At 43.5% G+C, this 144,179-nt stretch overlaps 1 protein-coding gene across 2 annotated transcripts; it reads right to left on the reverse strand.

Moving 5' to 3' along the window:
* Positions 1–5,859: 5,859 nt before the first annotated feature.
* Positions 5,860–119,822, reverse strand: KIZ (kizuna centrosomal protein). 2 transcript variants are annotated; one of them, XM_068524597.1, is made up of 14 exons: positions 119,639–119,822; positions 114,455–114,517; positions 110,866–111,028; positions 102,268–102,360; positions 75,786–76,431; positions 75,090–75,405; positions 49,500–49,613; positions 41,853–42,003; positions 33,730–33,895; positions 32,798–32,863; positions 21,602–21,706; positions 18,235–18,331; positions 7,697–7,740; positions 5,860–6,008 (listed from the first exon to the last, which is right to left on the reverse strand). In XM_068524597.1, exons 1-14 carry the CDS (start codon positions 119,803–119,805, stop codon positions 5,902–5,904), a joined length of 2,298 nt encoding a protein of 765 aa, XP_068380698.1. In that variant the 5' UTR covers positions 119,806–119,822; the 3' UTR covers positions 5,860–5,901. The 2 variants fall into 2 exon arrangements, with proteins under 2 accessions (XP_068380698.1, XP_068380699.1); XM_068524598.1 differs by lacking the exon at positions 49,500–49,613.
* Positions 119,823–144,179: the final 24,357 nt, after the last annotated feature.

Here is a 144,179-nt window from a genome sequence, read left to right on the forward strand (position 1 = left end):
TTACAAACGTCACTTTCTAGCGCATGATTTGTCTTTGCATTTTGTCAGCATCTTTGTCATACAGAAAACTGTCATTTCAATGTAATATTTATCAATATTTTCCTTTATGGGTTTGTGCACTTTCCGTGTCGGTTAAGCAATTCTTCCTTGCTTGGAAGTCATAAAGACACTTGCCTATTATTTTTTTCTTTGAGAATTTTAAAGTTTTCCTTTTCACATTTAGTTCTTTATTCTAGGTGGAATTTTCTTTGTGTTAAGCTTGATGTCGAAGTTTTACCACCTTACACCCAGTAGGATGGCTGCTATCAAAAAACACCAGAAAATAACAAGTGTTGATGAGGGTGTGGAGAAATTCGAACACTTGTACACAGTTGGTGGGAATGTAAAATGGTGCAGCCACTGTGGAAAACAGTGTGGCAGTTCCTCAAAAATTTTAAAATAGAATTACCGTATGATCTAGCAATTCCACTTCTGGGTACATACCCGAAAGAATGGAAAGCAGGGTCTCCAAGAGATATTTTTTATGCTCACGTTCACAGCAGCCTTACTCACAATAAGTAAAACATGGATGCAACCCAGGTGTCCATTGATAGATGAATGGAGAAACAAAGTATGGCACATATATACAATGGAATATTATTCAGCCTTAAAAAAGAGTAAGTTCTGGCACACACTACAACGTGAATGAACCCCAAGGACATTATACTGAATGAACTAAGCCAGTCACAAAAAGGCATACTGCATGATCCCACTTATATGAGGTACTTAGACTAGTCAAAATCACAGAGACAGAAAGTAGAACGGTGGGTGCCAGGGCTGGGGGGAGGGGAGGATAGGGGGTTATTGTGTCATGGGAACGGAGTTTCAGTTTTACAAGATGAAATGAGTTATGGAGATAAATGGTGGTGACGGTTGCACACCATTATGAATGTATTTAATGCCAATGAACTGTACATTTAAAAAATGGTTAAGATGGTAAATCTTATGTATATTTCACCACAATAAAAAAATAGAAAAGGGAATTCCCTCGTGGTCCAGTGGTTAGGACTCTGCGCTCTCACTGCCGAGGGCCCGGATTCGATCCCTGGTTGGGGCACTAAAATCCCACAAGCCGCACAGTGTGGCCAGAAAAAAGAAAAAGAAAGGAAAAGAAAAATGTACTGGGGAAAGTGGGAGGGCTTCAAATGTCCCGTGAATGAATGAATGAATCAATGGTGGGAGAGAATAAGGCAGCGAGGGAAGAAGGGACTTTAATCTAGAGAGAAGATGCCAGATATTAAGAGATGACAATGGAAGGAGGACTGGGAGCTTCGACCTCAGTCTCAGCAGAACAGGGGCAAGGCCACCTCCTGACCAGGGGAGGGCAAGGCCATCTCCTGACCAGGGGAGGGCAAGGCCATCTCCTGACCAGGGGAGGGCAAGGCTCGAGGTGCGGGTGTGGGGCGTGCTCCCGTCGGGAACTGACAAAGAGTCACTACAGATGCCACTATCCACTGAGAGATAAATCGAAGCAAAATAAATACTTTATGATTGCCATATAACATTTAATTTTGTGTTTTGCCATGTGGATTGCCAACTGGTCCAGCATCATTCACTGAAAAGTCTGTTATCGCCTCATTGATTTCTCAAACATCTGTCTGGACCCAGCTCTCACGCCTGGGATTTTTTTCTGCGGCCTCTCTCCTGCTCCAAGCTTCTAGCTTTGAGCCGGGACCACAGGCCTAAGTACTATTTTTATAATAAATCTTGACATATGCTATGGGAAGACCTTCTCTTCTTTATTCTTCAGAACTGTCTTGGCCATTTTGGACCTTTAAATTCCTTCCGAGTTTAATGAGCAGCTTGTCAACTTCCGGAAATGACCTGTCGGGATTTTGATTGAAATAGCATTGACTTTTTGGATGAATCTGGACAGAACTCGTGCTTTTAAGATAGAATCTTCCCATCCATGAACATGTAGTTCTCTGTTGTCAGTGGATGTTTAAAATTTTGTCTTTCACTAATTTCTTAAAATTTTAAAAGATTTTTGACATGTAATTTTTATTACTGTAAATGGCATCTTTAAAAAAATTATTTTCAGGACTTCCTTGGCAGTTCAGTAGTTAGGACTCCGCGCTTCCATTGCAGGGGGCATGGATTCGATCCCTGGTCGGGGAGCTAAGATCCCACATGCCGCGCGACATACCCAAAAAAAAAAATTATTTTCAAACTGGCTTTCCTGGTGTGTCACCATACTGCTGATTTTTGAAGTTGCTCATAAGTTGCTCTTATATCAAAACTCTCACTGGTTTGAACGCTCTGCTCCAGCGTCTGGATCTTCTTTGGGGACAACCGTATAGCCCGTCAACCACACACACCTTGTAGCTTCCCCCTCACCCCCAATCTGCAGCCCCACTTTGTCTTGGGCGCCCCTCCAGCCCTCATCCTTGCTGCACGTGTGTCTTGCACTAGCCTCCCGTGAGGACTGTTTCATTTGCACAAGTTCTGTTGTGCCTCTGGGCCTTGTGGGGGTCATTTCTCTGCCTGGAGTCTCCTTGTTCCCCCAGCTCCACCAGGTCTCGTGCAGATGTCACCACCCACGTGAAAGGTCCCTAACTCAGCCGCAGGAGGAATAGTTTCTTCATTCCTCAGAACTTCGGGGACAAAGGCATCTCCCGTAAGGGACCATGCACGACATGCTGTGCTTCAGGCTTTGTCGCCCTTGTTGGAGTGAGGGCCCCCGAGCTCAGTGACTGTGTCAGATCCAGCTCTGTACTCCCAATGACTGGCCCCCCCAGAGCCTGGCACACAGGAAGCGTCAGGAAAGGCTTGATCAAGCTGTATCCGAACTTCAGTTGGTAAAGCTGGGATGGTGGTTACCCCAGATCTAGAGTTGAATCCTTAACACTGTGGGTTCCAGGGATTGATTTCATCACATTAACCAACCTCGCAAAGTTTGATTTATAAGTTGGAAGACTAGTGTGAGAAAAATGGATTGTGAAATATATATTGATCTCTGTCCCCGGTTCCTGACACAGAGCTCCTAAAGCCCTTGGAATTTCATGGGTAAAGGAGTATCTTTTTTTTAATGAGATGACTCGGGTGGCGGGGAGGGGGCGGTCCTGAAGAGCTTCAGGAGTGGGGCTGGTCACTCGAAAAACCAAGCCATGATTAGAAGCTTGGGACTTTCAGCCCCCTGCTCCCCTTCTCTGGAGAGCAGAGAGGGGCTGGAGGTGGAGTTAATAATCCATCATGCCTACCTGATGAAGCCACCATAAAAGCACCAAGGATTCGCAGAGCTTCCAGGTTGCTCAACACATGGCGGTGCCAGGAGCGGGGTGCACCAGCGGGGACATGGGAGCTCTGTGCCCTTTCCCCAGACCCCACTCTATGCATCTTTCCATCTGGTTGTGCCCTAGCCTTCATCATGTTCTTTCATCATAAACCAGTAAATGTAAGTAAGGGTTTCAGTAGGTCCTATGAGCCATTCTAGCAAATTATCAAACCCAAGGAGGGGCTGTGAGGAACCCACCTTACAGACTAGTCAGATGAAGGTTTTGGGAATCTGGGACCTACTACCTGTGATTGGCGTCTGAAGTGGGAGTTAGCCTTGTGGGGTTGAGCTGTGAACCTGTGGGGACCGCACTAACTCCAGTTACCGTCAGAACGGAACTGAATCACAGGACAAGCAGCTGGTGTCAAGAGAATGGGTTGAGATGGGGAAAAACCCCGCATCTGGTGTCAGAGGTCTTGTGAGTGTGGTAGTCGTCTTGAGAGTAAAGGAAAACACAGTTTATTAACCTAGGCTGTGACTTTGCTCTTACCTGGGAAACAAGACCAGCCATGGGCCCAGCGCACAGCCTCCCCAAGAGCTCAACCCCACCGGAGACCCCGAAATAGATGAGGGAGTTGTTGGTGAGCAGAGCTCCCAGCTCCAGCCAGCCAGCCTTGCCCTCCTATCACTTGTACTATTTTCTTTGTATATACATATTTTTTTAATATAAATTTATTTTATTTATTTTTGGCCATGTTGGGTCTTCGTTGCTGCGCGTGGGCTTTCTCTAGTTGCGGTGCACGGGCTTCTCATTGCAGTGGCTTCTCTCGTTGTGGAGCACGGGCTGTAGGTGTGTGGGCTTCAGTTGTTGTGGCGTGCAGGCTCAGCAGTTGTGGCTCGCGGGCTCTAGAGCGCAGGCTCAGTAGTTGTGGTGCACGGGGTTAGTTGCTCCGCAGCATGTGGGATCTTCCCGGACCAGGGCTCAAACCCATGTCCCCTGCATTGGCAGGCGGATTCTTAACCACTGCGCCACCAGGGAAGCCCCTCTTTGTATATTTTTTAAAAGTCAATTATCTTCTTTCCCCTAAAATGTATTTGAAAAGGAAAATTTATATCACTTCTTTACATTTTAAACCAGGGTCACCGGAGATAAATAGAAAGTAACTGAAAAGAAAAAAAAAAATGCATTGAAGTTTAGCTGGAAAGTTCTGCCTGCTAATGGCGCTGGGCCCCAGGCCTGCCCTACCTACCACGATTCAGTGTAAGACACGTTAGTGCTGAAGGCCAGCACCAACTGAGGCTTCCTCCTGGACCACCATCAGTGGTCACAGCCTGTGGTCTCTAGAAGAAGCTGATCAGAGGCAGGACTCTGTATACTCCATCAGCATCACTGGCAATATCTAGTTAGCGTCCTGACTGAAGGGCTTCTTTTGTTTTCTTAGTGGGTATAAATCATCTAAACCTGGTAAGATTTAGAATTAAAATTAGAAATGTTTACAAGAATTTTTACAAGGTTTATATACATACAAAAAGCTTGGAAGAGTATCGCCCAAATGTCAGTCATGTTGACTGCTGGACTTGTGTGTGTGTGTGGAATAATTTTAGATTTACAGAGAAGTTGCAAAGATAATGCAGAGTTCTTATGTACCTTTCACCCAGTTTGTTTCCCCTAATGGTACATTCCTCTTATCTGACATTTCTGTGGTGCATTTGTCAGAACTAAGAAACCAACACTGGACCTGACTATCAACTAAACTCTAGACTTTATTTGGATTTCACCAAATTTTCCATTAATGTCCTTTTTTTTGGTTCAAGGATCCAACACAGGGTCCCACCATTTCACTGAGTTGTCACGTCCCCTTTGTCTCCTCTGGTCTGTGACTGTTCTGTCTTTATTTTTATGACCTTGATGAGTGTTTTTCTCTGTTGTTAGTGCTTTGGGTGTCTTTTCTAAGAAACCACTGCCTAATTCGACGTCACAAGGGTTTTTACCCCTGTGTTTCCTTCGCAGAGTTTGTTCAGCTCTTACATCGAGGTCCTTTGACCCATTTGGGGTTACTGTTTGTACACAGTGTGAGGCAGGGATCCAACTGCATTCTTTTGCATGAGGCTGTCCAGTCGTCCCAGCATCATCTGTTGAAAATACCATTCTTTCCCCACTGAATGGTCTTGGCACCATTACTGAAAATTAACTGACCATAAATGTGAGAGTTTATTTCTGGATCATCAATTCTAGATTACATATAAATCAATATTTCATGCAGTACCACACTGTCTTAATTACTGCAGCATTTTAGTAAGTTTCAAAACTGCGAAGTGCGAGTCCTCCAACTTTTTCAAGACTGTTTTGGCTATTCTGGGTCCCCTGAATTTCCATATGAATTTTAAAGTTAGCTTGTCAATTTCTACAAAGAAACCAACTGGATTTTGATGGGCATTGTATTCATCACTGTGCTTTTTGATAACACGTAAAAGCAAATATGCCAGTTCATAGTTATGTCATGAAATTTCACTGGAATAACAATATGGTCCCAACTTTTCATATTAAACAATTAGAAAACTTAAAGGGACATGTTTATTTTGAACATCACATCTGAACACAGGGGTTTAGTTTGTTTGAAGACTTTATTTCTAACAGATGTTACAGCTTATAAGTCATAAAAATCATCAAAATCATCGGTGGACGTGTTATGGTTTCTAGGACGTAAGGCAGCTTCGATCTCTGAGTTACTGTCGTCAGACTCGTCCCAGAAGGCTGGAAGAGAAAACCAGACAGCTGCTCAGCATCTCTGCAGTCTGATGAGCTCGGCTTAATCAGCTGTGGCCCGCAAAGGGCCTCCTGGGGGCCCTGGGTGGTGCACCTGAGCGGACGCGCCCGGGGCGCAGGCCAGTGCTGCACCCACGACTCGCTTCTGTGTGCTCCCCGTGCTGCGATGGGAACTCATGGCGGAACACTTGCTCCTCCCTTCTGCCCAGCTCTGCACTGTAGGATGGGAATCTGTAACCTGGGCGAACATGGGGGCAGGGTGGCTGGGTGCTCTATCGGGCCCGGGAACAGCTTGCCTGACTGCTCCTCGCCGCGAGCTCCCTCTGTTCCTCAGCACAGGGACGCGGTGGAGGAACAGCAGTGAGGTCTGCGCTGAGACGAGGGCGTGGGTACACACAGTTCATTTGGGAGGTGACCCTGGGCAGGACGGGGGGTGGAGAGGGTGTTAACCAGGAGCAGGGCTGGCAGTGGACGGCTGGGGTCTGTCCTGCCGGGGCCTCGGAGAGACCTCAGAACGCTCCTCAGATGGTCCCAAAAGCCAGCAAGGAAGTGGGGTAATTTATCCACCAACTCCCACCCTTCAGTGGCTGGGGGTTGTTCTCAACCAGGCGTCGACTCCCTGGAGCTCCTGGCTCCTGTGGCCAGAGAAAACCCCCGAGTGGAGCCGCAAGCTGCCCGACGGGGAGGCTGCAGGCTCGGCCTGGAGTGCCAGGGTGTGGTGGGCCCACCGCCTGCGACACTGACCACCCCTCTGACCCCCGTATCTACAAGGCATGGCCTGCCAGCGCCCCGATGACTCCTGAGATGTGACCCCATCTAATCCTCGCACCAACCTGGCGAGGTGAGTACAAACACCTCTGTTTTCCCAAGGCTGAGAGGGTAAGTACGTGGCCCGATCACGGCGGCAGAGGGTGCTCAAGCCCCAAGTCCCACCGGACCGGCTGGGAACAGGGTTTCAGAGGCAAGAGTAGAGGCGGCCCAAGCTCGGCAGGGGATACGCCACTGCCAGTGTAGAAGGAGGGTGTTGAGGGATACATAGGAGCTCCCTGGGCAGAGGAAATGGGACAGGAATGTCACAGAGAAGGAAGGGCGTGAGCGAAGGCACAGAGGTACGAGGGTGGAGCACAGGGAAGGCTGGCTGCGGCTGGACCCACCGAGGAGAGGACGAGACCTCGGAGGAACAGGGCTGGGAGCAGGGGCCGGGCCAGACCACAAGGGGACGTTCCAGACTCTACCCTGCAGGTGGCGGGGGCGCTGGCCCTGCTTCCCCAGCAGGCAGACGTCTGGATGGGGATTCAGAAGCCAGGGCTGGGGGAGGGGTGGGGGAGGGCTACCACAGGAGCCCTCAGGTCAGAGCAGTGGGTACCTGCGGGCAGTGGCAGCGAGGACGGGGACAGAGGTGAGGACGTTTCATGTGGAAGCCGTGGCGGGGGGGCGCGGGGGGGAGGCCAGGATCCCCCGCAAAGTCATACTTGCAGATTAAAGCACCAGGCACCGTGGACCCCGGCACCCGTGTTCTCAGGAGAAGCCCCCAGTCCTCCCCCAGGAGAGCCGCAGGGCCCGTGAGCACAGGCGGGCGCCTCCGCCGCCCCCAAGGGTGCCTGACACCACGCGTCACAACCACCCTTTTAGCTAAAACACAAAATGAGAGTCTGGTCTCTGGTTATTTCTCTTACCTTTAGACTTTAAATTGGTAGTTAGTTTCTTTTTGTTTTCATGCCTGGAAAATAAAGAAAGAACCTAAGTCCTGAAAAAATAAAGACAACCAGACGAATAGTTTTACAAGGAGTGCGCTAGGGAAGAAGCACACATTACTCACCGGGGGGCCAGAAGGTTTACATTTATTCCCCGAGTTTTAAAAGCAAAAAGCCCTGCGGATGCTCTGGTGGGAGGGTCCCGGGCGCGTTGGGCCACACGCTGGGCGCTCACTGGGGAGGCCGCCAGGGCAGGAGGCAGGCCCTGGGACGTACCGAGTGGGCAAAGCTCAGGGCTGCCAGCTAAGCTGAAAGCAGAGGGTCTGAGGAACAGGGAGAAGTCGGCCAGGAGGTTAAAACACTTACCTTTGTCAAGCCAGCAATACGATACTCAACTGCTTAACAAGGAGTTCAAAATAAACTGTTTGCTTAATTAAGGGTATTAACTCCTGGTAGAGAAAAACGCAAGACTCCTGTCACCCGTGTTTAGGTTTCTCAAATTCTTTAAAGTTTGTCCTAAATGGTCAACGAGATATTAAAAAAGAAACAGTCACTTGTGTATGGCTTGACATTTTGATGTTTTTCTCATGCTCCTGTTGAAGTTTTCCCTCGCGTTTACATTTGCAGATTACTCCGTGAAGGCCGATTCCAGCCTTTAGGTGGGAAGAGTGCTGAGAAAAGCCGAGGACACATCGTGCAGCAGCACTGCTGCTCTCTCGGCGGGACCCTGGCCCTCCTGATGCGAGAAACCCTGGCAACACACCTCTGTCACTTTGGGTCAAGTCTGGCTAACCTATGGTTTGAAAATCTGCCTTTTGCCATAGCTGCCATAATTCTGTGCTCTGTCAGTGCTCCCTTTAAACTTGGTGCCTGTTTCTTTGTTCTGATTGAAATATAGTTGATGTACAATATTATATGAGTTACAGGTATACAACATGGTGATTCACAATTTTTAAAGGCTATACTCCATTTATAGTTACTGTAAAATACTGGCTGTATTCCCTGTGTTGCACAATGTATCCGTACCTCTTAATCCCTTCCCCCTGTCTTGCCCACCCCCCAGCCCCCTGCACTGGTAACCACTAGTTTGTTCCCTGTATCTAGTTTTTTTTTTAAATTTTTATTGGAGTATAGTTGATTTATAATGTTGTGTTAGTTTCTGCTGTACAGCAAGGTGAATCACTTATACATACACATATATCCATTCTTTTTTAGATTCTTTTCCCATATAGTCATTACATTACAGAGTATTGAGTAGAGTTCCCTGCGCCATACAGTAGGTCCTTATTAGTGTTCTCTATATCTGTGAGTCTGTTTCTTTTTCTATTACATTCACTAGTTTGTTGTATTTTTTAGGTTCCACATATAAGTGATATACAGCATTTGTCTTTCTCCGACTTATTTCACTTAGTGTAATACCCTCTAGGCCCACCCATGTTGTTGCAAATGACAAAATTTCATTCTTTTTTATGGCTGAGGAGTATTCTATTGTGTATATATGTACCACATCTTCTTTATCCATTGTCTGTTAATGGGCACTTAGGTTGCTCCCATTACCTTAGCTGTTGTAAATAGTGCTGCTACGAACATTGGGGTGCACGTGTCTTTTCAAATAGTGTTTTCATTTCTTTCAGATACATACCCAGGAGTGGAATTGCTGGGTCATATGGTAGTTCTATTTTTAGTTTTTTGAGAGACCTCCATACTGTTTTCTACAGTGGCTGCGCCAATTTACATTCCCACGAATAGTGTACGGAGGGTTCCCTTTTCTCCTTGCCAATATTTGTTATTTATGGTCTTTTTAATGATGGCCATTCTAACCGGTGTGAGGTGATACCTCATTGTGGTTTTGATTTGCATTTCTCTAATAATTAGCGATGTGGAGCATCTTTCCATGAGCTTGTTGGCCATCTCTATGTCTTCTTCAATAAATTTGAAAAATGTCTATTCAGGTCTTCTGCCCATTTTTTAATCAGGTTGTTTTATTGATATTGAGTTGTATGAGCTGTTTATATATTTTGGATATTAACCGCTTATCAGTCATATCATTAGCAAATATTTTCTCCCAGTCTGTAGGCTGTCTTTTCATGTTGTCAATGGTTTCCTTTGCTGTACAAAAGCTTTAAGTTTAATTAGGTCCCATTTTTTTATTTTTGCTTTTATTTCCTTTGCTTTAGGAGACAGATCCAAAAAAACATTGCTACGATTTATGTCAAAGCATGTTCTGCCTGTTTTCCGCTAGGAGTTTTATAGTATCCGGCCTTAACATTGAGGTCTTTAATCCATTTTGAGTTTATTTTTGTATATGTTAGAGAATGTTCTAATTTCATTGTTTTACATGTGGTTGTCCAGCTTTTCCAGCACCACTTGTTGAAAAGACTGGTCTTATCTCCATTGTATATTCTTGCCTCCTTTGTTATAGATTAACTGACCATAAATGTGTGGGTTTATTTCTGGGCTCTCTATTCGGTTCCACTGATCTATGTGTCTGTTTTTATGCCAGTAATGTACTGTTTGATGACTGTAGCTTTGTAGTTAGGGAGTGTGATTCCTCCAGCTCTGTTCTTCTTTCTCAAGATTGTTTTGGTTATTCGGGATCTTCTGTGTTCCCATATGAATTTCAAAATTATTTGTTCTATTTCTGTGAAAAATGCCCTTGGTATTTTGATAGGGATTGCACTGAACCTGTAGATTGCCTTGGGTAGTATGGTCATTTTAACAATATTAATTCTTCCAATTCATGAACACAGTGTATCTTTCCATATGCTTGTACTGTCTTCAATTTCTTTCATCAGTATCTTACAGTTTTCCGAGTACAGGTCTTTTATCTCCTTAGGTAGGTTTATTCCTAGGCGTTTTATAATTTTTGATGCAACGGTAAATGGGATTGTTTTCTTCATTTCTTTGTGATAGTTCATTGTTATTGTATAGAAATGCAACAGATTTCAGTATATTAATTTTATATCCTTCAACTTTACTGAATTCATTGATGCGTTCTAGTAGTTTTCTGGTGGCATCTTTAGAATTTTCTATGTATAGTACTGTGTCGTCTGCAAAGAGTGACAGTTTTACTTCTTCCTTTCCAATTTGGATTCCTTTTATTTCTTTTTCTTGCCTGATTGCTGTGGCTGGGATTTCCAATACTATGTTAAATAAAAGTGGCAAGAGTGGGCATCCTTGTCTTGTTCCTGATCTTAGAGGAAACGCTTTCAGCTTTCCTTGGTGAGTGCCTGTTTATCTGATGTGACCAACTAGTGGCCTATGCCATTTCTCCATGAAGAGTGGACGGCCCCACAGCCAGTGCTGACTGTCATGGAGGCTGCCAGTCAGGTGGCTGCTGACAGTATAAACCAGAGTCCACCTTCTGTAAGTGTGCATGCACACCCACACACACACACACAAAACACCACTGTGGGTTGTGTCTACTCTCTATCCAGCTCCCACTTCATGAGGACACCAGGCTCAGTGCGGGGTGGGTAGGCAGACATAACAATGCTGTAAAGATGGAGAGAGACTAGTTTGCCAGCTGATGTTCAAATAGTAAGAGCCACGTAGGGTTGTGGGGAGACGGCAGGAGCACCACAGGCAGGAGGCAGGCAGGAGGACTGAGAGAACAGGTGGATGATGGGGCGGGTGGTGGTGTGGCTGCAGGATTCCAGGGGAAGCAATGCACTCCCTGGACTCTACTATGAGAGCTGGAAAGGATTTCCAGGCCAGGACCAAGGCAAGGGCATAGAGGCAGGCGAGCACATGCCAGGTCCTTACAGCCTGGCCCCTGCTCTGAGCTCCACATGCATGTCCAGGGCTCACCTGCTGGCTCCACTTGGCTGCCTCCAAAGAGTCTCACGGCCAACACGCCCATCCACAACCAAACTCAAGCTCCTCCACCAAACCTGGGCCCTTCTCCTGTCTCAGCTAACGGCACCCCAAGCCTCAAGTCCCTCCCACCCCCTCACCACTCCTCTGCCCTCCCACACCCAATCAGCCCCTAGGTCCTGCCAAGTTTACCTCCCGGCGCTTCCAAGGGTCCTCACCCGTCCCCTACGCACTGCCACCGCCTGGTCGACCAAACCAGCATCTCTTGCCTGGACCTTCTAACAGCCCCCTAACTGGTGACACCACATCCACCTTGTCCCCTCCGACCCACTTTCCACTCGGCAGCAAGGGTGAGCTTTCGAAACACAAATCTGATCCCTCTGCCTCCTTGCTGAAAACTCTTCAATGCCTTCCCACTGCTTTTGGCAAAAGAACTAAATCCTAAACAGCGCCTCCAAGGTTGACGCCCAGACTTTGTTGGGCCTCCTGCTGTAGCCTCCCCATCCCCCACACCCCACCCTCGACCCCCGAGTCCTCACTGAATTTGCTACTTCACAGCCATTTCTGTCACTAACTGACATGTGACTGCCCTTAGGCTGTCAGCTCCACGAGAGCTGCCACCGTACCAGTTTCAGTCCCCGGGGTACCCAGTGCTCTGCACTTAGTAGGTGCTCAGTGATATGTGTAGAAGGAATAGATGAGCCTCACTAAGCATAGGGCCGTGCCTAAAGGCACGTGATCAACATTTGATGTTAGATTATTTAATTTGCATGTTTCTACTTCTATCTGAGTTCAGATCAGGTTGTTCAAGTGTCTTCCCAGAAACATGTTTCAGAACTAAACGCATGTGTTCACCCCTGAGGAAGCTGGAAAATGCTTCCAGGTGTTTCCGACGCCATCCTCACCCCTTAGGGGAAGTATTTTTCCCTTTGGGAAATCATCTCTGCTAGTCGATGTGACATTGCAGTGCAAGGTTGATTTTTCTTACACGTGACTCGTAGGGTCAATATTTCTTTCTCCAGGTCACACCTAACGTCTAAAGCTAAGTCAAGGCCAAAGGGGATGGTGTGAGATCTCGGAGTAGACAGAGCCAACCTGTTTAGCTATTATCGCAAATGAGAGAGAACCCAAACCAAATGCACTTCTGAAAGCGCAAGAATGCGAGAGTTCACGTTATAAGCCACAGGCCATGGTCCCTGTGCTCCATCAGATGTGCCTGACCTTCCCTGACAGTGTGGACGTCACACCTCCATTGTGTAAGGCAGAGGCAGCGAAGGTGAGCTGTAGAGAGCCAGTGAGTAAGTGGTTCAGGTGTTGTGGTCTCTGTCATAACTACTCTACTCCGGCTGCTGCACGGAAACAGCCACGGACAATGTGTGAACTAGCGGACGTGGCTTTGTTACAAGCAAACTTCACTCAGAGACACTGCAACTTGAATTTCATATAACTTTCAGGTATCGTGCAGCATTATTCTTCTTTGGATTTTTCCCAACCATTAAAAACCATAAAACCTCTCTCAGCCTGCAGGCTGCACAGAACCAGAAGAGGCCCAGGGCCAGGGCTGCCGAGGCCTTCATGAAGCGCTGCCACCACCTGATGCCCGGCAGCAAGCCAGGGAGCCCGCCCTCCCCAGCCTGCTCGTGGGCGACTCCTGGAATCCAAGAGAGCAGAGTTTTAATTTTTTCCCTAGAAGTTTACAATTAGTCTGGAGGTCCTACTTCCAAACAAACCACTTTCAGGTAAGACACCACAGATAACTGATTAGATTAAGGCGTGAGCATGCTCTGCTGGTCTCATTCACGGGACACCGTCTCTGCGCAGTGTCCCGGGAGGTGTGGCACCTCCCCCTCTGCACAGTGACCACCATGTGCCCCCCAGTGAGACGCTCCCTGTCAACATTTTGCCACACTGGCTCTGTCACATGTCTTCTCTCTCTGTCCATCAAGCCATCTCAGTTTTCGATGCTGTTTATAAATTCCCTTGCTATTGATAAGGGATTAGGACAGACAGGTAAGGACAACTCTCATCAAAATCACTTTTGCTCTCATCCTTGCTACACATAAGAAGTTATGGTCAGCTGGGGTCTTAACAGCAGGTTTTATTCTAAGCACAGCACCTAGTGAACGCCTAGGATGTGATCCTGCTGACACGGGTACTAGAGAAAGAGTCAGAAGTGTCGACTATTCATTTAATTTTTAAAATTTTAAAATTTTTATTTTGTTTTTAGTTTTGGCTGTGTCAGGTCTTAGTTGCAACATGCGGGATTTTCCGTTGCAGTGCGTGAGCTCAGTAGTCGTGGTGCATGGGCTTAGCTGCCCCGTGGCATGTGGGATCTTCGTTCCCCGACCAGGGATCGAACCCGCGTCCCCCTGCATTGGAAGGCAGATTCTTTACCACTGGACCACCAGGGAACTCCCTCGACTATTCATTTTATATGAACAAAAGGCTAATAATATCACTAGAAATAGGCTACACGGGCAACATAAGTACAAAATTAGGTGGCAAGGATGTCTGCCAGGATTCAGGTTTGCTTTGTGGGGCCAGCAAGTAGAGACAAAAATGAGGCATGGAAAACCTATGATTCCTAGGAGACTCATCATTAAGTCATACCAGGGCTCAGGAGGCAGCGCGCTATGTGAGGGGTGACGGAGGCTGTCGGGTGAGCACAGGGTCCCAGGGAGGTGCGCCACAGGAGCTCCTCAGAGCGGCGGGATGTTCTAATGTCAGTGACACAGACTCTCAACCTCATGGTCAGCAACATATTTTTGAAAGAAAAAAATATCTACAGCCCATTAACAAACATACCCAACTTATTGTGGCTTTGAGGCCACGTCCGTCAAGTTTGGCAATGAGCTTCTGAGGGTCCTGCCAAGAACGTGGCCTATGCTGTCGGGGGTGATGAGGAAGGGCCCCAGCGGGAAGAGCCCTTGCAGTTCTAGAGTCTTATCATAAGCCTGAAAACAGTAACTAACTTATGAGAAGATGTGGTCTCTACACTCTGAATTCTGTAAGTTTAATGATTTTGACTAAGCTAAAATCAGTATTAAAATGTCTCACACAGCATCTTCAGCTAGAATTTTCCTCAAAACAGACATGTTTCTGAAAAGCACAAGGCAAAAAAAAAAATTCGGAAAGAAAATAAAAAATCCCAATCAGTGTTCCAACAAATCCCTGTAAATCCTCAATTTTCAGTGTTAGAGGCAGACCGGTCTGAGACAGCTTTAATTTGACAAAGTCTGAGTGCCCCCTGATGGTCAACCAGGGGCCCTGCAGCAGATGCCATTTTTTAGGGGTCAACTTCTTTACTCCTTCCCTTCAGCCAATCAAGCAAAGACTGTTCTTTCGTGCTGTGTCGAAAAAATAAAGTAGGCAGGCTTATGACAAGAAACGTGGAATATTTAGGAAGCTGCTACTTTGGTAGAATTTAAGGAGAATGTAGGTTTGCTAAACCAGAGACAGAGACTGGGGCTTTTATACCAGAACATAAAGGACTTCCAGGAAAACCTCACTTTTATTTCTCTGGACTACTGGTTCCTTGTGATTCACCTTATCATCCCAGGGGAAGCGGCCCAGGATCAGGCAAGAAGAGACAGGACGGCCCCACCAGAGCAGCAGCTGCCACCTGGTGCCCTCCGCTGGCCACTCCCATGGCTGCAGGGCTGGCACCAAATGCCACCAGCGGCCCTGCCAGGGTGCGGTGGCTGGGTGACTTCTGCTACCTTTTCCCCAGGCAATTATGTTGCAAGCACACATCTTTTTCTTTCGGTAAAACGTTATCTCAATCCAAGCAGTAAACCGCAGTTACATGGCAGGTGGTTAAAATACGCTTAAAATACGCTCTCTGTTGAATAAATGGATCCGGGAGAGTGAAAACGGCTTCCTGGGGAAGGTGGGGCGAGACAGTGTTTGCGGAGGAGAGGAAGCTCTGGCATGCACCTCTCAACAAAAGGGAACAAGTGGTCTTTACTCAGAGAACAGCTTCCTATTAGGACTCACTCCTTCGTACATTATGCCTTTCATCCCCACTCAACCACAAAATGATTTTGCTGAGGCAAATACAATGGTAGAAAAAGATTTACACTGAAAGAATCTTTAATAATAAACTGTTGCCGATCTGCCTACTTGCCCGTGATTTATAATACAATAAACATCGGATTCTATTACGGCTCATGCACTGAAGCCGCTGCTCTGGAAAACGGAATATGAAAGCACGGGGACCCCACCACCACCACAATGAAATGAGCATGGATAAATGTGCTAAGAGTATCTCTTTGCATCTTTTATAGCTTGTGTGTATTAATCTGTAACGCTTATTAAGAAAGTCATTGCTATGCAAAGCAGCACCCAATCCCTTTCTCTGGCTTTTCAACAGAGTGCACTGTTTAGCCAATAGGACGGACCCTCTGGTCCTCATTCTGCATTCATCACAGGCAACATTTGCACAATGTATCTCTCAAAGGCGGCTGAAAGGAAGGCCTTAATACTCATGTAAACAACTGCAAACCAATTACTTAATGAATCAGGCCCACACATAATGAGGTGCAGACAAAGAGCTATAAATGCATTTTTGCGCCCAAGCCGCTGCTTTAAAGTAAAATCCCTCAGCTGTAGTTTGGGCTTAACTAGCACATCATAATTATTGTCTCTAGGACATCAGAGGAAGCCATTTTTTTTTTTTTTTTTTTGAGGTCCAGCAGGGTCTTTTTTTTTTTTTTTTTTGAGGTTGCTCATCAGCTCACTGACAAAATAGAGCAAAGAAGAATTTTTAAAAGTGCTACAGCAGTACTGCACTGTTAACGTTTATTCTCAAGTACTGGGTTTCGAGACCACTTGTAAAAGCAATAAAGCACGAGGAGTGACTGCAGTAAGTGGGATCCTTAAATGTAAGCCTCTAAGAAATTTCAGTGAATCCAGGCACAAACAGCAAGCCCCGGGCTCTCAAAAGCCTAAGGCGGCGTATGAACACCAAACCCAGCACAAGAACCAGCCGTGGCAAACAGCGCACCAAACCCACACACTCCATGCCCAGAACTTTCATCTCTGGATTATTATCAACTGTCGAGAACCAAGGGTTCCTTGAAGGCCTCTTTTTTTTTTTTTTCTGTAAAGGGGATGATGTGATTACTTATAATTTAGGAAATTAATTTCATGCAGAAACGACAGTAATCACAAAAGGCTCCTGCCTAAAATTGAAAGGGAAAGGAGTTTGATTTTATAATGAAATATAGATGCAAGATGTGAAATGTCAAATGATCAGACTGAGAAAATGTTCTACAGAATCCGACTGCTTTCTAAATGTGTTTAAACATTACCCCAAGAATATATATATATACACACACACATATATATATATAACTAACAGTTTAAGAAGAATTGGTTTTTTTAGTGCCTCTAAAATATAAAGAAAATAAACACTTCTAACAATCTTGAAAACCTAAAGGGATGTATTATTAAGCCAAATGGTGACATTAAACCCTAAAAACTACCTGTAGAATTTGTTATTTTAAAACTTCTTTCAGGAGACCTAGAACTTGAATTTATAATATAATCATAAAAATATAATACTTTTAACACTCTTCCTGTCCCATAATTCATTATCTCTCACTTCCTTCAAAAACAGTGATGAAAGATATTAAAGATATGAAAGATATTAAAATAATAATTTCTAAAAATTAAATGAGTGATTCCCTAAAATTGAACACACCAGGTTTCTAAAAGTAAGAACTTAATAATATCAGAAAACCAATCTCATTTAAATATATCCCAGGTCCTAAAAATACTGTAGTGTTTTTCAAAATAGAAATGAAAATGAGATTTTTTTTTTACTGTAAAAATACCACAATTCTGAACAAATAATTTTATCTTACGGGACATTACAAACGTAAAGTTCCTGTTTTAAAATTTCATCAGGGCGAGCAGTTAATTCGAATGTAACGCAATCATCTACAGGACATCTTTTGAGGGGAAATGTTATTACAAAAGGCGAACTTGTGTTGTTTTAAATGCTATTTAGCCCAAAGCGGAAAGGTAGGTATGTCATCAGACAACTGCTTCTACTCCCATCCACAAATTCTTCCTAAGTGACTCAATGCCATTGCACGATTAGTATTTTATGTTGATGACAAATCTAGCACACGACTCACTTATCACTGCTCCAAAAACTTACAAGGAGTGCTACAGTTTAACAAATGTGAAAAGATAAATTTTCACATTTGAAAATAAGCAAGAAAGTATCAGAAAGGGAAAGAATAGTCCAGCCCAAATACTAGGTAAAAAAGAGGAATACAAAAACAAATATCCAGCAATTGCTTGTATATATCTCCACGGTCTCAGAAAGAAGAAACAGGCCACTTTATTTCTTTTAAGGCCTGGCTCTTTCTCTCTGCCCTCTCCGACACCCTCCATTGTGTGGTTTCTAAGCAGCCCTACTGCGAGCAGCTGTAGGCGCTAATTTGTGGTTCACTGAGGTGTCAATTGAGTCTTAAAACCAAGGAAACAACAGCTGCAAAACAATACTTGGCTCTGGTGCAAATATTTTCAAAGGTAGACTAAAGTTTCCACTGTCATTTCAGATAAACAAAAACCCAAACCATAACCTTCCATCAAGTCACAGAGCAAAATCATCTGCAGCCAGAGTTTAATTCCCTGAGGAGTGACATTTCTCGTCTTGCTGCCGCTATTCAGAAAGGCTTGCACGACTTTACCTTGACAAAGGACTGCCTTCGCTAGACGAAAAACTCGCTTCTGAAGAGATCTTGTGAGTTGTCTTTGTCTTGAATGTACCGCTGCCAATATTCAAACCTGTGACAAGCACAAGCGTGGAGAGTGAGCGTGGCCATCGCAGTGAAACCAACATCAACAGAGGAAGAGCTGTCCCCAGAAAGCGAGGGGCTTCTGAGGCAGGGAATGACACGGAAAGGAAGGGGGCGGCTTCCCGTGACAGTTACACAGAGTGCGTAAAAAGTAAAGTCATTCAAAGAGCGCCATTTTAAATGGCCATGATGCGTGTGTGAGCACATGGGTCTCCACTGTGGCACTATGCTCTGGATAATTCAAGTTGCCATAACACGTGGGCAGCGCTGGCTCACCGAGCTAAATAACGGGAACTGGGAACCAGTCTCAGAAGCAACTGACAGCTCTGGATGACATTACTGCCCAACCGCCTTTAAGCCCCTCTGCCAAATCCTCTCTTTTTCCCTCTCGTGGAGGAGAATGAACGTCCATTGAAAACCATCGAGGCTACTCCTTAACTAGCCTGCAAAGGCTGATGGGGAAGATGCACAGTCCACCCCCTTTCCCTGGAGCCTGGGGAACCAGACCACTCCACAGTGCTCCCAGCTTGCAGGGCGATCCCTGACCTCTGCCTCCTGGGCGTCCTCACCTTGGACGTTTCTGCTACAAGTCTGATTCTTAACTGGCAGTCAAACAAGATCGCGGATAGAGGGTGCATAAGCATCGCCTTGAAAGGCACTTGCTGCATTCCCAACCTGTAACCTGCGTGCCTGCTTGTAACCTCTGAGGCAAAGTGGTTCTCTTAACAATGTGTCTATGTTCGGCCCCTAGAGGGTCTGCACCCGCTTAACGGGACCAGGTCTTTTCAGACATGAGAACAAAGTGGCTTCCTTGGAGACAGGTGTGGAGACAGAGACCTGGCGCCTGACACAGGAGATGAGCCACTTGCCTCCTCATCCATGGTTACATCTGGGGTGGCTCTGCGTTCAGTGTGTGACGTTCCACACCGGGCACGTGGCCCTCCCACCCACCGCCTGCTTCTCTTGGGAGCTCAGAGAAGTCCCTAGGGTCAGGGCGAGGGCGAGAATGAAAACGTGATGCGTGACCGAATGCACAGTAAACTCCAGAGCCAGCAACTAACTCCAACGCCATCCAATACTACCAGGAGCACTTCGAGGATCCCAATGTCTTACAAAGCACACGGTATGATTTTGACTGTGGAGGAAGGGAACCGAATCGAGGGGTGCTTGGCTGTACAACCCGTGTTGTGTGGATCACGTCATATGAACAAATTCGTATGTTAATCATTAGCATATTAATAGTACTATAATTTTTGATACACATCCAAGGGACTACAACTTATGTCAAATTTACTCATTGTTTGAGCCTGTCCTATTAGCCATCCAAAATATACTTACCAAAATCACATCTGTAGAGTCACCTTCCAAACCATGTATGCCTGCTAATGGGTTGCAATGCTCCAAAAGAGGCATTACTCTCCTGGGTAATTTGTAAAATGAGGGGGTTGGATAAATACTTTCTGAGATCCCTCTGGATTCTGGTTCTGTGATTCAAATGTGAAGAAAGTGATGAAAAGCAAACAGTGACTAGGGCTTCCCTGGTGGTGCAGTGGTTAAGAATCCGCCTGCCAACGCAGGGTACACGGGTTCAAGCCCTGGTCCGGGAAGATCCCACATGCCGCGGAGCAACTAAGCCCGTGCACCACAACTACTGAGCCTGTGCTCTAGAGCCCGCGAGCCACAACTACTGAGCCCACATGCCACAACTACTGAAGCCCACACTCCTAGAGCCCATGCTCTGCAACAAGAGAAGCCACCTTGATGAGAAGCCCACGCACTGCAACGAAGAGTGGCCCCCACTCGCTGCAACTAGAGAAAGCCCGCGTGCAGCAACAAAGACCCAATGCAGCCAAAAATAAATAAAAAATAAATAAATTAAAAACAAAAAAACAGTGAAGGGCTCACAAGAGCTGTATCTTTCTAGAGTGATGCAGACCTCCATTGGGGCAGAGGCCTGTTTATACCTCAACAAACTACAATGTCTCATGTTTGCGGAGTTCAAATCACCACCACCACCACCATGGCCAGCCCTCCCCGGGGGCTTTTCTCTACCAGGCACTGTGCTGGCATTTAACCTGCACTGGCTCACTGAATCCTCACCAACAACCAAAATAACTGAATTTTGCAGCAACTCTAACATTAATATTATCTAGGAAATAGCTCTCCAAAGACAGACAGCTAAGTCTGATGTACCATAAATATCTCCCTCAAAAAAATGTCTGTCTGATGGAGATATCTTTGAGACAATTGAGAAATCTGAATATGGACTGGGAATTATGTGATATTAAGAAATCATTCTGATAGGTGAAATCATTCTGATAGGTGAAATTCATTCTGATAGGAGAAATTCATTCTGATAGGTGAAATCCCAGCGTGGTGGTTTATATAAAAATTAGAGTGGGGACTTCCCTGGTTCTATCCCAGGCCACTGGGATAAAATAAGAAAAAGCCAAAAATAAATAAATTAATCAATAATAATAATAAAAAAAAAAAATTAGAGGGAGTTCCCTGACAGTCCAGTGGTTAGGACTTGGTGCTTTCAAATGCCGTGGGCCTGGGTTTGATCCCTGTTCGGGGAACTAAGATCCCGCAAGCTACGCAGCACAGCCAAAAAAAAAAAAATAATAAGTCGTTAAAGTATACTTCCTGCTATTATTAATCCGTTTACTTTCACAAAGGGAGTTGAGGTGACTTATACCAAAAAAAAAAAGAAAGAAGTGTGATAAAGCAAAAACCACTGAAAAATAATAAAAATACAATAATAACGTATAAGAAAACTAAGAAGATTTCAATTAAAACAAAAATCCTAAATTGAAGGAACTACATTTAAGCTTAAAATTGAGCTCTTACTGGGATTTACAGTCTTTTCATTTGAAGAACCCCAAATCCCCCATCATTCAGGCAAGGGGGGTAGCCCAGATGACACTCCCCACTGCTGATTAACAAACTGGGAAGAGGTGGGAAGGGAAGGAATTTGGGGTGTCTCCTGTGGTGCTTAGCGACAAGGTACCATTGCGACACGTCAGGCAGAATCCAAGGGCCTGTAAGGCCATCGCCAGCACACATCCTGGAGGGAAGCTTCTTCCAAACTCCTGTTCATTAAGGACTAGAAAAGTACTGGCTCATTCTGAGATGGTGACAACTTGTTACAAAGCAAACTCCAGAAACCTCCGACAGGAGCGCATCATAACACTTCCCTGAACACAGCCCTGGCCGTAGCCCTGGGTCTCCCAGATGCTGGCTTGTCCGCCCTGCTTACCTAACAGCTGTGATGCAGAGGCCTCAGCCTTCTGGAATCTGTCTTCAGCTTGGTGTGCACTGTCCTGAAGGGTAGACTGTTTCAGCATCTGGTAGGCTTTCGTTTCTATAGATGAGAAAAAGTCCCAGGTAACAGGATACCCACAGGCAAAACAATGAAGTTCTTACCTTACATCATACACAAAAATCAACTCAGAAAGGATTAAAGACTTAAATATAAGACCTAAAACTATTAATTTCCTAGCAGAATACGCAGGAGAAAAGCTTTAGGATATCGGATTTGGCAGTGATTTCTTGGGCACAACACCAAAAGCACAGTCAACAAAATAAAGACAAACAGGACTACAGCAAACTTAAAAACTTTTACGTGTCAAAGGAAACAATCGACAGAGCCCTTAGCCCTACTCTAAGTTAAAGTGGGGAAGACTGTTGGGAAGAATACTAAAGAAGGGTCCCGTGAAGGACCTGAGTGACACAAGCTTCCCCATTGCCTCAGGTCTCAAGGACTCCTGGGTGAAGCGGAGGATGCAGAGATAGAGTTTTAGCAGAGACACAGCAAAACAGCACCCATGGCCACACTCTCAACATGGCCACTAACTAAAGGATTCCCGTGTCAGCTCCAGGTGCTGGCCATCGGCTGCATTCCTGTGCTTGCTGGTTCAGTTTAAGAACTGAACCACAAGGCCCGTTATTACTGGTTAAAACTACCATCATGCTGAAGGAGAAAAATATAACTTACCTTGCCCTACTGAGAATCAGTCAAGATAAAAAATAAGTATTTAAAATGAGCATCATATTTTTGAGTAGTAAATGCTATGGAATTAAAATATGCACAGATCAGGGACTCTTAACTCTGAAAATAATAAATCCTAAGGCAACATCTTTTAACATTGCTGGATTGTGAAATCAGTGTCCATTGGAACTAGCATTGATAGTTTGAAAACTTTAATAAAGAAAACACCAGATGCAGTACATGCACGAGGGGAATATACTGTTTTGTGTAACATCTGTGTGTGTGTGGGGAAGTGGGCTGGGATAGAAAGTGTTTCTTGCTGTAGGTTAGTCCCACTGTCCCAGGGCGGCTCCGACAGGAGTGCATCATAACACTCTCCGATTAATCCTAACATCCTTATCACCTCAGATTCAATGTCAGGTAATCTGTTGAGGGGGTAAGGTAGTAATAAAATCAAAGGTGGAGTGTCTGAATTCTAAAAAGGTAAAGAATCACTGTAAAACAGATGAAAATGCTGTTTTGTTTTTATTTTAGAGAGATCAGCCAAGAAGATTTTCAGCTTTTAGGATACAAATCCAGATTTTAATGACCATGTGCTATTTCTGCATTCAATGAAACTTATTTGGTCAAGGAAAAGATAGCAAAAGACAGAAAGAAATTTTTTTAAAGAGAAATGAAGGAAGGAAGCGGGGAAAGAGGGGAGAGAAAGAGAGAAAGGAGAGCAGCTTCTTGATGAACAAAGGCTCCTGGCGGCTGGAAGCTGGAGCTGGGCTCTGCTGTCTACCGTCTGAAGGGAAATCATTTGACTCCAGTAAGCCAGCTCTCAGGCTTCTCAGAAACCAGGAAAACATGTGCTATTTATTTTCAGGAGAGGATTTTTGTGCAAAATATCAGGTTAGTAGTTGTGAGGTGATTTCAGATTGGGGGTGGGGGATTAAGTATTCTGTCCAAATACAAGATGGAATGGATCTCATCACTGGTCTGAGCCTGGGAGGGAGGACTGGGCAGCCAGTCACCCCAGCCCAGGGGCCATCCTAGTGCTCGGAAATCACCTCCACATGCCTCCCACACTGGCGGCCTGCCCATCCTTCTCGAAGGACTCAGACTCTCTCACTGGGCTGCCCGTCCAGGCTGCCTCAGTCTGCTTTCAACGGTACAACAGTTTGGAGGGAGAAAGCTCATCTCCCCCACCCACGCAGCCAGAGCCCACCCCCTTCCCACCCCCGGCTCCTCACGGGCATTTGATCCTTAAACCTCCTGTGGTCCTTCTCCAAGCAGAGTCACTGGCGGCCGTCTGGACAGTTTTTATGTGGGATGTGGCGGCCCTGACCCGAGTAATCAAGGGTTGGCACGATCCAGCTGAGGACCGCCAGGCACATCGCCTGCCCTCACCTCCAATGCATGCTTCTTAATGGTTTCAGCGCAGAGTGAGGTTTAAAAGGTGAAAGGATTACGTGCACTCCCTTGGAGGAATAAACACTAACTGAGGCAGGACCAGCGACCCCAAAGCAGCCGGAGGGGTTGGAGCAGACGCTCAGGACTAGAGTCGTTCTCCCACGGCACCTGATACCCTTATTCACTCTTACTTCAGTCAGAAGAGCTGCACAAAACAGCAGACGAAGAACTGAGAGATGACCCAGAAAGGAAAAACAAAATCAAGGTTTGGTTAAAAAAATGATCAGGAGAGGTTACAGGCTACACAGCCTGTGTAGAAACAAGGGAAGGGGGGTTCAAGTACACAGATTCTGCAGCAGAGAGGACAGGGCAGGACTGTCAGTGCAGAGACTCTCTGGGGCCCAGCAGGACCACACATGTGACTCTGGCCAGACGGGAGCGGTGGGAGGGGTGGGCCCCATGGCTGGAGGGAGAGCTCACACCCTGTCCAGAGGGGACAGCTGTTCTGTGGCCACGGCCGACTGCTGCCAGCCGGGAAAGCGGGCCTAGTCTTGCCAGACTTCTGGCTTAAGAAAAAATTAAAACACTGCACAGGCCACACAGAACATACTTGCAACCTTGAAACTAGACGGCGGTGAGCAACTTCTTCTGTGTTCACTGAATGTGGCACAAGAACACTAAAGAGCAAAACTTCAGCCAAGGGATACAAGCTAGATGTTAGGGATAGCTTTCTCCGCTAAAAGGGCTGACGTAGCCTGGGACATAGGATCAAGGAGGCTGCAACAGCTGTCTGGAAATTGCTAGGGTGCTGTCTGTATCAAATGGACCAGATTCCAGAATTTTTGGAAGCAAGAGTATACTTTTTGCTCAAACAATTCAGACATTCTCCTGGAACAGCCTAGAAGACTTGGCCAGGACGCCAACGGCATAAAGCAAAGCCACAGAGTTGAAGTCTGTGGCACTTCAGGCCCAGGCTTTTCTGGAGGGAAGAAGGACAGTGAGGAATCAAGTGGCTGAAAGCCGCACGGCGTAGCCCTGCAAATTCAGCTGTTAAATGAATGAGTGAACAGACAGAGGAGCGAAAGCAACAAAGCTGGAGGTTCCAGTTGGCCTGCTGTAAACAAGGTCGGGACGAGGGTCATATATCAATATTTCCAAGGTGAAAAGACCTGAGTCTTAACTGCATGGACACCGTAAGTCTGCAAATTCGAGGACTGGGTGGACCCTGAAGGCTTCACTTTGTAGCCTGTGACTCAGAACTCCAGAGAAATACTTCCTCCCGTCAGTAATGTCAAACCCTCAGAAAAATACTGAGTAGTGCAAACAATTAGATAAAACAAGCACTTCTAAGAATACAATGATTTTCAACTAGATGCTCTGGCGCACACAGAAGTAGTGTACATGCAGGCGCAAGCTTCCAGCTCTGGGCTGCTCAGTCAGGCTTCCATCACACACTCAAAGCTGCGTCGAGACTGAGTTTCAAAAGTAGAAACTTTTGCGGCTGAAAATACAAAATAAGGCAAGGGGTCCAGGGGTGAAAATCTACCCTTAGCTATCAACCCCAGACTGATGACACAACGAGAGAAACGTATTTTTCCTTACTCTGTTACATAAGCTGGCTGAACCCCATCACCTATCTTCCTGCCAAGCGGTGACGGATCACCGAGATTGTTTTTTTCTTTTTGATACGCATTTTGTCTAGAAAATGGGAACAGAGAAAGAAAATGAAAATGTGCTGAATAAAGGGAGGCAGGAGAGGGATGATGCTGAGGAAAGAAAGAAAAAGCCTCAACTTCTTATCTTTCATTCTCTTTTATATGCAAATGTACACCTGCTAAAATACTTCTAAATCTACAAAGAAAAAGAAAAAGAAAATATCTGGTGAACAAGTGCTTTTAACAACCCATTACAAGAGCCAGATAAACACGTGGTTCCCCAGCCTCTGAGGGGTGTCTCCGTCTCCAAGGCAGAGGCTCGGCCTGGCTTTCGCAGAAATCCCTGGTGAAGAAAAGAAGAGAGGGAATAAAAAAAGGAGATGCAAACAATGCCATACTACAGCTAGAAAAGCAACTCTGAACCGACAAAGAACTGGGCATCTCTGAGTCAGGAAGGATAACTGATTCCTGTAGGAAGCGTGTAGAAATTCTAAACTTAAATTCGAAAAATAGTTTCTGCCCAGGAGTTTCCCAGGGCTATCGCTTTTCATGTATTTCTGCACCCATGCCAATTTTTCATTCACACTGCACTAGATGTGTTGCTGATGGAGCAAACCCAGTTGTCTCTGCAAAATAAAACAAAAATTGTGGGATGTAACTCTAAAATTAATTCTAAAGGTAAATACTATTACTTAAAACCCAGAAATCACTTGTCTAGCAAACTACTCAAATTAAAACAAGAAACTATTAGGCTAAGGGTGCTTTCACAACCCTGAAAATACAAAAAACTCATCTATGTTTAGGAATTAAAAAAAAAAAAAATGCCACACGGGACTTCTTGGTGGCACAGTGATTAAGAATCCACCTGCCAATGCAGGGGACACGGGTTCGATCCCTGGTCTGGGAAGATCCCACATGCTGCGGAGCAACTAAGCCCGTGCGCCACAGCTACTGAGCCCGCAAGCCACAACTACTGAGTCCGCATTCCACAACTACTGAAGCCCACCTGCCTAGAGCCTGTGCTCCACAACAAGAGAAGCCACCACAATGAGAAGCCTGCGCACCGCAACTAGAGAAAGCCTGCGTGCAGCAACAAAGACCCGGTGCAGCCAAAAATAAATAAATTTAAAAAAAAAAGAGCCACACGTCTAGGTGAACGTGGGGCACACAGGCTGGCTCCATAACTGGAATTACTTTTCATATCTAGACTTTCCATGGTAACCACCACTCTACCAGCTATCCTGGGCCTGGGAGCCTCTTGTCCAGGTTTCCTCTGTCCTCGCACAGGGAGGGCAGATGCACGGAGAAGGGAAAAGCTCCCCGTTCAGATGAGCTGCCTGGAGATGCTTCAGGAAATAGGTGTTTCCATCACATTCTGAATTTCTATGGGGCAGTTCAACAATTACACCTGAAAATAAGTGCCAGGCTTGTAACTGACCTTTAATGAACGTTTAAAAACTGAACTGAAACAGTTTTGCTGATACTACTTCACATGAAAATTCCTAACCATGTAACACTGCTCAGCCATGGGAGGTGAATTTTCAACTCTCAAGGTCATGGAATCTTTAACTTTTGAGTAATTTTGATCAGGAAGCTGTATCTTAATGGCATAATTAAATAGTCTTTAAAAGCAACTTTCTAGCAATTTGTACTCAATGATTTATAAAATGAGAAGATTCAGAAATAAAGACAATAATATTCTCATCATCATCATCATCATCTATAGTAGGGCCAGGAACAATCACTGTACACGATGAACCAGAAGCCGGCAGTGTGAAATATGAAGAAATCCCTCCCCACCCCCTGTACCGGGTTGACTAGTGTTTCCCCCAAATTCACGACCACCCAGAACCTCATCATGTGACATTATCTGTAAACAGGATCTTTGCAGATGTAATTAGCTAAGGATCTCAAGATGAACTCATCCTGGATTTACACTGGGCCCTAAATCCAGTGACTGCTGTCCTGCTGGGAAGAGGACACGGAGACACAGGCGGTGGCGACGTGAGGACGGAGGCAGAGACTGGAGTCACGCTGCCACAAACCAGGAGCCACCAGAGGCTGCCACAGGCCAGGAAGGATGCTCCCGGAAGCCTTCAGAGGGCCCTGCTGCCACTTTGATTTTGGACTTCTAGCACCCACAACTGTGAGAGAAATCATTTCTGTGGTTCTAAGCTCGTGGCACTTTGCCACAGCAGCCCTAGGGAAATCACACCCTCTCTGACCCCTGACTGTACTGAAATATCTAAAGCCCAACCTCTCCCCTCTCTCCACTCAAGTCTCTTGCATAAAATAAGGGTGTTTCACACCATGACCTACAAGGGCTCTTTCGGCTTTGAGATCCCCTGCTCCACGGTTCTCAAACCCGGGGAGTCACCTGGTGTGTTACACAAGACTGATGCCTGGGGCTCAGGCCTGGAGGTTCTGGGGCACCCGGTCCAGGGTGTGGCTGGGGTGTGGGTCTGTTTTAAAGCTCTACACGGGATTCTGCTGTGCAACCACTGAGGAGAATTTCTCAGGCACTTCTGAGTTCATTTCCTTGAAAGCACCCAATCAAGAGCTCTTCAGAAAGGTGCCTTCCATTCTTCCACGACCACGTTAAACAGGCACCACCAGCCTGCAACGTCCTGAGTGAGGAGTTCTCTGCTGTCATGAGCAGCCGGACCCCTGCCACAGAGACGGGGCCAGGGCCAACCCAGCAGCACACGGTGCTTCCCTGGGCTGCCTTCCCCAGGCACAGCAAGTAAGGCATCCTGACCTGACGGCATTTCCGGGACAGAACTGGTGAGGCGCAGTCTCAGGAAAGCCTCAGGAGTAGAAGTGCTTTGCCACTGGACTCCGCAGTCCTCAGTTGTCACTGCAGTTTTCTCTCCCAGGATAAATCTAGTCACCGGTGACAACGCGGCCATCGTGTATTTCCAGCCTTTTCCCAATCTGATGGAAAACTCAAGCCATGATGTTTGGGGAAGCCCTGCCCACAGCCCCAAAAGCATCCTGCAAATCTAGGCTGACCTCCCACAGAGCTTCTAAATGGACGTACCTCAGTCTGACCTGGAATATTTCAGCTTGCCAAAGAATATCAGTGAGAAATGGCACCGTCAGGCAACCACTTTCAACACAGCTTGACCAAGAGAATTGGTGTCAAAAGAATCAGAGGCTGAATGGACATTCTTAGAGGCTTAATCCTCTTGAGATAAAAGCTGAGAGCCCTTTTCACATGGAGCTTAAGGAGATGAGTTTTGCCAGGATGGGCACGTGGGTGGGAAAGTACCGGTGGAGTGACTGATGGAAAGAGACGGTGTTCTGGCCTAAATCAACAAGCGCTTAAGGAAACTCCTTAGTACTTTCATTTTTATTCATTCGTTTGATGAAATGAGTGCCCATGTGTGCCAGATACTGTGTCGGGGCTGGGTTTTTATGACATTTAGCATAAGCTGCATCATTTACTAAAATTAAAACTCACCAAATCCTCAAAGGTAAATTTAGTATAAATACCAGTAAAATTACCAATGTGGGAAATTTTACTTTGGGGGTATGAGTAGTTCAGAAGGAGACTTTCTCTCATAATCTAGACAAGCATGGCTTCAATCCTGGCCTAAGTGCTCCAGGGAAACACTGACCTGACTGTCCTGTACCCGCTCGTGGTCTCAGGCTCGCCTAGGGGTACAGGCTCACTCCCCTTTACAAGGGCCACCCCAGGACAGTCCACACTCAGAAATCCTCAAGAGCTGCCCACCTCTCCAGGCTTTGCTCATCATCACTCTCAAAATCGTCCTTGCAGGGCTCATCTTTTGTTAAGATACAAACCGATGTTTAACTGGTTCAGACGCCCTCATGCAGGCACCTCTCTTATAAAACAAAAGAGGCTGCGTGGTGGGATGGAAGGACTTCAGGGCTTAATTCCTGAAATTTGAGTGTGATTCAAGATCTGACACACTGGCTATATGGCCCTGAACAGGGCTCTCAATCTTTCCAAGTATGTTGGACCATCTGTAGGATGATTTGCTTACCTGCAGGGCTCCTGCGAAGGTTAGAGACGATGGAGGCTTAGGAGGGCAGGGACCTGGCCTTTGGCTGTCCCTGGTATTCCCTGGACTCAGCCCAAGTAAAGGTGTAACATATATGCAAATTATATATTATTCTTAAATAAAGAAAACCACACACTCATAGATAATCACATTAATCTTTGATTTTGACCTGGATTCTTTAGTGTGAACAACCAGACTAAAGGAAGGGGTAGCCTGTGTTAACAAGCAGATCACAGGCTGTGGTTGTGTGCGTGGGTGTGTGTGCAGGAGGGTGTGTACGTAAGTCTCCGCACAGATGACAGGAACTAGTGTGAAACTCACATTCCCCATGATAGCGACTAACAAGGCCAATGCCTTCAGAGCAACAGCAAACTCTTTAAGTTGTGGGGATATGCAATAAGAAGGGAAATGAATGAGAACGTCGGCTCATTTGATCCCTTCACTACAGAATGAGAATCACAGGCTTAGCATTAGAAGCAATGTCAGTGCTCCCAGAAGCAAGAACCCTTCCACGGAGCCCCTCTAGAGAGCAGGTTCCTGCCACGGTTCAAGCCCTGGCACAGAACCTCAAGCCTGGAAGACACCCGACTAAAAAAGCTAGAGAGTTCTGCCATTACTGGGTGTGGATTCCTTCGCTGCAACACTCACTAATAGGGCCCCCGAGCTACACTCTATGACTATACTCGGTAAATCTGGCAGCCCTGCAAATATTTAAGGATAGCTTTTGTGCCCTTCTCAGGTTAAACTTTCCCAGGACCCTCATCATTCTGAAAACGGTGTAACTTCAGAGCTTCTGCCCAGTCTCCTGTGCCGGACCCTGATTTCCCCGTGGCCTCTCTCTACCATACCCCTTGGGAGATGGCTATAAAGCAGAATCACACAGAAGCACCCTGAGGATGAACACTTCTGAACCGTCCAAAGTTACTACTGTAACCTGCTGGTTGTCGATGCAGGAAGCAGCTTTAACAAGTCACTTTCAATTCTGACATCACCTGGGTTTAGTTACACTAAAGTAGCCCAGGTCAGGGGCTCAGACGGGTGAAGAAACAGAGCAGGAAGTAAAGCGCTGACAACAACGGCTGATGCCAAAGCCCAGGATCCACCACCACATCTCCTCAACTCCCAGAGGGCAGCCTCACAAATGTTCCTTCTCTTTGGAATATTCCAGAAGGACTGCGGCCCATACAGACAGGAGAGCCTCAACAGAACTATTACAAAGGAGGAGGTGGCCTCCTAACATTATCTTAAATCAAACGATACACCTGCCTTACTTCACCAAAGGCCAAATCTCCAAATAATCATGGCAAAAGACACAAACATTTAGTAAAGAGATGAAGGTCAAGAACTTGGAGATCAAAGCAGCTGCAACGACAGACGCAACCAAGGAATACGCAGAGACCATGGAATATGCAAAGCAGAGGTGCACAAGGCCTCTGGCAGGAACTTGCCAGGATGTGCCGAGGAGGAGGGGTGTGGTGGCAGGGCGCAGAACGGCAAGGCTCTCACTAAGAAAATGCTTTGGAAAGCTTTTTTCACATCCCCCAGGTTATTTTACATGCCTACTTCTTTGGCCTATAACAGGCACAAAGCATTTTTTTAACTGCGAACTACTGATGGATCAATGACAATTTCTTAAAAAAAACCTTCATGGCAAATAGTCTGTATTACTTCTAGGTACATCACACCTCGTCCCACGTGAAGAGAAGATTTGAAACCCTGGTACTTGACTATCTCCTCCCTTATGAAGAAATTCTGAGATATACAGAGAACAGACTGGAGATTACTGGTGGGGGGGTAGGGGGTGAGTGATACAGGTGACGGGGGTCAAAGGGCACAAACTTCCGGTTATAAAGTCAGTAAGTCCTGGGGATGGAACGTACAGCACTGTGACTACAGTTAACACCGTGGTACCGCATATCTGAATGTTGCTGGGAGCGTAAACCTTAAAAGTTCTCATTACAAGAAAAACAACTGTAACTACATGTGGTGACGGAGATTAACGAGGCTGACTGTGCTGATCATCCTGCAACGTCTACAAACAGTGAACCATTACCTCGTGCACCTGACACGGATGTAATGCTACATGTCAATAGTACCTCAGTTAAAAAGTCCCACGGGAAAACTACATCTGTATTAATTTGGGGACAGTCACTGACTCATACTGAACAGATGAGGAAGAATAGGCAACGAGGTCACTTCCTGGTTCCTCCCCAACAAGCCCTTAGGATTCTCTAACTGAAACAAATTCAGAGGTCATTAGAGATCCTGCACTCAAAGGTAGATGCAAAAGGAAAGCATTCAAATGACTTCCTGGATATCTGCAGTTTGGGATCATGTACACTTCTATTAACTCTACTAACAAAAAAATAAACAGGGAATTCTATCAGAGTTTTCTCAAAATGAAGAGTAAAAATGCAATAAACGTATCACCAGGGAAAATGTTTAAAAGAAAAGAAAACCTCTGTATTTTAGAGTGAAATATTATCTGATGCAGAATATATACAATAATTGCTCTACTATAAACTCCTTTTTCAAAATCAGAGTTCATTCTAAATACATGGGTTTAAAATTAATCATCAGGCCATGAATCATATTGCCATAAAATAAACCATTCTCTTCTGCTTATAAACAACAAAACTAACACATATGCAGATGCATGCCTCAGTACCTCGGTGCAATGGTGTATTTACTTGTATAAATATTTAAAGTCAGACCTTTGAATTTATAATGAAGTAGCACACCACTTTACAAAATAAGGTACTAGTAAATTTAGATGTACGACAAATAAGAACTCTGTTCAGAATACTAATTGCTGCTGTTGATATTCTAAAACTAAAATAAGTAATGACATTTAGATTTCACCTAAACAAACCTAACACACGTGCAGAAATCTTAACAGATCTTAATGAAACTTTACTGCTAAAATTTTTTAATGATCGGATGGGCTTTGTAACTGAGGCACAAGCAAGCTTCTTGTCCAGCACTGTTTTTTTTCCTGCTCTTACTACAGTATAATGACACATTCAATTATTACAGGAAAGAAAAGAGGGAAATCAGAAACATCTGTAGTTGGCCATATAATGACTGGTGTTCCCCATGGGGACTGACCTTTTCACACAGACGCAGGTGCTGAAAGGCTCATGGGGGGTGGGACACTCACACGTGTAAACATGTAACAATTTTGAAGGACTCAGCAGACAGGGTTATTTTCTACCTTCCTTTATGTTAACCTAAGCTCACACCTCATGCCCTCAGGATTGATCCCTTGCTACAGCACGTGGGAGTGGAATGCACCTGCTCTTCGCGGAGTCCACAACCACTAACCTGAAATGTTCTGGTTACGTAAGAAAGTTGAATCTGAGGCCCTCAGGCAGCCACGACCTTACCTGTGACTGGCATCCTCGCTGCCACACTTTCTTCTGCGCTCTCGTCTCCGCAGCCACTGGAAACTTCTAAAAATCGAATATATGATAATAAAAATGTATTTCAAGGCTATATGGATGGAATAGGCCTTTGTCTGTTTGGTTTTTTAACTGCCATTCCTTTTATTTGCATTGCCTCCCCATCTTCTTTTTTTGGTTAGTTTATCTCTTGTCTGAAATACACTGTTACTAAAAGAAAACCTATTTGAAAGCTAAGGTATCTCTATGCTGCTTTCATGCAAAATAATTTAGCCTTACATCTATCAGACTTGCGTGGGGCTTAACACAAGTGGGCCTGAGGTCCTGTGCACATTATCAACTTCTGACCATATCCTGAGCAACTCACAGCTGTCTTGGAAATGCCATTATAGCGGTTTACTGGCACGTCTTAACAGTAACTCTAAAATAATCACAATTTCTAGATACTAAAAATTGCTTATTAAATTTTGGGGTCATAAATTCATTGATTCTTAATCATCTGTTTAGACTTTTATAAGGTTCAATTATAATTAAAAAGAATGTTTAATCATCTTGAGTAAATTCTATTAGGTGATATCAAAAACTTCAGTTCTTTATGGTATCATTTTAATGGAATCATCTTCATCCTTGTGGGATGATCAAAAAGTATATACTGTCAATTGTTAATTCTGTTAAGATTTCATAACTTACAAAAACATATTTTATTGGAAATTCAGCAGAACTGCAGACCTACAATTAGGTTTCCCAGTCTTGAAACACCTATTTCTGGAAGGTGGTATAAAACAAGTAACATGTCATGCATATTGAATCACAGGTATTCCTTAGAAGCTTTATTTTACGGGCACACCTTGAGAAAGAGGATGTCACATTGATTCTGAACGCAGTTTCGCTGCGGACAGACCATTAACAATAGCTACCTTGTTCCCTTGTAGGAACACTGCTGAGCCACAGAGCAGGCTTTCCGTTCTTCATTCCACTGTTGTCATTCAGAGGGGATGGCAAGCTGCAAGATGATTCGCTGCTGTGAACAGCCGACCTATCCTTATGCTCTCCTGTGAGGCCTTTTTTCAATAATGCTGTTGCCTACGGTGTATAAAAGAAAGCACAAAGAAATGAAAACAAGCCGTGGTCACATTCCCCTTGGTCTCAAAGACCCAGCCTTCAAATATTATTTTAGGTTAAGCTTTACTTAGGATTTAATTTGTCTCCTGACATTTAACTGAAATTAAAATGTCTTCAAGATAAAATAACACCTGATTATTTTCCAGCATAATTTAATTCTTTACAACAACTTACACTCACAAGAAGACATTTTTTGAGGACTGAATCTTATGTAATGCAATGTTTTTCTACTTGGGAAGTATGTATATGAGACGTGACCACCTCTGTTAACCTGGGTGGTTTATCCAAGATCTACTCTTTCACTGCACGAATCCTGTTTTTCAGGCACGTGAGGACAGAGTTGGTTTGGACTGAGAAGGAGATCTGGAAAAATGTGACCTTATGGTATCCCCATTCTTCAAGAAATGACCCCTGAACTTCCCCTCAATGGGAAGATTGTGGAAAAACTTGGGGGCGGAGGAGGATACACTAAAGCAAAAAGAGAGCCGACCTTATTGGAAATCATAACTTTCATTGAAGGATAAAGACACTCTGTACTTTGCCAGTAAGCCTGCCGGGGAGCTTGGGGAAACTCAGCTGCCACACGGCCTATCTGCTTTCACAGGGCACTGAACTGTCGACATCGCCAGAAGTGTCCTGGGCAGGGAGGTGGGCAGGGATTTTACCACAGCCAATGTGAGAGGTAGAGAAAAAGTGGCACTTAATAGGATAGGTTAATACTCATGCCGGTGCATTTCCAGGTCAGCACTCCTCCCCCAAGAAATAAAACTATACCGGTGACCAGAGAGCTGAACAACCATCGGTGCCGCTGTCCCGCTGCCAGAGCACAAACCTCTCTCTCCCCCTACTCGGAAGTGGAAGCCTGCCCCGGCGGTGGGAGAGGAACGCTAGGTGGTGGCACCGACCTCTCCCTGGTACCTGATGACAGCAGTAAACATGGGGCAGGGTCCGACCCACTGTGTGGGGAATGGACCTGAGACCCTCAAGTGAAAGGGAAGGGGGAGCCGGGCAGAGGCTCCCTGGTCATCTTCTGTGCAAGAGTGAAACGGTAACAGTGCAAACATCTAGTGAACAAAGGGGAAGATCATACTCCTTCCTTGTCATCAACATGAAAGGACGTGAAGAATCGCCGAGGCCAAACCTTGAAGATTGAGCCTTGTGAGTTTGGCTGAGGCCACTGTCATCAGCCTTGACATCCCTGCAAGGCTCTTGCCTTCAGCCTGCCTTAGGACCAGGGACCTCCAGGACCCATAGCTTATCCTAGGGGCCGGAGGTGGACTGAAGGGGACTTAAGGAGTTCTAGTCTCCTTGGCCAAAAGACCTGGTGTCAAGTTAGCCTTGCAGCCGAGACCTGTCTGTCCAGTTCTTGTAACCAGGAGCTTTTCCTACATTTGTATAAAGTGGGCCTTGGATTTTACTCCAATTGGGATAACTCTGTGGAATGAACTGAACAGGATCCCTCTTTCTGCCGACTGGGGTTCAGGTGTACCATCCTCCCTTGAAGCTCGGGCCAGGGCTGGTTCCCATCACTGGCTGCCATAGTGCCCAGTCCCAGCTGCCCACGTAAACCACGGCACTGCACTTGCTTCCGGAATCTGTCCAGGAGGACAGGAGCTGCCATCTCGCAACCATCAGGATGCTCTCTGGACCATCCTAGCATGTCTCATTTCGAGATCTCTGCCCATCCTGATCTAGTCTGTCTGTTCCCACAGAGAGTAAGCTCCTATTCTGTACACCCAATAATTGTAGATATATGGAAAGCATTTTAGAAGATGAACAAAAAGAATTGGCTTAATCTCTGTAGTTAAAACTATAATTTTCTTTTTCTGATATTTAAAATAATCCAAACATTCTGAGAGTGCCTCAAGTATGTATTTCTTCCTCATATTATCTTATGCAATAGCTGTAACTAATAATTTCTTGGCGTGACTTCACAATAGCCACTGTCTTAACCCACAGTTTAAGAATAAAGTTGTTAAAGGACTGTTGAGGCTTCCTACACTTTCTACTGTAGAATTTGCAGACAATGGAGATTGTCCTAGATTGTCAATAACTCGGATTACTTCTCACTAGTCCCTCCGTGATGACACACAATCAACATCACTGTTTTGCACACCCCTTTCATGTAAGAACTTCTTTTGCTTTAGCTGGGTTCCACGTGGGCTTCAAAAGAACACAGACTAAAGTGCTGTAATGATACTGCAAACATCCTTCTAACAAGCCCTTGTAAGCTTGGTAAGAATACCACCAGTGCCACCAGCTCTATACTGAGCCCTCTTTTTTCACCATGGTGAGTAAGTGTGGGGCACGCTGCAGGCTTTCATTTATTTCGTATATTTTATCCCATTTATCTTCACTACTTAATACTCATATCTCTAGGATTTCTCTTACTAATTCTAGAGGTAACTTCTCAGAGATGAGTATTTTATATCTCTAAGGGTTTTTGATGGATGGTCAAATAACAGCATGAGAATGGTTGGTTTGACTCTGCTGGACCATGAAGCCAACAGAGATGGCAGTAGATCTGCCCAGCGGGTCATCCACAGAGGAATTCACAAGTTAAGTCCCTAACAAGCAGGAAATAATGACAATATGGGACAGAAACAAAAGTCAGCCTGAGACAAGGAACGGTAGGAAGGTCCATTCAAAGGACCCATCAAAAACAACTTATGCAGAGTCAGGAAAAACATCTGTGATACATTCTCAAGATGTACTGTTTGCAGATCATTGAAAAGGCGCATTTCTAAGGAAGGCCCCAAACGGAAGGAGTTTGCAGTGTGACCCGTGAAAGAACCAAAGCGCAAAGAGTGAGCAAGCTGCCCTGTACGTCCCACCTGTGACTGAGGGGCTCTGCAAAGTGGGGCTCTCTATCTGAAAAATGCCATGAAAGATGGACCTTCTGATGGTGCTTATGAATGGCCCGTGCTTGGGTTCCAACTTATTTGTTAGGTAGTAAAGGCTCTCTCTCATCTCATACATTTGGAGCCCAGTGGTGGTGGTAGCGGTGGTGGTGGTGGTAGTGGTGGTGGTGCTGGAGACTGTCTCATCGTTCTCAGCAGTCCGCAGCCTAAGTCAACACCAACGAACTAGTCCCTCACTTTCCTAACCTTCCTAGGAGCCAGGAGAAAGCGCTTAGAAATTCAATGCCAAGGCACACACTATTTACAGGATGACCAAGGGTGATACCTCCATATTTCAGATCTTATGAAAGAAAAACTGTCCTATGAGTTATGCTCAGCAGGACACCTAGGATTAATTGGCTCATTTTCTCAAAGTTCAGTCTAAATATGGATCTTGTTAGGTCTAGAACCCTAAGAGTCATCTAGGCTGACTCGATTTACATCCAGAAACTTATCAATTGTGAAATTCACATGCATAAATGCATAAATGAAGATATTAATGGAAAAGGCTTTGTATCCAAACACCATTAAGAAAAATGAAAGGTGAAAATCAAACTGCTCAAAATATTATAGCAAATAATACAAACTCATATAAAAAGAGTTCTTAAAAGTCAGTAAGGAAAAATATTACTAACCTAACAGAAAAATGAGCAAAGAATGTGAACTGGCAAATTACCAATATAAAAGAAGAAATACAGATGGCTAACAAATAGGTGGGGGAAAAGTTTGACCGCAATTTGACCTCCTTTGCACTTCTCAATTTGGTGCTCAAAAAAAAAAGTTGATAGTATCCAGTTTCATAAAGAGCTCAGAGAAATGATATTTTCATCCATTCCTGGTAAGTGATGACCCTTCCAGGGTGAGATCTGACGGTGCAGAGCAGAAGCCTGAGAGACGCACGTACCCTTTGACCTAACAGATCTACATTTAGGAAATCATTCTCAGGAAACAGCATGGGAATCTGTAAAAACTGAACTGCTCAGATATTCTTTGAAACTTTTTTACTAGAGGAAAAATTAAAAACAACTTAAAATGTTTAACACCAGGAGCCTGGTTAAAGAGACAGTGGAAGAGCCACACAGGGGTCTCTGTGCAGCCGTTAGAAAGGATGTAGAACACGTGACGGCACGAAAGGAAGTTCACCTGTGACAAGTGGGGAACACGGAGGCTGTGCACACAAACAGTATAACCCACGTTTGTCAATACATTAAATATTAAAGACCATACACCGCAGTGTCAACAGGGTTCTATGTGGACAGTCGGATAACAGGCCATTTTCTTCTTTTTGTTTACCTTAATATTCCAAGTTTGGTTTTTTCCCTGTTACTTTTTTAAGGAAAACATATGCTAGCTCTAGAAGAATACGGTTTCTGCAATGGGTGGTACAAAGAGAAAATGAACGTGAAAGCACTTAATAAAATAAAATTACCTTCCATATGTAAACCAGTGCTGTTAATGCAGACACAGAAGAACAAGAGAATGAAACACCACGGATGTTGACAGCACGGATGTTTCCCCTCATACACAGATTAACTGACCCTTCCTCAAGAACCTTCCTCCTGCACACCGGAAGTAATTTTTCAGTGTTTAAAGAGAAACGCAAGTATCATCACTTCAGTTTTATCTGAGTTATAGGAGAGGAAGGGGATTTCATCGATGTAGCAATGAAAAGAAAGGGGAAGTATTCATATGAGCCAGTGAACGAGTATTCAAGAGAGAAGAACAGAACACCAGTCCCTCATTTCAGGAGAGGGGCAGGGTTTTCTGTGGCCGTTCCCACCTGCTCTGCAAGTGACGCCGGCAGGCTGGGCTGCTTTGCCTGCAGAGGTCCCCGTGGGTGGAAGCAGGCTTCACTTGGGAGAAAAGCTGTATTAAGGTACTTTGTATTTTAATGAAGCACCCAACTCATTTTTTTTTTTCACATAGAGTAATTACAAATTTTTCTGATTTAAAAGCATGCAGCTCAATTATGTAATTGCCTAATAGGTTATGCGGGTGCTGTGGATCTTATCTGGTCTCAGGGGGACATAATCCAAATTTCAGCAGCTTTAATGATGTATTTACTCAGGAGACGGGTTGACTCCAGCTGACAGCAAGGGACCCACAGGTAAACATCATTTACATGTGGCTGTTTAACTGGCCATTTACCCAAGAGATCAAAGTAAGTATTTGAGCTTCATTAGACTCTTAACCAAGTGATTTCTAGTAATGCTTTCTTAAATTTTGAAAATCTCCTACTTTTAAGATTTTATCTACAGAGAAACACTGAACCCATACTATTTACTAAATGTATATATTGTTCGAATATAGGAAAACAACTCAAAGACACCTGACTATGCTAATCATAAAACGATGATTTGTGAATCTAACAGTCCTAGAGCCCAGAAAAGCATTTTGTTCTCACAAGTCTGTAAGGCTTGCCCCTGCCCACATCATTCTGGTAACTGTACATTTAGGGCTGTGCATTTTTTCAGTCGCAACCTATTTGAGAAGCTAACTGCTTGCTTCTATTTTTAAGGAAGGATTTTTTTTTTGGCCGTGCCACAGCATGCGGGATCTTAGTTCCCCAACCAGGGATTGAACCCGTGCCCCCTGCAGTTGGAAGCATGGAGTCTTAACCACTGGACTGCCAGGGAAGTCCCTTAAGGATGGATTTTGTCATTCATTTATTAGTAATTTTTATGGTTGTCACTAAGATGATTTAAAAAGGAACAAGAAACCTACTAGGGGAGGAAGAATATCATTTGACTCATAAACTATTAATTGGGCAGCCCCCTTCCCATTAATGATGGAGCTATTATTTGAAAAATTATGAGTGAACTGGTCGTCTGGAACTTGGAATATGTTTTTCTGATATAAACAACACCTTTAGAAAAAAAAAAAGACGATGAGATGGCAAATGGCAGGAGACCAATACTTATTTCACCCTTGACATGGCTGAGATGTGGGGTAGCTGCAGTGAACAAGAATGGAAAATGATGTCGTTACAAAATAGAACTAAATACAATGGATAATAAAACCTGAAAACAAAATCCTTTTTAGGATCTACATTTATCAATAGATATGGAATGGATCTAAAAAGCACAGGTTCTGTTCCTCCTAAAGAATACTGTTCTTTCTTTAAGAACATTCACACAAGTGGTACCACACCTCAAACAAAACAAAACAAAACTAAGGGTTAATTACTGAGTCACGCGCAACGCAGTAAAATGAAAATGTGTGCAGGAAGGATGCACACAAGGTTACCTTTGAAAAGGGCAGGAACTGTGAGGGGCGCCCAGGGGCTGTATCTATACCTGCAATAATTTACTCCAGAAGGAGGGAAGTGGGGAGGAAGGAGGCGAGGAGGGAGAGCAGAGAAAGGGCAGGGGGAGGGAAGGAGGAGGAGGGCGAGGGAGTCTGAAACAACACGGTGCAGGGGGTAACACATGTGCAAATGTGGGTCAATGGCGTCACTGTATCACTCCATGTACGTATGCTTGAAATGCTTAAAAAAAAAAGTCCTTTTACTCTCTTTTAATTAAGGGGGCAGGGAAGGGGGGGCTTGGGAAGGCTGGAGGGTGATGCAGAGGCTCTGGACTGCATGGCAGCACAGGCTGTGGCTTTGGGACAGAGGGGCAAGGTTTGCCTCCAGAGGGGGCACATGAGGAATCCTGAACATTGTGCATAATAAAAATAAAAACTTTAAAAGGATCAAAAAGCCTGAGAACCCTATATTATGTATAAGGATGAAAAAACATACTTAGAGGGAATTCCCTGGCAGTCCAGTGGTTGGGAATCTGCACTCTCACTGCCGAGCGCCTGCGTTCAATCCCTGGTTGGGGAATAAAATCCCACAAGCCGCGCAGCACGGCCAAAAAAAAAAAAAAAAAAAAAAAAAGAAAAAAGAAAAAACATACTTGGAAACAAAACAAACTCACAAGACATTAAGCTCAGGAGAAGAAAGGCCGTGTCTCTGAGACGGCCGCTCTGGACCTGGTCTTCCACCACCACCCCCCAACCCCCCGAGTTTCCCCAGGAACGGGCTCCATCAGCTCGTGTCCAGCATCTCACGCTCTCCCTGGTGCCAGGTCGTCAGTCAGCCCCCAACTGTCCTGGCTGAGCCACGGCAGGGTTCGTCCTTGGCCGTCCCCCTCCCATCCACGCAGGCTAAATTCCCTGAGGCCCTGCAGACCCTCCTGCAGCCTGGCTCAAGGGGCTCCGCAGCTTTCCAAACTCTGCTGAACCCGTGAACACCGGCTCCCGAGCTGGGCCTGACCCTGCACGGTGGGCGGTGACCCCTGGAGCTTCTCATCCCCGTCCCCAGATGCAGTCCACTCCCCAGCCACAGAGAACAGCTCCGTTTCCTGGAAAAGTGTGGGCTTCCTTGGTCTGTTCTTGGGCTCCTAACAGCCCTTGCCCATCACCCCGCCCTCTGAGCCTGTCAAAATCCTGCCTGTCTTTTAAGGGTCATCTCGCACACCCCTCGGCTCCCTCCCTGTTTCTCCAGATGGCCTGGCTCCCTTTCCTGAGGGTCCATACCCTCTGCCGTGTTCTTACTGCAGGCATCCCATTATGCCATTCCCCTGAAGGAGGGACCAAGTGGGATTTCTCTCTTTCCCTCCAGTGGATCTGGGCTGCTGCCTAATCCATAGAAGTGGATTAATACATATTTGTGGAGTTGACACAAATGACCATACAGTATTTTTAAAGGATGGAGTGGAGAAAGAAAACCAGAATTCTACAAGATGCTCCTAAATTCCCTGGGCAAATGTTGTGGTAGATATGTTTAATTAGGTTACCTCCAGGACCTGGGTTAACTTTATGTAAGGACTTGAGATGCCCACATAAAACACTATGCAAAAGGCCTGAGATCAGACAGTTCAATCAACCAAACAACCAACCAACCAACCACAAAACCTCACTTACAACTTATCACTTTTTTCAAATATGTTAATCATTGTTAAGAACGTAACTATTTCCTCAAATGACTAACTTGTACATGTTGAAACTTATTTAAAAAAATAAAAATTACTAACCCTTGTCCTCTGGTCCACGTTTTTGACTGGGAAAACTTCAGACAGCTTCGCGACTACCTCTTCTTGGATAGAATTATCATGTCTTTTCAAGGTGGCAACACACTGACCCGATGGTGTCCTCCATAAACCTGAGGCCGGTGCTTGTTCAAACCTGTGAAACAGAAACAGGAGACCCATTAGACGTGTGTCGCGCTGGGTGACTTACGAACCTCCCACATTGTTAAAGGCCCCCACAATCAAGCTAGTAGAAGACAGTTTATCCAGAAAAGTCTGGAACCTAATATATTCTGGGCTAAGGGAATTTCCAGAGTCCAGTACTTAGATGCAGTACTAAAAGGAACCAGGCCCACTTAGAAAAATGCGTTATATTCCAGGTCTGGGGCAGGAAATGCACCAGATGAGCCCGGAGCACCTTGTCGTTCCAGGAAGCAAGGAAGTTCTCAGACTTCTGAGTTGTGCGCAAAGGCCTTGCGGGTTCTCTTGAAGGGGCTCCCACTGGCCAAGGACAGGACAGTTTGAGAACCAAAAGGATAACGACTACCACAGACGGATACACAGCAAATATATAAAAATATAAGAGTTCGTTTGAAAAGTAAATTAAATAAGTAAATAAAAATTTAAAAATAATAAAAACCTTTGGATTCACAGGCCACAACACAGATGAATCTACAGACATTCTGCTAAGTGATATAAGCCCGTCACAGAAAGGCAAATACGGTACAATTCCACTTACATAAGATGCTTAGGGTAGTCAAATTCAGAGACAGAGAGTAGTGTGGTGACTGCCAAGGGCTGGGGGAGGGAGGAATGGGGACTAGTTTAGTGGGCACAGAGCTCCAGTTTTGTGAGATGACAAAGTTCTAGAGATCTGCTGCACACCAATGTGAATGTACTTAACACTACTGAACTGTACACTTAAAATGGATAAGATGGTAAATTTTATGTTTATGTGTGTTTTTACCACAAAAATATAAACAAACCAACCTTTGGATGCTGCTAGGGCAACAACTCGTTATTCTGGAAACTGGTTAAGTAAAGGGATAGAATCAAGCATTTATCCTGCCTCTGTGGCTGAAAAAAAAATTTCAGAGTTACCAAGTAGTTGATGGGAAAAGTTTTTCCAAATAATAAATGCAGAAGAAAGAACTGAGTTAGAAAAGTCACCATTTTCTAAGTCCAAGTGAATGAAATGCATCTAGGAAAGGATCCTAATTTTGAGAAAACTGCATAATGGAAGCTTTATATCAGAGGCATCCATCTGCCAACGCTCGAGCCCACAGCCCAGCCTTGGCAGCACGAACGGTGGGACGAGCAGACACCTGCCGCCTTAGGAGGTGGAGTAAGAAGGACCAGCACTGCCTCAGATGTCATTCTGCCAGAATAACCCACCTGGAATGTAATCCTGGATCCGGGTCCAACCACCAGTTTACAGGGAAATCATTTGGATCCTGACTCAAATACAGACAGACTTTTTTTGAGAAAGCCAAAGCAAACTGACAAGGACTAGGTAATAAAGAATTTTCTTAAATGGTAAGGTATTTAATCCTTGTATGTTAGAGGTATAAGTATTTGTGAGAGAAAAATGTTGTCTGTTTTAAACTACTCAAGAAAAAAGTGTGGGTGAGGGAAGGAGATAAAATAAGACTGGCAAAATGTTGACAACTGTGGATCTGGGTGAGGGTACATGGGATTTCATTATACTCATATCTGCTTTTGTGGATGTTTAAAAATTTCAAAGTACAAGCTAAAAAACAGTGTACTAATATCTGCAACTTACTTGGAAATGCATACAAATAACAGATTGGAACCGATGGGTGGATGGATGGGAAATGGAGAGAGACAGATTTGGGGGTGTAATAAAATGTCAATGGTAGAATCTGGGCGGTGGGTATGTGGGTGTACAGTTCTTTTTACTTTTCTGTATGTTTGGACATTTTCATAATAAAATGTGAAAAAAGTTAGTCTAGGTACAATCCAGAAGCTTTTAAAATAAATCTTAATTGTTATAACCTTTGCCTGACCTAACCCTAATTTTTCCCAAGACTTGAATAAAGTGGGATGCATCATTGGAATCCTGGAACTTATTTAAACACTTCCCCAAATGATTCCAAGGTTCCAGGCTGGTTTGGTAGAAAGCCCCTTCAGCAACTTGTCTCTCCTGGTGATGTCGAGATCCCACCGACGTCATAAAGCCCCCAGTTCCTCTGTTCTGTTCTATGTGAATGAAGCAACCTCTGCATCTGTACTTGGGTTTGCAATAGATTTATTTCCCTCCTAGGAAAACGCACTCACAGGCCATCGGCAAATCCTAGTCCAGTCAGCAGGTATATTTCTCATAATGAGTAAATCAATTGTGTTTTTAGCCTGAAAGAATGTTTAGTTAGGTTGAATTAAATTTGAGAACAAGTTTAATGAGGATGAGTTAAACTAGTTAAGTTAGTTGGGATGGATTGAATTATCAGAGACCAGTCTCTCTGGTGACTGATACACATGATTTCTGCAGAAGCAAAGCCAAGGCAAGACTCGGGTTACTAACACCTCTGCCAACTGTAACCATCCTTCGGGTCCTGGAGTGAAAGAAGTAGCTAAGGTTTCCTATAACTGTTATACCTGCTTCACAAAAGGAGGAAACCTATGGGGTCAAAAAGCAAATAAGCTTCTGGAGGAGGCTGAGCACTAGAACCTGTGACTTCTGAACAGCTAAACCAACACTTGGCAACAAGGAAGGCTTGGGCCATGGCTGGCCTTGTGTGGAGTCCCGCCCCTGGTTCTACACAAACATACAGAATCAGAACATCTACACAGTGGTACAAAGGACTTAAAGGAGTTTTTTCCTCTTTTGTCCACTTCACTTCGGAAACTTTACAGTATCAATGTCACACAGAAAAAACAAAGTGTGATGTCAGCTAAATTATATACTCCTCTAATTAAAGATATGTAAAGCAATAGACTCTAAATAGTCTATAATTAATTTCATATACTTGGAATGGTTTCCAATGAGAAAACTGCAATTTAAGCAAATGTACCAGTATTTCCTAACTACAAATGATTTACAACAGACTGGTAATTTGACAAAAGTTTTAAATGCAGACAAAGTAATAAGTACCTTGAATTTTATTCTGAACATAAGCAGAATAAAATAAAGAGATTTCTACATACTATACTCCAAACACTATAAAGCTGACAATTGTTCAGCATTAGCTTGAGAGTACAATTGGGTGACTCCTAAGCTCATGGGTGGTCTCATTACGGTTTTCATATAAGATAAAGTGATTAAGTAATCACTTTTGTGTTAAAATATATTCTCCAGGAGGCAATAATGAACAAATTTTTAAAATCAACTGCCCCAAGTGACATGAATCATATTTTAAAAACTCATAATTGTCTAAAATAATGACTTGGTCCTCCACCTAATAATAGTAAACCTTTCATATGAAGGACTTTCAACATTTAATCCTTGATATAACAAAAATTAAAATTAATAATAACAATGACAGGAATGGTTTTGTTCTCTTTTAAGATGCTTCATTTTGTGATACAGAATTCAGAAATCTTCACACTATCTTTCAGAGTATGCTATGGGGCAGGTGTCCCATTTTCCAGATGGGATTAAAGCAGAGACAGATGTCGCCTGCCGAGGTTTGGTCAGGGGCTCAAGCAGGGCCACGACCACACCAAACGTGGCTCTATTCACAGGCCTGCAGGAGTCCATGAGCTGTTAGAGCCTTCCCATTCCGCCCGGCTTAGAATTCTGTGACATCAATGTCATTAACAATTAAGGAACAAAAGTATCATTCTCTCCAAGTCTGTGTTTCTGGAATGACCAGCTGACTGCTTCAGTCCAAGGGATACCACAAGGCAGAAGGGAATACCTCACTTAGGGGAATACCTAGCAACAGCTCCTGGGTGCTAAGGGGCACAGGAGGTGGGAGCGCACAGAGGGCAGGGGGAGCGTGACGCCGGGATTAAAGGCTGTGAGACTACTGTAAATAGTGCCGCAATGAACACTGGGGTGCATGCGTCTTTTTGAATTATGGTTTTCTCTGGGAATATGCCCAGGAGTGGGATTGCTGGGGCATACGGTAGTTCTATTTTTAGTTTTTTAAGGAACCTCCATACTGTTCTCCACAGTGGCTGTATCAATTTACATTCCCACCAACAGTACAAGAGGGTTCCCTTTTCGCCATACCCTCTCCAGCATTTATTATTTGTAGATTTTTTGATGATGGCTATTCTGACCAGTGTGAGGTGATACCTCATTGTAGTTTTTTGTTTTTTTTTTTTTTTTTTTACTTATTTATTTATTTATGGCTGTGTTGGGTCTTCGTTTCTGTGCGAGGGCTTTCTCTAGTTGCGGCAAGTGGGGGCCGCTCTTCATCGCGGTGCGCGGGCCTCTATCGCGGTCTCTCTTGTTGTGGAGCACAGGCTCCAGACGCGCAGGCTCAGTAATTGTGGCACACGGGCCTAGTCGCTCCGCGGCATGTGGGATCTTCCCAGACCTGGGCTCGAACCCGTGTCCCCTGCATTGGCAGGCAGATTCTCAACCACTGTGCCACCAGGGAAGCCCCCTCATTGTAGTTTTGATTTGCATTTCTCTAATAATTAATAAAGATGTTGAGCGTCTTTTCATATGCCTCTTGGCCATCTGTATGTCTTCTTTGGAGAAATGTCTGTTTAGGTCTTCTGCCCATTTTCTGACTGGGCTGTTTGTTTTTTTGATATTGAGCTGCATGAGCTGTTTGTATGTTTTGGAGATTAATCCTTTGTCCGTTGATTCATTTGCAAATATCTCCTCCCACCATTCTGAGGGTTGTCTTTCATCTTGTTTACGGTATCCTTTGCTGTGCAAAAGGTTTGAAGTTTCATTAGGTCCCATTTGTTTATTTTTGTTTTTATTTCCATTAATCTAGAAGGTGGGTCAAAAAAGATCTTGCTGTGATTTATGTCAAAGAGTGTTCTCCCTATGTTTTCCTCTAAGAGTTTTATAGTGTCCCATCTTACACTTAGGTCTTCAATACATTTTGATGGATAAAGAAGATGTGGTACATATATACAATGGAATATTACTCAGTCATAAAAAGGAATGAAATGAGGTCATTTGTAGAGATGTGGATGGACCCAGAGACTGTCATACAGAGTACAGTAAGTCAGAAGGAGAAAAACAAATATCGCATATTAACGCATGTATGTGGAATCTAGAAAAATGGTATAGATGAACCAGTGTGCAAGGCAGAAACAGAAACACAGACGCAGAGAACAAACGTATGGACACCCAGGGGGGAAGGGGAGGTGGGATGAATTGGGAGGTTGGGATTAACATATATACACTAATGTGTATGGAATGCATAGCTAATGAGGGCCTGCTGTATGGCACAGGGAATGCTACTTCACTTTGCTGTGCAGTAGAAACTAATACAACATTGTAAAACAACTATACGCCAATTAAAAAAATAATAAAATAAAATATGAGGAGCATAAAAAAAAATAAAGAAATAAAGCCTGTGAGAAAGGACTGGCAGCTAAGACCTGACTGCTTGTCTCTCAAAGGTCAGGTAGACACCTGGGCCTTTTTCCGAGGCTAGAGAGGGAACCAGTGACAATCAGTGTGCACTGAACAGCATCCTCAGTCACGACACGGGGTAATTCTAATTGTAACAGAACACAACAGTGACATTATAATGGAACCATTCCTGACTTCTTTATCTGGCTTTAAAAAATGATTGTGGCAAAGAAACAGTTCCAAAGTCTCCAGATATTAATTTTAAAATTTGTGTTGGTCATAAAGAAGGATCATTTCTTCTGGAAGGCTGATTTATACATAACTGTAGATCATGTAAAAACAGTCATGTAAAAATGCAGCTTCTCATAATGGAAACCAATGCTCTATTTATGCATGTTGAGAAACTATAACAAACATTGGTGTAGTTGATGGAGATATCATATCTTATCACCCACAGTCACAGTTTGGCAGCCCAGGTTAAGAGAGTCACACGATGAATCATTTAGTCTAACAACTCAGTCTGCAAAGAGAATTATAAATGCGTATACGCTTTTTATGCGACATACCACAACGGTGGTTTATGCCAAATAGTATATCAACAGACACACAAGGCAGTGAGAAAGAAGCCGGGGTCCAGCTGAAGAGCCTTACAGCACACAATCACCAAATGACCACAGACTCTCCCCAGCCAGCTTCTTCCACGCCCCTGTAAAGGGTATTTTAAGACTGCCTTTTCTCACATCACATGATAAAAAACATGGAAGAGGATTTTCGTGCACTGCCCTTTACTGCTGTTAAGTTGAAAAGCTACTGACCCAGGAAGGTCATGGCTAGCATTCTCTGTAGTCTGGAGATCACAGCATGATGCAGAAGGGAATGTAAACACACTCAGGACTTGTGAACCTCACCTTGTGGTCTGTGGAATGGAGCCCTGAGATTAGCCAAGTTTTCTTGTGACAAGGTCCTTTCAGAGGCCATTACCCTGACTTCTCCTCATGCCCTGATGGGACCCAATACACACTGGATTTATGCTGAATTCTACTCCGAAAATCCCGTTACCCTTCCTGTTTATATCGTTACATAAAAGTGCCTGTGTGGCATGTGGAAGGGAGAGAAGACGAGGCCGGATGTTAGACAACCAGACCCGAAGCCCCTCTGGCTCTCCTGGCCAGTCAAGGCCCTTTCAGATGGCTGACCACACCTGAGCTGTCATTTGTTCTCTGCTGCAAAACGGTGGGGACCTACTTCATAAAGAGGAAACGTAGTCAGTCCCCAGAATAAAAATCGGGGTTAGGACACTGGTAACATTCACGTACCATGAATCAAGCACCTACCAGGGGCCAGCACTGGACAAACAATTACACACACTACACATCTGTAATTCTGCGAATTCAATTAAGAAGCCCAGATGCCACGAAGCTTCTGAGGCCATGCATGAGAAGACACCTAGAGTGCCGAGAAGGTGGGTGGAAGGATCGGTTTCTATCTGATTTAGGAAGGACGTACAAGAATCATGGTTCGTATGCGCCAACCACCCTGCAAATGATTAACCCCCACTCGCTCACCCCAGCTTTCTAGCCATTTAAGGCACGTCCTCCGAGCGCTGCTCTAGAACTTGAGGAAGCAGAGTTAAACACTCATTCAAGCCTGCATGGCTGGGCCCCACCTCCAGACTCCTGATTCAGTGGATCTGGGGTGGAACCCGAGAACCTGCATTTCTAACAAGCTCCCAGGGCTTGTCGATGCTGTTGGTGCAGGAACATACTTAGGGGTCTGTACCACTAGCATGACCTTGGAAATTTAGGAACCTATCTGGGGTTTGGACCTGCTAAGGACATCCCTCTAGATGGCGGCTTTGCTGGATAACCTGGGCGTTCACCAAGGTATGCTAACATGCCAGACAAAGCCTACCCATCTTCCCTCCCCCCACGTAAGCCTAAAAATGTTGCTATGGGCAGGGGTTGAGTAGATATATCCAATTAACAATGAAAAACAGATACATTCACAAAGAAGTAGATGGTGAAGCCACAGTTAAATTGATGCTACAAGTGCCCGGCACAGTGCTGATCATGTGGACCAGCGTTTCGAGACCCTTATCTGGGAACAAGGGCCGACCCACCACAGCAGCAACTTGACGACAGTCATACCTGACTTGCTTTTCGTCGCTGCCACCCCCAGGGGAGAGTCTGGGGATCTGGTGAAGGACAGCTGCTTCACAGGCGTCAAGGTCTTTTCTCAGAATGTCACTGTGATTACAGAGCCTATAAAATAAAACAGGTGCTGCAGGAGATGTTTATTTAAGCACAGACGGCCAGCTTCTAGAATCTATGGTGGTTCCTCATGGTTTATTGAAATACATCTGTAATATAATCTAGACATAAAAACGCAGCAACTAGACTGACTCTCGACAAAGATGTAAAACGGGGTGGTTTGAAAAACTTGTTTGTGTGTATGTGGCAGTATTAAATCCATCAGAGGAAGTAGCTTTTAACCCTTTGAAGACTTTAATGATGTTCAAATCCACAGCTGTGCAATCTCATTCCACATGCCACCTGACTGATAGGAATGCCAGATAATCTTAACAGCAGAAAAGGCTGATTTTACATTGTCAATCATAACAAAGTTAGAGCTCCTCAACTCACATGAAATTTACTTAAATTGTCACTGCTAAGAAATTGAAAACTGCTGACTGAAGTACAGGTTACGTCCTCTATTTCTGAACGTAGAAAAATGACTATTATTTCTCCATTCAGATCCCACTGCAACAGTTTCTTTATTCTTAGTAAGAACAGGAAGGAGTGGAAAGAGGGATTTAGCCCTCATCATCTATTTGCAGTCTACGGGGGGACTGGTGGAGTGTTAACAATCTGGCCACTGTTTTAGGTTAGGTCTGTCATAGGGTCACAACAGCCTCCAAAGAGATTGGCTAGTAACTTCCTTTAAAAAAAAAATGTTTGCATGATTCTAAAAAGCTATGGGAGAAGATATCAAAGACAAAACAGTATTTCTCCTTTAAAGGAACTGATCGCGCGTGTAGTTGGGAAGATTCAATACATACCCCAAAAGGAAAATGAAGCAACTTATAAACCAATGTTCATTAGCAAAGTACTACTAATTTGTAATTAGTGCAAAGGTTGGTTAAGTTACTAGATCTATTCAATGGCCATGTGCCCGATGATGCAAGGATGAAAAAGACCTGCTCCGCCTGTACACTGGAGGTACGGGCCCACCCCCACTCTGGAGCAGGTTTCTACCCTGGGCAGGAGATAGAAATGGGCCCCCAGATTCAAGCCCTGTTCTCGACTCCGGACCACCCTGTCAGCACTCCAGCTCCTTGCCAAGTCCCGAGCTCCTGTCTAAATGCTAAGCCTGGAGTCTTCGTCCCTATGGGCCAGACCCTGTTGGGTCCTTCACTCCTGAGCTCTGCTGCCCCACACCTCCTGGACTCCTGGCCAGTGGGACTTACAGCACCTATGGATACCTGCTTTTCCTAAGGCAAAATCTGGGTCCTGATTCTCCCTGGAAGGCTTTATCTTGTCGCCAACCAATTCACAGAATGAGACTGAGGCAGGAGACAGATGGGCCCCCACCCCCGCAGGGTAAACAGCTGGAGTTCGTTCCCTGTGGACCAATACTCCAAGATGAAAATAGCAGGATAATCGAGAGAAGAGGCTGGGCCCTGCCCAGATAAAAGACCACATATTTCTCATTCTCGAAGTCAAAGAGACCTGCCCGACTAGAAAGCTCCTTGGAGGTCAAGAGGAGAGTGATGCCAACCTACCCATAGGCCTCTTCGCTGGCATCCATCTTGGCTGAGAGATGCACGTCCACATGGCAGGACCCTGAGATATACCAAATATGGACTCAGAATCAGGCAAATCAAAACGACTGGCCAAAAGAAACCCGGAAGAAATGCCCCATATAAGTGATTCAAACTACCACAAGGGCACGACTCTCTCTGAGAGTCCACACGTACTGTACCCTTTTTCTCCTAATAAACACTTTACTTGCTTCACTACCTTCTGTCTTTGTGGGAATTCTTTTCTGCAAAGCTGAAGGGCCAGGGCCTTGTCAATGACCACTGGTCTAGTGGCTAGGATTCAGCACTCTCACTGCTGTGACCCGACCTCAATCTCTGGCTGGGAACCAAAACCCTGTTCAAGCCGCTGCAGGCTGAGGCCACCGGAGATCAAGACCTGCCCTCAAGAAGAGGAAGATAAGCCAATTTCAGAACAGTAAAGGAGCGCACAAGGGGAAGACAATCAGGAAGTGGGAGGAGGACCTTCTGCCGGGCAGGATGCAGATGGAGGTGAGATGATAGCTGAAGCCAAGGAGCCACAAGGCAAAGGCGACGGGAAATGCCAGGGTGAGAGGGGTGTGGGGACCAGCAAGGAGATGAGCCTGGCCAGGTGGGGACTACAGTTGGTGGTGATGGGATAGTAAAGGGAAATAAAATGTGGTATAAAACTCTGGCGAGGCAACAGAGATAAACCTTGTGGATTTTGGACCCATGGCTGGTTTCCTGGCAGCTGTGCCTGGATGGGGTTGGTGAGGGACAGACTGGCCAGGGGACTGACCCTGTGCTCTGGGTGGCCAGGGAGGAGCGCGCAGGTGTAAGCGCAGTGGGGGAGGAGCCAAGCACCCATGGCTGGTGGGCTGAGGATGCTAAAAGCTGGGGCACATGCCAACCTCAAAGGGCCAGTCACCCTAGACTCCCACTGAGGAATGTGTGTCTCAGTGAGGCTACATCTTTCCAGTTTTTGAGAAGCTGGAAATTCACAATTACTAGTTTTATTTTTATATGCCATCTCCCAAATTTTAAAATGGGGCAACTATTCAAAAGAAAGTTAAATACTGTGCTTGACAAACAGGGGCTCTCTGCGGGCTTGGGGTCTCCAGCTTACAATGCCTCTAGACACACTTCCCGACCAGGTGGTAAACCCCGAGCAAGGGCTGTGGCTTCCGCACCTCCTCCCAAACCCAAGTACAGCAGGGAACTCGGCAGACACTGGTTAATGCTGCTGTGCTAAGGAGGGGTGGGGGCAGCCTCCAGGGATGAGCATTTTATCTCTGCCATTCTCAGGAAAGACGAGAAGAGAAAGCCGATCAGCGGTTTGATTACTGTTATAAACCCCCTACAGACAATGCTCCCTGATGCCAGCATACGCGCCCACCCCCCCAACCCCTGATACCACCACGGTGGGGCCAGTGCTCCAACACACGCCAAACGCCTTTGTTCTTTCCTAGTCTGATTGGTCCAAACATCAGGCCTGCTTAGACCAGCTCCCCCCACGTTTGTCTGGGAGCTTCTCCGACTGCCTCCTTCGCAGGGATCTTTCTCATCCCTGAATTCCTCTAGCACCACGCAGACCGCATCCTACTTTGTACTACTCTCCAGTTATGCCCTGTCTGCCGAGTCTTCTCAACATGATCAGAAGCCTGTTGAGAACAGCAATTGGACTTGTGATTTCACAGGATGCTGAAGACACACTTAAAGACACTGTGTGTTGAATGACAGGCCAAGACTTAAACCCAGATTAGGGAATTCATGACACGCCTGTTGTCACAGCCTGTTTTTACACGTTGGTGTCACACCAGTCTGGGGCTTCCAGGGCTTGGCAACGAGTGATCAACAAGACAGTGATCAATTAGACGGCCGCAAGCACTATCCCCATGGAGCTACGGCCAATGCCAGATTAACTCCGAACCTTGATGAGTTGGTCTGTGTTGAGATTTCTAACAGTTATCTCCCCATGGGATAGACTTTAGTTTGCAAAATATCCATCAATCCTTTGCTTAAAATAACTCTTAAATAATTCACAGTGTACTGAGCTAAAGATTAAAGACTATGTGTTATGAAAATACTATTCTAGAATTCAAGACCCCAATTTGTTTCATGTCTTCTATTTGCATTCCTACCAAAATACTTCAGCTGGAAGGGCAATGGCCTGACAGCCCATGTCCAGTCTCCCCCGGAGAATATGTGGCCTGGCACCAAGGCACTGGGCCCTACCATCCGGTTGTTTTCTGTGAAGTCCGGCAAGTGGACAAACCTGCTGGACGACAAGCAATCGCTAGAAACACAAACGGCACTTTAAAATATTTTATTTTATCCAATAATAGTTAAGCATACAATAAATAAAATTAGTTTGTGGCTAAATTTAAAGTAATTACTTTTTAAAAATAATTAATTAATTAATTAATTTTTGGCTGCGTTGGGTCTTTGTTGCTGCACGCGGGCTTTCTCCAGTTGCGGGGAGCGGGGGCTACTCTTCGTTGCGGTGCGCGAGCTTCTCATTGCGGTGGCTTCTCTTGTTGTGGAGCACGGGCTCTAGGGCACACAGGCTTCAGTAGTTGTGGCATTCGGGCTCAGTAGTTGTGGCTCGCGGGCTCGAGTGCAGGCTCAGTAGTTGTGGCGCATGGGCTTAGTTGCTCCGCGGCATGTGGGATCTTCCCGGACCAGGGCTCGAACCCGTGTCCCCTCGCGTTGGCAGGCAGATTCTTAACCACTGCGCCACGAGGGAAGCCCATAAAGTAATTACTTTCTAAGAAAGCTTCATTTTTCAGTCACACAGAATTTAGGACATAATTTACAAGAAAGCAATTCCATGTCAGGCTAATGTGAGCCCTCAAATTAAGGTAGAATTTTTTGTTTAAAGTAAGGGAGAAAAGGTGTTATGCTTTTTCTTTCAGTATCACAAGCTGAGAATGACTTCTTAGCAAACAGAAAATAAACTTTTCCTTAACTATAGCAGATGACTTTCACACATGCCCGTGGGTGTTATCTTTGGGGGACTCGGCACAGATGCGCTTCAGCTGCAGTGATGCGAGCTTGACTTTTGGGCTTCCTTTCTCCAGGAGACAGCAGTCAGCATGGTGTGGTCCCCGACTCCAGGTAGGGACGAGTTTGCTTACCTAATTTACGTATTATAGTGTTACTTGTTAAAAGTCTTATGAATTACGTTTACTGTCTTTTTAACGAAATTGAAGAATCAGAAAGGAGTTGTTTACATCCAGAACGAAGTTTTAGGGAGGAAACTGTATTTCAGAACAAGCAACAACAAACAGGCATCACTCGCAGAGGTGGCCGTGGATGGTGAGCCTGTCACCGAGGAATAACCCACACGTGAGGGTGGGAAGGGGACAACCCGGACGGACTGTCTGCATCTGATTCCGGAGCTCGCCGAAACCCCGCCTGGAAACTCACGGCTTCAGTCCTACCTTCCTTTTGAAACATAAGTGGCTTTGATCTTTTCACTAAGAACACATGGTCTGGATAGAAAAGATGATTTTAAAACTATCATTTTATCAGATCCCAGGCCTGGTTTTCTGCATTTAATTCCCACGGAAATTTGTTGATTACAATGAACATTTAAAAATCCTCCAAAGATCCATGAGGTTCTTAAACAGAAGTAACAGAATGCATTCACGTACCTAATGCTCAAAGCCCACAACTGCTGCAAAATATAACTAATGAACCAAAGCCGACTGTCAGTCAAAACCCGAGCCGCTAATTCAATTTGTGTAGCTTACTGGTCCTCCTGAAGCAATTTAGCACCTTTGCCAATAAGAGAAAACCTCCAGTGACACCCCACCCACAGGTACACAAACACAACCGAGAAGCAGAGAGGCCCGTAGAAGCCCTACCTCCATAAAGATGCAAATTAAGATTTAAACAGGGTAACAATCGGCCGGCGCTAATCCTTTTACCGAGGTGTAAATGGCTATTGAGAACTGAATTCTGGGCTGCCAGCTTTTGTTGGGTAGTCTTACAGACACATTTCACCCAGGAGCCACGCCAAGCCACCAACTCTGAGGACGACTGATAAACAGTTTCATCAGGCCAGCGTAATTTGTTTGCTTTGATATCAAATTTCCTGACCATCAATCCAAACGCGTCAACGTAACCGGCATGAAGAATTAGCACCCTGGGAACAGGAACTGTGAGCAAGGATCCCAAGCCTGACGCCCGGCGGCCGGAACAGCTGTAGGTGCGGCCGAGGCAGGGTCTGGACGTGGGGTTTTGTTGGCCACACAAAACGGTTGTAGAAAGGACAAACATGTACATAGTTAAACAGTATTTTTCTTTTCATGGGCTGTCTTAGGAAACCTATGTTTTGGTGGCTACCTCGGCCCCCATTGTGCAACCCCCTGGGTGGTCCCTTCCGGGGGGCCACTTGAAGGGAGCACAAAGCCAGGAGGGAGGGGAGGAGGGGGCGGCAGCACAAAGGCCAGCGGCGGGGGCGGGGGTCTGCGGTGGCCGCGGGCCAGGGGTCACGAACAAGACTCCTCTCTTCACCCGGGAAACAAGGGCTCCTTCTCTTCACCTGGAGGCCGTGTGAGGGCGCTGACAGCTGGGATCGCGGGCCTGCCGTGCAGGGCACCCGGGCCTGCGAGTGTGCTCTTTATTTAAAGCAGCAGAGGCTGCACAAGCAAAACCCCTGCCTTTTCCCCCTCGCTGGCCTCCAAACAGATCTCCTTATTCTGCCCCATTTCAATTCTCAGAACTACTCCCTCTCCCTGACCACCTGATTTTAAGTTCCTTAATGAGGCGCTGGAAGGCCCCATTTCTAACAGATGCTCCCCTCCAGCCTTCAAAAGAGAGAACCCGCCTGAACCCAGAACAAGTTCTTAGTAGCCAAGAATCTCTGTGGGTCCCAAACGTTAACACCCAGGTTGATAAAAATCCACCCTGCTGGGAGGATGAAGGCCAGAAACATTTGCTCCTTGGGTTTCTGTTAAATCCCTGACATGTCACCAGAGGGGTGTCGTCATTAGGGTGCGTGCGGGCTGTGCTCTCCAATCTGAGGTGCATACAACAGATTTATGGAGCCGATTACCTAAAGTGACCTAGCTTTAAATCTCTGCTGCCAAAGTGAACATGCAGGGTAAATGACTTATCAGACAACCTGATGCCTTTCAAAAATTTAATACAATCAGGCCGTGTATTTTGGAAAAGTTTAAAAAATACTATGAACATAACATAGTAAAAACAATTTTTTTTGTTAGACATCATCATTGGTTCTATAATTAAACGCGAGAGGGTGCTTTTGGTAAAGGGGTGTCTTTTACTGTCAGGGTAGAACCATCTTTGCTGGGGCTTAATGACTGATGGAGGACCCTAAAAGCAAACATCAGACTTTCGCTGTGCTAGTACACGTCTGTCTCCACACGTGTACGTGCGCCTGTGTGTGTGTGTGTGTGTGTGTGTGTGTGTGCGTGTGCAGGGGTGCGTCTGTGCAGGGGTGCGTCTGTAGGAGAAGAGACCAGGAGGCTCAGGCTGGGCCAGCGTGGCTTCACCACCGGAGGGAGACCAGAAGGCATGATGGGTGGTGGATGGGTCGCTGGGGCTCAGGCAACATTCAGACCCTGAAATAAGTTAGTGTTTACGTCGCTTCTCACCTAGAAGGGACATATGAGGCTCCTTCAAGGCCAATTAAGTCTGATGAATGGGAGTGGGGTCCAGAGCAGTCACTGACTCAGTGTTCTGGGTCCACCTCAATGATCCCACTGAAATGGCAGTAGCAGCACCCAGGGAGGGACCTGCAGGAAAGAGACTGAACACTTGGCTATTAATGCTTGCCCTCTGCTGTAGGAGTCAGTAGAAATCAAACACAGGACTGAAGGAAAAGACTGTGCCCACTTGCTGCCAGGCCCTTCAGAGAGGCAATACTGTATTACCATGAGGAAGCTGAATCACTTTATTATTCAAATGCTCACTCACCCAAGAAGCTGCTAAAACGATGCCAAAGACAAAAAGAAGAAACAAGAAAGTGGACGATACCAAATCGTCATTGTGAATGAACAAATGGATTAACTGTGGAGGAGAGGCAGGCAGGATGCAAGCAGGGAAACAATCCAAGTTAACTGGCCCTCCTGGGTAGACGCTGGGAACCAGGTGAAAAGGCTTCTCTAGTCAGTGCTGGGGTTCAGGGGATGTCAGACAAGCACATCCCTAATTTCAGGTAAGTGCACTTTTCAAAACGGTAGAAACCAATTCCAAGTGTGCTCATGATTACAGATGTAATAATGTTCCAAACAACCATGGACAGCATATGTCCTTGTAATCTGTATTTCAGCTGATCAGTAAGGACCATCAGTGCCATGATTCAATACCACAAAAAGTTTGTTTAGGGATTCGATGGCCCTGGAAAGTAGTGCTTTTCAGTGCTTAAGGTGGCAGAACACCTGGAGTTCACAGAACTTTCTGCAAAACACCAGAGTGTACTAATGTACTTCGTTTCATCACACAAATCTGAAAAACTTTTACAAGCGGACGATGCATATATATATACAATATAAAAATCAAACATATATACATGATAAAAAGCCAATCTGTCAAAGCTAACAAAATCAGCTGCTTCCATATTTTTCGTCCTTATTCATTGGGCACTCTCACTCATTTTGTTATCTCCTAGTAGGCAAGCTATAGCAGGTACCAAAGTTTTAGGAAAGTGATTTTGAGAAAGTTCTCAAAATTACAAAGATTCATTTTCTACAAACTTGGGAAAGACCACTTTACTCACTGCAGAGTAACGCCAGTGGAATATGTCTGAGCATCACTACCACGGAGAAAAGCAGTCTAGCATTGCTTTAAGCAGCAGATTTAGACACACATTCAGTCCATCAAAATGACAAGCAAATTAAAACAAACTACCCTGACGAGGGAGAGCAGTGAGAAAAAAATGAGAATTAGTTGGAAGCTGTAGAAGACAGGGGCTCAGGACTCCTCACGGCTCTCCTGGAGGTTAAGGTAAGTCGGCCAGCAGGGACTGAAAATGGTGAGATCAACTGTAAAAGTACAAGAAAACATATCAAGGGCTCACTTTTTGCTTCCCTTTGGGTTTTCAGTTGTCTTATCTGCTTGGCCTACCTGCACACCCTCTCCGCAAAGCTCCCCTGAAGGGAAGCCTCCCACTCAGGTCTCAAGCTCCAATGTGCCTTCTCAAATCCCACCTTAAAATGAATTTGGTTTTTCCAGAAGCCTATCATCAATGGCTCAAAGACTGTTCTTCAAAGGTGGGAAATATCAGTTAAGGTGATTACGAACAGGGAAGCTGAGCCATGAGGAACCGAAGAGGAGGAATAAATCGGCAACAAAACAGAGAGGAGGGAAGTGTTGACGTTTGCCACCCAACAACCGGAAACAGATCCCAGTTTTGCTCTGGGGACCCCTCCCCATCGTCATCCACCCACCTTGGGCGGGGCTCACAGTGAAGTGCGGGCCTGGGTAGAGCCAGTGGGTGCTGCCCTGGCCCCAGGGACTGTGCAGGGTGTGGGCACACTGTGAAGTCAGAGCCGTGGAGGCAGAGGCCCCGCTGCTGGGCCCAAGCACGCGAACCTCCAAGTTGGGCAGCCCACCTGGAAGACCCGGGGTCCCCAGGTCCACTTCAGGGTGAGGAGAGGGGACGGCAGGGGTTGCGGAGCCGTCTGCCCCGAGGACAAACTCTGGAAGTGAGCTCTGAATGGAGCTGAACGGGGACTAGCAGGGCAGCAAAAAGCATCTTTCCACTTGGAGTGAGGAGGGGAAAGAGCCAAGCGATGGAAGACAGTAAGAGGCCACCTTGTCGACATGCTGGGAGAGCAACAGGAGAGGGAGCTCTGGGGCCATGAAACAGGCAGCTGCCCCCCTCCCCACGCCAAGATGACAGAGATTCTTAGCACTGTTACAAATATTAGCATATTAAGTTTACAGAACAACCCAAGCCTATCCCTAAAGAGATATTAAAGATTTCAGGTGGGTCAAGGTGGAGTGTGGAAAACACCACTGTCCCACCCCAGACATCTTCAGAGCTGTCCAGCCCTGGACTCAGCGCTTCTCTCCCCAGAGCGGCGCTCAACACACAACTACCCAGTTCTGCCTCTGGCCTTCCCTTCCCGCTGCAGGCAGACCTCGTCCCCGCTGCTCACACATCCTGGCTTCAGAGAGACCCCCACAGCTGCTCAGACTAGGGTTTTCCTTTATGATACATTTTCAGCTCTGATAACCTCATTCTGGAAGGTAGCCCATTTTTTAGGAAAACTTACCACACCCATTTGGATGATTATTTCCTGGGTGAACTCTGAGTTCTGGGACCTCACTGGGGACCTCACGTGCTGATGCGAAGCACAAGCTATGCTTACATGGCACGATACCCACCATTTCTCAGTGAAAAGGGCCAACTAAAACAAAATGCCCATTTTGTCAGGATTCTGGTTCTTTGATGCTAGAAATTAAATCTACCAAACTGCCAAGAGTCAAAAGTGGGAGGGACAGAAGCCAAGTTCATTTCTAACTTAAAAAAAAGGTTGGCCATTCCTATCTCACCTCATGGACATCCCTGAGTCCTGACTTCTGGAACCATCACATCAGATCACCACGAACTAATTAATTATCAGATGCCAACATATGCCAGCCACTGTACCCGGTGCTTGTGCCGAAAAAGTGAATCTGATGAAGGTGATAAATGAGAACTGAGAAGTCAAGTTCGATTAGTCAATGGTGATACCGGCCAAAAGGAGATCCAAGATCACAGTCACAATAGGTCATGGCTCTGTCATTGTTCCTGCAATTTCACAATATGTCTAGAGCAAGGAGAGATCAAGAGAGCATTCCAAACCAAACAATTCCTGATTTGTTTCTTGTGATCGTTTCTAGTTAAAGAAAGGAAATCAGGGGCAGGGCTAGCCTGATATGAGAAATAAAATAAGGCAACAGGTTCATATTCCGGGTAATTGTTCATAAATGTGTATAAAACGCAACCACATCCTGAAATAGCATATTCTACGTGTCAGCACACGGTCATCAGTTTGGAAGGCTTTCTAGAAATCACACACAGGAAAACAAGAAAGTATTGTGTACAATCTAAAGGGACAAATTGTTAACAGACTCGAGAGGGCTCGTCACAAGGGAAGAAAGATGACATGCAAGAGGAGAAAGCCGTCCCAGGAACAGATTTAAAAGGTAAAGCGCAAACCAAATTAGAAATGACGTGGCCAAAACTATGCATTTCATAATTAAAAGTGAAAGCGGCCAAATGAGATATGGTTTCCTAGGTCTTCAGAAAGGAAGCAGCGGCCAAGCAGAAGTAACCGTGAGGGAGACGGGAGCAGGGGACACGGTGGGGAAGGGAGGGGGAGGCTTGGGTGCTGATGCTGTTTCTTGCCTGGGTGGGGTGACCGCGTATTCACCTGTCATAATTAGTCGAGCAGCATATTCAAGATTTGTTCAGTTTTCTGCATGCATGCTATCCTTCAATAATAACACTTATCTTAAAAAGTACCTAAGATAAGGACTTCAGTTTCTTGTTGGTAATGCAGGCTAATCCTTGCACTAAGACCAAACATATATATAAAAATATGTCTTTGATACCATTAGAGAGATAAAGTAGGAAAGAACTACAGTATCAAAATCTAGAGAAAAAGGAAATTCAGAGAGATGAGCCTAACATTTGGGGCACCTTTTCTTTGAAGGGCATGTGCCAATTTCTGAAAAGGTAGCTAATAGTGTGAGAAGCTGAGTGGAGCTTTGGATGACCTCAGAGAGCAAGAGAATAAAAACTCAAGTCCAGGTCCACCAAGGAAGGGGAACCCTAATAAATCATCCACACTTGGAATTGGAAACTCATAGGGCTACTTCCTACAGATAAGGGTGAAACAGATAAAGTCTAGCCCTCAGAGGGACCAAAGCCTGGTTTCAACCCATCTCAATCCTCAGACCTGGATGAAAGTGACCCAGGACTGCTTCTGCCCGAGACGCTGCCAGGAGCAAATATAAATCCTCTTTAGGTTTCTTCCTGAAACTCATATATTTTATATATATAAAAGTCATTCCAAAAAAGAGCAAAGAAAAAAGGGGACATAATTATTGACACAGACACAGTAGAAATTCTAAAGTATAAAATATGCCCACAAATTTGAAAACTTAGAAAATGGATCTCTTTCTAGTACACTATAGATTTTCAAAGCTGACTCAAAATACATGAAAACCTGAATATACATATAAGCATTTAAGAACTGGAATAAGTAATCAAACAAAAAATGAGGAAATTTTCATCAGCAGACCTGTCTTGCTGGTGAAAGCAGCTCTTTTGTAACCTTTGCAAGTGCTTCTCAGCATTCCCCACACTGCCTTCGCTCCAGGTCACCTCTTCTGACTGAGGCCAGCAGCCTGTGATGAGACGGCTGGCAAAGGTGGGACACCAGGCTGAGGCTGGCCAATGGAGAGTTCTTTTAACATCTGTATACACACCGGGTGATAATGGCTGTAATTACTGCCTACTCTGCTGACAATCAGGTCTCAGGATTACTGCCCTCTTGAAAACCTGGTTATGGACTTTAAAAATTTAAACCAAAACAAAGATAAGAAAAGTCTCAGATTTTTCAGATCAAAACAGCTGAGCTAACAGGAGAGGCACACGCAAGACTGGAGAATGAAGTGCCAGGTAGAATGTGAAGGGGATGCACTGCCCACCCCACCCCCACCCCGGCACCGGGTTATTTTTTCCAGAAGTGTAATGCACAGCCTTACTTTGAGAACAAAAGCCAGAATATGTGGGGTGGCAAGAAAAAGCACAGGGAAGAACCTGTATTGAGGGGCAGAGGTCATGTCCAGGAAAAACAAGCGACAGTGAAGAAAAAAAACAACTGCAAACAGATATCTGAAGGTGCCATCACATCAGAAGGAACGCTGCATTTATCAATGTGCTTCCAGCTCCTCTAAAAGTGAACTCTGGGTAAATTCTAAAGAATTTGGTTGTAACCTATTACTCCAGGCAACATGATTTCCAGCAGCAAGTCTTTCTCAGATGCAAGAATTTCCTTCCTATATTTAACTTCTGAGGGGTTAAATTAAAATCACTGGATGAGATTCAATCTATGTGATAGCATTTTTAAGACCTTGAGAAACCAAGGCTTTCATCTGACTTAGCTTAAAAGGCAGTATTACATTTAGCTTTCAGGCACGCTCCAGGGGGAGAAAGAACAAAGCAACTCTGCAAGTACTTTGTTCAAGCTGGAAGAAAGGTACATAGCACTTCATCAGCTTATTTGAGGCTGGAAGGCACAAAAATCAATACGCAAAGAGCCAAAGGTCAAACTGCCCCTGCTTGGTTTTCTTTTCTTTTTCTAATTAAAGAATCTATTTGTTTCTTGAGCTTCCTTATTCAACCTTATGAAATATTATCCTTGATGACACTCCAGTTACGTAGGCAGTGGAGAGAATAACTGACAGACAGTTAAGAATGCAGACTCTGGACCCAGACGGCTGAGTTCAAAGCACACTGAGCCACTTTGTGACTCTGAACAACCTCTCTGTTTCTGAGTTTCCGCCTCTATAAGATGACGATGACAATAGGAATAAATGGGTTATTATAAATAAAGCTCTCACAACAGTGTCTGGCACAGAGTTGGTGCTACTGAAGGGAACACCACCACCGTCATGGTTGTGATTTGCATGGCAGAGCACAGAAATTAGGAGCATGAATTCTGGCATCTGCCTGCCAGGCTGGACGCCACCTGCACCTCCAGCCAGCTGTGTGCCCTAGGAAGGTTATTTAATATCTCTAAACCCCACTTAAAACACTCTACTTGGCATCTATAGCACAAGCCTGGCCCTCAGTTCTCCTCACTCTTCACTGCAGACTCCTCCCAGACTCCTTTTCTGGTTCCTTCTGATCTTCCTGACCTTGAATGTGGAGTCAGGCCTTGGGCTGCTTTCCTATGTATGCCTACTTCCTAATGGTCCTCTCAGGGCCCATGGCTTTAAAACGCATTTATACTATGATGATTCAGTAGAGTTGCAGGATACAAAGTCAACACACAAAAGATTAGTTGCATTTCTATACAATGAACAATCTAAAGGGGAAATTAAGAAAATAATCCCATTTACAATAGCATAAAAGAACAAAATAGGGACTTCCCTGGTGGTCCAGCAGTTAAGACTCCGTGCTCCCAATGCAGGGGGCCCGGGTTCGATCCCTGGTCAGGGAACTAGATCCCACATGCCGCAACTAAAGATCCCGCGTGTCACAACTAAGACCCGACGCAGCCAAATAAATAAATATTTTTAAAAAATTGTTACTCCTGTTACATTGTTTAAAAAAAAAACAAAAAGAACAAAATACTTAAAAATAAACTTAACCAAGGAGGCAAGTTGTACATTGAAAACTACAAAACACTGTTGAAAGAAATTGAAGAAAGCACAAATAAATGGAAAGACAACTTGTGTTCTGGGTTTGAAGACTTAATACTGTTAAAATGTATATACTACCCAACATGATCTACAGATTCAATGCAATCCCTCAACCTCCCAGTGGCATTTTTTACAGAAAAATAGCAAACAATCCTAAAATTCATTTGGAACCACAAAGGACTCTGAATAGCCAAAATAATATTGAGAAAAAAGAAAACAGGAGGGCTCACTTTGTTTTAAAACATATTACAAAGCTACAGTAATCAAAACAGCATGGTACTGGCATAAATACAGACATAGACAAATGGAACAGAATAAAGCCATGCACATACAGCCAACTGATCTTCGACAAGAGTGTCACGATGGGGAACATACACTATGGGGAAAAGACAATCTCTTCCACAAATGGTGTTGGAAAACTGGATAGCTACATGCAAAAGAACAAAGCTGGACCCTTATATTACACCATACAAAAATCAACTCAAAATGGATTAAAGACTTAAATGTAAGACCTGAAGCTATAGAACTCCTAGAAGAAAACACAGGGGAAAAGCTACCTGACACTGGTCTTAGCAAAGATATCTTGGATATGACACCAAAAGCACAGGCAACAAAAGCAAAAATAGACAAGTGGGATGATATCAAACTGAACAAATTCTACACAGCAAAGGAAGCCAGCAACAAAATACAAAGGCAACCTACTGAATGGGAGAAAATATTTGCATATCATTTGTCTGATAAGGGGTCAATATCCAAAATATATAAAGAACTCATACAACTTAACAGCAAAAAACCCAAACAATCTGATTAAAAATGGGCAGAGGATCTGAATAGACATCTTTCCAAAGAAGATATACAGATAGCCAACAAGTACATGAAAAGGTTCTCAACATCACTGATCATCAGGGAAATGCAATCAAAACCACAATGAGATATCATCTTACACATGTTAGAATTGCTATCATCAAAAAGAAAAGAAATAACAAGTGTTGGCAAGGATGTAGAGAGAAGGGAACCCTTGTGCACTGTTGGTGGGAAGGTAAATTGCTGCAGCCACTATGGAAAACAGTATGGAGGTTCCTCAAAAAATTAAAAATAGAACTACCATATGATCCAGCAATTCCAGTTCTGGGTATTTATCTGAAAGAAATGAAAACACTAACTTGAAGAGATATACACACCCCCAGGTTCACTGAAGCATCATTTACAATAGTCAAGATACGGAAGCAACCTAAGTGTCCAGTGACGGATGAGTGGATAAAGAAATTGTTCTACATATTTACAATGGAATATTATTCAACCATAAAAAAGAAGGAAATCCTGCAATTTGTGACAACATGGATGGACTTTGAGGGCATTATGCTAAGTGAAATAAATCAGGGAAAGACAAATGCTGTATGACCTCACTTATATGTAGAATCTAAAAAAAACTCAATTAATAGATACAGAAAACAGATTGGTGGTTTGGTGGTTGCCAGAGGTGGGCAAAGGGTGGGAGGAGGCCAAATGGGTGAAGGCAGTAAAGTGTACAAACTTCCAGTTATAAAATAAGTTCTGGGGATGTAACATAGAGCATGGTGACTATAGTTAATAATACTGTAGTATATATTTGAAGGTTGTTAAGAGAGTAAATCCTTAAAATTTTCACAATAAGAAAAAAGTTTTAACTATGTGTGGTGTTGGATGTTACTAGCCTTACTGTGATGATCATTTTGCAGTGCATACAAATATCAGATCATTATGTTGTACACCTGAGACTAATATAAAGTTATATGTCAATTATATCTCAATAAAAAAAAAATAGTATCTTCAAATGAAAGATAACCAGCCCCCCAAAAGTTAACTTTTCATCAACATGCTGGAACAAGTGGACATGCACATGCCAAAAAAAAAAAAGAATCCAAACACAGACATTATACCCTTCACAAAAATTTACTCAAAATGGTTCACAGTTCTAAACGTAAAACACAAAACTATAAAACTCCTAAAAGATAACATAAGAGAAAACCTAAATGACTCTGGATATAGCGATGACTTTTTAGATACAACACCAAAGGCATGGATCCATGAAAGAATTAATTGATAAGCTGGACTTGATTAAAAGGAAAAACTCATACTCTACAAAAGATAACGCCAAGAGAATGAGAAGACAACCCACATACTGGGAGAAAATATTTGCAAAAGACACGTTTGATAAAGGACTGTTATCCAAAATATATAAAGAACACTTAAAATTCAACAGTAAGAAAAATAACAGCTCAATTAAAACTGGGCCAAAGACCTTAAGAGAGATCTCACCAAAGAAGATGTACTTACAGCAAATAAGCATATGTAATGATGTTCCACACCCTATGTCATCAGGGAAATGCAAATTAAAACAACAATGAGGGGAAATCCCTGGCGGTCCGGTGGTTAAGACTCCATGCTTCCACTGCAGGAGGCATGGGTTCGATCCCTGGTCGGGGAACTCAGATCCCACAAGCCACATAGCACAGCCATACATACATACATACATACATACATACATACATACATACGTACATAAAACAATGAAATACCACTGCACAACGATAAGAATGGCCCAAATCCAGAACACTGATAACACCAAATGATGGTGAGGATGTGGAGCGACAAGAACTCCCATTCATTGCTGGTAAGAATGCAAAATGCTACAGCCACTTTGGTAGACAGTTTGGAAATCTCTTACAAAACTTACAGAAGTAATGGGAATACTAGAAGAAAAAAGAGAGAAAGGAGCAGAAGGAAAATCTGAAGAAATAATGGCTGAGAATTTTCCAAACCACAGATCCAGGAAGTTCAGAGAACACCAAACAGGATACACACCCAAAACAGCACACCTAGGAATATCATAAAAATCCTTAATGTGTATGTATGCAACAACAGAGCATCAAAATACATAAGCAAAAACTGGTAGAACTGCAAGAAGAAATAGATAAATCCACTCTTACAGTTGAATACTTCAACTCACCTATACCAGTAACTGATATATCTAGCAGGTAAACAGTCAGCAAGGATACAGCTGAACTGGAGAGCACCATTAATCAACTTGATCTAACTGACATATATAGGATACTTCATCCAACAACAGCAAAATACACATTATTCTCAAGCTCACATGGAACATTTGCCAAGATAAACCACATTCTGGGCCATAAAACACACCTCAACAAAGTTAAAAGAACAAAAGTCATAGAAAGTATGCTCTCAGATCACAATAAGATCTATAACAGAAAGATAACAGGAAATCTAAAAATGTTTGGAGATTAAACAACACACTTCTAGATAACACACTGGTCAAAGAAGAAGTCTTAAGAGAAATTTTAAAATATTTTGAATTGAATGAAAATGAAAATACAACTTATCAAAATTTATGAGATGCAGTGAAAACAGTACTTACAGGGAAATTTATAACATTAAATGCATGTTTTAGAAAAGAAGAAAGATCTAAAATAAATAATCAAAGCTTCTACCCTAGGAAACGAGAAAAAAGAGCAGGTTAAGTCCAAAGTAAGCAGGAGAAATAATAAAATTTAGAGCAGAAACCAATGAAATTGAAAACAAGAGAACAAAAAAGAAAATCAACAAAGCAAAAAGCTGGTTATTTAAAAAAGAAACAAAACAACAAACCAAAATGGATAAACCTCTAGTCAGGTGTATTTGTCCGCTCAGGCTGCCATAACAAAATACCACAAACTGTGTTAAACAACAGGAATTTATTTTTCATAATTCTGGAGGCAGGGAGGTCCAAGGTCAAGGTGCTGACTGATTTGGTCCCTGGTGAGACTTGCAGATTGGCCCCCTTCTGTGTCCTCACATAGCACAGAAGGAAGAGCTCTGGTGTCTCTTCCTCTTCTTACAAGGGCACCACCTCTATAGGATTAGGGCCTCACCCTTATGACTTCATTTAACTTTTTATCGCCTCTTCACAGATCTTATCTATAATATATAGTCACTTGGGCACTGGGGCTTCAACATATAAATTTTGGGGACACAAACAAATTCAGTCTACAACACCAGGCTAACCAAGAAAAAAAGAAGACACAGGTATTAGAAATAAGAGACTATCATTATTGATCCCATGGACATTAAAAGGATAATAAAGGAGTAATAAGAACTCTATGCTCACAAATTTCTTAATTTAGATGAAATGGACCAATTTCTTGAAGGATACAATCTACCAAATCTCACACAAACAGATGTAGGTAATAAGAGTAGAACCATGTATGTTAAGGAAACTGAATCAATAATAATCTTCCAAAACAAAACACCAGGTCCAGTTGGGTTCACTGGTGAATTCTACTGAATATTTAAAGAAGAAATTATACCAATTCTCTATAATCTTTTTCAGAGGATAGAAGCAGAGGGAATACTTCCTAACTCATTTTGTAAAGCTAGCATTACCTTTATACCCAAAACAAAGACATCAGAAGAAAGGAAAACTACAGATCAGTATCTCTCATGAACACAGATGCAAAGATCCTTAACAAAATATTAGCAAGCTGACTCCATCAATGTATAAAAAAATTATACACCATGACCAAATGAATTCTATCCCAGGCATGGAAGGCTGATTCAACATTTGAAAATGAATGAATGAAATCCATCACAACAGGCTAAAGAAGAAAAATCAGATGATCATATCATTAGGTATAGAAAAAGCATAAGAAAAAGTCAACATTCATTCATGATAAAAACTCTCAGACCTGGAATAGAGGGCAACTTCCTCAACTTGATAAAGAACATCTACAAAAAAACCTACAGCTAACATTATGCTTAATGGGGAAGAACAAGATTCTTTCCCTATAAGATCAAGAACAAGGGAAGACTGTCCCTTCTCACCACTACTACTCAACACTGTACTAGAAGTCCTAACTAATATAATAAGACAGAAAAAGGAAATACAAGACATAGATTAAAAGAGAAATAAAACTGTCTTTAATCAAAGATGACATGCTTGTCTATGTGGAAAATGCCAAAGAATCAACCAAAAAACTCCAAAACCCTGGAACTAATCAATGATTATAGCAATGTTGCAGGATATAAGGTTAATATGCAAAAGTCAGTTCCTTTCCTATACAGCAGCAATGAATAATTGGGATTTAAAATTAAAAACACAATACCATTTACATTAGCACCAAAAAAAGAAGTACTTAAGAATAAGTCTAACAATATATGTACAAGAACTGCAAGAAGAAAACTGCAGAACTGATGAAAGAAATCAACATCTAAATAAATGGAGAGATAGATAGTCCAATTTCATGCATAGGAATACTCAACACTGTTAAGATGTCAGTGCTTCCCAACTTGATCTATGGATTCAATACAATTTCAGTCAAAGTTCCAGCACGTTATTTTTTTGGGGGCAACACTGACAAATAGATTCTAACATTTATAGGGAAGGGCAAAAGACTCAGAGTAGCCAATGCAGCACTGAAGAAAAATGAAGTCAGAGGCCCGACACTTCACGACTTCAAGATTTACTATAAAGCAGCCATAATCAAGACAGTATGGTATTGGTGAAGAAACAGATAGATAATGGAACAGAATACAGAGCCCAGAAATAGACCCACACAAATGTAGTCAACTGTTCTTTTATGAAGGAGCAAAGACAATTCAGTGGAGAAAGGATAGTCTTTTCAACAGATGGTAGTGGAACAAACAGATATCCATATATCCACATGAAAAAAAATAAATCTAGACACTGACCTTATATCTTTCACAAAAATTAACTCAAAATGATCATAGATCTAAATGTAAAATGCAAAACTATAATATTTCTAGAAGATAACATAAGAGGAAATCTAGGTGACCTTGGATTTGGTGATGATTTTTAGATACAATACCAAACACACAATGAAAGGACAAAATTGATAAGCTGGACTTTATGAAAATGAAAAACTTCTGGGGCTCTCAAGATGGCTGGTTGGTGCCTTGAGTAGCTCATACCAGCAGCAGTGGTGGAACTTGCTGCTGGTGCCGGCCACCCCTAGAGTGGCTTAAAAAAAGAAATAAAAGAAAACAAAAACAAAATCTTCTGTTCTGAAAAAGACACTGTCAAGAAAATGGAAAGACAAGCTGCAGACTGGGAGAAAATATTTGAAAATCACATTATCTCTCTGATAAAGGACCTATATCTGAAATATACAAAGAGCTCTTAACTCAACAATAAGGGCCTCCCTGGTGGCACAGTGGTTAAGAATCCACCTGTCAATGCAGGGGACACGGGTTCGAGCCCTGGTCTGGGAAGATCCCACATGCCACGGAGCAACTAAGCCCGTGCACAACTACTGAGCTTGCATTCTAGAGCCCGCAAGCCACAACTACCGAGCCCGAGTGCCACAACTACTGAAGCCCACGTGTCTGGAGCCCATGCTCTGCAACAAGGGAAGCCACCCAACGAGAAGTCCGCACACCTCAACAAAGAGTAGCCCCTGCTCGCTGCAACTAGAGAGAAGCCCGTGTGCAGCAACAAAGACCCAACACAGCCAAAAATAAAAATAAATAAATAAATTTATTTTTTAAAAAAACCCTCAACAATAAAAAAATGAACCCAATTAAAAAATAGGCAAAAGATCTGAACAGACATCTCACCAAAGAAGATATATGAATGGTAAATAAGTACATGAAAAGATGCTCAACATCATATGTCATCAGGGAATTGCAAATGAAAACAATGAGATATCATAACATACCTATTAGGATGGCTAAAATCGAGAAAACCAACAACACCAAATGCTGACAAGGATGTACAGCAACAAGAACTCTCATTCATTGTTCATGAGAATAAAAATGGTACAGCCTCTGTGGAAGACAATTTGGGGGTTTCTTACAAAGCTAAACATAGTCTTACCATACACTCCGGCAATTGCGCTCCTCGGTATATTTACCTAAATGAGGTGAAACCCTATGTCCACACAAAAACCTCCAGACAGATGTCTACAGCAGCTTTATTCATAGTTGCCAAAACGTGGCAGCCACAGAGATGTTCTTCAATAGGTGAATGGATAAACTGTGGTATATCCAGATAATGGAATATTATTCAGCACTGAAAAGAAATGAGCTATCAGGCCATGAAAAGACAGGACGGAATCTAAAATGCATACTGCTTAGTGAAAGAAGTCGATCTGAAAAGGCCACATACTGTCTAACTCCAAGTACATGACATTTGGAAAAGGTAAAACTACAGAGACAATAAAAAAATCAGTGGTTACCAGAGGTTTGGGTGATGGGGAGGAAAGAGAGATGAGCAGATGGAGCAAAGGGAATTTTTAGACAGTAAAACTACTTTGGATGACATTGCAAAGGTGGATCTATGACATTACACATTTGTAAACAAACAGAGCAAAACAAAAAACTCTCAATACATTGCTTCATTCACTAGAGAAAGAACCAGAGAAATAATGTTTGCATGAGAAACAGCTTGTTGGTTAATACAGGTGTGCACACCCACTTTTCTAGGTCCCTACCTGTCTACCCCCTTCCATCCCTGCTCACCTGCATGTAGCCCTGTGTGAAAAGGCACCTGCTCAGACGGTGAGGGTACAGGGAAGGGAAAGCACAGGTTATTCTGGCTGCTGGGCTGCTCACTCCACCCCCCTGTCATCATGTGCTCCCACACTGGACCCTGAACACATCTGATTCAGCCTGTTATGTGTAGCAACTTCTACCGATACAATCCTTGCAAAGTTATAATCCTCGATTCCAGTTCTTCAATTGTATTAATCTTCTATTGCTACATAACAAATTACCACAAATTTAGCGTGTAACACAAATTTATCTCACAGTTCCCAGGGGTCTGGGGTATGGGTATGGGTTAGTGGGGTCTCCACTCAGTGTCACGAGGCTGAAATCAAGGTGTCAGCTGGGATGCAATCTCATCTAAGACTCAGGGTCCTCTTCCGGGTTCACTGGTATCTGGCTGAGTTCAGTTCCTTATGGCGGAAGGACTGAGGCCCTCAGCTCCCAGATGCTGCACACCACTTCCTGCCACGTGGCCTCCACAAGATGGCAGGTAAACAGGAGAATATCTCAGCTGCTTTGAATCTCTGAGCCCAGTCCTTTTTAAAGCCTGATCCATTTACATCAGGTCCAATCTGGATAAGTCCTTTTGATTATCTGCAAAATTCTTCATCTCTGTCATATGACATCCTAATCACGGCAGCCAGCTCCATCACCCTCACTGTCCTGCCCACACTCAAGGTGAGGGGATCATACAGGTGTACACCAGGGGCGGGAATTTCGAGGGCCATCTCAGAATTCTGGCTACCTCATGGGTAAGTCATCCTGATGAAACTAACATCAGATTAATTCTCCTAAATCAAGTGATTCACCATACTACCCTTCTCTCAAAATAGCCTTCAACAGTTCTGCAAAACATAGAGATGAACTCTAAATACATTAACTGGATACTCAAGGCCTTTCTCAACCATGTCCCAGGAGACATTTCAAACCTCCACTCTGACAACCCCTCATGGATAAGCCTTCAGCCACACCCTCTGCCTGCCCCCTGCCCCCTTGTGTTCTCTGTACCTGCGTTCCTAGTTGCACTCTTCCTTCAGACCTAATCCACCCCTTTTCCTCCTCCTCCTTATTCAAACCTGTACATCCTTTAAGATGCTGCGTCAACACCTGTATAAAACCTTTCCTGACCCTTTGGACTCACATCAAGCTTATCTTTATTTGAATTTGTCCTAAAGTACTGTGGTGGGTTACAAAAAATGACGATAAACTTCTCATCCCTGGATACACACCCTTTGCAACGCAACTCTGCCACTCACCTCATCAAGAGATGGGCTGTCTTTATCTACCTTTTGACACTGTGCTGGGCCCTGTGAATGTTTTTAGCCAATGGGACATTAGCAAACATGATGCAAGCAGACACTTAAGAAGCATCTGTGCACTGGCCTTGCCCTCTTGCTGTCTTGGGAACCCTGCTACCTCTACCAGGTGACTGAGGCTGGACTAATCTCCCAGATGAGGGACAAGTGGCCAAGTTATCCCTGTGGCCCCAACTGACACTGGGCCAACCACCTGTCACATGACAAATAATAAATGTCTGGTGTTTTAAGTCATGGGGCTTTGTACCGACATTTGTAGCAAACTACTCACTCCTTAAGAAAATAAAAGATTCAAGGGCCTCCTTTTCAACATTTCTTTTGTGCAGCTTCATTGTAGTAAGCGTTCTTCTGAGAAGAGGTAATTGCAGCTTGCAATGGAGGGTCAGCTCATGTGCATGAATCACATGCTCAACATCTGGAGGTAGCCATGGGAGCAGGCCATGAAGCTTCTCAAAGTCACTTGGCTTTTAAAGGTGGAAGCAACCCCAGTGTCCATCAACAGATGAGTGGATAAACAAAATGTGGTTTATCCATACATTGGACTGTGATTCAGCCATAAAAATAAATGAAGTTCTGAAACATGCTACAACATGGATGCACTGGGGAACCAAAATATTCATGTGACTTGCCTTCTCATGAGACTCGTTTTATTGTGTCCTGGAACCAGACTGCAGTACCTCCCAGGTGTGTCTGAAGTCATCATCATTACTCTCATCAAATCAGAGGTTCCAGTTTCCTGTTCAAATCCTTCTGTGTGTCTTCCTTTGTCCCACCTCTTCACCTTTGTTAACTAAAATCCCTTCTAGTAATTTCTCTCCAGGCCCTCAACAGATCCTAAAGTAAACTGAGAACCTCTGAGGTCAGAGCAGTACTGTGTAAGTATGAAGTCACAGGCTCAGGTTAATAATCAACCCTCTGAGCAAAGAAGAAGAGCAAATGCTAGAGAGGAAAGAAGAGAATGCAGGCCCTCAAGAGCAGTGGGGAGTCGGCAAGTTAGCCAGCACCATTTAAAACCACCATCAATCTATGCCTGGGGAGGACTTTCACCACAGACAATCAACAGACTCAAATTTGGTAACATGCACACAGAAAACCACCACTGCTGACTGACCTTTCATTCTGGGGGCATTCTATTAAAAGAAACTTTCAAAAATTCCCCAGATGCCCCTATTTTCCAACAACTTTTGGAAAACTATATACCAACATTTCAAGGAGCTTGGTTTTAGGGTTACAGGAAACAGTCATTCACATAGGAGAATAGGAGATAGAAGGTTCTTAATTCTATACACACTCAACTTTTTTCATCTCAGAAAAGGACTGAGTCCTGGGTAAGGACACTAGTCCTCCAGTTAGTTAGCCTACCAAAATACTAACTTGTCCAATGAACTTGTCCAATGAACTATAAAAAGAAGCCTGCAAATACAAACCTAAAACAAAAACGTTCTCTTTTTAGTAATAAAGTTTCTAATGATGTATTAATAGTATGTAATACCCGTACTTCCTCGATGAGAGAGAAGTATTATTACTAGAAAAACCCATCTGGCTTGCCTCTGCAATAAAGCCAGTCTCCCAAGGACAAGACCATGTTGGTTCTTCCATCCACAGTGCAAATACTTTGCACTTGGATGTTCTTAATAAGTATGTCTTGAACATCAGTTTGGAGGCAATCAGACTATAAATTAAACTTTTCACCATAAGTAGGTAATGAGTGGTAAGAGGCAATATATTAAAAGGTTCAATGGTGCTTTAAAGAGAACATGCACCATGCATACAAGAACACTGCCTGGTTTTTCACTGTTGCTGGGACTGTTGGAAAGAGAGAGACAGATGGTATCATAGTGTAACAACATTCTGTGGGGGAGGGGTCGGCGAGGCTGTGTGGAGGGTCTGCCCCCATGGCCTATGTGTCACTCCTATGCCCCTGGCCTTGGTATCCTCATTTTAAAAGGCGAGCTCTACCTCGGGTTGTGTACTTAAGTTCCTTGTATCCCTAAGAGATTTGATGCTATTTGTGCTACTTTTATTGCAGAATTGGTTCTCAACAGTTTCCATGTTTTCTACAATTCCACTATCTCCAATCAACAGTAAAAAATCATATATGAGCTTTTATGACTTGGATATTGTAAGTGTTCAAAATATATAACACCGATGTTCCTATTTACCCTTAAAGACTCCAATGTCTTCACTTTTACATTCAGAAAATGAAAGCTGCCTTAGATATACAATTACAAAAATTTATTAATGCATATTTAATTGTATGACAAAAATGACACTCTGGCAAGGGACAGAAGGATTTAGCAAATTAATTAGATACAAAGATCTTAGTCTCAAAAGCTGAATTCCTAGGAAGTTTAAGTGTTTGTCACCTGTGTTACTACAACTCCAAAATGACTGATTTTCTAAAAGGATGGCGGGTAGGGGGTGGGGGGAATGACTTATGAATTAACCAGGGATTCTTTAGATATAATTATAAACTGCCAATCACCATGATTTCAATGATATTCAGGCTTTTAAAGCTATTTCATAAAAAAAAAAAAAAAAAAAAAGAAAAGAAGAAAAGAAATTAGTCCTTATCTAAAAGACTATTTATGAGACTTAACGAACTTATGCATTCATGGCTGAGTGTTCAATAATATACTCCCAGTGGAATGGTCTCTAAAAATGTCTATAACTAGAAACAGAACAGTGAAAAAAACTGAATGGCTTACTCTCTTGTTGGCGAGTTAGTGGAGGATTCCTTTTTTGAATCTGGAGAGCTTAGGGTTTGCAAAATACAATTATGTTTTTCAGTGGACGGGACATCTCTTTCTTGCTTGGAGTGAATTAAATTTAAGGCCTCTATTCCATCTTCTTCCTCCACCGTGTCACCTGGATTTGTCTGTGGTTCTGGACTCCTTAAAATCAGATCCTCTTCACTTACAGAAACTGTGAGGTCACTGCTGCTGCTCTCACTCTCCACCTCCTGCTCTTCCCACATTTTTCTGCAGGGCTCCCGTGTCTCTGGGTCCCGGCGAGGAGGATGATCTGTAACGGGGACATGAACAGATTACTGATCACTGACTTCAGGCAGCAGCAAGGGGTAAGACGTCCTACCTCCCAGAGCAGAGCTGCTCATCCGTTAGAGACGTGTAGAAACAGTCCACAGCGAACTACAGTATTTTAAGACCCATGAAAAATATTTAAAAAATATCACAGTGGGTTTAAAAATCAGAGAATTTGCTTGCAAAAATATTTCCATGTACATAGCTAAGAACTCATTAGAATGGAATTTGTTGGCAAAGTCACTACTTTGTTTTTTGACAGATACAATTAGACAGTATTTTGTATTCTTACATAAGACCATCACCACCCAAAAAACTAAATACCAACAAAAATCAGCAAACCATTTCAGCCTCTCACCCCACCTGAGGAAGCTTCCCAGGCAGGATGCTTCTCTTGAGAACGCTCGTTTTCACATGCACTGTATTTTGAGCCTGACGGCGGAGAGACTGGAGGTCTGGCTCTTTCTTCCTCGACTTCAATATGCTCCTGTGTCAATATTTCTCCCTCTGATCCCTCTGATCTGCTGGAACTGTCACACTTTAAATCAGTGGTTCTGTTCTCTGGACTTAATCTCTCCTGTAATGGGGAATGGAGTTCGGCAGACTTTCTGCCTTCAGATAAATTACTCTTGCCCTGACGTGCGTTGCTTCCTATCTCCAAGCAATGAGTTTGTTCCTCCTCAGACAATGCGCTGGCTGTGACTGGCGTTTTCTCACCCATCTGAAGAGATGTCTTTCCATCTACTCTGTCAGACTTATTTAAGCACTGTGTGTCACTATGAGTTTGTACTACATAGCTGTCTGTCACATTACTGCTCCGGGCTGTCTGTTGGTGTGAATGTGGGTCGGGAATTGAAAAGTTCTTTGTGGGTTGGGGAGATTTCTGCTCTGTACTGAAATCTCCAACGCCTGAGACGGCTGACATTTGGCGGCCCATAAAGATTGTTGCTGGTTGATACAATCCTCTTGACGCGGCGGTCCCTGAGTTAATTTCTGTTGGCATTACAACCTGCAGCACCAAAAGACATGAAAATTAAACAGGCTGTATATGAACAATGATTATTTAGGTTGTTTTCAGAAATGAAATTAGGTCAGGAAGCAGGACCAATGAAAGCAACACCTACCATGTTCTATAAAACTCATGGCTTCCTACAAAATGAATGACCAAAAAACAGTACAGTCCACACTATTTAATTGTAATAACAATACTGGTTCACAAAGCAAATATTGTCAGGGAACTATGGAATCCGTATTTTTCAAAAAGAGATACATACATTGCATTGTACAGCTATGTGAATGTATTTAATGCCACTGAACTGTACACTCAAACATGGTTAAAATGGTAAATTTTCTGTTATGTATATTTTACCACAATTAAAAAAATAAACTTTGAGTTCCAACCACTTGCCACAGAGAAGTGGATTTGATGAAGCTAAAGAGGTACTTGAACAAAAAAAAAAACGGGGGCATATAAAGGACTATTGGGGGTTTCAAAACTCTATTTCTAGTAGTGTGTGTAATATTAAAAAACTTGCAATAATCACATATTCAAGACTGCATTAAAACATACTGCATATGTGCAAAATAATCTAATTTCCTGTCAAACTGAAAATAATAGCAGTTTTTTTCTGAACAACTTCAAGTAATTTTAAAGACATTTAAAGCAATTTAAATTCATTGGCATGTCTATGGGGAGAATGAGCATTGTCTCTTCCTTAAAAAGAGAGAGAGGAGGGGACGAGGGGGTGGGATGGGAAAGAGAAACAGAAGCAACTGGTTCAGCGGCTTGATCAAGGACACACAATGGGAAGCAGAACTGGAAGTAACAATCATAAAGCCTTGAAGAAGTTAAGTGTTTTTCTCCCAAAGGGACCAAAGCATCTCCACATACATAATAGCATTTAGTCCACAGAGCACTATAGGTTGATGGGGAGATGAATCTGCACCCCTCCTCTGCAGATGGAAAAACTGAGGCCAAAATTTTCAGAGAAAATGTCATTCACATAGCTGAAACAGAATCTAGGTCTTACTTCTCTTCAAACATACTGTCTCTTCTATTTCTAAAGATAAAACAAACAACTTTGAAGCAAAAACAAATGAAAAGGGATGTCAGAGAAATGGCGGAATAAGGACCTCTCAAAATTCTCTGCTCTGTTAAAGAAACAATAACAGTGGAAAACATCTTCAGAATAACTTCTCAGAACTCTGGAAATTAACTAAAGGCTTGCAGCAATCTGAGGAACATTTATTCAAGAAAAGTAACTGAATCTTGATAAGAACAGCAGCACTTCACGGTGTTTTAACTTGCCCTATTCCCATTTCCCCCTCCTCCAGTCTGCAGTAACCTTGAAAATCAGCAGCCTGTAATCACAGCCTGTAAACCAGCACCCTTATAGACACTGAAAGGAGTGGAAAAGGATTGGAACTCTTTCAAAGCTCCATTCCCAGAGAACTGACATTATTTGACCTGTCTAGTAGCTCCCTGGAAGACCACCCTCACAAGACTGTCTTTATTTGACCTGACTTGGAGCTCACACAGCGCGAACAGCCTTTCACCGGGGGTTATTTATCAAAAATAAGCAGAGGCAAAATGTTTAACATCAAGGCTGCCTAAGGCAGTGGATAACAGCTGGGCAAACAATAGGCTAACTAAAATAACTTTAAAGGAAAAGCTGGTGAATGAGCTGTCCACAGGAGGCTTTGAAAAGCTCCAGCATATTCCTGGAAACCTAGACTGTGGGCATGCTCAATAAAAGTCCTGAGGGGGCGTTGGTTCTGGAAGGAGAGAGATTTGCGGCCTGTGCATGCGCAGTTCGCTGCCCGGGCTGTCCGGCTCCGGCCGTGGCAGTTCCGCACCAGCACGACTTCGGCGCCGGACCCAGTTTCCCGCCACCTGACCATGCTCCTGCGAGACGCCCCACCTCACTGTCACTTGGAGTTTTGTGGGGGTCAGGCGTCCAAGAAGATTGAGGTTTGCTTGATACGTGGCGTGTGCGAGACTCCTGAGGACGACTCCAGAACCATGGGCCTCCGGCATCCAGGTCATTGAGATTCCACATATAAGTGACATCATACGATATTTGTCTTTGTCTGACTTACTTAATGAACTTTTTATGAACAGCATCCATGTGGCTGACAGGGTCTTGGTGCTCCGGCCGGGTGTCAGGCCTGAGCCTCTGAGGTGGGAGAGCCAAGTTTAGGACACTGGACCACCAGAGACTTCCCAGCCCCACGGAGTATCAATCAGTGAGAGCTCTCCCAGAGATCTCTGTCTCAACGCTAAGACCCAGCTCCACTTAACGACCAGCAAGCTCCAGTGCTGGACACCCCATGCCAAACAACTAGCAAGACAGGAACACAACCCCACCCATTAGCAGAGAGGCTGCCTAAAATCATAAAAAGTTCACAGATACCCCAAAACACACCATCAGATGCGGTCCTGCCCACCAAAAATATAAGAATCAGCCTCATCCACCAGAACACAGGCACAAGTCTCCTCCACCAGGAAGCCTACACAACCTACTGAGCCAACCTTAGCCACTGGGGACAGACACCAAAAACAACAGGAACTATGAACCCGCAGCCTGAGAAAAGGAGACCCCAAACACAGTAAGTTAAGCAAAATGAGAAGACAGAGAAGTATACAGCAGATGAAGGAGCAAGGTAAAAACTCCACCAGACCAAACAAATGAAGAGGAAATAGACAGTCTACCTGAAAAACGATTCAGAGTAATGATAGTAAAGATGATCCAAAATCTTGGAAATACAATGGAGAAAATACAAGAAACGTTTAACAAGGACACAGAAGAACGAAAGAGAAAACAAACAATGATGAACAACACAATAAATGAAATTAAAAATTCTCTATAAGAAATCAACAACAGAACAACTGAGGCACAAGAACGGATAAGTGACCTGGAAGATAAAATAGTGGAAATAACTACCACAGAGCAGAATAAAGAAAAAAGAATGAAAAGAATTGAGGACAGTCTCAGAGACCTCTGGGACATTACACGCACCAACATTCAAATTATAGGGGTCCCAGAAGAAGAAGAGAAAAAGAAAGGGAATGAGAAAATATTTGAAGAGATTATTGTTGAAAACTTCCCTAATATGGGAAAGGAAATAGTCAATCAATTACAAGAAGCACAGAGAGTCCCATACAGGATAAATCCAAGGAGAAACACACCAAGACACATATTAATCAAACTATCAAAAATTAAATACAAAGAAAAAATATTAAAAGCAGCAAGGGAAAAGCAACAAATAACACACAAGGGAATCCCCATAAGGTTAACAGCTGATCTTTCAGCAGAAACTTTGCAAGCCAGAAGGGAGTGGCAGGACATATATAAAGCGATGAAAGGGAAAAACCTACAACCAAGATTACTCTACACAGCAAGGATCTCATTCAGATTTGATGGAAAAATTAAAAGCTTTACAGACAAGCAATAGTTAAGAGAATTCAGCACCACCAAACCAGCTTTACAACAAATGCTAAAGGAACTACTCTAGGCAGGAAACACAAGAGAAGGAAAAGACCTACAATAACAAACCCCAAACAATTAAGAAAATGGTAATAGGAACATACATATCGATAATTACCTTAAATGTAAATGGATTAAATGCTTCAACCAAAAGACATAGACTGGCTGAATGGATACAGAAACAAGACCCATATATATGCTGTCTGCAAGAGACCCACTTCAGACCTAGGGCACATACAGACTGAAAGTGAGGGGATGGAGAAAGATATTTCATGCAAATGGAAATCAAAAGAAAGCTGCAGTAGCAATTCTCTTATCAGACAAAACAGACTTTTAAATAAAGACTATTACAAGAGACAAAGAAAGACACTACATAATGATCAAGGGATCAATCCAAGAAGAAGATATAACAATTGTAAATATTTATGCACCCAACATAGGAGCACCTCAATACATAAGGTAAATGTTAACAGCCATAAAAGGGGAAATCGACAGTAACACAATAATAGTAGGGGACTTTAACACCCCACTTTCACCAATGGACAGATCATCCAAAATGAAAATAAATAAGGAAACACAAGCTTTAAACGATACATTAAACAAGATGGACTTAATTGATGTTTATAGGACATTCCATCCCAAAACAACAGAATACACTTTCTTCTCAAATGCTCATGGAACATTCTCCAGGATAGATCATATCTTGGGTCACAAATCAAGCCTTGGTAAATTTAAGAATATTGAAATTGTGTCAAGTATCTTTTCCGACCACAATGCTATGACTAGATATCAATTACAGGAAAAAAACTGTAAAAAAACCCACAAACACATGGAGGCTAAACAATACACGACTAAATAACCAAGAGCTCACTGAAGAAATCAAAGAGGAAATCAAAAAATACCTAGAAACAAATGACAATGAAAACACGACGACCCAAAACCTATGGGATGCAGCAAAAGCAGTTCTAAGAGGGAAGTTTATAGCAATACAATCCTACCTCAAGAAACAAGAAACATCTCAAACAAACAACCTAACCTTACACCTAAAGCAGTTAGAGAGAGAAGAACAAAAAAACCCCCCGAAGTTAGCAGAAGGAAAGAAATCATAAAGATCAGATCAGAAATAAATGAAAAGGAAATGAAGGAAACAAGAGCAAAGATCAACAAAACTAAAAGCTGGTTCTCTGAGAAGATGAACAAAATTGATAAACCATAGGCCAGACTCATCAAGAAAAAAAGGGAGAAGACTCAAATCAACAGTTAGAAATGAAAAAGGAGACGTGACAACTGACACTGAAGAAATACAAAAGATCATTAGAGATTACTACAAGCAACTATACGCCAAAAAAATGGACAACCTGGAAGAAATGGACAAACTCTTAGAAAAGCACAACCTTCCGAGACTGAACCGGGAAGAAATAGAAAATATAAACAGACCAATCACAAACACTGAAATTGAAACTGTGATTAAAAATCTTCCAACAAACAAAAGCCCAGGACCAGATGGCTTCACAGGCGAATTCTATCAAACAGTTAGAGAAGAGTTAACACCTATCCTTCTCAAACTCTTCCAAAATATAGAAGAGGGAGGAACACTCCCAAACTCATTCTATGAGGCCACCATCTCCCTGATACCAAAACCAAACGAATATGTCACAAAAAAAGAAAACTACAGGCCAATATCACTGATGAACACAGACGCAAAAATCCTCAACAAAACACTAGCAAACAGAATCCAACAGCACATTAAAAAGATCATACACCATGATCAAGTGGGGTTTATCCCAGGAACGGCAAGGATTCTTCAATATATGCAAATCAATCAATGTATATACACCATATTAACAAATTGAAGGATAAAAACCATATGATAATCTCAATAGATGCAGAAAAAGCTTTCAACAAAATTCAACACCCATTTATGATAAAAGCTCTTCAGAAAGTAGGCATAGAGGGAACATACCTCAACATAATAAAGGCCATATATGACAAACCCACAGCCAACATCGTTCTCAATGGTGAAAGACTGAAACCATTTTCACTAAGATCAGAAACAAGACAAGGTTGCCCACATTCACCACTATTATTCAACATAATTTTGGAAGTTTTAGCCACAGCAATCAAAGAAAAAGAAATAAAAGGAATCCAAATTGGAAAAGAAAAAGTAAAACTGTCACTGTTTGCAGATGATATGATACTATACATAGAGAATCCTAAAGATGCTAAGATGCTACCAGAAAACTACTAGAGCTAATCGATGAATTTGGTAAAGTAGCAGGATACAAAATTAATGCACAGAAATCTCTTGCATTCCTATACACTAATGATATCTGACAGAAATGATATCTGAAATATCTGAAAGAGAAATTAAGGAAACACTCTCATTTACCACTGCAACAAAAAGAATAAAATACCTAGGAATAAACCTACCTAAGGAGACAAAAGACCTGTATACACAAAACTATAAGACAGTGATGAAAGAAATTAAAGATGATACAAACAGATAGACAGATATACCATGTTCATGGATTGGAAGAATCAACACTGTGAAAATGACTATACTACACAAAGCAATCTACAGATTCAAGGCAATCCCTATCAAACTACCATTTTTCACAGAACTAGAACAAAAACTTTCACAATTTGTATGGAAACACAAAAGACCACAAATAGCCAAAGCGATCCTGAGAAAGAAAAACAGAGCAGGAGCACTCAGGTTCCCTGACTTCAGACTATACTACAAAGCTACAGTAATCAAGGCCGTATGGTACTGGCACAAAAACAGAAATATAGATCAACGGAACAGGATAGAAAGCCCAGAGATAAACCCATGCACATATGGTCACCTTATCTTTGATAAAGGAGGCCAGAATATACAATGGAGAAAAGACAGCCTCTTCAATAAGTGGTGCTGGGAAAACAGGGCAGCTACATGTAAAAGAATGAAGGTACAACACCCCCTAATACCATACACAAAAATAAACTCAAAATGGATTAAAGCCCTAAATGCAAGGCTAGACATTATAAAACTCTTAGAGGAAAACATAGGCAGAACACTCTATGACATAAATCACAGCAAGATCCTTTCTGAGCCACCTCTTAGAGAAATGGAAATAAAAACAAAAATAAACAAATGGGACCTAATGAAACTTAAAAGCTTTTGCACAGCAAAGGAAACCATAAACAAGACAAAAAGACAACCCTCAGAATGGGAGAAAATATTTGCAAATGAAGCAACTGACAAAGGATTAATCTCCAAAATTTACAAGCAGCTCATGCAGCTCAATATCAAAAAAACAAACAACGCAATCCAAAAATGGGCAGAAGACCTAAATAGACATTTCTCCAAAGAAGATATACAGATTGCCAACAAACACATGAAAGAATGCTCAACATCATTAATCATTAGAGAAATGCAAATCAAAACTACAATGAGATATCATCTCACACCGGTCAGAATGGCCATCATCAAAACATCTAGAAACAATAAATGCTGCAGAGGGTGTGGAGAAAAGGGAACCCTCTTGCACTGTTGGTGGGAATGTAAATTGATACAGCCACTATGGAGAACAGTATGGAGGTTCCTTAAAAAACTAAAAATAGAACTACCATATGACCCAGCAATCCCACTACTGGGCATATACCCTGAGAAAACCATAATTCAAAAAGAGTCATGTACCACAATGTTCACTGCAGTACTATATACAATAGCCAGGACATGGAAGCAACCTAAATGTCCATTGACAGATGAATGGATAAAGAAGATGTGGCACATATACACAATGGAATATTACTCAGCCATAAAAAGAAACAAAATTGAGTTATTTGTAGTGAGGTGGATGGACCTAGAGTCTGTCATACAGAGTGAAGTAAGTCAGAAAGAGAAAAACAAATACCGTATGCTAACACATATATATGGAATCTAAAAAAAAAAAAAATGGTTCTGATGAACCTAGGGGCAGGAGAGGAATAAAGATGCAGATGTAGAGAATGGACTTGAGGACACGGGGAGGGGGAAGGGTAAGCTGGGACGAAGTGAGAGAGTGGCATGGACATATATACACTACCAAATGTAAAATAGATAGCTAGTGGGAAGCAGCTGCATAGCACAGGGAGATCAGCTCGGTGCTTTGTGACCACCCAGAGGGGTGGGATAGGGAGGTTGGGAGGGAGACACAAGAGGGAGGAGATATGGGGATATATGTGTACATATAGCTGATTCACTTTGTTATACAGCAGAAACTAACACAACATGGTAAAGCAATTATACTCCAATAAAGATGTTAAAAAAAAAAAAAAAAAGAAAAGTCCTGAGAAGGGCCTAAGCTGTCACCTCAGGCTTACCTTGCAAGGTAAGCTCTGGGCGAGCACTGACATGAAGGCTAAGGTGGAGCTGTAAACTGCCTGGATGACTGCCAAAGCCCCTTGGCAAAGACTGTGAGAATTACAGGTTTCAGGCATTTGAAGAAAGCTCTGTCTAATCATTAGCTGGTTACTAAGCTAACTGAACAGAAACTTCAGTGACCACGCATGACGCAAAATACAGACTTTACACAATTCAGAAAATCACTAAGCAAGCAAACAAAAACAATAAACTCTAGGAAGGGGTAAATCTGACGTTCATTTTATTATTTAAAATGTCCAAAAGTTAACAAAAAATTATGAGATGTTAAGAGAAACAAGAAGGTATGATCCATACACAGGAGGAAAAAAAGCAGTCAATAGAAACTATCCCTGAAATCCTGAGGAAAAAGAACAAAGCAGGAGACATAACCCTCCCAGACTTCAGACAATGCTACAAAGCTACGGTAATCAAAATGGCCTGGTATTGGCACAAAAACAGACACATGGATCAATCTAACAGAATAGAGAGCCTAGAAATAAACCCACACACCTACAGTCAATTAATCTTCAACACAGGAGGCAAGAATACACAATGGGAAAAAGCAAGTGGTGTTGGAAAAGTTGGACAGCCACATGTAAATCAATGAAGTTAGAACACACTCTCACACCATACAGAAAAATAAACTCAACATGGCTTAAAGACTTAAACATAAGACATGACACCATAAAACTCCTAGAAGAGAACACAGGCAAAACATTCTCTGACATAAATCCTACAAATGTCTTCTTAGGTCACTCTCCTCAGGCAATAGAAATAAAAACAAAAATAAACAAATGGGACCTAATCAAACTAACAAGCTTTTGCACAGCAAAGGAAACCATAAACAAAATGAAAAGACAACCTATGGAATGGGAGAAAATATTTGCAAATGATGCGACTGACAAGGACTTAATTTCCAAAATATATAAACAGCTCATACAACTTAACAACAAAAAACCAAACAACCCTATTGAAAAATGGGCAGAAGACCTAAATAGACTTTTTTCTAAAGAAGAAATACCAATGGCCAATAGGCATATGAAAAGATGCTCAATATCGCTAATTATTAGAGAAATGCAAATCAAAACTACAGTGAGGTACCACCTCACACCAGTCAGAATGGCCATCATTAAAAAGTCTACAAATAACAAATGCTGGAGAGGGTGTGGAGAAAAGGGAACCCTCCTACACTGTTGGTGGGAAGGTAAGTTGGTGTAGCCACTATGGAAAACAGTATGGAGGTTCCTCAGAAAATTAAAAATAGAATTACCGTATGATCCAGCAATCCCACTCCTGGGCATATATCTAGATAAAACTATAATTCAAAACGACACATGCACCCCTGTGTTCACAGCAGCACTGTTCACAATAGCCAAACCATCTAAATGTCCACTGACAGATGAATGGGTAAAGAATATGTGGTACATATATACAATGGAATACTACTCAGCCGTAAAAAACAACAAAATAATGCCATTTGTAGCAACATGGATGAACCTAGAAATTATCATACTAAGTGAAGTAAATCAGACAAAGACAAATACCACAGTCTCACTTATATGTGAAATCTAAAATATGACACAAATGAAACTACCTATGAAACAGGAACAGACTCACAGATATAGAGAATAGACTTGTGGTTGCAAAGGCGGAGGGAAGGTGGGTTTGGGATGGAGTGGGAGTTTGGGATTAGCAGATGCAAACTAGTATATATAGAATGGATAAACAACAAGGACCTACTTATAGCAGCACAGGGAACTATATTCAATATCCTGTGATAAACCATAATGGAAAAGAATATAAAAAAGAATGTATATATGTAGAACTGAATCACTTTGCTGTACAGTAGAAATTAACACAATACTGTAAATCAACTATACTTCAATTCTAAAAAAATTCTTTTAAATAAAAATTAAAGAAATTATCCCTGAGGAAGCCCAAATGTTGGACTTACTAGACAAAGGCTTTAAATTAGCTATTTTAAACATGCTCAAAGAACTAAAGGAAATCATGTCTAAAAGAACTAAGGGAAAGTATGAGAAAAATGTCCAAATAGAGATGATTAATAAAGAGATAGAAATTATTTAAAAGACAGAACCAAACAGAAATTCTGCAGTTGAAAAGTATAGTCACCAGAATGAAAAATTCACTAGAGGGGCTCAGCAGCAGATATGAACAGGCAGAAGAAAGAATCAACATACTTAAATACAGGTCAATTATGATTATCTAGACTGAGGAAAGGAAAGAAAAAATAATGAAGAGCAATGAACAGAACCTCAGAGACCACTAAGCATACCAACATATGCATAATGAAAGTCTCAGAAGAAGAAAAAGAAAGACACTATAATTTTGAAGAAATAATAGTGAAATCTCCCCAAATGTAATGAAAAACATTAATTTACACATCCAAGAAGCTCAACAAAGTCCAAGTGTAATAAATTCAAAGAGATCCTCACCTAGACATATCATAATCCAACTACTGAAAGCCAAAAAAAGAGAATCTTGAAAGCAAAAACAGAGAAGTGACTCCTCACATAAAAGGGATCCTCAATAAGAGTAACAGATGACTTATCATCAGAAACTGTGGAGGCCAGTAGGCAGTAAGATAACACAATCAAAGCACTGAAAGAAAAAGACTATCAGTCAAGAATTCTTTTTTTTTTCTTTAATTTTTATTTACTTATTTATTTATTTATGGCTGTGTTGGGTCTTCGTTTCTGTGCGAGGGCTTTCTCCAGTTGCGGCAAGCGGGGGCCACTCTTCATCGCGGTGCGCGGGCCTCTCACTATCGCGGCCTCTCTTGTTGGCGAGCACAGGCTCCAGACGCGCAGGCTCAGTAATTGTGGCTCACGGGCCCAGTTGCTCCGTGGCATGTGGGATCTTCCCAGACCAGGGCTCGAACCCGTGTCCCCTGCATTGGCAGGCAGATTCTCAACCACTGCGCCACCAGGGAAGCCCCAGTCAAGAATTCTATAGCCACCAAAATGTTCCTTCAAAAATGAACGAAAGGGGGCTTCCCTGGTGGGGCAGTGGTTGAGAATCTGCCTGCCAATGCAGGGGACACGGGTTCGAGCCCTGGTCTGGGAAGATCCCACATGCCGCGGAGCAACTGGGCCCGTGAGCCGTAATTACTGAGCCTGCGTGTCTGGAGCCTGTGCTCCGCAACAAGAGAGGCCGCGATAATGAGAGGCCCGCGCACCGCGATGAAGAGTGGCCCCCACTTGCCGCAACTAGAGAAAGCCCTCGCACAGAAACGAAGACCCAACACAGCCATAAAAATAAATAAATAAATAAGTAAAAATTGAAAAAAAAACCCAAAAAAAAGTTAAAAAAAAAAAAATGAACGAGAGGAACTCCCCTGGTGGTCCAGTGGTTAAGACTCTGCACTTCCACTGCAGGGGGCACTGGTCGGGGAACTAAGATCCCACATGCCGTGCAGCACTGCCAAAAAAAAGGTGAAATTAAGGCGCTCCTCACTAAACTGAAATGGAATTTGTCAAAACCATACCTTCCCTATATGGAATACTACAAGGAGTCCTTCAGGCTGAAATGAAAGGACACTACACAGTAACTCAAGTCTGCATTAAGAAATAAATAGCACTAGTTAGGGTAACTACACTGGTAAATACGTATTTAACTATGTTGGTACATATAAAAGCATAAATACGTTTTTCATGTAACTCTAGTCTTGTCTTTTAAATCATACAGGAGAAAACAAGAAAACATTTTTAATCTTACAGTGCAGTACCTTGAAAAGTACAGTAGTACAGTACAACAGCTGGCATCCAGGGGCTGGCATCGAGTGAAAAGGCAAGAAGAGTTACTGACTGGAAGAGGGAGAGGAGGTGGGAGATGGTAGAGCTGAAGGATCGTCAGCAATAGGAGACGGAGGGCAAGCTGCAACTTCACTCATGCCTGACGCTGATGGAACACACGTTTGCATCTTTGAAAGTTCAAAACTTGAAGGTTCGTATGTAGGGAACGTACAGTATATAGAAAACAAAGAGCAAAATGGCAGCTGCAAATCCTACCTTTTTAGTAATTACATTAATTTTAAATGGATTAAATACTATAATTAAAGCCAGAGACTGACAGAACGGATTTAAAAAAATGATCCAACTATACGCTGTCTAATGAGACTCATTTTAGATTCAAAGACACAAACAGGTTGAAAGCATAGGGGCATAGGGAAGGGAAAAGATATATCAAGAGAGCCCCATGGAAAAAAAATATACTATGCAAACAGTACCAAAAGAAAGCAGAAGTGGCTATGCTAAAATCAGACACAATAGATTTTAAGACTCAAAACTGTTACTAGACACAGGACATTTTACAATGATAAAAGGGTCAATCTGTGAAAAAGATATAACAATTAGAAACATGTAAGTATATCTAACAACAAAGTCCTATCTGAAGCAAAACCCAACAATAATAGTTGGAGACTTAAATACTCTACATTCAATAATGGATAAAATAACTAAATAGAAGATCAATAAGGAAACAGAGGACTTGAACCAACTATAAACCAACTAGACCTAACAGACATATAAAGAAGACTCCACCTACCAACAGTAGAATACACAGAATATATATTCTTCTTAAATGTACATGGAACATTCTGCAAGATAGACCCATATGTTAGGCCATAAATCAAGTCTCAATAAATTTAAATGGATTAAAAGAAAGTTCTCTGATGACAACAGAATGAAATTAGAAATCAATAAAAGAAGGAAATCTGGCAAATTCACAAATATGTAGAAATTAAATAAGAAACTCCTAAATAATTAATGGGTCAAAGAAGAAATGACCAGGGAAATTAGAAAACAGTTTGAGATAAATGAAAAGGAAAACACAAGATCCTAAAGCCTATGGGAAGAAATATCTAGAAGGAAATGCAGAGCTGGAAAAGCTTATTAGAAAGAAGAAAGAACTCAAATCAATAACCTAACCTTCCATGCTAAGAAAGTAGAAAAAGAAGAGCAAATTAAATCCAAAGCAAGCAAAAGGAAGGTAATAATAAGATTAGAGCAGAAATAAATGAATTAGAGCATAGAAAAGCTGGAGACAACTGACAAAACCAAATGTTGATTCATTGAAAAGATTCACAGATTGACATACCTTTAGCTAGACTGACCAAGGAAAGAAGACAAATTACTAAAATCAGAAATGAAATTGGTACTTTGTTACCAACCTTACAGATATAAAAAATGTAAGGGAATACTATGAATAATTGTTTGCCAACAAATTAGACAACCTAGACAAACTGGACAAATTCTTAGAAAGACACAGCTACCAAAACTCACCCAAGAAGAAACAGAAAATCTGAATAGGCCTAAAACAAGTTAAGCAATTGAATTAGTAATCAAAAAACTTCCCACAAAGAAAAGCCCAGGACTAGAAGGCTTCACTGGTGAACTCTACCAGACATTTAAAGAAGAATTAACACCAATCCTTCAGAATTAATACCAATCCTTTATAAGCTCTTCCAAAAACAGGTGAGGAAAAAATATTTCACAACTCATTCTATGAGGCCAGCCATAATACCAAAACCAGACAAAGACATCACAAGAAAGAAAACTATAGACCAACACTTCTTATGAATATAGTTGTAAAAATTCTCAACAAAATGTTAGCAAACCAAATTCAGCATAATATACAAGGGATTATATCCCATGACCAAGTAGGACTTTTCCCAGGAACGCAAAGTTAGTTTAACATATGAAAGTTAAGTGATATAATACATCATGTTGATAGAATAAAGAACAAATAAAAAACCCAAATTATTATCTCCATAAACACAGAACAAGCATTAGACAAAATACAACATGTGTTTATGATTTTAAAAAACTCCGCAAACTAGGACTAGAAGGGAACTCCCTAACCTGATAAAGTGCATCTATGAAAAACCCACAGCTAACTTCATAGTCAATGGTAAAAGACTGAAAGCTTTCTCTCCCTCAGATCAGAGTTAACGTAAGAATGTCTGCTCTTAACACTTCTATTTAACACCATACTACAGATTCTAGCCAGGGCAGTAAGGCAAGAAAAAGAAATGAAAGGCAAACAAGATCAGCATTCTGTGTTCAAGCAACATGAGACTTAAAATTGTTGAGATGGCAATACTCCCAAATTGATTTACACAGTTAATACAAACTCTAGCAAAATCCCAGCGGGCTTTTTTGCAGAAATTGGCAAGCTAATACTAAAATTTATATGGAAATAAAGGAACCCAGAATAGCCAAAACAATTTTCTAAAGAAGAGAAAAGCTGGAAGACGCACACTTCCCAATTTCAAAACTTACTACAAAAACAGGGGTAATTTAGACTGCACTGGCATAAAGATAGGCATACAGATCAATGGAATAGAACTGAGGGTCCAGAAATAAATCCATATATCTACACTCAATGGACTTTTAAAAAGACATTATTGTTAGAGCAGTTTTAGGTTCAAGGCTAGAAGGGGCTGGAATTGTTATTTCTGTTCCTCCATGCAGGAGGCTAGCACCTTCTGGAGCTGGGTTTTTCCTTCCCTCAGGTCAGTGAGGCTCTGGCTAAACAGCTTCTCCTAAGGGCAGACCTTGTTAATAACAGAGAGTTCTGGCTCCTCTCCCCCTTCCCCTCCCTGACAGTCACTGTGAGGACCTGGTAGAACTAGGGGTAAAACTCACAAAAGCGTGGGGGACCCCTGTGGCTGGGTCCCCCGGAGTTTCTCTCGTGGATCTGCCCACACTGAGCCTTGTCAGTCACAGTTCCGGTTTCTCCGTCCGGCACTGCGTCCTGCAGAGGCATCAGCTCTGCTCTGGGAAGCTGTCGCTCTCTCTAGTCATCTCTTGGTCTCTCCAGAGAGAGACAGCATATTGCCCTGGGACCTCACTTCTCTGTCAGATCTAAGAAGAGTTGTTGACTTTCGGTTTGTTCAGCTTTTTACTTGTTAGGGTGGAGTGGTGACTTTCAAGTTTCTTACCCATTGGACTGGAAACTGACTACACTGTAATTTTAAGAGCTGCGTATTAACCTCTCCTACAGATGTTCCATAAATTATTTAACCAGTCTTGTTTTCATGGACCTTGGTTTGCTTCCCACCACCTACCCTTCCAAACCATGTGCAGTAATTATCCCTGAGTGTATGACTCTCTGCACACATGTGAGCAGGACAGCCTCCTAGAACAGAAGTTGCTCTGTCAAGACTGCCTTATAGGATACTACTGTCCAAAGAGGCCATTATGTCATTATTAAGAATTTTTCATTATACCACATGGTTTAAACGTCAAAATTATATTAATCAACATTCTGATTCATCAGTATAAACAGTATTTGTGACATAATATGTGACCTATTATCAGTAACAAAGAAGTATTAAAACAGGCAAAAATCACCAATTACCGCTACCCTAATCTAACAACTACTTTCATTTTTCCTGTACTCAAACAAAAAGTTATTTAAATAGATGGCTCCAAGTGATGGGTTACTGTGGAGAGCTTCAGCTGGCCGTATGCTGAAGGGGACTCGAGTATATACACAATAGTGGTCATTTAGTGAAGACTTGAGGCCAATCAGTGATCAGACTTATGAGTTTAAGGCCTTTGATTTTTCACTTGCAAGACCGACTTAGGGAGTATTAATGAACTAACTCAGAACAGGGAGTACACCGCAACCCTAAGTACCTGTCTCTTCGTTGGTCTGCTTAAGGCCAAGATATGAAGTCAAAGGGTAGGCAGGTCTTAGAAATGAGAAAGCCCCCTGGGGAAGGACAAAGGAAGTGCCCCTGAGTTATTCCCTTCAATCAGTTCCTCTCTAACTCCTATGACCCACTAAGAGAAGCAAAAGACTCCAGGCCCATTCCCAGAGCCAAGAACTGGAGAGAAACAACAAAATCTCAATGGTAACCTGCACAATCAACAAAAATAGCATGTACCCGCGATTTAAATGCTTACAGAACTGCAGAAAGCGAAAACAGTGACCACTTCAAGATGGCACTGTTAACAAAGAGTACTTCCTGAAAACAGAAGCTACAGCTCTCTGTGACGGGAAATAGTTAAATGCCAATTTTGCCAGACTTTTTAGAATACGGAACTCTGGTCCTCAACAAGCTCTAGTAATACACTAATTAATGAGAATATCACATGTTAGTGTCTATAATAAACCAATAAATAAATTGTTTATGGTTTGCCTGATTTATCATTCTCTCCCCCCCTACACACATGCATATGTGTATGTGTATATACATACACACCATTTTCTCCTGAACCATCTGAGGCTAACTTGGAGACACCCTGCCCCCTCCCCCTGAACACTCCAGTGTGTACCTCCTAAGCACAGGGACATTCTCTTTCACGAGCAGAGTTCAATGACCAAAATCAGGAAGTTTAACATTGATGTATTTTCCATTCCACAGTCCACATTTAATTGGCACAGTAATGCATACTGCCCCTCCCCCTCCCCTCTCCCCACTGATAACCATTAGTTTGTTTTCTAATATTTTTTTGTGGCTTCTTTCACTTGGCATAACATTTTCACGGTGTCTCCATGTTGTATCAGGTGTAAGTATTCCATTCTCTTTAATGGCTGAATAATATTCTACTGCATGGATATATCATATTTTGTTTATCCATTTCTCAGATGATGGACATCTGAGTTGTTTCCACTTTTCAGCTGTTAAGAACACTGCTGCCATGAACATCTGTGTACAGGATTTTGTGTTGGCATATGTCTTCACCTCTCTTGAGTGTGGAGTTTTTGGGTCATATGCTAACTATGTTGTGAGTACACTGGTACACAATGGTAACATTGTGAGGAACTGTGAACTGTTTTCCAAAGTGGCTACACCATTTTACATTCCCACCAGCAATTATTTAAACTTGCATAACAAAAAATGTACAAGAGGGCTTCCCTGGTGGCGCAGTGGTTGAGAGTCTGCCTGCCAGTGCGGGGGACGCGGGTTCGAGCCCTGGTCTGGGAGGATCCCGCATGCCGCGGAGCGGCTGGGCCCGCGGGCCACAACTACTGAGCGTGCGTGTCTGGAGCCTGTGCTCTGCGGCAGGAGGGGCCGCGATGGTGAGAGGCCCGCGCACCGCGATGAGGAGTGGCCCCCGCTTGCCGCAACTGGGGAAGGCCCTCGCACGGAAACGGAGACCCAACACAGCCAAAAATAATTAATTAATTAAAAAAAAAAAAAGAAAAGAAAAAGCAAGAGAAAGGAAGCCAAAAAGGGAAAAGCAACCAGCTTGGCAGACTGATTAACTGAAAAAAAAAAAAAAACTGAAATCATGCAAAAGTAGCCAGAACAAATATACAGGAAAAAAAATTAAAAAAAAAAAAATGTACAAGAAACCTGCAAAAATTAATTGCTGCTCGCTATAAGGCAATGCTACGTTTGAAATGGCTCAGACAGCTGTCTCTTTTTTTTTAAAATAGTCTGTCATTTTGTTTGTTTAGCAACAGGAAACAGGGTGGTCTTTAACCTTAAAATTCTGAATATTATTTTGTGTCTTCTCAAAGCAGCTTCTGAGCCAGGGAAGCTGAAGAAAAAAATGCTGTGTTTCACATTATTATTGACAGTGGTATAATATTAGGAAATGAAAAGTTTTTGAGAGACAGCTGTTATTGCCAAAGGAAGGAGTATGTGTCAGTGTTTAAGGATCTGACATAATGATGAACTTTTCTATACCTTCCTATTACTTTCCAGTAATAGGAAGTAAGTTAAGTATTTAAGGTAAATCTGTAATCCAAGGTTTTGGTTCATTTCTTCCTTTTCCTGTCACAGTTATCCATCTGTACCTCTTAAAAAATATTGGAGAGGAGACGTTACCACTGATACCACAGAAATATAAAGGATCATAAGACTACCATAAACAACTATATGCCAACAAACTGGACAACCAACAAGAAGTGGATAAATTCAAAAAAATCTGAACAGATCAGTTACTAGTAATGAGGTAGAATCAGTAATCAAAAACTTCTCAATAAACAAAAGTCCAGGACCAGAAGGCTTCACTAGTGAATTCTACCAAACATTCAAAGAAGCATACATACCAATCCTTCTCAAACTTTTCCAAAAAAACAGAAAAGGAGGTAACTCTTCCAAACTCATTTTATGAGGCCAGTATTACCCTGATGCTAAAACCAGACAAAGATGCCACAAGAAAAGAAAATTACAGGCCAATATTCTTGATCAACATAGATGCAAAACTCCTAAAAAATATTAGCAAACTGAATTCAACAATATATATATTTTTTTTGGCTGTGCCACACGGCTTGTGGAATCTTAGTTCCCTGACTAGGGCTTAAACCCAGGCCATGGCAGTGAAAGCACCAAGTCCTAACCACTGGACCGCCAGGGAATTTCTGACAATATATTAAAAGGATCATATACCACAATCAAGTGGAATTTATTCCAGGGGTACAAGGATGGTTCAATATCTGCAAATCTGTAAATGTGATACACCACATTAAGAAAATGAAGGATAAATATCATATGATCATCTCAATAGATGTAGAAAAAATACGTGACAAAATTCAACATCCATTTAAAATAAAAGTATCAATAAAGCAGGTATAGAGAGAACACACCTCGACATAATGAAAGCCATATAGGGCAAGCCCATAGCTAATATCATACTCAACGGTGAAAATGAAAGCCTTTCCTCTAAGATCAGGAACAAGACAAGGACTCCCACTCTTGCCATTTTTATTCAATATAGTATTGGAAGTCTTAGCCAGTGCAATTAGGCAAGAAAAAGGAATAAAAGCCATCCACACTGGAAAGGAACAAGTAAAACTGTCACTATTTGCATATGATATGTATTATATATAGAAAACCCTTAAAGACTCAATCAAAAAGCTGTTAGAACTAATAAACCAATTCAATAAAGTTACAGAAAACAAAATCAATATGCAAAAATGTTGAGTTTCTATACATGAATAATGAAATATCAGAAAGGGAAATTAACAATCCCATTCATAACTGCATAAGAAATACCTACGAATAAATATAACCAAGGAAGTGAAAGACTACATATTAAAAACTACAAGACATTAATGAAAAAAACTGAAGAAGACACAAATAAATGGAAAGAGATTCTGTGCTCATGGATTAGAAGAATTAATATTGTTAAAATGTCCATACTACTCAAAGCAATCTACAGATTCAATGTAATCCCTATTAAAATTCCAATGAAATTTTTCACAGAAACAAAACAATCTTAAAATTTGTATGGAAATGCAAAAGGCCCAAATAACCAAAGCAATCGTGAGAAAGAAGAGCAAAGCTGGAGGCATCATGCGCTTTTATTTTGAAATCTATTACAAAGCTACAGTAATTAAAACAGTATGGTATTGGCATAAAAACAGACACATAGATCAATGGAACAGAATAGAGACCACAGAAATAAACCCACACATATGGTCAATTAATTTACAATAAAGGAGCCAAGAATATACAGTAGAAAAAAAACAGTCTCTTCAATAAATGGTGCTGGGAAAACTAGACAGCCACATGCAAAAGAATGAAACTAGATCACCATCTAACACCATATACAAAAATTAACTCAAAATGAATTAAAGACTTGAATGCTTTACAAAATCATAAAACTCCTAGAAGAAAACATAGGTGGTAAACTCCTTGACATAAGTCCTTGGCAATGATTTTTGAATCTGATACCAGAAGCAAAAGCAACAAGAGCAAAAATAAACAAGTGAGACCAGATCAAACTAAAAAGCTTCTGCACAGAAAAGGAAACCATCAACAAAAAGGCAACCTACTGAATGGCAGGAGAGATTTGCAAATGATATATCTGATAAGGGGCCAATATCCAAAATATATAAAGAACTCATACAACTCAAGAGCAAAAAATTATCTGATTAAAAAATGGGCAGAAAAATCTGAATAGACATTTTTCCAAAGAAGACAGAGATGGCCAAAAAGTACATGAAAACATGCTCAACTTCACTAATCATCAAGGAAATGCAACTCAAAACCACAATTACATATCACCTCACACGTTAGAATGACTATTATCAAAAAACAAGAAATAACAAGTGTTGATGAGGATATGGAGAAAAGGGAACCCTTGTGCACTGTTGGTGGGAATGTGAACCGGTGCAGCCACTATGAAAGCAGTATGGAGACTCCTCAAAAAATTAAAAATAGAACTACCATATCAGCCAGCAATTCCACTTCTGGGTATTTAACTGAATAAAATGAAAACACTATCTTGAAAAGATATCTGTACCCCCATGTACACTACAGTATTATTTACAACAGCCATGATATGGAAGCAATCTAAGTGTCCAATGATGGCTGAATGGATAAAGAAGTGGTAAAAATATACAATGGCATATTATTCTGCTATGAAAAAGAAAATCCTGCCATCTGCAACACCATGGATGGACTTTGAGGCATTATGCTAAGTGAAATAAGTCACACAAATACCATATGATCTCTCTTACATTTGGAATCTAAAACAAACAAACACAAACCAGGTTCATAGATACAGAGAACAGACTGATGATTGCCAGAGGTTGGGGGTGGGCGATGAAAGAAATGGGTACAATTTTTTTTAGTTTAAATAAATTGAAAACGTACTGGGAGCTGGGGAAAGTGAGAGCAAAGCAAATGAATACAGCTGAAAATACTTTTAAAATCAGGAGTTCATCTTTACTCCTGAGGGGAGAGGACATGCTGATGGAGCCAGCAGCAAGTTAAGAACTACTGTAATGGTGTCTCAGTTAATAATAACTGCTTACAGTTTTCAAAGCAGGTGGATCTTGAACATTATTGTACTTTGAAAAATATATTTATGTTATACTTCACGTTTTGCAGAATACTGCAGTAATTTTATTTTTTCTTATTATTTTTTCCCCAACAGATGAGGGAATTGGTAAGTATCAAGATAAATGCAGAATGGAAAAATGGAGCTGTCAGACCCAATTTCCAGCTTTTCACACAGTACAATTACTACCCTTAGTTTCTATGTAAGCAAGTCCTTAAGTCACATTGAGAAGATTTCCAAAAATCCCTTAATAAAAATTTACATGTAACAATCCTGAAGGAATTATTTTACTTTATTGTGTGTTATAAACTGAATTGTGCCCCCCCAAATTCTTATGTTGAAGCCCTCCCCCAATGTGACTATATTTGGAAATGGGGCTTGGAAGGAGGTAACTAAGGTTCAGTGAGGTCTATTAATCCAACAGACTGATGTCCTTAGAAGAGGAAAAGACCATAGATCTGCCTCTCTCCACACACGTGCACAGAGAAAAGGACACACGAGGACCCAGAGAGAGGACAGTCGTCTGCAAACCAAAGAGAGCTCTCACCAGAAACCACCCCAGCTGGCACCTAGACCTTAAGACGTCCAGCCCCCCGAAGCATGAAAAGATAAATTTGTTGTTTAAGCTACCCAGAATGTGTTATCTTGTTATGGCAGCCCAGGCTGACTAAGACACCATGACAATGTGATTTTTAACTCTTCATTTTGCCAATGGGATAGATTCGAGACTCAACCAAATTTTCACAACTGAGGCCAAGAGGAGATGTTACTGGCCACTAAATCCAATAGAGGTTGGAACTACCTAAATTTTTAAATGGGTCCATTAAATTCAAGCTTCAAAGGTATGTCCTGTAAGTTATTCTGTATTGTAATCACGCTAAAATCAGCTATTATGAGTTGCTACCACCAAGGGCTTTACTTCTCGTTTCCTAATTGGTAGGTAGCCTCTCTGTCCCCACTCCCATAGGTAAGTGGTAGAAAGCCAGGGACACCCTCATATGGCCATCCCAGTGGAGAAGGAAGATGGCTGACGACAGTGGCAGTGGGCACAGGGGCAAGAGGATCGCTGAACACGTGCCAAGCACTTACCAGGTGTCAAGCAGACTTCTATTCATTACCTTTTTAAACCCTCAAATCAACCATTGTTATTATACTCACTCCAGCAAGACTTACAAGGTCGGACAATTTGCTCTCAGTCACAGGATCCAAACCCAAATACGAGGATTCCAGTGCCCATCTCTTATGCCGCAATACTCAAAACTGAATGAGTTAAACTCAAATTGTGTTACTAAACCACAGTTTTTTTTGAAAAAAAAAAAATCCCCAATAATGAATCTGAAGTGTATGTCTAATTTCTTACTCAATTCAACCAGTGCAAAATCAGATCTCACTTGATTCAGCTGGACTATTATACCACCAAAGGAGACCATTTCACTCTCTCCCAAGGTTAGCTGAAAATGCAGCATCTAAATGAATAACTGAAATATTTCACATGATATGGCTAGGCTGTTTTTATTTGACCAGGAATTTCTCCCAACTTTCGAGGAGCACTTCACCCATACTACCTTGGAAGGCAGTGTAGCAGGATGGCTAATAACATGGACGCTGAAGCCACATGGTCTGGGTTTGAATTTGGGCTCTGCCTAGCAGTGTAGTCTTGGGCAAGTTAACCAACTTCTTTGAGCCTTCCTCTAAAATGAGGATACGATAGTATCTACTTCCAGGATTGCTGACAGGATTAAATGAGTTGATGAATATGAAGTGCTTAATGCTGCCCCTGACAAAATACGTGTGTAGTCACTGTTCCCCATTGTTAATATTACGATTAGAAGCAGAAGTAACAAGCTGCAGGGTCATTCTCCACGTGACCCTTGCAGGGAGGTTTACAACAGTGGAAGTGGAACTCCCCAACCAGCCTTTAGCCCTGTGATGGAATTCTCTGGTCCTCCACATTCTCCAGCCCTGGCAGAGTATAATCTTTCTGTGAAGTAGCCAGCTCACTTCTGCTTTTAGTAGAACATATTTCACAGTGTAAGAGTTCAAAGAAGCTTGACAAATCCCACCTAAAGGTTTATGCTCTCATCCACAAATGCCATCTCCACCTCTCCTGGGTGCATATGTTTTGATGTGTCTTTATGTGTATGCTCTAGTCACTGCTGATACAAAAAAGCTGGGCAACAAGAAGGACATGCCTAGAGACCAATGGAATGAGGGTTCACCCCAAAATAAAAAATTGCAAGGTATAATAGAGGAGAAGGATTACTATATTACAGTAAAATTTGTGAGGAGTCAAATGGGGACCGGAACTTCGGCTTTTCTGGCTATTAACAACAACAACAACAAGCGTTTACTAAGTAGACTAATATTAGAAACAAGCCTGGGGGATGAACAGATCAATGATTACTTCTCTTCAGAGAACACATGACTCTGAAGAGCAGCCGCTGGATGCATGAAAACACTGGACTCCTATTATAAAACCGAGCTAAACGTCTACATTGAAAAAATAGACAACTTCTACCTGATCATTCTTCTTAGTAGCACATCCAAGTTGCTGCATCTGGTTGAAAGTTGCACAACCACTTTTTAAAGCTATCTTTTCATAACTCAGAATTATCATTAATTTGACAGCTCCTCTCCCCTTCATTGGCATTCTCCATCTCAATGGCCACCCCAACTCAGGCCCTCGGTTCATTCCTTGCGTCTGAATGAACCCTGGTTCTCTCGCCCCATGAGCTCCTTCCTCCAGGGCATCCTGCACAGCACTGCCAGCCCTGCCTTCCTGCGCCTGTGATGTAACTGCTCTGAGCCCCAGTCCTTGCTTCAGCTGCCCCATCACGCACGTGCACACACACTGATTCCAGGGGGCAATTTTCAATCCTTGAGCCTTGGACTGAGTTCCACGATGCCCCTTTCCAAGCTCATTTTCTCCCACTTCCCTGCAAGAATGTTCGCCTTTAGCCAGACTGATGGCTCCCCACCGGGCTTCCTGCTTCCACTCCTTCACTCACAACATCTTCAGACCCAAGAATGTCTATCAAATACCCAGCGACTGGCACCCTCCCCACCCTTCACGCCAGCTCACACACCACCTTCTCCCCTAGGCCGTGGAGGACTCATTGCAGAGGAAGCAAACTTTAGTTCTCCATGTAGCTGGGACTCAGCACACACTATCCCAGGCCTCAGAAAGAACATCGCTTTGTGGGAAGCACCTCGAGGGCAAGCATCGTGGCACTCCTAGAGGGACCGGCTGCAGCTTCTCAAACAGAGCACTCACTCAACAACGATCTACTGAATTCAACCACCGTGCTCAGGCCAGTCCCTGGAGACCAGCGCTCCGGGCACAGAGACTAACTCATGTGACTGCTGAAAGATAAAACATACCCCATACGGTAAGGAACTGTTCTGGTTTAGGGTATAGTAAGTGTTAACTAATTCAGGGTTCTGCTGAAATATTTTTACCTTTTAATTGATAGAACATCAATGGGAAATTGAAAAAACCAAGCTATGTCTCAGAATGTTACCTAACTGAGTCTTACATACAGTCAATAGTCAAAGCTTTTAAGGAGATGACACATTCCAGTAAAAAAGAAACACTTCTTATTATTCTATGTAACATTTTAAGGGGTTGTCAGCTATATGTCTCTTGCCCTAATTTTAAATATGACTTAAAAGAAACTATATAACGATATGTAAGGTAAGGAATCAGTAGTGCAAATATAAAAAAAAGTCTCCCGTTTTACTTAAGTACCATTGACACTGCCATACTAACAAGGTGTCTATCAGGAACAGCACAGAAAGAACAAACTGGATTATAGATTAAAAAACACGTCAATTATTTCATGACCAAATGTCAAACAGAAAAACTGCCTGAATGTCTCAGAAGTCTATCACATCATACCACATTTGGTGTACATCTAATGGCAGAGAAATCATTTATCATAAAAGGCCTTTTTATATAGGTCAGGGTTGCTGGGGCTTGGTGTTTTGTATCTTACAGTTTAAAGAATGCTCTAAAGTTCTAGGTTTTTTAACTTTTTAATCTCTGGGAAGGAAAACTAAAACTTCCTATAAACTCAGATTAATGCCTGTTAATGCACAGAAAAAAGAACAACTAAAACCTTGCTCCTACTATAAAAACAAAATAGTGTGGCCTCTGTTTCTTTTCTGATAAGAGTCTTAAATACCAAACAGTTAACTGCATAATAACGTTTACTGGCAGCCCGGCAGCCTGCTTAGCAGATATATAAAACAGGTAAAAGGAGAAAAAGTTAATTTCTTGGCTGAATGATTCCATCGGTAGCTATAGGGCAAACCTGAAAGTCTTTTAGTAAAGTAGCAGTTGATTCTTCTATCAATCTGTAGCACACATACTCTTCCAAGGAAAACATTAAATATGAAAATCATATCCCGTTATCATCTGTTGCCAGCTTTCAGCCCAGTAAGCTTTTCTTAATGAATGCTGCAGCCTAAGGAGGAAGCACGCTGTTGGCTTCTCTGAATAATGGAGTGATGCTCCCATTTTTGCTTATTACAATATCGACTGGCTGAGGGGGTTTCACACATAGTCACAAGTGACTACTCTTGCCAGCATGCTCCAAGTTATTACAAGATGTTTTTAGACATTTCATCTAAAAGAGCTTTACTGCTTTTAGTGAAGAAAACATCTATGGTCTTGAGCAGAATCATTTATATGGAGATAGGCGGGAGGATTAGAAGCCTGCATTACGGCAGATACATAGCAGAATTTATTTAAGTATTCCTTGCCATTCTTTTTTGTCTGTTGCTGAGATATGCAATCCTTTCTTTCCACTTTATCTATGAAAAGGTTAAAATGTACAAAATTATGTATACAAAGAAAAGAAGCAAAATGCCACATTTCATTTACTTCTCATTTAAAACATTTCTGGAACTAAGAAAAAGGCAGCTCGAAAGCATTATTTAGAAAAACAAAATTTCACCTACTAACAACACTGAGGTTTTCTTTGGAATCTATCTCTTTTACAGCCACAGTGACTGCCTTTCAGCAAATTTAATTGAATTATACATTAAAGCAATACTCTATAAGCAAATGTCTTTAAATAATCACTCAAAGTTTAATCAGAAAGATCTTTGTAATAAGACGATTTTATTTACAACAGTATCCTAAAAGATGAACACGCCAAAAATCCTCTGTTAACAGAAAGTTTATCATTTTAATTTATTACCTTTTCTCTGTCTTCATCTTTCAGTTCACCTTTTTTTCCCAGGCTATCCTTTGTGAGTAGCTGCATCTTCTTAATTTGAGTCTCATATTCAATCTAAATATAAACAAAGTTTGATTTTGTGGAGGATATTATTACAACTAGCACCTATTTATATTTTTCAGACTTTACAGCATAAAAGGAACAGTAAAGAGAAAGTAAAAACTGATACTGCTGAGAAATTCAATTTATCTTAGAAAACAGACAATTTCACAAACAACACATCAAAAGCTGAATTCTATAAAATGTTACATGTTTTAAATAAAATAACATTTGATGGATTTTCACTTAGTCCTTCATCAATCTAGGAAATAAAACCTTGATATATTAAGCTATCATGAAAAATCCAGTTACTTTATCATGAAAGTTACACATTTGATGGTGCTTCTTCTGAAAAGTTCTGTCCTAAAAAAAGAAAGAGAAAGCAATCCTACTGATTTCTTATCTGTATGGTATCCACATAATATCATGGTCCTACTTGTCACAGCAACTGAGTATATTATTTGCTAGATCATCAACTGGAAACAAACTCCATTTTTTACGGATACAAATACACTGTAGATGTCAATGATCAGCACCATAGGCATCAAGTTTGCTCTCGTGCTAATAACTCATAAAGATGTCTGCGTCATTACCACACTATAACTGATGAAAGTGATTCCATCATAAAACGACTTTTTCTTAAAAGCAACGCATAAAAAGCACTTTGATTCATATGTTAGTAAGTAAAGCCTTAAAAAGTCTCTGCTTGTGGTCCATCACAGATAAGTATCAGAACATTTTCTAAATGAGGCAGTGATGTACTGCAATTGGAAACACACCTATAAGATAACCAAATTAGAAAACTGTTTTCTTAGTTCTCAGTCTGAACATAAAATAGGCCCAAACTTTTGTTTTGACACACAAAAAGTGAACAGACGATAATAACCAAACTTGACTTGTCTCCCTCAAACTATCTTAAAAGGTATTATATGCTGCCCCATTTTTAATATCAGTTAAGCTGGGATTTCTTTTTTCTCTATCAGAATGCTATTAACACAGTAGATTGGCAGTAATGACATAAATAGAGCCCTAATTAAATCAAAGTTTCATAAGGCCAGTAAAAATGACAAAACAAGCCAAGAAAAGATAAAGAAAGAAGGCAATTAAGAAAATACAATTTACATCTCTCTGTTCTATATCTACTCCTTTGAACTCAACAGATATTCAATTTTTAACCCCAAGAGCTTTAAACAGGCACACTCTACAAATTCCAAGAGAAAATACCTTTAAAAAGAGATGAGGGGTGATTTACAAAATAAACAGAGGTTTATTAAATAATAAACCTTAAGCAAAAATTCTTTGTTCCTGTGGCTACAAATGTTTTCTTATGCTCTTTGAGATCAGTTATAAACATGCAACAGGCATTGTACCTGATTTCCTCATTATGGGATCATTTCAGAGCCACAACTCCCAAAGTCAGAGCACTTTCTCATGGAAATATAAGAGTATTATTCAATTCATTTTACCGAAGCAAAAAAGTGCTAACTGCTTCAGGACTTCATAAAGAACAGCAGGGAAAGTATCGTCAAGAGTCCAATGCAGGGTGACTTCCCTGGTGATCCAGTGGTTGAGAATCTGTCTTGCAATACAGGGAACGCTGGTTGGATCCCTGGTGGGGCAACTAAGATCCCATATGCCGCGGGGCAACTAAGCCTGAGCACCACAACTACTGAGCCCTCGCGCTCTGAAGCCCGCGTGCTGTAACTAATGAGCCCACACGCTCTGGAGCCCGCACGCCACAGCTAGAGAGAAGCCCACTCACCACAATGAAGAGCCACGTGCTGCAAAAAAAAAAATTATAAAAAAAAAAAGAGTCCAATGCAGATTGTTCTCAATGCATCTGAAACATCTGAACTGTAGCTACTCTTCCAAATTAATGATGCAAATAAACACTGTACAATGTATTTGAAATTTTACAAGTTACTATGATAAATTGATAATCGACACAAACTGTTAACTCTGCATGACCTAGGACCGTGGGTTTGCACCTACAACTGTCTTTGCTCTCCTTCTTTGCCTTTTATTTATATATACAGTACTTGGTCATTATACATCCAATCCACCTCCTGAACACTGGAGAGCAGGGACTCTCAACCCACAGGGCTCCCCAGTTCTACTTCCTCCTTTATCTGCTTTTAAACAAAGGGTTATATTATGTTTAAAAGCTTTTTTTTTTTTTAAAGTTTGGGAAACATTGCATAGATGAATCTCTCCAAGACTTTCCAGCTAAAAATGCCTGATGAAGCAGTAGAACATGTGTCCTCGTGTACATCTAGTTCTCTGACCATCAGTCTTTCAAGTCTTATTCCCTATTTCTTCTCTGAATCAGGTCCCATGGGCCTCTTCTATCTCCACAATACAGGAGGGCTTGCACTGCATCCTTTCTCTTGGGTGCAGCCTCAGGTCCCTGTTCCCTTCTTGCCACGTGGCCTAGATTCCTCACAGTCAAAGTTGCTGCTTCAGAGGCCAAACGACTCACGCCTCAGTAGCATCTGCTGGCCTAGAGCCTCTCTAAGGACAATCCTCTCATCTCCCAATCAGGAACTTGCTCTGTCCTGTACTGCTTCACAGCACTGGACTTGCTGCTGCCCACCTAAATTTAGGAGGCCTTTCCTACTCACTTCCTTACTCTGCACAGCTGATTCATTTCAGCTCAACTAATGAAATCTGCTGACGGTAATCTGGGGTCGTAGGGAGAGGAGGTGGAGGTCCTGGCATGTCTGGGATCTCTCTATACTCACAACGCGCCCCAGTGTTCATTGTTTCCTTCTTTTCTCCTGTATCCTTACATTCCTTCAGCTTTCCCTTGTCACATCACCACTTGCCTGAAAGTGCCACTATTACCTTTTTCATAAGCTTCCTTCTTTCACTGGTCTTTGAAATTGTACAGTAATTCTCAGTTACAGAGCTGAATTGACATTGAAGATCAGCTGGCCTGGCCTCCGCACGTTACAGCTGAAGGATGGCTACAGAGAGTTAAATAAACTGATGTGACTCTCAGATGAATATGAGAGATTCACAGTCTTGTTGTTTTTCCCTCTCCTATTTTTTTCCAGTATATGGGCTTCCTCTTAAATGTGGAACTTTTACCAAAAGATATGGAGGAATATTTATTTATTCAACTAGGACATATTAACAGGCAAAAAAATGGGATTTGCTACAGACTTTGTCTTCCAACTATACTCTATTCCAGGAGCCAGAAGGTCATGCTCTGCCCACAGTGGCTGTCACAGTGCTTAGCAGGAACTGAATGAGAGCTCAAAAGATTTGTTCTCTTCAAATTTTATGCCCTATAGGCACATGTAACCTGATGACTGAATTTTCAACAAGATCACATCTTTAAATAATGACATTATGTCTTCAAAATGCCTCTGCTATCAAACACAAATGCTCCTGGGTGGTTTGCCATGGGTCCAATCACACACGTTCATCCTCACATAGTTGTTTACGGTCCATAAGAGAACAAAACAAGAATATGGAAGAATTACTTTTCAGTCAGTGCTTACTGAGCACTTACTATGTGCCACTGAGAGCACTGAAATAGTAAGACAAGGAGCTCACGGTGAGGTGGGGAAACAGACACGCAACAATGACAGTACCATGAAGGAGGTGCTTATGTAGATCATATGACATAGACCTACGGCAGCATAGAGGGAGCGAGGTCTCCTCTATGTCCTCCTAGTCGAAGGACATAGGAGAGAATGTGGTGCATTCAAGGAATTACAAACCGTTCAGCACGTGTGTAGCAGAGAGAGTGCAGACGCGCATGTGTGGGAGATAAAGATGTAGAGGCACGGTGGGAAGACATGGGGTGGAGAGAGAGGGGAAGAGATGGGGGTGTGGAGAAGGGGAGGGGAGATGGCAGGAGGAAGACTGGGATAGGGGAGCAGGGGAGACAGGGGCGAGGGGTGGGGATGGAGGGAGAGGGTGGAAGGGGACAGGGTGGGGAGAGAAAACGTGCACATCTGTAGAGCTGTGTGAGAGGGACAGAGAGAGAAGAGAACTTGTGTGTGGTCAGAAGGCTGAAGCCGTGGGTAGTTGGCAGGCAGAGATCAGCGCCTGGGCTTTGTCCCGAGAAGGCTGCACACTCAAGGATTTCAGGCAGAGGGGAGACATGACCAGATGATGACCCGCTCCCGGCCAGGGACCCTCCCTGAGCCCTGACATGCCAGCCCCAAGCCCAGCACTTGAATGCAGGAGGCCAAAGCAGAGGCTGGCAATGCTCCACACGTGACCGTGGGACCTTTCTCAGTGCTCCTAAGTTCCAGTACCCCTGTCTCCGTGCTTAAGGCCCCTCAGAGCCTGGGGAGGCTGCTCTGCCTACAGGAGCACACGGTTAACCAGCTCCCCACACCTGTGCCCTTCCCCCAGCAGTCCTCGATCAGCGATGCTCAGGAGCCCGGCTATGCGTCTCCCAAATGCTCTGAACCATTTGGTGGAGTTTCCCTGTGGAATTAAGCTCCAGGTGCCGACTGTGGTAGCTGACTTAATACCCCCATTCCGGCCACTCGTCCCTCCCTGTCTCAGCTCCCCACTTGCCTCTCGGCATCCTTGCACTTCCCAGATAAGCCACTTACATCCGAACCCTTGTCTCAGGGTCAGCTTCAGAGAAAAGCCAACCTGAGACAAGAGCAAAGGGCACCTGAGGAAAACTGCTCTAAGGGCCAGCTGGGCCCTTCCACTAAAGCTGCCAAGGTGGGGAGTGTGAGGAGGGAGGGGAAACAGAGGTGAAGTGGGCGGGGTGGGGAGAGGCGGTGAGGGGGCAAGAAGAGGGAGAGAGGGGCACCCTCTTCACAGCACTGGTGATTCTCCTATTTACATTCGTGAACTGAGTTTATTCATCCTCTTTATCCATCTGACAAGTAGCAATATGGCCACAAAACTGTATTTACAAAACTACATGATACATCACTATCCTTATAAAGCCCTGAAAATTATTATAGGCCCCCAAATAAAGTAGTATAATTCATAAAATCAGTTGAAATGGCTTTTAAAAAAAAGTTTTTTAGCCCATTTTAAAAGATTTTAACATTCTACAATTAAGTGGGCCTAGTCTTACAAAGAGGGAGAAATTCACTTAATATAATTTGGGCAAAATCCCCACTTCTCTCACAATGCTTCACCTTGTTTCACTTTCTGGACTTCCACCAGTTAGAAGTTCATTCACACTAACTATACTCTATTCAAGGAAAAACGCCCCGGGCATTTTGGGGTGTGTGGCAAATACACCACGTAGGTGCTCAACCAGAACACCTCTCTCCTAAGACTTCCGTGAGGTGAAGATGTGACACAGGAGTGGGGCAGGATTAAGGGTGACAAGTGGCTCTGGTATTCCTAAGGCCACAACTGGCCGTGGCACAAAGGAAGAGGCAGAAGAAACAGGACGACCCCCACTGCTTGGACACTCCGCTCACTGCACAGCTTGCTGAGTTGGTGGTGTCACGGGCATCACTGGCTGGTTCACAGCCAATGTACAGTTTTCCACGGAACATGTATGTTTCCCAACTGCAGCTACATGACCTGCCCTTTTATGCCATCATCAGATTTTTTAAAAGGCATTCCTTCTCCAAAATTCAAAAAGGAATATCTGTGTCATTTTTTAATGATATTTATGAATAAAGCTTTACATAGTCCTAGAAATACAGTTTATCATTCTTTTCTTGAAAATGGTCCCCTATGCTGATATTCTTTAGTAGCTCATGAGACAAGTTTTTTTTTTTAACATATCATACTATACACAACAAATGCTCTCAGTATTAAAATATTTACAAAGGATGATACTTCCTTTCAAATTCCTCCCTCTCACATTTGGTTATAATGAGAAATCAACAATTAAGTAAAGCATCAATATGAAAATAAGAGGAAGATTTCTATTATTTCCTTTATTCCACTGGGAAGAAGAAATTCCCTGCTTTGTCCACCACTTTTATTTTCTCTTTGAACTCTCTGAAAAGAGGTTTACAATGTTGATAACAATTGCTTTTTGAGCCTTAAGCATTCTACTTGAACACTAGGAGGAAAAATCTGGAGTGCTGTAGCTAAGACTCACTATTGCTTGAGCACATCTAGCCTCCAGATCTTGGTTTCTAAATACCCCTTCCCACCCAAAGGATCCACGGCTCCTCGGATAAGAGGCTAATTCCAAGTCTGAGGCAGGGAAGTATAAGGTAAACCTGGAACATCTTGTCAAAAGGACACAGGAGCCAACTTGAAGAGACTCTCACTGGCAACATTTGGGAGAATGTAAGCAACAAAAGAATAATTACAGTAATTGATAATATAATGACTAAATAAAGATTCACAAGCCCAGAGTGACAATTTAGACAGAGAGAGGGAGAAAAAGAAGAAGGAAAGAAAGCTCTTCTTCATAGAAGAATGCCAGCTTACAAATGTAAAAGCTGAGATCAAATTAGAAAATCACCATTTCACAATCTCCACTATAACTGATTCAGGCATCACTAATGGATCCTAAAACCGCTAGGCAAAAGGCTGTTGAGGAACAAGGTATTCCCAAGATGTCAAGCCAAGTAAAATTATTTACTAATTTACAAAGGGAAAAAAGGTACCTTACAATAGAGAGACCTAGAGGTCACCATGTTAACAAAGGCATCAAACTCAGCCTGGCTCAAACAAGACCACCTGACATCATGGCTCATGAGCCTCCTGACGGGATGCAGTAGAATGTATAACCTCAGCTGTGACTATTTAAATTAATTAAATTTAACACAAAAACTCAGTCCTCAGTGTCACAAGCTACATTTTAAGTGCTCAGTAGCCATGTACGGCTAGTGGCTACTGTATTAGACAGCATCAGTACCGAGACAGAAGGTTTCCATCACCACAAAGTTCTACTGGGCAGCTCTGGCCTAGACCAAATTTCCAGTTTACAGGAAACACAGGGGATGCTACACAAGTTAAATAACGAGTCAAATTCAGAATGTAAGTCATTCTACAAGCAACTGGCCTGGCTTCTTCAAAAAGCCAGTATCATTTAAAAAAAAAACAACAACAAGGAAGACTGGTAGGAAACCAAATTAGATTAAGAGACTAAAAAAGACACAAATGTAATGTGTACCCTAGTTGGCTCCTGGTCTGGAAAAACAGACTTTTGAAGGGAACTGTGGAAACTGAAATACTGGCTGAATATTCAATAATATTATGGAATCATCAGTAATTTTCTTAGGTGTGATAATGGTACGATTATGGAGGAGACTGTCCTTGTTCTTAAGGGATCCACACTCAAGTATTTAGGAGAGAAATGTCATGGGTTCTGCTGCATACTTTCAATGGCTCAGGAAAAAATATACATACACACACACACAGGCAAAGCAAATATAGCAAAATATTTACAACTGTTGCATCTGGTTAGATCATGAGTTGTCTTAGTCCATTTAGGCTGCTGTAATAAAACCGCACTGGCTGGGTGGCTTATAAACAACTGGAATGTATTGCTCACAGTTGTGGAGGCTGGAAGTCCAAGATCAAGATGCCAGCATGGCTGCCTTCTGGTGACAGACCCCTCCTGGTTCAGAGCTACCACCTTCTCATTGTCTCCTCACCTGGTGGAAGGGGCCAGGAGCGCCCTGGAGCCTCTGTTACAAGGCACTAATCCCGTTCATGAGAGCCCCACCCTCATGACTTAAGCACCTCTCAAAGGCCCCACCCACTAATAACATCACTTTTGGAGGTTAGGATTTCAACATATGAATTTGGGCAGGGGAGACACAAACATTCAGACCACAGCATGGATGTTCATTATAATAATTCTTTTCCTGTGTACTTAAAATCTGTACTATACAAGGCTAGGGGAAAACTGTGAGAGGAAAAAAAAGAAAGGGAAGTGCTGAAGCCAACTTCTCCGGTAGCCAGTATGCAGGTGGGTTAAGTTGGGCAAAAGCCCTGAGCAGCACAAATGGTGAGAAACAAGGCGTAGCCCTCCATGCTTGACACAGTTTGTAGAGCAGAAGGTTGCCAGGCAGCCTAAGGGAGTGGGGGCCAGGGTCGGAGAGGGCAGGGAAGGTACAGCTGTTCTGGCTCGCAGAGTCGACGGGCATGAGGGTGAAGTCCTTGGGCCAGTTCTTCTCCCCAGTCTCCTCCCGACACCCAGCCTGCCCAGAACAGAGGGGCTCAGGCCACAGAAAAAGAACCTCTGAAGAAGGAAGCAGGCTCCACAGGGAACCTGACGTTGCTCAAATTCAGTCCTGAGGCCAAGAGATTCCATGTGCCAGGCGCCAGGTCAGGTGTGGCCAGAGGCCGTGCCCATTTAACTACTTGTGCAGAGTAACAAAGTATAGATGCTCCAGTAATTCCTCAACTAAAGTAGAAATCTGAGAAAATGCAATCTCAAGTTCTCTGATCAAAATCTGGCCACATGGTAATTAATTCCCAGAGAAAACTGACAGTTAACTTAAGGGTGAACGACTGAACATCAGTGACTGCCACTGACCAGAAACTTACTGCTCACTAGTCCCAATCTTAGTAAAAAAGGACAAAAGAAAACAGTACAAAATGAGATGTCACCTTCAGTTCTTGCAGCTTCTCTGAACTTGTGGTAAAGTGTCCAACGTGAGCCTGGACCCGCTCAAACCGCTTTAAATATTCTTGGTTTCGAGTACGAGCCTTCTTTTCTGATTCACATATTTCCTTCAGGTATTTCTTTAGTTTTACATACTTCAGCTTAACTCTAGAAGAATAAAAGCAGATTTTTAAACGATGGAGTTAGACTTGAACAACTCTAAGGAGGAGAATTTAACAAAACTGTTAATGAGACAACGTATTCTAAGATATTTTACCCAAACGCTGCAGCCTAAAGGACAGGATGCATATGCATTTTTAGAGAGGAAATTAATGCAGCATCACTGAGGTATCACCTCTAGGCATAACTCTCCTGAGAAATGGATACCAGACCACATTACACCACTCACACGTAAAGATTTATATGGATTTCTTTCTCAAAATTAAGTGTGGTGTCAGGAGCCGTGTCTATGTGGCCCTTTTCAGATGAACAGCCCAATGGCATTCTTTTATGTGACAATTTCAAAACTACCTGCTCATATAAAAATAGAATCAGACTATGCACCACAATCCATAAACATTAAGAAATTTTGAAATTTAAAATGCCCCAAAAGTTCTCATTTAGATATTTAAAATTTTTTTTAGAAACTGCAATAACATACTGTATTATGAAAATATTTTATAACAATATATGGATTGTCACTCTACTCAAATTGTGAAGAAACCTTTGGAGACTCTCATCCAAAATGCAGTATCAAAAGACACAGCGGGCGGCTAGAACTGTGCAGCCCCTCTCCCCTCATTACCAACACTGCTCCTCTCAGCTCTTTCTTCTTCACAAGTATTTAAGTCATAAGAGTACCTGGTATGTAGCATTTCCATTGTTGGCTCAATTAATTATTCAACATTCTCTCATCAAGCAAAAATAAGTTGAAAACTATAAAAATGCTCACCCTCAAAAACAGATTTGCAGAGACGCTGGAGATGTTAAAAATTAATCAACAACACACCTTAAACTCCCACCTCTAAGCCAATAATTTTCAAGAAACTCTTTATCGTGCTAATAATTCTGTGCTTTGATCTTGGTTGGCTGTCCCCATTTTTCCTTCTGAACAAAAAACTCAGGATTGGGTGTACTGCTGCCCATGCCTGCCGTTTTTGACACAAGTGACAGTAACAGAGGTGGAACCCGACATACTTTCCCACGCAGGCACTTGGGGAGGCTGCTGGCTGCGACCAGAGTCCACCTGGAGTGGGTACAATAGGAACCACGCCTTCTCCACCCAAAGTCTAGCTTCACTCCTGCCCTCACGTTAACCCTTGAAGCTGACCACATCAGCAAGTTATCTAGCCCTCCATGCAGTCATTCATACAGTCAGCACTCTGCATACGAAAGCCATGCAGCTTGGGACAACAGGGAAACAAAACTTAGATACACACAATATAGTGTGATGGCTGCTATGAGGGCAACTGCGAGGGACTCTTAAAGACTGGGCAATCTGACCTAGCTGAAGGGGCCCAGGAGGCCTTCCCAGTGGAAATTATTTTTCAGCTGAGACATGAAGGATGAATTAACAGTTAACCCAAAATTGGGGAAAGCAAGAGTGAGAAGATGAGGGGAAAACATTCCGGCAGAGGAGAGAGCATGTTGGAAAGCTCAGAGGCAATAAATAAGAATAACAGTGATACTGACAAAAAATGGTCATAAACAATAAATTATTGACTCTTACTCTGGGTCAGACCCTGCTTTAAGGCTCTATTAAGTTCTCATAACTATCTCCATCCCCATTTGACAGATGAAGAAACAGAAGCACAGAATACTGAAGTTACTGTCCCATGGCTGCCTGGCTAAGTGCTGGCAGGGCTGAGACTAAACAGAGGCACCTGGCAAGAGAGTCTACCTGCTTCACTATACAAAACCTTGTCACGTTCCAGAAACCGAGGATTCAGTCCATACAGAATTTTAGGGAGAGGCTGGCAAGAGATGGTAATGATGAAAACTAAACAGGGGCAGATAATAGAGGCTCTGGTACACCACCACACCACCTCACCTCCTCCTGGCCCAGCTGTTCTTCCTGCAGCCATGGCTGCAGCAACCTGGCAGCACCTGCATCCGCCGCCCCTGGTATCTTGCTTTCCCGGGGCTGCTTTTCTGAATTTGCAGCGGGGAAAGCCTGGAGGTGCGGAGGAGTCAACACCTCCTGGGATGGCCTCGACCAATGGGGGTCAGGAACCGATAGGTAAAGAGCCCCCTCTTCCTTCTCTTGAGTGGACACTTGGGAGGAGCAGAGAGATGGAGCCGCAGGTGCCCACAGCAGTTACCAGCTCCTACTCCATTCTTCCCAGCCCTTTATGTGACCACTTCCTAAAATAAACGACCACCTACACACTAACCCTTGTCTCAGACTCTGCCTTCTGGGGGAACCAGGTTGAGGCAGCCATGTTAGATGGTTTGGATTTTATCCTACGGGCAAAGAAAGCGTATTTTTAGCAAACCATACCCTCTGTCTTCCAGGAAACAAGAGACTGAGAGAGGGGAACAAATTCAGCCAGCCGAAGCTTGGCTCTCATCTCACCCGGCCTACCGCCATTATGCCGGGAAGCCACCCGAGAACAGGCTGTAGGAAGAGTCTATGCCCTGTCTTCTGTCCCTGTAGTCAGGGGCTAGAAAAATGGCAACCGCCACGATCCGCTCAGACTTGGGCCCACTTCTGAGGCCACAGCATCCACATCACTGCTATTTCTTCCACTGTCTTGCTGACTCTTCCTGTCTCTTTTGGAGCCGCTAGAAACACATGGCTGTCTACTCTGAGGTAGCTTTGGAAGTATGGACACTAAACAAAGCGAAAGAATAATTTTGAAGATGAGGAAACATGGACCTGATGGGTGCTTTGGTTTTAAAGTATTCTTGGCTTCTCTCTCTTCTGGATGAGATGTTTTCATTTCTCACTCGTACTATGAAGTGGATACGTCACAAACTTAACTCTATCACAGCCAGAAAACTTTCCTATGAATAATATTGGCGGTTACACCATATATTTGGCTTAAGGATAAAGTTCAGTTTCCTTAAAATATAATTAAAAATATTAAAAGTTTGCTCTTAATGTTAGAGTAAGTAGCTTAAAAAGGATAATATGTATATTATCCACTGCTCAGAATAATTTTAACATTCATTGTCATACACCCATGAACAAATGAGACACCACGTAACCCTGCCTACAACAGTTTGTTGAAAGGTCAGCTATAATAATTATGACTTAATCATTCACAGATTCAATGTGTTTAAATTGTGACCAAAAAGATAAGTAAGACTATAATGTGTCTTATTCTTAAGTTTTTTCAGCAAAAGATTCCTGAAATAACACAAATATCAAATAATGAAAATACAATAATTTTTATCTTATACTTTGATCAAATTTATTCTTACACTTAATAGTGATTATATTAAATTGCAGTGTTTACTTGAAACGATTACACATTAGAAATAAGGAACGGCAACAGGACTACAACTATGGTATTTGTAACACATATTGATATTAGGGTTAAATTTTGATTAATATAGGCAAATTGGTTTTAAAACTTTGTCATATCTTACCTATATGTATCAGATTGATTATATTCATAGAGTTTCCCTTCCAGGTCCAATCTCTTCTTTTCACTATAATACAGAAAGAAAATATTTTATGAATAAATTACACTGATCAGTAACAGGCAGGCAGATTTAGAACACGATCTCCTTTGTGAGAATGCTTCTCTGGTCTAAGAAGCAGAAAATGTCAGCTGCATTTGAAACTCAAGACACAAAAGTCCTTAGCAGTCACTAGGGAAGCAAAAAGGACACCAATATGAAGCAAAAAGAACAAGATTCTCGAAGTAAATGGGGAAACGTAGTGAGAAAAGGCTGGGAAGCAGGTTCATTCATTCAGCAAGTATTATTTATTGGGTGCAGTGGTGAGCCAGGCTCTGCTCTAGGTGAAGACTGACCAGGTAAATGAGCCAACGAAGGTCCCTGCCCTCAGGCAGTGACATTCAAGGGGGAAGGGCAGACAATAAACAAGATAAATATGCAAAATACAACATGGCCAGCATCTCTGAGAACAATGGGGGTTCCACACACAAGGCTTCCATAAATCCATCCTGGACTGAAGGCTGGGGGCTCGCTCTGCTCCCAACCAGACAGGCCTGGGCAGGGCCACGTGGCTGAGTTAGGAAGAGATCTCTGAGAAGCAGAGTTGGCCTCACTCACATCTGGGGGAGACCAAGTCCCCTGACACCACTACTTGGAACTGAAGGCATTTCCTTTTATAACTTGATAACATCGCCATGATTCGTCACTGACTGCTAGTCCCCGGAGGTACCGCCAGTAAAGACTTAGCTTGTGATGTTCAGGTAAGCGCTGGCAGGAAGCTAGAGGACAGAGCTGACATGCCCACCCGCACACCCAGCCTGGGCAAGAAGCAGGGGAAACTGGGCAGCAGAAAAGGTGGCAGCAGCCAAAACCAAGGGGCTAGAGGGTAAAACTGCTGAACAGGAAGCCATCCCAGTCTCAAAAAGAGCCCTTGGGAGGTTTAACTACAGACGGCTCTGCTCAAAGACCACCAAAGTACAAGCTTCAACGGAAGTCAAACTGGTAATCTAAGTTAACATTAACTAACCAAGGCCGAAAGAGAAATCACATAATGTCTAAGAGAAAAATGCTAAAAAAAAAAAAAAAGACTGTGAATCAAAGGAGTCCAGCAGAGGATGGGCGCTCAGGCTGGCCTCCTGAGGGAAAGGGCCGAGGCCATGTCCACTTGGGAGCCCTTAATTATTAGCTTCTGTTTTCCTTCAGTCATTTTTTTCCTTTAAAAAAAACCCCCAAAGTTACACTGTTAGCTATATTATAGGTTCAGTAAATTTTTCTCCTTAGTGTAATCTAGAATGGAAACCACTATTTAACCGAAATTCTTTTACAGGGAAAATGGTGTCCAAAATCCAAACACCTAGTCTTTGCTTGGGGAACACAATCCATTCCTTGGTTGGGGTGTGCCTATGTTTAAACAAGAAAAAAATTACAGAATCACAAATTTTTAAATTAGTAGCTTCACAAAGATCTTTACTTTCTCATTAAGAAGACTGGACTTGGAAGAGAAGTGAAGGAAATGTGATATAACTGCTTCCCTGTTAGAAATATTTCTTCCCCTTCTAAGGTTTCATGATCAATATGATAATGAAGAGTGATTGACCGGACAGTGTAAGCAATTTGCCGTTAAATTAGGGGGACAGAAAGACCCTTAAATGCAGTTGTGACCTTGCCCCTGATGTCATGCTTCACTTCTGTGGTATTCCTGCCAAGAAAACATGATCATTGTCTGGTCATGAGGAACCATCAGACAGACCCAGCTTGAGGATCACCCTCTGGGATGAGAGCTTTATTCTATGAAACTGTCAGGAACACGAAAGACAGGGTAGGACGGAGGAATGGTTCCAGACTGGGAGAGAATGGAGAGACATGGCAACACGGGTTCACAGGTGGGTCCTGGACCAGAAAAGAAAAAAGTGTTAGGAGAGTTGGTGAACTGTGACTGGGGCCTGTGGACTGGTGTATCAATGTTAGTTTCCTGATTAGAAGGGTTACATAGCGATCATGTAAGGGACATCATATCTGCAATTCTCAAATGGTTCAAAGAAGTCTCATGCTTTTACATAGACAGGCAGAGAGACAGACAGAAAGGGAAAAAGAAAATGATAAAATGTTAAGGAGTTGAGGAATCTGGGTGAGGGGAATATTCGAGGTCTTTGTCCTATTCTTGCAACTTTTCTGTAAGCTTGAACTTTTTTCAAAATAATTTTAAAAATTCGCCCATGACCTCGAACGAAAAAGGACCACCATCTTCATGGGAATCCATCACCTCCCAAGCAGAAAGTTCTTTTCAATAATGAATGTAAAACTTCCTTGTTCCTGCTCTGTCTTCAGTACATACAGACGTCCACTGGTCATACTTCTCTACTGCGACCCTTCAAACACTGAAAAATCACAAACACCTCTTGGCCTTCTAATTCCAGGCAAAATGATGCTGATCTCATTAACTCTTCTTCACAGGCCCATTTTCTAAACACATCCAAGCTGCAGTGCCCCCAACACTGACTTTCGTATCTATTTTACATTCAAGACTTAAAATAAGATATTTACCCCAATAAAAAGCCAGAGAAAGGCTTATTGGGAGGATCATCTTAGAACTGCTGCATCTTAAATCTCTATTTCAGAATCTTTAAACACCCAGCCCTGAGATGTGTATCCATAGGCCCCGGTTTCAATCACCTGCACCTCTGACCTGGGCCTTTCAAAGTTTTACACAGCTGGGTGGTCCTTAAAGTACAGCCACAGGGTTTAGTTTTCTCCTTCTAAGCTGCTTATTATTCTATTTTTGTCTCAATACCATCTTCAACTTTACTCAACTAATATCTCAGCATCAATTTCTGGACTATTATGATATCTCACTCTGAATCAATATTGGCATTGAAAAAACTGGGGCTGGTTAATGGGCCTTTTCAAGGGATGTTTTTATATAATTTTAAGAGTCGATTCCACTTTCATGTTACTACCATGCTTGTGGCACTAAACACACTGTAACGAGTCACTCCATCAGGCTCTTTTAGATTCAGTGACTGGCTTTTGCCATGATGCAGAGAAAACACTGTATACAAAAAAGAAAAAATTCAGAATATAAAATTACATCTATGTGTGAGTATGGCTAAGACAATTTGGGTTAGAAATACACCACGTACAAGCGGAGGGCCCAGTTATTAGACCAGCTAACATTGCAATAACCCCACCTCTAAGAGGACTGAGAAAGGGCAAGTTGTTTTTCTCTACCATTCCCAGGACATTTTCAGACTGACAAATCAGCTGTGACTACCCAGGGTTGCAGCCTTTAAAATGACTCTAGAGTTTTAAGGAAAAAAAGGTCCTTATGGTCACGGGGATTGGTCATACAAACAAACAGGTACATACAAACACTCAGATGGGATACAGACGATAATATTCATTGCTTGTTGCTTTGCAAAACTAACAGCTTTCAATTTTTTTTTACTTTAAGGCTCATTGCTCTACTAGAGATAAAAATCTGTGGCCTTACTTTACATAGTATTCAAGGCCCCACATTTCTGGTGATGAAGGCAGGTCAGGGGAGCTGAATGACCCGCTCAAGGTCACACAACTGTTGGAGGACTAGAACCTAGGTTTCTACAGTTGTCCTGCAGTTTTCTTTGCATCCGAAGTTATTTGCCTCTGTACTTATTAACTATGCATTGGAGTTAGTTATGGACTTTTAAAATGAAAAATGAATACACACAGTAACAAATTTGTACTGACTTAAAACTGAAACAAACCTCCAAATGCAGAACCATCAATAGGCTGTAAAATTTGACTCAAATTCCTTATATAATTTCAACAGCCTCACCTTGTTTAACAGTGAAAGCATTAAGTGTTAGACATAACATGAGTAACAATCATTACACAGAAATTATACCATAAGGACTATAAACAGCCAGGTGTTCCTAGCACAGGAAGCAAAAATGATAACTCACAATTAACTTAGTTTTTTTTTAAAACATGCCATTTGAACCAGTAACATTTTAAAATTAGAACTTGGGTTAAGAAATATAGATAACTAAAGGCCTGGGGTAACTAAGCCACTCTTTTAGCAGAACACAGAGCACTTTAAGTGTACCAAAGCACAGAGCACTGTCTTGTCTCTTAATGAAGGCACTGCAGGAAGTGATTTTTTTTTTTTTAAGTTGGAGGTGAGGTGAGTGGGTGGGTGAGTAGTGGTATGTCAGAAAGAAAACAGGATGTAGAGAAGGGTTCAGAGGTAAATACAGTGAGAATGATTAAGGAGGCCTCTTGTAGATGCTCTATAAATATTTAACAAGAATTAAATCTAGCATAGGTTGAATATAATTCCTTTTCAAAACCAGTAACTTCTGCCTTTACCTTCCATGTAATTACTGCCAGTTTAGAATCATCACACACAGCTCTCCTCACTAAAATGATTTTGTAACTTTTAACACTCATTAAACGTTGTTTATCAAGAGATCCAAAAATCTATTTCCTTTCTTGTCAACTAATGAGATTTCCAACTCCAATTAATTTAGCAGCTGAATAATAGTTTCAACAACCTATCTTTTATGTAGTTATTTATAGTAAATTGCTTTATAATTTTCTCCCTTTATGTGATCAAGCTGTTTCTCAGTGGTTCTCATCTTTCATGTCTTAATCAAGGTATCATGAAACCTCTGAAAGCTGGACTTCTCCCGCTGTAAATGTCATCCCTTCTCTGGAAATCTGGCCCCACAAAAAAAGTCCCCTGCATTTAAACAGGGCACATGTTTGACGAACACACACACTCACTCTCCCGCCTGCGCTCCTGGACCTGTCATCACTGATGCAGCCCAGCTGTCAGGGTGGGATGACAATGTGAAAAGCCCGGGAGGGGGCGTGTGGAAGGGGACTAGAGAAATACACGGGGCTGGATTGAGAGTGACAGGCAGGAGACTCCCGCTCTCACTTCTGGGCACATTCAGTGACACGGCCGCACGCTCCCGCGGGATACTGCCCATAAGGAGGTGTCTCTGGTACGTCCTCCAGGCCCCTCCGGGAGCTCGAGGTGGGGCGTCGCAGGACTGGGCACGGGCCCAGGGGAACCGCGGGCGGGGGCAGCGGGAAGGAACAGGGGGCAGGTCTCCGGCGGACCCTCGGGCCGGCCGACTCCCCGCCCCCGCCCCGGGTAGGCCGTACCTGTCCCGCAGCCCGTGCTGGAGGCGGCCCAGCCTTTCGTAGTAGTCGGGGCTCGCCAGGGGCGCGGACGGCGCGGAGGCCCGGTGCATTCCGCCGCCGCAACCACTCCTCACAGCCTCCGGGCGGCCGGCCGGGGCCCGAGTTGTCCGAGGCAACGGCCCCACCATGCACCGCGGGTAGACACTGCGCCCCGACGCCGCACGGGGTGGGGCGGGGCGCCGTGGAGGGGCGGGGGCACGGCGCCGTGAGGGGTGGGGCAACTTCCTGAGGTCATGGCGCCATGGAGGGGCGGGGAGGAGGCGGGGCAGACGGCTAGGAGGGGCGGGGCGCCATGGGAGAGGGCGGGGTGCACGTCGGCGACGAAGAGGCGGCGTTGCGAGTAAGTGCTCAAGCCTCTTTGCTTCGAGACTGGTGTCTTCCTGTACCCTAACCGTTCGGAGTTCTCGTGGGAGAGGCCCTGGCCCTCCTTCGGGCTGGGCCCTTCTCTGAGAGGCAGGTCTGAAGCCGACCCCGTGATCCCCGCCCCCTGGCTAGAGGATGGGGGCTGGGCGGGAGTAATCACGTAATCATTTTTGTCTTTGGCATCAAACTGCTTTAACTTTACCAGGTGCATTCTCTCCTTCCTTCCCTTCTTCCCAGTATTTGCTGAGTGCTGGGCACAGTGCTGTTTGTTTTCCTACCGGCGCTTAAAAGCAAAACAAAACACAAAAAAGACAAAATCCTCAGTCCTAAGCAGCTATGCTCAACCCTGATAGTAGACCCCGTTACTTGAAAGCCCGTGCTGACCCTGAGGCTGTGGCTAAGGCTGCAGGTCACATTGCTGGCTGGTGAAGCGGGGGAAGTTGCCAGCAAGTTGCTTGCAAAGCTGACATTTGTGCAGACAGAGCTTGGTGGACAAACGCCCTGTACAATACTTCATCAGGGACTCTGGAGCCCGCTGCCTGAGCTCCAATCCCTTCTTCCACTGCCCAAATGTGTGACCACGTACAAATCACCCTCTTTACCCCCAGGGTTCCTCATATGTAAAACTGGGAGGCTGTTACTACAGGACCCACCTATGTCGTTTCTATAATGATGAGATTCATTAATGTGTGTGTTTAGAAGGGGTCCCAGCACATAGGAAGAAGCATCAGTTTTTATCATCATCATCATCACCAACTTGGGGGAAAAGCTTTCTGAAGAACCATAACTGTATTCTAAAACCCACAGGGCAGGAAAAAAGAAACTATAGAATTTCTTTAGTCCCTTATTCTTCACTTCTTTTGTTTTTTCGCTGTCATTAATTTCACTTACTTGTGTGACAAACTAGGAAATAGATCATCAGCAAGAGAGATGGGCCATTCAAAGGTCTGCAGTGTAAAATGATGATGTTATCCAGCCTTCTCTTCACATTTGCTAGGTCCAGGGCAAGAGGATGAATGGAGACCCTCATGCCATCTGTCGAAATATTAAACAATTTTAAATCAAGATGACAAATTGTAGATAAAGTATGGTGCCTCCTACCTTGACCAATGTGCCTTCATAAAAGGGGAGAATTCATACAGGGGAATTTAGTTCTCTGACTCCTTACCCAGCCCTACCGGCCCCCATCCCAGTATCCCCCTCCCCCATACCAGTCCACAAGTCCTAGCTCTGTCCTCATCCCCACCTCAGCCTCTTCTTGGCCACTTCTCAGGCTGAAGGGTAAGCACACCAGTGATGGTCACCCTAGCAAGAAGGACCCGGGAAAGAGGTCTTTAAAGGCCTTTGAAAGGTGCTTAGGCCCCTTTGACCAGGCGATGTCAGGGTGATGGACACCTGGAGTGTGTCCTAGAAGGATGTGTGTGTGTGTGTGTGTGTGTGTGTGTGTGTGTGTGTGTGTGTGTGAGACCTCCAGGCAGGCATGTCCCCTGGCCCTGGGGCCTCCTTGCCTTGTATGGAGTGGCATGGCCAGACAAAGTCCAGAACAGGCTCTGTAACATATAGAAGCCCAGGTAGGGCCTCTTGCCTGAATCTAAGGGTAGTACTGATGTTACTTTTATTTAGTTGTCATATCACATTATACCAAGTTGATCCCGTGGTAGTGAGCAAAGGTTTGCTTACTGATTTTAGTGCAAACAATATTTTACTACAACCCTGGCCAAAAAAATGCATGTATGGTGATATTTTATTTAGGACCATCCCTACTCATATTAGTTTTTTAAGGAAAAAAATCCCCAATTAATATAACTAATTATTTTCAGCAAATACACAGAGTAAGCAGACGAGGCAGTCATTTAGCATCCCAAATTTTTATTCGGCCATTTTAGGAGAGTCTAAAATTAAATATAATTAAGCAGTAAATAGATAATTCAAAATAATTATAATCTGCATTCTTTGGTTGATTTATTAATGACATATGGCAAATCTAGATGCAGGATCCATTTATTAACAGTAACACCTAGCAAATTAAATGAATATTTCTAGAGTATTTATGCTAAAATTATGCGTTCTCAATGGTGACAGACTTTTAATAAATTCAGAGTTCTTCACTTTGAATACTTAATTTGCTGGTGCACTCTCCTTTAACATTGTTCTTAAATCCCCTTATATTAGCAGAGTTGATTCCTGTAAGCAGCTCTGCTTTCAGCTCACCTGGACCACAGGCCATCAAGTCTTCCTAGATGGGCAAGGTTTCTTTTAAGCCAAAGAATGTCTTGGCTGGAAGTTAGTTAAGGAATGTAGCCTCACTCCCTTATTTTTTAGAGGAGGAAAAGGGTTCAGGGCAGACAAGGGACTTGGCTAAGGTCATACAACCAGTCATACAACTGTGTAATATTAATGAGCCTAGTTCCAAAGATAGGTCCCTAATAGCCCCATTAAGCAAACAGCAAGAAAAGCCAGTGTTTCATCCCGGTAGTCGTATGGATCTTAGGGTGACCCCTATGAAGTTGCTGTTTTTGTAGCTCTAAAACAGTTGAATTAATGGATGGAAAATTGATTTTGGAAATATGTTGAAATTAGCATTTTACAAAAATGTGAACACCATGCGATTTAAAAATTAAATTCTGTGTATATGAGTCAATAACTGCTTGGATATTATATTAGTTTCCTAGGGCTGCCATGATAGAGTACCACAAACCGGGTGGCTTAAACAACAGAAATTTATTGTCTCATAGCTCTGGAGGTCAAAAGTCTGAGATCAAGGTGTTGGCAGGATTGGTTCCTTCTGAGAGCAGTGAGGAAGAATCTATTGCATGCCTCTCCTCTAGCTTCTGGTGGCTTGCTGGCCATCTTTTGCATTCCTTGGCTTTGTAGATGCCTCACTCAATCCCTGCCTTTATCTTCACATGGCATTCCCCCTGTGTGCATGTATGTCTCCAAATTTCCCCTTTTATAAGGACACCAGTCGTATTGGATTAGGGGTCCACCTTCCTCCAGTATGACCTCATCTTAACTAATTAGATCTGCAATGACCCTGCTTCCAAAGAAGGTCACACTCTGAGGTACTGGGAGTTAGGACTTCAACATGTGAATTGGGGGAGTTTGCGGGGGCTACACAATTCATCCTATAACAGACATGAACACAGGAAAGTATTTCATTTTGCAATTACTACGCGGTTTGTAGGTAGAGCTGACTCAAAAGTAGAATGTGGGGGAAAGGCCGTGACATCCCATGTATATGTGTATGTAGCCCCACCTGCCACTGAGCGTCTACACTAGTGTAAGCATTTACTGCCTCATTTAAACCCCATGAGAGTCCTCTGAGGGCCCTGCAAGTTTAAGCAACTGGCCTAAGATCACACTGCCAGTGTGTTCTTGGCCAGTTAGTGGTAGTGTTGGAATTCAAACAGACTTTTTCCAATTCCCAAGTCCGTCCTTTCTTAGCCTCCATTCTATATGGCCTTGAAACTCATCATTTGATAGTTACTGATATTTTTAATTTTCCTTGTATGAGACGTGTAAACATATATACTGTGTGACCCAGAAGGGTTTTTACATATACATAGTTCATTGTTTGGGGAAATAGTATCCCTTGACCTAGGAATGCTTTTGTTCTACATGCTGTGATACAGCATTTTGTGTTCACCATTCTGTTAATTTTCCTCCTTGGCCCTTGGAAAGACTACATTTTTAGCAGTGAGATGGGTCTGTTTGACCCAGGCTGGGCAATAAAATGTGAGCAGAAATGATGCAGCCACTTCCAGACCTGGCCCCTGAACATCCTGTACTGTCTTCCCCACTCTTCCCCACTTTTCATTAGGTGGCCAGCTGGATGCAGAGGACCCAGTGGAGAACTCTGAGGCCCTGGAAGAAGAGTGAATGGCTGTAAAGAGTACAAGACTGTAACCTGGGCAAGCTATAAACCTTTATTGTGTTGAGTCACTGATCTTTTGGCGTTGTTTGTTTCAGCGGCTAGCATTACTTATCCTGAGCAATACACAAGCATTCCATGCAAGAATTACACAAATGCATCAAACTATCTTTTTGCAACATTCTCAATGAGGACATATATGACTATCCAGATGGTCAAGGAGACTGCAAACCTGGAACGCTGAGATTCAGAGTCAATGTCTGAGGAGAGAGGCCTAGATAGCAAAGGCAAAGCTACAGTGAAGAAACGTCTAGAGCACCTCTGTCCACTGGAACCTTCAGCAATGATGGAAATGTTCTACTCTGTGCTGTCCAATATGGTAGCCACCAGCCACATGTGACTGTTGAGCACTTTAATGTAGCTACCGCAACCCTGGAATTGAATTTTAAATTTCATTTTATTTTAACTTGTTAAAACTAAAATTGTAGAGGACATGTATCTAGTGACTCCTGTGTTGAACAGTGAAGCTCTAGAGATAACGTAGAAAGATGGTTAAGCATGGTGGGGGAGAGGAGGAGGTCATAAGTCACCAGGAAGAGGAAAGTAGGAGCTAGAAGGTGAGATGCCATCATTGGTGGGAGGTAATAGTGATCAAGAGGAGAGGTGTGATGGTTAATTTTACGTGTCAACTTGCTTAGGCATGGTGCCCAGTTGTTTGGTCACATACCAGTCTAGAAGTTGCTGTGAAGGTATTTTTTCGATTTCAATCACTAGAGTTTGAGTAAAGCAGATTGCTCTCCATAATGTGGGTGGGCCTCATCAAATCAGTTGAAGGCCTTCAGAGAAAAGACTGAAGTCTCCAGAAGAAAAAGGAATTCTGCCTCCAAACTGCCAGAGTTCAGGCTCAAGACAGCAGCATTGTCTCTCACTGAAATGTCCAGCCTGCAGGCCTGCCCAACGGACTTGGCTCTTGCTGGTCCCCACAACTGCATAGGCCAATTCCTTATAATAAATCAATCTCTCTCTCTCTCTGTCCAGATATAGATTTAGGTGTACCTTGGAGATATTATGGGTTCCGTTCCAGACAACCTCAATAAAGCAAATATTGCAGTAAGGCGAGTCACACAAATTTTCTGGTTTCCCAGTGAATATAAAAGTTACGTTTACACTGTACTGTAGTCTATCAAGTGTGCAATAGCATTATGTCTAAAAAAAGTACATACCTTAATTAAAAATATCTTATTGCCAAAAAGAGTGCTAACCCTCATCTGAGCCTTCAGTGCGTCATAATTTTTTGCAATAGCAACATGAAAGAACACTGATCACAGATCACCATAACAAATATAATAATTTAAAAGTTTGAAATATTGAGAGAATTACCAAAATGTGACACAGAGACATGAAGTGAGCAAGTACTGTTGGAAAAATGGCACCGATGGACTTGCTCGGGGCAGGGTTGCCACAAACCTTCAATTTGCAAAAAACGCAGTATCTGTGAAGTGCAATAAAGTGAAGCACAGAACAATGAGGTATGTCTGTATATCTGTCTATCCATCTATCTATCTATCTATCTATCTATCTATCTATCTATCTATCTATCTGTCTGTCTATCTATCTATCTATCTATCTATCTATCATACTGTTTCTGTTTCTCTGGAGAAGCCTGACTAATGCAGAAGGGCAAGAGGTTACTAAGAGCATTTTGCTCTAAGGCATTTGTAATAGCTAATTTAAAACAATAAGAATAGGATGCAAATTCCAATAAATAAAGTGAAAACATAGATCTCCTCATATGACTTCATATCATGTAAACCAACAATTAATGTGTGGATCTCTAAAATATGCGAGATATATGAAAGCTAAATAACAGCTGAAAAATAGAATAACAGAGTCATTGAATGGCTTTACTAGAGACTCGGTTCTTAAAGGAGATGGGCTCGCTCTACCCCACAGCTTCCATGTGCCCATGATTTCCCTGAAGCCCTTGAACTTGTGCTTCCGTGAGGTCTCCAGGATTCTCCCATTATTGAATGGAATCCTCAGAGGCGATAGACTTAGAGCACCAAATCCTATACTCTTCTCCCTGCAGGACTGGGTGGTGGCTTGGTTCCGCCTGGCCAGGGATGCCCCAGATCCCTGGGTGCAGGAGCAGCAACCCTGCATCCCTGTAGGTGTTGACGTCACGTGTGAACAATCTTTGAATGCTGAGATTTTCCTCAAAAATCATTTGGTGGATTTCATAATTGTTTGCCACTTGCATGCACTTCTCATCAGGGTTCAACGAGTACTCCTAACTACAAGGATTGGAAACAAAGGGATGCTCTAGACCCGCTCTTAAAACTCGCAGGCAGGTTGAAACCAAAGGGTTTTGCATAATAAATACCATTGAATTTGATGGCTGTGTGTTTGTGTTTACCAGGTGACAGGGCACCGGATGTGGAACTTCTACTTTTCACATCGTCTGCAATTATCCACGGCATGTGTCTTTGTAGAAATTTGGCTTCAGTCATCCCTGGGGTACCTGGATGGTGACTGCCATACAGAACACCCTCCTGGAGTCAATAAACACTTGCCATGTGTCCTAGAGAAGAGGTAGAATACAGAGGCTGAGGATTCAGGCTCAGGTCCCCCTCTGTGTGGTATACTACCACCTCCCTTTGCAAGCTGTGTGACCTTGGGCAGATTACTTAACCTTGCTGTGCCTCAAATTCCTCATCTGCAAAATAGTGATAGTAATAGTACCTTCCTCTTAGGCTTGTTGAGAGGATTAAATGTGGTAGTCTGTGTGATGCACGTAGAATCATGTCTGGTAGAGTTAGCCCTCAATAAATATAAGCTGGTGTCACTTCTTAGAAGGCAAGAAGAATATCCCTTTGGGAGTTGGGGAGAGTCATCAGAGGTAAAGGCCCACGTTCTGCTTCGGACTATTTGTCTCTATCTCTCTAGCTCTCAAAGCCATTTCCCAAGCTTCCTCTCCATCTTTATCAACCCTGCTGGCTCTGCACTCACAAGCCCACTCAGAGGGGTCCAGTCACCTGAACTCATGGCTGACGACTCAGCTGGGAACCTCAACCCGCAATTCAGTTTCATTCTTTTGTGTCCAACCTGGATGTAGGAGGGATCCCAGCCCATCACCCCTCAGGAGTAGAAATCCAGGCCACGGAAGGGAGTGCCCGGCACCACGTTGTCCAAAGACCACATGCTTGGGAATCAGAAGACCTGAATTCAAATCCCAGCTCTGCCTTATACCAGCTGTGTGGCTCCGAGCACATTTCTTAACATCTTAAATGCTTCATTTTGCTCATTTCTAAACTCAGAGTAACAAATTTTTATTTATGGAGTTATTGTGAGGTATGAAGGAGGTAACATTTGAGAAGCTCTTAGCACAGGCCTGGCCGTAGGAAATATTCATTGAGCAAGTGGTTCCCACATCTCCCTGAGGACAAGGAACGCTCCAAATTTCCTAGGACTTTTCAATGTAACCAAAGGGGAATGGCAACAGGTTCATTTTGTTATTGGGGGTGTGCGTGGGCACCTGCATCAATAAATAGCATCAAATAGTTCATATTAATGGAGGCTCTTCGTAGCTCTTTACATGTATTATCCCCATTTTCCAGATGAGGAGTTTGGGGCACATCAAGGTTAAGCAGTCCAGCCAAGGCCATACAGCTCACAGGAGCAGGCGTGGTGTTATAACCCCCACCAGACAACACAGAGCCCAAACTCTCACCCTCCATCTTCTCCAGCTTCTCACCATGACAAGTGTTTGTTGGCGCAGGGAAACTTAGGGACGAGAGGCCGTGTCCTGTCCAGGGTGGGCCACTGTAGCTGGAGCAGAAGTTGGAATGGGTCTGTGGAGGTTTGACAGACACCACTTCTCCCCAGGGTGGACTTTTTCGGGTTGGACTCAATTGGAATCTTTTCAGCTATTTAAATAATGCACCGTGAGTATTTTAAAGCCATGGTTCGTTACCACAACTCAACTGTAAGTCTTCCACAGAGAGAAAGACTGGCATCTATTTCTTTGGCGTTCTTCAGCCCAGCTCTGGGGCTAGAACCCAGCCCAGAGGACCACTCCAAAATACTGGCTGATGGGACAATGTAGCCATTAAAAAAAATTAAGGTATATTAGCAAAAGGAACTATATTCAATATCCTGTGATAAACCATAATGGAAAAGAATATAAAAAAAGAATGTATATAGGTGTATAACTGAGTCACTTTGCTGTACAACAGAGACTGGCACATTGTAAATCAACTATACTTCAATAAAAAAATAATAATAAAAAATAAAAAGAAAAAGAAACCCAAAGAAACCAAGAAACTTGAGGTGTAGTTCACAGTTCATAAAATTCACCCTTTTAAATGGTACAGTTCCGTGGTTTTTAGTATATACACAAAGTTGTGCAACCATCACAACTATCTAATTCTAGAACATTTTTTCACCCCCCAAAGAAACTCTCTACCCATTAGCAGTCACTCTCCCATCCTATGGGCACCCCCGGTCCCTGGCTACCACCAATCTACTTTCTGTCCCTGTGGATTTGCCTATTCTGGAAATCTTAAATGAATACAATTACACGATACAGCCTTGTGTCTGAAGAAGACATTATTTTCTCGGTATGTTAGGATGGTCAGTGTGGAAGCTGACTTCTACGGTGGCCCCTGTATTAGCTGCTCCAGCTCTCATAACAAAGTTCCACAGACTGGATGGCTTAAAGAACAGAAATTTCTTTTCTCACAGTTCTGGAGCCTAGAAGAGATAAAGGTTTAGGCAGGGCTGGTTTCTTCTGAAACCTGTCTCCTTGGCTTGCAGACACGCCACGGTCTCCCTGTGTCTTTGCATGGTTTTCCCTCTGTGCACGTCTGTGTTCCAATCTCCTTCTTTATAAGGACACCCGTCATTTTGGATTAGCCCCACCCATCCTAGTGACCTCATTTTACCTCAATCCCCTCTTTAAAGGGCCTGTCTCCAAATACAGTCACATTCTGAGGTACCGGGGATTAAGGCTTCAACATATGAGTTTTGGGGAACACAACTCAGCCCATGACAGCCCCCCGTGTTCCTTTCCATCAGGAATTCATGCTCATGTGCAGTCCCTTACCATTGAATCAGGGCTAATATGTGTGATGGTGTGTGACATCCAAATATGGTTCACTGTGAGGTAAACCAGCCACTATATTGTGAGGAAGCCCAAGCTGTCCTGAAGAAGGGCCACTGGAGGGTAACTGGGGCTTCCCTCAAACTGCCAGTGTCACCTTACCACCATGTGAGGGAGTGGAAATAGATCCTCCAGCCCTGTCCCCACTCCTGATGACTGCAGCTCTAGCCAACATCTGACTGCAACCTCGTGAGAGACCTCCAGAGAGAACAGGCCGGCCAAGCTGCTCTTGAATTCTGACCCACAGAACCATGAGATAATAAATGGTCCTTTTAATTTTAAGTCACTAAGTTTTGGGCTGATTTGTTATGCAGCATTAGATAACTGATACAGCTGAAGCAGAATGGTACTTGTTGAAGAAGTAAGTGATTATTATATACCCACTGTCTTTCAGCCATAGAATCATCTGTGGGAGTCATCTTCAAGCCTCACAAGAGCTCTGTAAAATGAACATTATTATCACAGTTTCATTGAGGCTTGTGGTGAAGGAACTTGCTGAGGATTTAAATCTATGTGCTTTCTACTGCATCCCTGGATCCCTACCGTAGGATAGCCTCACCCGGGACTGGATTGGGTCCACAGTGAACTACTTGCTAGCAGTTAGCAGCAACGGGAGTGACCCAAAATGTGTCTCCTACTTACCTCGGAATTCTGCTTGGGAAAAATCATCCTTCTGCATTTAATATTTCTTTCTCTTTTTTTCTCTCATATATTTCTTTCCTTTCTATTTTCCTGTGTGTGTGTGTGTCTGTGTGTGCCTGTGCTTGTATTTCAGTGTCTTCAAACAAAAATGATTTACTGTTTCTCATGAACCTATGGGCTGGATGGGCTCAGCCAGGTGACCTGGATTACATATTAGCCTGCATTCAACCAGGAGCTCAGCTGAGGCCGGAAAAATGTCCATGGGGGCTTCACCCTTATATCTGGGCCTTGGTAAAGCAATTGGCTAGACCTCTGTCCACATGGTCCTGCATGATTCAATGGTCCGGCTTCTTTCTACAGTAGCTGGCTGCCGAGAAAGCTCTCATATATTTCATTATTTATTTATAAAGCAATACGTCATGCAAAATTCTGTGGAAAACATATACAGTAAAAATATCCCTCTAATCACTGCCACCAGCTTCCAGCTTCTTTTTCTGGTGCACAACCAGTTACCATTTTCTTATGTAACTTTTCTGAGTGATTCTGAGCACATATATTTGTCTATGTCTATATGTATATGAATATCTCTACATTTTTTTTTATTGAAGTATAGTTGATTTATAATGCTGTATTAGTTTCAGGTGTACAGCAAAGTACACCTTATATTCAGTTATACATATAAATATATATCTATTCTTCATCAGATTCTTTTCTATTATAGGTTATTGCAAGATATTAAATACAGTTTCCTGTGCTATACAGTAGGTCCTTGTTGTTTATTTTATATATAGTAGTGTGTATCTGTTGATCCCAAACTCCTAATTAATCCCTCCCTTCCCCCCCATTACCCTTTGATAACCATAAGATTGTTTTCTATGTCTGTGAGTCTATTTTGCTTTGTAAATAAACTTATCTGTATCATTTTTTTAGATTCCACATATAAGTGATATCATATGATATTTGTCTTTCTCTGTCAGACTTACTTCACTTAGTATGATAATCTCTAGGTCCATCTGTGCTGCTGCAAATGGCATTCTTTCATTCTTTTTTATGGCTAAGTAATATTCCATTGTGTATATGTATCACATCTTCTTTATGCATTCATCTGTCGATGGACATTTAGGGTGCTTCCATGTCTTGGCTACTGTAAATAGTGCTTCTATGAACTTTGGAATGCATGTATCTTTTTGGATTAGAGTTTTTGTCTTTTCCAGATATATGCCCAGGAGGGGGATTGCTGGATCATATGGTAGCTCTACTTTTTTTTTTTTTTAACTTTTAAAAAATAATTAATTAATTAATTAATTTTTGGCTGCGTTGGGTCTTCGTTGCTGCGTGTGGGCTTTCTCTAGTTGTGACGAGCGGGGGCTGGCTACTCTTTGTTGCGGTGCGCAGGCTTCTCATTGCAGTGGCTTCTCTTGTTGTGGAGCACGGGCTCTAGGCACGTGGGCTTCAGTAGTTGTGGCTTGCGGGCTCAGTAGTTGTGGCACACGGGCTTAGTTGCTCCACAGCATGTGGGATCTTCCCGGACCAGGGCTTGAACCCGTGTCCCCTGCATTGGCAGGCGGATTCTCAACCACTGCGCCACCAGGGAAGTCCCTACCTCTGGGCTTTTAAAAACTTGTATCATTAAGTCATACGTCCAGATGTGCTCCACCTCTTTAAGCCCCCTCTCCCCAGTTTTCATTAGATTTTTTAATACCCCATACCACTACTATTCCACTATCTTAGAGAAAATTTCCCTCCTCGGCTTCAGTGACCTGAACCTGAACCCATCCTTCAATCGTTAGCTGTTTATATTGCTGCTTGAAACCACACACAATCAGACCCATACTTGGTAATACCAGCCTTAGGAGACAGGCATGGCGGAGTCAGTGCTGCCCTGTCGGTGTCCAGGTATACACTGCTTGACATCGGGTCATCACTGTTTCAAGTGTATTACTCTATATCCAGTAGAACTAGAGGATGTACTCTAGAGCCAGAAGACCTGGGTTCTAACTCTAGTTCTGCTTCTAGCTAGCTTCATCATTTGTCAAATGACCTGTCTTGGTTCCATCCCCAAAAGCAGATCCCAAGACAAGGTTTTGGGGCACAAGTAGTTTATTTAGGAGGTGACCCCAGGAAGTGGTTGAGAAAGAGAGGATGTGACACAGGGGAGGGAAGGAGGCAGATACAGGTACTTTAATCAGCATGTTATCACTGTGGGCAAGTGTGGCTCAATTCAATGGGGCCTCTAAGGGACTGTATAGAATAGAACGAAATCATCCTGATGGCGGGATGGAGAGTTGCCCCTGGGATGTTAGCTGCCTAGTGTTTCCAATCTTCCATGGACCAGAGAACACCCTCAGGCAGAGAGACGCAGGATGTTTTTGGCTGGAGAGAAACCATGAAGGTATCTTCCAGGCTGAACCAAGGGGAAATGGACTCTGACAGACTCTGCTATGTTTAGAAACAGCATATACGTTAGCTAAGAACCTAGCCTTTGGCTCCTTAATGGAAAGTACTTCCTGATAGGTGAATAAGTAAGGACTTTTTGAGCACTTACTCTGGGCCTAAAGGGGGCTTAGGATTTGGGGGCACGAAAGGAGTTTCCATAGAGAGCCTAGAACATGAGGCAGGCACTGAATGTGTGCCCTTTAACACACATGAGACCATCAGTCCTAAGATAGTGTGGCAAGTTAAGCATTATTATCCTGAGGCTCAGAGAGGTTGATTCTCCTGTTTAAGGTCCTACAGCAGACAGAGAAATAGAGATCCACCCACGGTTATCTACATGACAAATGTCCTCTCATCTGGCTAAGGCTGTGTCTGACCTCTGGTTTCTACTGCCTTGTGGAGAACTAATAAGTGAGCTTTATTAAAGTTGTAGGATAAAAGATCAATATACAAAAACGACTGTATTTTTATATGCCAGCAACAAACAATAGGAAATCGAAATTTTAAAAAACACACCTTTTATAATAAAAATATGAAATACTTAGGGGAAAATCTGACAAAAGATGTGAAAGTTCTATACACTGAAGACTGTGTATATTGCTGAGAGACATTAAAGAAGATCTAAATAAATGAAGAGAAATATGGGTCAGGAGGCTCAACATTGTTAAGATGTCAATTCTCCCCAAATTGATCTATAGATTCAGTGGAATCCCAATCACAATCCCAGTAGGGTTTTTTTTGTAGAAATTGACAAGCTGATTCTAAAATTCATATGGTAATGCAAAGGACCTAGAATAGCCCAAATAACTCTAAAAAAGAAAGTTGGAGAAGTAAGACTGATTTCAAGACTTATTATGGGGCTATAATAATCCACTACTCTGCTCAGCAGGAAACTGTTCAACTGCCCTGCATGATTCAGATTGAAGAACTTGGGGGATGCACAGAAGCTGGACAATGGGTGGGATTGGGCATGAACCGGTCTCATCCAGGCAATCGCACCTCCAGCATTCCTGAAAGAGTCAAATGGGACGATGTCTGCAAAAGCAGTTTCATGAAGAAAAATAGTCAAATGAATGGAAGGAATTCATTTTTCTAATTTCTGGTGGGTCCATTCAAGAAAACGTTTGTGTTTTAATTTTTCTTTTTTTGCAAGCTCCCATGTACTCTTGATCGTCCTTCTGCATTTCAGAAGTAGTCAATTGGCCAGGCCACCAGTCCACGCTGTTGGGATCATTTCAGGTTATACTGAAGTCTCCAGTTTTAAAATCAAATCTTCAGATTTCATTTTCAGCAGGCAGTTGCCAATGGCCCACTCTAACTAGACAGAGCTCCTGGGGCAGAAAGCCATCTCTCAGTCTGTACAACAATTGTCCCTATTATTGCAGAACATAGGTAGGCATGAACTGCCTGGATAAAGGTAGTCAAGACAGTTTTTTCCTCTGTTGGTTTATTTTAAAGAAATCACACCATATTATGGTATTTTTTTCCCCTTTTCTAGCTTCTTTAGGATTTATGTATTTCACCTAGCAGTGTGTGTGTATGTGTGCGTTGAGTTTTTGATACCTATCTCTTTGTGTTGGTAGGGTAGAAAAATGCAGACAACATATTAATAGGAGAGAAAATATCTCAAAAAAGGTCTTGGACACATTTAATAATATTGATACTATTCTGTGGTAAAGCATCTTGACCACAGGGTCAAGATGTATGTACTTATTTGCTTACTAAATTGATCACACTTTCTGGTGGAAAAGGTGAAACGCAATTTACCTGCTAAGGACTTTGACCGTGCCCTGGGTTTGACATTTGTTTTTGTATTTTTAAAAGGGAAGTAATTTCATTTATCTAAGATTTGTTTAGAAAACTTTGCCAACTTAACTAAATTCACAGCCATTTCCTACAGGAGCTGGCCTTCTCTTGATACACACTTGCTTTAGCTTATGCTAACGTGGGGAAGGACTTCATTTGGGAATTACATTTCTTTCAAGACTAATTTCAAACTGGATATTTAAAGAATGTTGGTTGACAGATTCTTACCTACATCACCCCCTCTAGAGGGGGGTGTTTATTTTTTTGTTTATTGTTTTATTGCTCTTTTGTTTATTGTTCTCCTGGTGTGTTAGATCCTGAACACTAAGAACTAATTACCCTCTTTTGTGTCACTAGGACAACTTTTAATGAGCACTTTTTTTCTTCATTGTATGGAATCAGATCATATGAACTCTCATTTAATTGGTTTATTCTTTTAAAACATCCATCTACTAGAAATAGGGAAAGGGGAGGAAAACTAGAAAATAAAACCAGTTTGTAAAAACTTTAGAGTGAAAAACATGGATTATTTTTAAAAAGAAAACCTCAAATTAAGGATTTAATAAAAACAATCCTTTATTTTCCTCTCTTCGCATCTGTAGTATGCAAAAGGCAAGAGAGCCCCGTTTGAGTTGGGAAAAAGTTGTTCTTTGAAATGACTTCAGTGATACGATTTCATCTGTATTTCAAACGCATTAATTTCATACCGTCCAAAGTAGGTAATGAAGATACACAAATTCAGGTCAAATTCACCCTCCGGAAAAACTGCAAATTAAGATGCTGTTGATTGATAACGCCGCTGGCTGTCTTAATTGTCGTGATCAAAATCCAGATCTTCGGGAAAGGGGCCCGGGAGGGATGCGTCTGGGCTTTTAACAAACCCTAGACCAAACTCAGAAGCCCAGCCCGCGCTTTTCCAAACCTTTTTCCAGGCAAGAGGCCCCGACAGCCCGCGTGGGGCTCGTAGTATTTCTCGAGTGGTTCGACACTCCCCCTCGTCCCCCAAACCCAGACACACTCCGACCCCGCGAACTGGTCTGGGCTGTCGAAACTCGCGGAGGCGTGCTGAGTCCCAGTAACTCGCACGATTGTTAATGAGCGGCTTGATAATTTAATATCGCGTGTGATTAATTATAAGGCGTGGGGGAGGGGAGTCTGGGCCTACGCCGCGGAGCCAGCGGGTCTCGGCTGCGCGCAAAGCCGCGCTCCTCTTCCGCGCAGCGCCCGGCGAGGTCTGGCGAGAGGTGGCTCCGCGCCTTCGCAAGGTTAGTGGGTCTCGGAGGGGAGCGCGGCGGGGCGGGGCGGGGCGGGGCGGGGCGGGGCGGGGCGGGGTTGGGGGAAGGGTGGCTCGCTCGCGGAGGGGAGGGGAGTGTGCGCTCCGGCCGGCTCGGGTCTGAGCCGAAGAGCTGGGCAAGCGGCCGGCTCTTCCCCGGCAAAGGCGCGGAGGGGCCGGGAGATGGTCCCCGGCAAGGGGAGATATCTTTCTTAACTCTCCGCCTCTCGGCCGCAGGGCCCTAGGGAGTCCCTGGGACCCCGGGACCCCTGGGAAAAGGGGAGTGAGGCCTGGCCCCGCAGGGTTTCCTCCCGCCGCCCCCCCCCCCCCAACCCCGGGCCTGGACTTTGTGAGGGTTTCCCTGAAGGCGAGGAGGTGGCGGCAGGGTTGAGCCATCCAAGTCCCCTCTCTCCCCCAACCGAGGCCCCCAGCCTCGTCCGGTGCGGGGCGGGGTCCGCGCCCCCTGGGTCCAGGCACGTCCAGAAGGAGAGAGGGACTCTCAAGCCGCGCAGGAGCCTGCAGCCCCGGGAGAGCGCAGCGAGGTTGACAAAAACGCGTGGCCCATCTGCGGGGTTCCCAGCTTCATTTACTGGGGAGGAGGTGAGGGAATGTGATCTAGGCCCTTTCGAGGTTACTGGGGGACTCCTCACTGTCACTCCCTTCTCCTTAAAGGCCCGTGGACAGGCTCGGGCGTGGCTACCCATTCCTCCGGGAGAAGTGGGAGCGCAGGTTTGGAGGCGATCGCCCCGCGTTGGCCTGCGCTGGGGAGGGGGCCCCCTGTCCTCGCGTTGTTGCCGCCGCCCCGGCTGCCCCGAGCCAGGCCGGCGGCTGCTTGTGCTGCAGGGCAGAGCGGCGTGGCTGCGCGGGGACCCCGAGAGGCCACTCGAGGGCAGAGGAAGCGTGGTCTCTCACTTCCTGATCGTCTCGCGGGGCTTAAAGTTTAGCCGGAGGAGGGCCTCGAGAGACGAGACGTCCCCAGAAGCCCCTCGGGAACTGCATCCCGGGCGGTACAGACGCTGAGCACGAGCGTGAGGAATAAGCGCCACCACCGGGCTCTGGAGGGCCGGGCGTCCAGGCCGTGCCCCGGGCCTGGCAGGAGGACCGATGCCGGCTGGATTTTCAGCCAGGCGACGAATCCTGGCGGGGACGCCGCGGGCTAAACCCAGGCTACCCGCTTTCCTTCAGCTAGAGAGGCCCCAGATTGCTCCAGGAGCGGCCGCCTAGTGTCCGGTGCCTTGGACTCCAGGTGCGGTGGCAGAACGTGCCTCCGAGAAAGGGATAGAAGCGTCCTCGGTGTGGTTCCTCCGACTGGCGGGAATTACCATCCTTCCTCGGCTTCTCTAGGTTACTTGGAAGCAGCGCCAAGAAAGAGGGAAAATCACGAACAACCAAATGGACTTGTAAACAGAGGTCATAGGATGGGGGAAAAAAAGAAAATATTTTGTCTCAAAACACTCCAAGAGAATATTAAAAAATAAAATAAAACTGCCTAGCTAGAGCAGAAACAAGCCACGAATTGGTTCTAGTAGGCTCAGCCTGAAATGCCTCAATTAGCACAGTGTATGCTGTACCTACAATTCCAGGATACTCGGAACACAAAAAATCCTCCTAAAGAAAAAAGTTTGAAGGGGGGTGTGTGTGGAGGAATCGACCAGAAGCCTTATCTCGTCATTGACCCGAGTGTGGCCCTGGAGCTGCCTTTCTCCCGGGTGAGATTGGTCCGGACGAAGCCTCTCTGTCCAGGCTCGCAGGCTCTACAGAGGAGGCCGCTCCCCTCGTGGGGCCTGCATAATAAGCAAAAAGGATTTATGGGCAAGGCTGCCGCTTGCGCGCCTCTGCCACCGGGAGTGATTCCGCAGAGAGGTGGCCCCAGGTATCACCAGTGTGCGCCCTGGCGCTCCACCCCGGGCACCCACACGCCCCGAGGCCGGACGCGGAGGCTGCGGACTGCCGCTGTCATAAGATTTTACGCTGTTCATAAAGTCATTCCTTAAATGTGCTCCTCGTCCGTGCTTCTCTCAGACATAAGCTGAACCCCTATATCTGGCTGTCACTAAAAACAGCAGCTGGGCCTACGGAAGACAATTTAAAAGCTCGGGGCCAACTTTTTCCTCCCAAATGTGTCAGATGCCGCGGGAATAACAGGCAACTCCTGGACCCAATATTTTCCCCGGGAATTAAATTTGAGTTCTGAAAACAGGACTGGGAAGATCCTAGGCACAAGTGTGTCCTTGGAAGGAAAGACTCCGCGTTCTCAATATTAACACGGGAGGATGAGGGGGGCTAAGCTAGGTTTTATTTCGCAGATTATCATCAATCTGTTGTCTGACTAAACGACGCCAGGACGCTGTGAAGAGGGCAGTCTCCAATTTCTAACGACTCCCAAAGTTGCGAGAGAAGGAAGAGTTACTTTTATTCTTTCATCCACAAGATCACTCGTGTCTAATGATGTCGGCCACCTGCAAAATGACGTCGAAGTCGATGGCGCATCGGGAGGCATTGTCGGCCCAACGTGCCAGGACGCGAGCCGAGCGGCCGCTTCGCTGCCTCCCGAGGGCGAGCTCGCGCGTTCATTTCACCCCTCGCTCTCAGCCCCGCTGTCGAACACCATTTAGGCCAAGATCGGGTATAATGGGAAACACTATCAGCAGACAATTACCCTTTCAGAGGATTCACTTCTCACAGACACTGTTATTTGAGAAATAGGATCATTTGATTTCATATTGCAGTAAATAACACCCAGCCGGTTCAAATTGCCAGCTTCTTAAAAACCGCCCATCGGAATAAATTGCAGCGGCCTCTTTTGCTTTTCAGGGCAATATGATGGGCACCGGGCAGAAGTCGCAAAAATAACTACAAAGCCAGCCCGAAGCCGTCGCTATTGGTGGGAACAGCTCTGCCACCCCGCAGGCAAAGGCATTCAGCCACCCGGTTTCAAGCTACCGCCCCCTCCGCCCGCCAACTTAGAGAAGGTTCAACCTCTTGGCTTTGGAATTAAAATGCACCGCCCTAGCCGCCCAGAGAAAGCGCTTCGGGCCACGCGGCGCGTTAGAGTCGGGCGGAAAAAGATGGGCGGGGGCGCAAGGCACAGATTTCCGCGTGTCCCGCCGTGCTGCCTGTCCGGCAGACGTGCTTGGAGACCGTCGGGCGTCTGGGGCTCCGCGTCCGGTGTGAGCCCTCAGCTTCGCGGGTCCTGGGTTCCTCGCTGGAGCTGCCACTGCTGCCGCGCCCTGCTCCCTCTTGCGCCCTCCAGGCGTGCGGGCCGCAGCGCCCCTCTCTGACCTCAGCCAGAAGCCGTGGCTCGCGGGGTCCGACTGGGGACAGAAAGAGGAAGGGGCCTCACTGTAGCTTCAGCGCGGAGTCGAGAGAGAGAGGGAGAGGGCGAAGGAGAGAGGGAGGAGGGGGCGAGCTGCAGTTCGCTGCACGCCCACCGCCGGAGACTTTTCAGAAAGAATTGAGCTTTTTCAAGTTGGCCACGAGCTGCGGCTTGACACCCTGTTCAACTGGGTGACAGTTGTTCAGCTTGATGGGGGCCATCCGCCCCCCCTTTATATAAAACAAGATTTGACTCCTTGATGCTTGGTTCATTTGTGCCAAGGGGCAGGGTGAATTTAAGACGGCCGGGGCCTTGGGGAAACTGCCTGTTGAAGTCTTTATTATCTTTGTGTTAGTGTACTTCACGAAGGCCGAATTAGATTCTCCTGCCCCCAGGAAAACTGAAGGCCGCATCCCGGAAACACCTGTATACTGAGAACTGGGGCGTGAGATGGAAGGACCCTTTTAGGTCCTGAGACGGAGAGGGAGTTAGTCTGGGCTTTTGGGGACTGGGGATGGGGTTGGGGGGGGTGGCTTTTCCCTTCCCTGGCGCTGGGAGGAGCCGGGGAGCAGGGGCTTGTGGGCATGCGTCCAGAGGGAAGGTTACGGGCGCCCAGAGAGCGTAAACTAAGTTCCCAAGGCTGGGGTTGGCGCAGACTTTAGCTCCGGAGCCGAGCGGGGGGTTGAGGGGTAAGCATGGGCGCCCACCCTAGACGGCGTACTGGGGGCCTGAGTCCGGCGAACCCTGAGCCGCCCTTGCTCCTTAGCGTTTCACCCAGTCACCCATCTCCCCAGAAAATAAAAGCGCTGCCCCAAAGGTCCGAGTGTACCCAAGCCAAACCCCGGGCCTCCTCTGGGAGGAGGCCGCGACACGCAGCGTCCCACGCCACCAGCTCTGGCCCTGCGTGTGCGGATCCAGGACAGGCCCGGGGCTGCCCACCCGAACCCAGGGAGAGCCCCGGGGCCTGCTCCATCCGGGTCCCTCCACCTAGGCCCTAGCGTCCTCACTCCGCGTGGCACTCTGCCCCAGCTCCCCACCTCCTCCCCGAGGGGATGCAACCAAGGAATGCTTTTCCCATCAGAAATCACGCCCAAACGCGACAGCCTTTCGAGCAGGCAGCAACAAGGTGATTAAACTCGAAGCAGCCGGAAAACAGTCTTGACTGGCTCCAATCTTCTCTGCCCGCGGGAATGGAACCGCAGAGCTGCGGGTGGAACGGCCGCATCGCCGTCTTCGCGACTCCGACCCGGGGTCCGGAGCCCTAGAGCTGGCGGAGGCTGCTGCCGGGCGGGCTGCGCCCCTGGGGCCCCCGCAGGGGACTCGTGGGACGCCGTGGGTGGGCCTTTCCCTCCGCATGCAACTCTTTCGGACCCGAGCAGGGGCAGCGCGGAAAAGTCGAGCTCCAGCCCCAGGTGGGGAATGTCTGAGTCCGCCCTGTCCCGGCCTGGGAGCCCGAGGTGAGGGCAGTGAGAAGCAGTTGTCGCGGCTCGTGTTGGCTCCGGCCTCGGGCGTTGGCCGTGGCTAGCGGATCATCTCCTTCTCGCCCCTCCCGCCCCACCCGGGTTCAGAGCCGCAGTGCCGGCCCCCGCGCTCCCCTCCCTCGCGCGCTCTCCCTCCAGGTCGCCGCGTTTACCAGCGCGTTTTGTTTCCCTTCGGATTCCGGGCCGAGGGGCTGGAACTGTGCTCTCCTCCGAAGGACGCTAATCAAGTAATTTCCCCATCCCAGCCCCATCAAATTGCTCTTTAGCTGTTGAACCGCGGAGTTTTGCTCGCCTTTTCACATGCTAATCACGCCCATTCAGCGGCTCTCGGTGGGGCTGTTTGTCGCGGGATAAATCTCCTTGTTTGCCGGCTGCATGATTAATTGATATTGTTGTCTGGCTTTTGTGGGGGCCGCAAGGAGCTGAAAGGCGGCGCGTCGTGACTGCGCCGGGGGCCGCTGGCGACATCATCGGGCTGCCGAGGTCCCGGCGAGGTCGAGCTGGGGCCGAAGACATTATGCGCCCGATTTGGTTTTCCTTATTAGAAGGATGATGAAAGACTCAGAGACCCCAGTTTTACAGCCCACCACCGAGGCGCAGAAGCCGCACAGAGCCGAAGCCACAAGCGCAGACAAAGCCCGGGCGTTTGCTCAATTCAGAGAGAAGAGTAGGTGTCACTTCGCCACGCAGGAGACAATTAAATGCATTTCGGCCCACCCGGGGTTTCAGTAGGAGCTGGACGTGCGCGCGCATCGTGGTGGTTTGGTTTTTCAAGCAAGGAATAAAATCTGGTTTGGTTTGTTTTTGGTTGGTTGGCTTGTTTTGGTTTTTTTGGTTGGGGGTTAGAGACGGGTTAAAACCCTTTAAAGATAAGTAAAAGGAAGCCAGAGCTCAGATGGAGACCTTGCAGGCAGCGGTCCAGGAGAGCGGCGCAAAGGCGCTTCCAAGCCTGACCCGGGTTTGCGAAGCGCGCGGGCCTGACACGGAATCGCGCATTGATGCTGAACTCGCAGAGTCGCGAAGGCCCGCGTCCGCCTGCAGGCCGATGGTTCCTTTTCCACCACTCGTCTCTGCTCATTGCCGCATTTCCCGCGGTCCGCAGGTGTGCAGTCAAACCCACAAATTCCTGCGCCCTCCGCACCCCTCCCGCCCTCTCCCCCGAGTCCTGGGGTTTTATCCCCTACCGACAACCCTGAAAACTTGGAGATTCAATTAAATAATTCCAGTTACGCGGTGCTCCTACCGCCTGCTTATTGCAAATATTTCCTTTTTCGAGTTCTTAAAAAAAAAAAAAAAAGCAAAGAGAAGAAAAGAAACTGTCGCCTCAGCTTTCACTGCGCGCGGGGTAATTGATAGGCGCCATCTGAGGTCAGAATTTGCATAAGAATTAAGAGCAGTAAATTAATTTAATATTCCATGCACATCTCCAATTATTCCTGGAGACCTTTGTCTCCGCGGCTGCCAGAAAGGGGATTCAGCTGCTCTTCAGCCAAACAACATCTGTGCGGTTAATAATTTGATAAACAGCTCATACAAATAGTCTCTGAATTATCTGGCAGCCCAACGACTATTCAGTTTGGAAGCGTTTTGGCAGGGTCTCCCGGTGTCCTCCGAGGGCCTCAGGCGTCAGCCTAGACAAATTTCTTCTTATCTTTTAAACATCAGCAGACGACAATGTGTAAAATATGTCATTATCATTACGTAATAATCCTGCCCCTTAAAACAAAACAAAACAAAACAAAACGCCTGGGTCGTCAGGGTGTCCGCAGTTCATCTGTTGAAGACCCTGAGATAGACAGACGTCCTGGGGAGGGGGACTGAGGGGGTGCAGGCTGTTTTTCTTTAATATCGAAACAGAGTTTGGACTTGTGCATTGAAATATCTGCAAGGCAAGGGAGAGTCATGGTGGTTCCCACTGGAAGAGGAACCTGGGTAGGTGGGCCGGAGGGGGACCGAGTTTTCACCATATTGCTTCTTGTACCTTTCAGTGTTCTCCTTATCGATGGGTATTATTTATTCCCAAAATAAATACATAAGAAACAAATGGAGTTATCACAGCAGGAGTGAGTTGTTTTGACTGGACATAGTCCTTACCCGACTTCTTCCCACTTCTCCTCCTGACCACACTCTCTCCTTCCTACCTTCACCCCCAGCCAACGCTGCCCCCATCCTGATAAGCAGCTTCCCACAAAGAACAAGCATGTCAGTCAAAACATTGAGTTGGCCCAGAATTTTAAAAACAAAACAAAACAACAACAATAAAACCACTTGTAGAATGATGCCATCTTGTTGTCGAAACAGACCTGAATTGACGCTTTTCCTCTGCTATCCCTGTCTCTACACTAAAGATTTTATGGCTGTGATTACGTTCCCTTATCTTTCTGCCACCCATAGCAGAGCCCTGTTCCTGATACAGAGTCTAGAAAGGAACCCTTTGATCTTGAGTGAGACCCAGACTGCTCTAATTTTTGCAAGCAGTGCATTGCAGCTCAATTTACTCCACGTCTGTCTTTACCCTGGAACTGTTCTGCGCCGACTTCACTGTAACAGGATGTTCGACTAGGATCCTTATCTCCATCTATACATTCCTACACATTTGATGTATACACCTCACCCATTCAATATTCTACTTTCTATTTCCTGCACCGCTGACAATCTAAGTACTTGAAACCACTGAAAACTACCCCAAAGTTCTGAGTGGTGTTGAAGCAGTAATATGATAGAGCTTTGTCCTTGTACTCTAATGAGCCTGGGATAGCACTGAGCTTTAAACACAGGCAAACCCTTCAGACTACAGGTCTAAATATACAACTTTACAATGAACACAGTGCTTGCCTGGGCTCAATGGAAGAATTACTTTTCCAGAAAACAAGTCATTGTGTCACAAGAATACAATAGCATTTCCACCAAGTACATTCATTTCTATTTTTTCTATTTTCTTCTTGCATCTTATTAAATTTTTTTCCCTTAGAACTATAGACACCGCCAGGCCTTGCAGGCTTTTTATAAGCATACAAATCGGCTCTGTTATTTATGACTGGGGTGGGGGTCTCTGTCTGCATCTTTTTATTAATTTCTGACTTTGATTCAGACTTCTCTAGCCAGCAGAGTGATTTGAAAACATTTCTTTTCTTAAATGGAACATTATCAATTCTTTGGGGAACCATTCTAATTTTAAACACCAAGATATTCAGTTTCTTAATCTGCAGCTCTGGTGTTAGTCATTTTTATGCATACAACCTATCCCCTTTGGTGGTATTTCGTTTATGCCTGGTATTTATCTTCTTTACATTTGCTTGACTATTTTTCAAAGCAGTATATAGGCAGAAAATGGCTATTAAACAGGAAGGCAGGGAACTCTGATTATGTTTTTAACTCTCTAAGTAAAGCCACAGAACACTGACATTTTGAGAATTTTTTTATTTTTTTAAACTAATGAGCCCTCTCCAGAAAAGTCGTCTGGATACCATTAAAGTTGATGAGTTTGCAAGGATTATCCTGATAAATGCTTGGCTTCTTGGTGATTAGACACATATTTTCAGTACAAATGAGACTGAGGTTTGCATTTGGATGGAGTTTTGTCGAGCATAATGGGAAATCGTTGGGGAAAAAATCCAGAGTGCCACCTTACTTTGTAGAGTTCAATTCAGAGGTAACTGCACTCATGTACACTTGCACTGAAAATATTGCACATACAGTAACAAGTGATGGTCAATAACTTAAACAGCACATACCCTGGTTATTTCCAACCTAACTGTAAAGAAAATATACCTTCTATCTTGGGAAAAATTAAAGAATGGCTAAGGGGTAGGATAATGATTTAAAAACTCAGTGCTATCTTTATCACGGATAAAGGGATTGTTTTTTTAAATTTGAGAGATAAGAACAGTGTGGAGCCATTAGACAATTTCTTTCAAGGCATTTGTTTCCATTGCCCTTAAAAAAAAAGACAAGTTTTACATATACGACCCAATTCTAGTCAAAAACTGAATTTGTAAAAGTTGTGAACAGTGGTCACTTAGACAGCCCCGTCTACTCTCATTTTCCTCTATTTTAATATTTTAATGAGCTATGCTGGGTGCTGATGCTAGGTGTGCATCTCCATCCCTGATATTGTGCTCAAAAGGAAAGAGCTTCAGCACTTAGCCTGTGT

Source organism: Eschrichtius robustus, chromosome 16, assembly GCF_028021215.1.
Source record: "Eschrichtius robustus isolate mEscRob2 chromosome 16, mEscRob2.pri, whole genome shotgun sequence".
Classification (NCBI taxonomy): Eukaryota; Metazoa; Chordata; class Mammalia; order Artiodactyla; family Eschrichtiidae; genus Eschrichtius; species Eschrichtius robustus.

Bases quoted from the DNA above. Each gene is read 5' to 3' on its own strand.
- KIZ (XM_068524597.1), bottom strand. From the start codon at position 119,805: ATGGTGGGGCCGTTGCCTCGGACAACTCGGGCCCCGGCCGGCCGCCCG. The intron at 33,896-41,852 runs GTTAGTAATTTT...TATACACCGTAG, and splicing joins ACGTGGACCAGAGGACAAGG to GCAACAGCATTATTGAAAAA. The intron at 21,707-32,797 runs GTAAGGTCGTGG...TCTCATCTATAG, and splicing joins AGCGAGGATGCCAGTCACAG to AAACGAAAGCCTACCAGATG.